At 38.3% G+C, this 144,179-nt stretch overlaps 1 protein-coding gene across 5 annotated transcripts; it reads left to right on the top strand.

Moving 5' to 3' along the window:
- The first annotated feature begins 852 nt into the window (after positions 1 to 852).
- Hnmt (histamine N-methyltransferase) lies at positions 853 to 54,232 on the top strand. 5 transcript variants are annotated; one of them, XM_005390770.2, is made up of 7 exons: positions 853 to 953; positions 14,856 to 15,002; positions 21,916 to 21,968; positions 42,676 to 42,783; positions 43,843 to 43,973; positions 46,353 to 46,446; positions 53,596 to 54,232. In XM_005390770.2, the coding sequence occupies exons 2-7, from the start codon at positions 14,866 to 14,868 to the stop codon at positions 53,949 to 53,951; spliced, it is 879 nt and encodes a 292-aa protein (XP_005390827.1). In that variant the 5' UTR covers positions 853 to 953; positions 14,856 to 14,865; the 3' UTR covers positions 53,952 to 54,232. The 5 variants fall into 5 exon arrangements, with proteins under 5 accessions (XP_005390827.1, XP_005390829.1, XP_005390828.1 ...); XM_005390772.2 differs by lacking the exon at positions 853 to 953 and adding an exon at positions 6,964 to 6,983; XM_005390771.2 differs by lacking the exon at positions 853 to 953 and adding an exon at positions 14,474 to 14,695.
- The last annotated feature ends 89,947 nt before the right edge of the window (positions 54,233 to 144,179 follow it).

The following is a 144,179-nucleotide window of genomic DNA, read 5'->3' on the forward strand; positions in this document are numbered from 1 at the left end:
ACGCACTGCCTCGGAAAAGGTGAAATGCCCACTTTTCTGAGCTCATGGCTTTCCCAGAAATGATATTTTAACTGCAATAGGTGAACACTTTTTCCAAGAGCATAGAGTTTCACTTAATTCTGAAGTGGGTTGAGGAAAAAATGCAAAATGAATCTACTGATGTTCAAATAGGACAAATGGAAGACTGAGCTTAACATGTCAATGACTGTAAGATTTCTCATCTTAGTAAAGTACATGAGATTTGCATCCTAAGAGGACACTGGTCCTGTTTGTGGAAGATCCATTTGGCTGATGATTGTTGAATTTCCATCCCCTTTGAAATGTGAGACATCAAAAATCTACTAGCCCTTTAGACAATACCCGTGCACTAGAATCAAGATGGCTTCTCTGTCCAAAAGAATCTTACAGGCTTTGAGAGAAGATGAAAGCCACTAAACAATGGTACACGTACTTAGCATAGAGTAGACAACTGGCTAGTGTCTGGATGTCTGTTTGTGGTCTAATGACTAAGGAGAAGCACGTTAAATCATCCGGTCATCCTAGGCAGATAGTGAAACTTGTGCTTAGTTCTGTCCACCCTTCAAGGCTGTGTCCTGAGACCTTGTGGTTTCTGTCCTCAGAACCTATTGCCCTTTAATTCCAAGAGGCTTCCTTCAGGCCTTAACTCTTCCCCAACCTTCTCTCAGAACCAAGTACCCAGTTGCTGCAATTCCATCTTATCTGCAAAAGGAAACTAATCTGCATGATTGTGAAACAAGTTGTATCATACGCAAGTGAGATAACGTGCATGACTTTAGGTCAGAGTACTTGGCGCTGTTTGGTCTGTCCCTTATAAGAGTATGCCCTTGGATGACTCACCAACTCAGAGCCCAGATTTTCTCATCATTGTAGAGCAGTGATCCTAGCTCCTGTGTAGGTTTCCCTGGACCAGTACTGTGGACCTACCTGAAGTGGTAAGTCTTGAGTCTCAGCATGGTTTGTCACTTAGGATGGTTTGTTTGCATAGAAATGCAATTCCTTTGTTGGTGAGTGTGAGCAAGAGCAAGCAAAATGCAAATTATAGTGATTAGTTCATTTTATTTGTGAAAGTGTCATGAAGCCTTGGGAAATATAGGTTTTATATATATATAGTAGGAAGGTAATGTTATTTTCTTTATAAGGTTATTATAAGGATTAATCACCAGCCACAGAATCTTAACATTACCAAGTGCTTCTTAAATCTATTTTGCAACTAAAACGATTAAGAAAAAAACTTTTGTTGATAGTAAAAATAAAAGGCTTAAGGTAAAGGGAAATAATTTGGGATTTGTATTTCTAATTCAAGGTGGTGGTCACTTACTCTACTCTCATGGGAGGGATCACCTTAGCTGCCACATCTTGGTACCTTGAATATTGACTTCATCCTCTACAGCATCTACTAAAGTGGTTTATTGTAGTAGAAGTTCAATATAGATGTGTCAAACGAGAAATGAATAAAATTATAATTAGAAGTGCAAAACAGGAATGGTCTGGTTTAGTAGCCCACAGTCTGGAAATGCTAAGCTCATGGGGTACAGTACTAATTAACAAAGAGCCAAGTGCTGAGTTCAGAAACAAGAAGAGACAATTATAGCTCTGCTGCTGGTGAGGGAGGATTTTCATCCACATAGGAAGCCTGAATAAAGCTTTGGAAATTTCCATTTTGATAAAACAACCTTGGAGAATCATTGGAGATGGGAGAATCTGTTATGTATCCCCAACAGTGTAGTTGTGTCCTAAAATAAGATTTTAATGGCCTGATGCAAAATCCTGGTTGCAAGTTTTGTTTACATTTGCGGGCCACCTCCCAGCGCTCAGTAGAAAGATCGGACAGAGGTTGTGGACATTAAACTCCTGCCTGGCTTCCTTTCATAATGACTCAATTGTAATTTGATTTTAGTCTTGGGTAGGAAGCAAAGGTGTCATTAGGTTAAATGAGGATAAATGAGTACCAACTCAGGTGCTTTCTTACATGACTTAAATTCTGAACTCAGAGGAGCTTGACCTCCCCTGCAGATTTTTTGCCTCTGCTACATCTTTCATAGCACTATTTTTGGTGTCCACCTGTCACTGAAGACTTTGATCTTGGCACCCTCTTTGGAATCTCTCTGCCATTTAAGGAAACATCTGACTAAAGATGCCAGTTTTCAGTGGTCTTTGTAACCCTGTACAACTCTGAAAGTAAAGACCTTTCTTTAATAATTATTTGTGAAGTGGCAAGAGCTAGATCCCAGGAGCACTGCTTTCCTGATTAATATATAGACCTAAAAAAACAACAGGGCAAGAGATGACCTGTAGAAGGGAAGGTATTTTTTGTTTGTTTAGAAACTCCATGGAGAGCTCAGTTGAGATTACTGAGATTCATCTGTATGCATTCAGGCCCCACGGGGCAGAGAAAAGATATAGTACAGAACCCTCTGTCATGTGAGAATGCCAGAGGAGCTCAGAGGAGCTAGTGTTCTTGCATTACTGTCTATCAGGGGCTCAGGGTGTGAGTGAACTAGGACATCCAGAGTCGGACACGACTCAGTGACACTCTGATCTAGGGAAGGAGATGGGATGGCAGCAAGGACTTGGGACTGGAGTGACAGCGGTGGCCAGAGATAGCTGAGCAGAGCTGAGCAGAGCAGAGATCATATTCCATGAGGACAGGGTCCTAGGGATCAGAGATTAGAGACAAAGGAAGTGGGACTGGAGCAAGTGTTGTAGAAGAACCAGGGAAGGGAATAAATGATAAAGGCAATATGGTCTTTCTTATTGCTGTGGCTGCTGGAACAAATTGCTGCAAACTTCATGCTCAAACCAGTATAAATGTGTCATGTGGTAAGTCTGAGGTCCAAAGTGCATCTCAGGAGGCTGAGATCAAAGCGATGGCGGGGCCATGCTTCTGGAGGCACCAGGGGATAATCTGCTTCCCTGCCTTTGCCAGCTTGTAGGAACTGCCCACATTCCTGGCCCGTGGACCCCTTCCATCAAGTCTTTCTCATGATGCCACCTCTCTAGTTCTACTTCTTCTGAATCTCTTTTCCACTTTTTCTTTTCTACCTCTTTGGTCTACTTAAAGAGATATCCGTAATTGTATCTTCTAGTCTTCTGATCAAATTTGTCTTGGCTTTTGAAATTTTAGTTTTCTTTTGTCATAGTACCCTGGTCCTGTGGATAAAATATCTTTTTTAACCCATTTGAAATTGTTGATGCTACTATCATTTTGCTTTTTAATCTCTTTTCTTTTCTTTGGACTACCTCTGCAGACTTCCATATACGCTGCATTCATTCTCTAACCCTCACAGAATCTGGTGTCCTCAAGGTCTGTCACATACTTATTTAATTTTTCCCTGGAACTATCCTCCTGGGGAGAGGGACTGTGTATAGCAGCCATAAACCAAGGAATATATGGAATACAGAACTGAAAGACCCAGTGTCTGACACTAAAGAAGGTCCAAAGATAGTAGTACTAATATACATTTAAACAGATATGGTGCATGTTATGATTTGCATATTTGTGTTCCCACCAGCAAACTCATATGTTGAAACCCTGTCTCCCAAGATGATAGTATTAGGAGGTTGCATTTTTTGGGGGGAGATTAGATTATACAGGCAGAGCCCTCATGAATGGAGTTAATCCCCTTAGGGAAGAGACTCCAGAGACCTCTCTTTCTTCCTCCCCTATGTTCAGAATGGTGAGAAGGCCCCATCCAGGAGTAAACAGGCCATCACCAGATACTGAACGTTATGTGTTTTGACCTTGCACTCCCCTGGCTCCAGAACTGTGAGGTAGAAATTTCTGTTGTCTGACACCCAGTACATGATATTTTGTTCTAACAGCCTAAATAGAATAAGCACACACTGGTAAGAGTCAACAAAAATACAATGCAGTGAAAACAAAATGCTATCAGTGACACAGGGGACAGACATACTGTCTCTGCTTGGCGAGAGTTTCTGGAAGGCTTGCTAGCATAGGCAATCTTTTTGAATGAGAAGAAAAAAAATCTGTTTCAGGGCCGGGGTAGAACTGCTAATCTGTGGGAGACATCAAGATAAGCATTAAGAAATCTTTAAAGTGTTTTAGGAAATGATAGGAAGTTATAGGTGGGAGAATGTTAGCCGTGAGAAGAAAGGTTCCTTCTCAGAATCAAGATCAATAGCAGTTATATATCCACGGGAGGTTGTTGCTTCACAGAAATGTAGTTATTCACTTATCCTGAAATGTTTTGGGTTGTTCATTTTTCTCATCTTTTTCACAGTAACTCTGTCTGTCCACTCGTCACTCCCTTCTCCTTAATGACTGGGATCGCCCCATCTTTCATTACTCAGTAACTCAGAGAAACAGGCTTAGCAGCACAATGCTCAAATAGAACAACAGACAAAAAGTTTGCTGAATCAGAGGGAGACAGAGAGGAGTAATTCAAACATATATAATGAGCTTTGCAATGTTAATTCTCATCTACCACCGACAAAAGTCTTACTGGATTCCGGCACTGGCTGAGAGTTTCATATGAAATCATCAAGATATAAGGGTTTGTTTTAGCGGTTATTCATGGACTAATTATGCCATGGTCTTCAGCTCTTGTGCTCCCAAAACTGATGTGTCTAGTATACTGGGCCAGTATCAGCCTACTTAGATCTACAAAGTTAAATCAACAGATCTCTTCCTTTAGTAGAAATAGTGCCAAAAACCACTAGGTGGCAGTAGAGAGAGAGAGAAAGAGAGAGAGAGAGAGAGAGAGAGAGAGAGAGAGAGAGAGAGAGAGAGGGAAAAAGGAGAAATCTTGCGCTGTGTTCAAGTTTTAAAACAGAATATAATTATATATTTCTTATATAATCAGGAAAAACTAAGTTGGCTTGATTTTAAAAAGAGTATTATATACCCAAATTTCCTCCTTTAGAAAACTTTTACATATCCCAGAATTTCAGCCGACACCTATAGCTGTGTCTTCTCTGTTTTGTTATGTACATTTGAATGTATTTGAGAAACTTTATAACAGGAAGGGGCAAAGACTTCTTAGCAACTACAGTGTAGGATCCAAGCTCTTCAGGCCAATAGTCAGAGCTCATGACAGCTTAGGCCAGTCCACCTCTCTTAAGCATAGCATCACATGTTGTATATTGAAAGTACATAACAAAGCAGAGGAGAGTGATTCAAAACCATATAAGGAGATTTGCAAGTTTAATTCTCATCTACCACTCACGGAAGTCTTGCTAGATTCCAGTATTGGCAAATTATAGATTTTACTTATTTTTGTAAAATAATGGATATAAAATAAAGGGATAAAATATATAAATATAAAAATATTTAAAATCTCAGTCATTGATTTGTATTCAACTGATATTTTTATAAAATTAGATATATACAAATTGCTATCCATGGAAATATAAGTTAATCACCCTTGGATCATTTGTATTAGCGCTTTATCTCTCTACACACAACGTATCTACAGTAAGTAAGCCATTCAAAGCTCATAAGCCCTCGAGGTTTAAAATTATTAGAATTTCAGTGACACCTCAACATCTAAACATACAGCCATGGTATAAGACGATACATCCTCCTATGACAAGAACCTGCTTCTTATTCCATGGCATAACCTAGTTTAGTTCATTTACATCCAGGAAAAAAACACCAACTAAAGATTTCATGTTGACAGCAATAAAAATTTCATTTTGCATACATAGAATTTAAAGATTCAAAAGTACTTATATCATTTGAGCCTCATATGTCATATAACGTTGACAGAAGAATATGATTTTTATTTTATTGAAATGAGAATTTAATTTCAGTAGAAATAAGCTATTTGCCCAAGATGATATGACTGGGAAATAAGAGAAATATGATCTGCATTGGGTCTCCAGGCACACGGCTACACATATAATCTGGACAAACTTTGACCTAATCTATATTTTACACCATGAAATGGAAATGCACATAGACACACCCGTTACTAGACACAGTTCCTTGCATCTATGGTAGTTCAGCCTATGAAAGAGATATCAATAAATGCTTTGAAGGAGAATGTGTTAGTGAAAGCTTAGGGGTGCATGTCTGTAACCCCAGAACTCTGAGAGACTGAGGTGGGAAGATTACAAATTTGAGCCCAGCCGGGGCAATTTAGGAATTTAGGGAGCTGCTGTCTCAAAATAAAAAATAAGGGTTTGGATGTAATTCAGTGTAAAGGTTTATTTATACTTGGAAATATAATGAAAAATCCTGAGTCCACCACAGAGAGCAAAGCACAGCAAAACCAAAATTCTTCAGGGATTTCTCAGGAAGTATTGGGCCCTCTCTCTTAAACTATGCTTGATTAGAAATACAGCTTGATGCTTTCTGGGTTAGCCTTTTTGAATCATTCACAGAACAAGGAACAGAATAAGTAGATAATATTTGTTTCTAGTTGTCTTATAAGGAAAAAAATGTGTCAGTTTGGATTTTCAATGTGATACTGATGTTCTGGAGTTGATCTTTGACCATACAGCCATCCTCTGGACTTGGGCTGCCTCTTCCAGGGACTTCCCTGGACCATGTGAAAAGAACAAATGTGAACCAATCAACATGAAGCTAGCAGCAACTCCCCCTTGCTACTTTTTTGCTGTCCAAATCTCCACCTCAGCCCTTAACCCTGCAAACCACAGATCTGTCCCTGCTAATTTTAAAAATTGGAAATGAAACTTTCCATCTGCATGGGATGTGCAGCTTCTCTGTGACCTCAGCACTGGCTGTGTTCTGCCTTGCAGTCAGACTCTACTTCTCAATAATAAAGTTCGAAGAAATGTTACCGTCCTCAGAGCAATCCCATCATTGCTTTGGCACATGTTCTCCTGTCAGGATGCCAGAGGAGTTCTGGAGAACGGGAGGATTTATTGTGCTTGTAAAAAAATGAACCAGATCTCATAGAAAGAGCACTTTCAGCACAGAATTTCAGCCTTGCTATAAAATTAGAATTGCTTCTCCATGAGAAACAGCCTTTATTAAAGTAAGTACAAATTCTTTCAGGACAATTCCAGGTTGGATATAATTTTTAATTAAGTCTCTCAAAAGCTGGAGCTCCTTTATTCTTCCTTCTGTCTATATGTAGCAGTGAGGTGCAGAGCCCTGTGTTCAGGAGACTTTGTTTTGAATTCTAATTCCAATTTGAGGTTTTTATGTCTGTTTGGCTTACTCCTTGGGCTTTTCTGAAATTATTAGCTTCAATATCATCAATATCTACTTTTCACCCTCATTTTTATTATGTAAATCTCTCCGGATATAGCTATTAAGAAGTTTGAGCTATCTTCTCTCACTACTGGATCACAGTTAGTATTTTAAGACCAAATTAAATAAAATGAACTCCCTAAACAAATTACATTCCAGTATGCATTCATTTCTTTTCCTGATTGGAGGGAGATAAAAAGGTGATAAAAAGGGAACCTTGGAAATATGATTCTAACAGCAGTACTGTAAAAAGCTTGGGAGCTTCTCAGTGTCTATCTGACTAGTGAAAGGCCACATACTGTGAAAGTTTCAACCAACTTTAAAATCCCAACCGACACTTCATTTGGCATCCAAATTTAAAAGAGACTATCAAACAGAATACACTTTGTGGGAGGTATGTTTTTTCTTTTCCAGTATTTTTTAGGGATGGAGAATTTTGGAGACAAGATAGTGTACACTTCAGTTCAGAATTGCCAAGAAGAAAATTTTCAAGTCATGAAATTAATCCCACACACTGTCTATATCCTGTGCCCAATCTGTTGTGCCCGATCTTTTGCACACTCATGTTGCTAGACCTATCCCAATAGAAATAATTAATTTGGATCAGGAGAACAGAGGAGCTTTAAATGCACCTTTATGCATACTATACCTCTTCCTTTAACTGTATGTTTATTGACTATAAATTCATCTGGTGGCATAAAATGCATCCAGTGAAGTACTACAGCAGCTGTATTTGCAGGAGGTCAGCTTCTAGGTACTTGAAGCCACTGATGTGTTCTCTTGTAATGTCTGAGGTAGAATACACTGAGAAAGGGGCTTGTACCCCTTAGCTACATTTAAAAACAACTCTTAAAGTTCTATATAGGAAATAATAAAAATAAACCTTGATACACTTGCCTTTGGCTTTTAATTAGCCATATTGATAAACAGACTTCAATTATTTTCTGCTGTCTGTGAGCATATGGGTAATTACTATGATCCCCTTATGTTTTCCAAATGGTTAATGCATCATGATGGTGTAATTTTTGCTTAAAATTGAAAAATAGATTTGAATTTGTTTTTGAAAAGGAGAAATACCGAAGAGAGTGAGTGCCAGATGCACCAAGATAGCCTCTTACTTCCAATCTAAGCCACCGAATCTCTGCTTAAAAGGCTTTCCTCAAATAACCTTAGAATATTAGACTTGGAAGTAAAATAATAGCATGCAGCCCTCTACATACAAAGAAACTGAAACCTAGCTAAACTGGGTACCTGGTCCAAGTCCCACAGGAGAGAAAAGAGAGTAGCAAGAAGTAGAAGCAGGGCTCACACTCTCCTCTAATTTCTGACCCTGACTACCTGAATGCATGGGAGTTTTCGGGTGAAGCCTCAGTTCTATGGGCCTCAAATAGACAAGAGCTGGCCATTTGTTCCAGAATGGCGATTAAGTAGACCAGCAGGGGTGAAAGTAAGGAGAAAGCTTCAATCAGCATAGCTATGCTGGGAAGTACGAAGGAAGAGGATCAAGATGTGACTTCAAGGGTTCACAGAAGAAGTTGAGGTTTGAAATAAGATGAGACAAAGGCAAATATTGAGACTTTGCTGAGTTGGGGGAGGTAGTTCACATAGCTGGCAGATAATATGGATCAAGCCTGGCCTGGTTCACTTTTATTTCAGGACTGCATTTTTGAGGCGCCTCCAGAATAATTCTATAGCTTAAGGGAGCAAACTGGCTCCCATGAGTCAGCTGCTTCTGCTTGGAGAAGGGGCTGCCTCAGTTCTGTCAAGGGGTTGCTTCTGCTTGTGTGTGTGTTTGTGTGCGTAGGGGGCCATATCACTGAACGCCAATGTTCCTGGAATGTTTAGAGCAATGATTAAAGACATTTAGATGGTACTTCAGGGGTCTAGAATAGGATGTTGTAAAAGTTGGCAATTGAATGGCCCTTCAAATCATGAGAATACCCTGGCTATCTTTATCTTGGTGTCCTAAGTGTTAAAAGGTGATGAGTTAGCTTGGGTACATTTAAGGGTAATAAATATTGCAATACTATTTTTTTTTTATCTACATGCCCCAAAGTGACTAACATACCTGCATGCAGAACTGAGCAGAGATCTGACCTAAAGTTTTAAGGTAATAAAGGAAACAGATGTGAAATGAAGGCAGAGATGCCAGGCTTTATACTGCTTTCAGTTGCCTATTGGTTATCTGCACACACAGCCTCTAACTTCCTGTTATACGAGGAAAAAGGGGTCATCAGCCCCTGCTCAAGGCCCACTCCAAAAATTACGAAGGAGGCCCAGGTGACCTCCGGTGCTCCTTTGGGTGGGTTCATCAAAACCCAGAAGGATTCCTGCAAAGTAGTTTCCATCTACATACCCTACCAATAAAACAAATCCTCTTAATGACTTCTTTGAGAGTTAACGATCCTAGTTCCTAATAGCCATGTTTTACTTTCACTATTTTACTATGATTGACATTCAGTGAAAAGTTACTCTCTAGATATTTTGCTTTATACTTTCTTTTAACCATATAGTTCAGTACAAATTAAGATAGTAGGCACTTGGCCTGGTTATGACTGATTGCTACTAGGTCTACTTCTGGCCCTCTCCCTGTTCTGTTCTGTACTTGAAGTTGGTCCTATAAATTATACCATCTAAGCTTTCTTACCAACTGGTTTCCAGTTAGTTTTAGCAACAAAAGAAAACCAGAAGAGACAAAACAATAGGAAGAGATGAGATGTCTGGTACTTCTGCCATTTCCTTCCCTTTCAGGTAGCGTTTCCCAGATGAGCTGTGTCTGTCCCTTTTCAAGCTCCTACCCAGGTAGCTCAGGCTCTGGAGCCTGAGTAAAACCCTGTTCTGCCTTTGTGCTTGCAGGTACAAGAAAAGACATCCGGTCTTGGGTTTCTTCTTTATTTTTCTTTGTACTTTCAGCTCTTCAAAGATCTTTACGATAATGAGTTTTCAGTATTAAAAATTTCTTCTGAACTAAATTATATATATTTTACCATCGGAGCCTAATTAATATCATTGCTGTCTTTGAACTAGCCTTTTTATACAAAGCTGAAGAACAGGCAAAGTTAATCTATAGAAACAGTCAGAAAGGTGATTATCTGAGGGGTTGGTGTAGTACTGATTATTGAAAGCATGAGTAAATCCTCTAGGAGGCAGGAAATATTCCATATCTTGATCTGAGTGGTGGTATTGTGGACATATTTTGGGTTTTTTATTTGCAAAGGATGCTAGTTTTAGAAGGATTTTGGGGCTCCATAAGTATGTGTAGCTTTCTCAATCTTGGATCATGCATGTGCAAGGTATCAAGGTACAATGTTATGAAAACACTGTATCCCAGCCTAGGCATGACCTCATGGGCCCCCGCCCCTGCCAAGTCCTGCAGAAGTTTGTTTACCCCATTTTCCCTTGATTTACAAAGATTCCTCTAAGTTGAACAGTTTTCCTCCATCAGAGCCCCAATTCATCCTTAAATTTACTTAAGGAAGTCCCTAAAGTTTACATAGATTCTTAGGTGAATTTTGTTTGATGAATTGTTTTATGAAATTAATTTTTTTGAGAAATGCCAAGTATCTACTAATTTGCCAGGATCTAAACATTTATCAGACTTTATCTTTGTAAGGTCTGGACCTTTCCAGATGACTTTAAAACTTTTTGGATTATTAGATAGGAAATTAGTTCTAGACTATTATTTGGTCTCGTTTTTCTTATTTCTATCCTTTTTATCCATTATCCTTATTTCTTATTCCTATCCTTAGCTGACTATGTCAGCTTTATGCGGCTAGACTATTTCTAGCACTATCTGCTCTTCTGTAGCTTTTAACACCATTTGTCAACCCACCTATGCTCTTCCTTCTCAATTAATTATCACCAAAATATTTCTCCTTTGTCATTTGATTTGGTTGATTCCTGATTGTGTGTTTTGGGTCTTTTTAAAAGTAAATTTAAGAAAAATCACCCCAAATTTTACATTAATACAAGTAATTGAAACAATCATGCCATTAAAAATAAGCTATTGGCATTAATATCAGCTGCAAGAACTAAGGGAAGCCACATTGATAAAATTTGTTGAACAATATTTGATATAAAGCCAAGGTGCTTCTTATGTGGAAACTACCTTTAAATTATCATTTATAGTCTATGGGTAGTGTTTGGATATAGTGGCTGTACTGGCTATGAATATATACAGACCTACTTTTAGTTCCACCAGGCCACAATAATTTATCATTCTTAAAGGATGAAGACATTTAGTTAGAATTTAAAAGAACCTTAAAGATCATGTAGGCTACCTTATTTTCAAATCTTTATGAATGGAAACAAACACACCACAGATGTATAGAGCAGTTTGACCATTTATATCATCATAGGAGGCTAAGCTTACAGTGCATTCAGATTTTTCTTTCTCAATTTATTTCTACACTTAGTGAAACTTAGCCAAATATCCTGTAGAAAGGTAGATTCCTGAGGTCTGTCATACTTATCTGAAACTACCAGTATAATCGAAGCTTAAAACTCTAAGTGCTGTAATTTCAAACTTCTCCTTAAGACTACAACTGGCCCTCCCTGTTTACTGAATTTAGATGAATCAGCATATAAAACCAATTAATTTACTTCAAATATTTTCCTCCTCTATTTGTGTCCAGAAAATAGGATTCTTTGAAATATTTAATTACGATGATTTAACAATTTGGCTATTATCATAATCTATCTATTTATTGATGTAATGCTTGATTGAGAGATTTTATGGTATTTAAAAGATGGGGTAGAGAAGGATAAGTACTCACATCAGTGGAAGTAGCATTTGGAAGATTAAATGCCAGCTAGCCGAAGAGTGCCAAGTATAACAAAATGGGTCCGGAATATTTTGCTATTTTTTTCTTTCTATCTCTTTTACATTTTTGGTACAGCACACAGAGCAAGGTTAAAAAAGGGAAAACTTTTGTTTCTTACCTAGAGTTGTGATCCTACTAATAGATCATATGAAGAATGCAGAGTAACTCTACTTTTCTTTGTTCTAATCTTTTCTAACATGAAAAACAGTCTATGGTGAAAATGTACAAAATGAGAAATATTACGTTATTATAAAAAGAATGATCTTCATAATCAAACATAGATTTAGATCCAGGCTCTTCTCTTAGGAGTTATGCAATCTTGCACAACTTACCTGGTGTCTCACCTGATGATATCAATAGTTCTACCGCCAGAGGTTTAGAAGTATTACATAAAATGATGTATATAAGGCATCTTGATATACTAATAGTTTCGTAAATAATAGACAACAGGGAATGAAAGCCCAAAATAGGCCAAAAAATAGAAAACTTAAAGTAGATAACCTTTTAAGTTCTACTAGAATTACTCTACATCCCAGTGTGCTGAAAAAAAAACTTAAAAAAGCAATAATGATGTCAATGCCATTGACCTTCGAGAGGTCAGGTTAAGAGATAGATGTCCTAGCATATGCTCTAATTTTCAGAAAGGAGGAGAAGGAGGATTCCTAAGATTTGGTGATTCCAACTAGCCAGCTAGATGGTTTAATTCTCAGGAAAATTCTAGATAGTTTTTGGATTATTAAAAAAAAATGTTCTGCATGAAATTGTTTAAAAAATTGTAATTGCTGAAACCAGCATTTAATCAAATGCAAGTAACACCAAATGCAACAGTTTTCTTCTTTTTATAATTTGTCTTTTGTTTTGTTTTTTTTTGTTTGTTTGTTTTGTTTTGTTTTGTTTGGTTGTTGAGATAGAGTCTCACTATGTAGTTCAGGCTGGCCTTGAACTCACTATGTACATGTAGCTCAGGCTGGCCTCAAATTCCTGGTGCTTCTCCTGCTTCAGCTTTCCAAGTGGCAGGATTACAGGTATGCACCATCATGCCTGGCCCTGTGTGTGTGTGTGTGTGTGTGTGTGCATGTGAGAGAGAGAGAGAGAAAGAAAGAGAGGGAGAGAGAGAGAGGGAGAGAGAGAGAGAGGCTATGAAACTATTCAGAGAAACTATGTAGACCTTTAGTATATATAACTACATTTCAAGATAACATGTGACAAAAGAACATGAACTTTTAATATTAACCATGTTATAAATATACAGAAGCATCAACTGAAAACAGTGCTTCTAAATTAACTGATCCTGGAAATACTTTCTGCAAAATATCTAATAAAGTCTTTAAAAGCCTGGGTTGGTTACAACATTGGGAAACAATAGCTAAGCTCAGACAATGATAGTATCCTACACTTGATAGGCAGCCTTTGGTCCATTGTGTTCCTTAAAAAAAAAAAAAAACAATTAAGCAAACCAGACAAACTACAATCATTTTCCTAATAAGGGGAGCAGAGCACTATGAAAGGACTAATTTGGAACTGTAGACACCTCAGGGAGTAAATTTGTCCTCAAAGTTAATTTCAGAATTGTTGGTGAGTGCTGCGTGGGGAAGGATGGATCCATGCAGCTTAGGTAACCTGAAGTAGAAGTCCTATTTAAAGTCACAGTGTTTCAGATTTTGGCTGGACATAAAGATTTCAGTGAGTGGGTTTGACAGCCTGGAATTATATATCATTCCTGCTGCTTCTCAGCTGGATATATTTGAACAAAGGATGCAACTTCTCAGAAACTCAGTTTTCCCCTCTGTAGGGTAAGGAAGCTCATAGAGGCACTGCAAAAGGCAAATCCTGTATTTGAGAAGAATCACACAATTCCTGGCACATAGCAAGTACTTGATAGCTAGAATTACTACAGCCATTAGTGACACTAAGAGCTACTTACTAATGAAAAGACAAAGAACATCTGACAGTAGAGGATATCTCAATAACGGAATAGCTCAAGCACACATTTAATCATATAAAAACTGAAAGCCTATTGTGGGCAACCTGACAGGGTAAATGTGATTCAGTTCCTGTCTTTATGCCCTAAAACTCAGAGAGGAGCCTGGGAGCTCAGGAAAACGTATTAAACAACTATAACCCATAACTATGAGCCTCTAGCTCATAGTTCTCAGGCTACTCTCTGACATAAGAGACTTCCTGAGTTCCAACCAGTCTACCAGCATTTAAAGAAATAGAACAGGTGAGTTTAAGGTTCAAACGTGGAGAGATGTGACTTCATAAAACTCTTCTGTGCAAAGCACAGAAGCAGGTGCCAGTCTTTTCTCAAAGGCTGCAGCAGCTATACATTTCTCAAAATGGTTCTGGGATACATGGGTTTCCGCTGCCCTGTTTACCCCAGTGTTTTGTCACTTTAAAAAGCCACTTTCCCACTTGGAACTTAACTTGCGGCAGCTGCTGACAAAACCGGAAGTGACTTGAATGCAATCTGTTTTTATATCTTTCTGAACTTCAGGAACTTCAGGAACTTTCTGAACAAGTTTTACCTTTGGATTCACCACTTTGGTTTAATATTTATTTTAAAAGATAAAACTTGCAAGGGTTAAAATATCAGTGCAAAATCCTGGACAAACACTGACTTAATAAGCTCTCCTCACCAGCTTTGAATACATATTAAATTCAAAGCAAGGTCTCTTTCTCCTCCTTTTTTTACTTCTTCTTTTCCTTCTCCTCCTCCTTCTTCATTCTTCTTCTTTAAATAGAAGCTGGTGGGGGGTGGGGAGAGAAATAGGGAACTGGGAAGGGAAGGAGAGGAAGTTAAACGTTGTTTCCCTCCCTGTCTTCCTTAGAGAACACAAAATGGCATCTTCCATGAGGAGCTTGTTGTCTGATCACCGCAGATACTTCGAAGCTTTTCGGAGTTTTCTCAGCAATTCCACGGAACACCAGTGCATGCAGGAGTTCATGGACAAGCAGCTGCCAGGCATAATAGCAAGGTAACAAAAGGGGACGTTTTCTGTCAAACGGACAAGCCCAGTGCTGTGTGCCGTGATAGATGGACCCAGCCCAGCCCTGCAAGCTGGGCTCAGGGATAAGGGCGAGTCACTCCTATCCCCCCACCCCCACCCGTCACCCCTTTCAGCCTGCTTCCTGCGGTGCCGGCTTAGATGTTTGCTTTAAACACTCAGAGGCTCTGATTTGTGCTGTTCTTTCCACTTGCACGGAGGTGAATGTTAACCATTTGAAGGCACAAAGCCTTATTCGTTTGGGAAAAGATAAGATACCAATTTTTGAACTCTGATCTTTCATCCCTCGTCCAACTTTTACATTTCAAAAAAGCCCCAAGTAGAATGTGATAGTCTTCTCATTAGAAATATAAATAATTGCCAATACTATTTGTCCCTGAGGATCCAGCGGGCGCCTGTCTCAGTTCTCATAATATCTATTTAAATTCGTCTGTCTTTACCCATTATTACCATTATCATTCCAAAAAAGAAGGCTTTTACTTTTAACTTAGTATTAGCAATGCGGTCCTCAAAAAAAGAGCATTTTCCCATTATCAGTGAAAGTCCCTACTTTTTATCCTTCTCACAGACTCCTTTTATTGGTGATTAATGTGTTCAATTTGTGCCAGAGCTGATAAGCATTAGGAGAGTAACAGATTCCACATGCTAAAGATAATCACATCACCTATCTGGGGATGAATTGCTGTAACTCCCTCTGCTCCAGGAAATAATGATGGAAAACCGGGAAGAAATGACTGACTGCAGATCCAATTTGCAAACAGCAAAGGAACCTGATATTTTATCTTTGGCTGAATTTTTCTCTCCTAGGCCTGAAATTATTTCACCACCCCAGTGCCTCTGCCTGACCGGAGCAGACATTGTTAAGTGTATATAGAATTCAATTTCACCTCCTATTTTCTGTTTTATGTGGTTCACCTTTTAGATATTGGTTTCAGAGTATTACATATTAAAAGTGAACATGTAATAAGAAAGTGATACAAAAATCAAAGCAGATATCAAATACAGATTACTTCTGATCTAGGAACTAATTTAGCTTACTTCTTTTGGGGGGGGGGGGTCATTTGAAAATGAAAGATGGTAAGTTAATTTCTACATTCTTTTCCTAAGTATGCATTCATTTCTGTAGCTTATCCAGATCCTGGGTTTTCTTTAGCGGCAGAACTCATTCTGCAAGGTACAGTGGATGGAGACAGTGTAACCAGTGATAAATGATGGCCCTTGCCCTGTGGGCCAAGTGTTCCCAGTCTAGCTGAAATGAATGCTGAATGTAAATTTTGGGGAAAACTGAGGAATTTTCAATCATAATTAATTTTTCATTAAAATGATAATGCATAATTAGGAGTATCTTAATCAAAATGTCATTTACTAAGAAAGTAATTTTTTCCTAAAAGAAGTATTTGAAATTAGACTCAGTTGAAGGGTCTTTTACTCTTTTGCCTGGCTTTCTGTAGAAGTTATGAGGTACCGGGGAAAGGGTTCCATCTGCCTTGGCACAAAAGCAGGGTTTGTGGAGTGGGGGCTTGCTAAGTAACTACACATGGACTTGGCTATTAATTGGGTGTGGACGTGGCCTACTTACTTTAACATTTTCATTAAAGCAAGGCATACTCAGGCCTTTAAGAAGTTAAATGGTTCCAGAAAGACTGTAAGAACAGCAACAAGGAATATCGGTCCCTTGTCCCGCATGCCAACTGATTCTTACTCTGCAGAAGCAGCCCTTCCCACCCTTCAAAGGCCTTTGCTTCACATGCAGTTTTCTTTCATCGTTCTAAACGCTATGCTTGTCTTCTATTTCTTAATCTTACTATATTAAAATAGCTAAATAAACATACACATTTTCCCCAAGTGTTTATGTCAATGTATTTATGTCAAAAATCTTTCGAGGAATAATAGGGCTTTTATGTCATTTTGCCTATGAATATATTATTCTCATTTGAGCAAGTTATACTATTTACACTTCCTTTCATGTATAGTTTTGTGTTTTTCTTAGATCTGACTATGATTTTCTTGATTTTAGTTTCTTTTCTTAGATTTCTATGTGTCTATCAGTACATTTATGCCCAAGCAGATGTATTACTGACCTCTCGGTATATCTAAACACATCAAGTAATCTGTTTTTCCCTGTGAAAACATCTTTTTAGGGGGCTTCTGTTTCTTATTCCAGTCTGAGAAGACTTTCTTTGGGCCAGTTATGTAGCTACTGATGAGGGAATTTATTTTACTTCCTAGAAATTCTCTTTTCTCCAGTATTTGATTCCCTAATGGCAGAGCACATAATTGTGTTAACAAATAGCAAACTTTTGGGGACTTGGTATGTTTAAAATGCCTGTTTCTGTTCATCTTTGTTAGATAGGTTGACTGGGTATAATGCTTGGTACTGAAAATGATTTTATATCATAAATGTAAAGGTATTTTTCTGTTATCTGTTAACTACTAGAGTTAAGACATCCAATGTCATTCGGTTTCCTCAGTTTTGATGTATAGTCTTTTTGAAGTTTTTGCTTGGTTTGTTTACCCTACCTTAAAACTTTTAGTATCTTTTCCTCATATTCTGAAATTATAAGATACTGAATTATGGGGTGGATTTTTTTTCATCCATCTTTGTGAGTATTCTATGAGTCATTTCAATATAAATTCAGAGCCTTCAGGTCTGGGGAACTTCAGTAGAGTTGAATCATTCCTCTTTTCTATTTTGTGTATTTGGAATATTTATTATCAAACATCAAACCTCCTACATCGCTTCCCTAGTTTTTCTATAATCTGGTTTTCTACAACTTTATGTTTTAGTTCATCTATCATTGTTTTTAACTTCCAAGAATGTTCCTTTATATAGTGCCCTTTTTATTATCCTTTTCATCATGTGTATGTAATACCTTCTCTTAACTATTACAAATTTTTCCTATACTCTCTGTATGTACTCTTTGAGCTCCCCTTTTTTTTAGTAATTTAGTCTCATGTTTGAAGAGAACTCCAGCCATCTGATGAGCCATGATTGCCTCCCTAATACAAAATGACAGGTCACTAAAAGTAGTTAGGATCTTATTTTTATATGTAAGGGGAGGGTTTGTTGAGTGAGTGGCTCCTTCTATTATGGAAGGTTGCCTCACTTGATCCCTATCAATACATCTCTGTTCCCCCAGAAAAGAATTTTCACATCCCCTATCTGGAGTTAGAAGATGTAGTAGGGTTGGAGGGTAGTTTTAGCTAAAACAGTAAATTGTATTATTGTTACACATACAGCATTTATACTATTGCCTGAAAAAAAATAAACATTTGTCTTAGTTACTTTTCTCCTTCCTGAGATAAAGTACACAACACCCAAAGTCACAGGAGGAAAGGTTTATTAGGCTCACAGTTTGTAGAGGTTTCTTTCCATAATCAGCTGGCTCTGAGGTAGGGTGGCACATGGCAGAGAGGTAACAGTTCATAGCAGTGGAAGACAGCAAAAGCAACAGGAAGGAGAGAGCAAACAAGCCTCTTTCTGTGCCTTGTATTGTATCTAGTCTACCAGGATTAGGCCAATGCCAATCAAAGCAGTGGACTGATCCCAAAATCACCCACCCTTAAATGTCAATACCCTTGATCCCAGCATCTCACTACAAGTCAATCACACACTCTGGATTCAGCAATCTCCAGAGGGAAAAAAAGCCTATTACACAACATGAGGCTTGGGGGGTGGCATCTAGATACAAACTATAATATTCCTGCCCTAGACCCCCAAAGACTCATGTGCATCCTTTTATGCAAAAGGCATTTAGTCCATCTCCAAGAGTTCCCAATGTCCTAACAGTGTCAGCATTGCTGAAAAGTTCAAGTCAAACGTTTCCTCTGAGATTTAAGGCAAATTCTTAGCTGTGGGCCTTTGTACAAATGAAAAGAAAGTTAAACACATCCATCATTCAATGGCACAAGAGAGACATTTCCATTCCAAAATTTACAAATGGGGGATACAAAGGAATGGGACCAAAGCAAGTCCAAAATCCAACAGGGAAAACATTAAATCCTTTAGTTCCACGTCCAGCATGCAGAGCAATCTTTGGCAAGATGTGAACCTCCAAAGGGCTTGAGTGTTTCCACCCGCACAGCACTTCTGCTGGTTATAGCTCTCATGGTTTCTCTTTGGGGCCTGATCTGTTCCCTCCTTTTAGGTTTCCTCAGATACTCATGTTCCTGGCTTCTCCAAACTTCTGGCAACTCCACTGTACCTTTGGTTTCACAATCATAACTTCACATACTGCCCTCAGGGGCACACTGCCTGGCCTCTCAGGCCTTCTTTTGAAATCTGAGTGCAAGCTTCCCTGACCACACAGCTCTTCCATTCTGCATGCACTTAAAACTAGCACCATGTGGATGATACCAAGGTCTGCTGCCAGCTGGAACATTAGCCAGGCTTCCTTCCCTCTTTGCTGCAGGGGTCAAGTGCCTGAATCGCTGAACTCTCTGAATCCAATTCTGAGGCACAAATTCTCTGTGCTGCTGCCATTCTGGAACATGGCCTTCTGGGGCTTTCTTCTCAAAGCAAAGTCATTCACTTTTGCAGTTTTAAGGCTGCAAAGGGTAGAATCCTGCTGTTTCTTGTGATGCCCTCAGGCTGTTTTTTCTATTTTCCTATTCCTTCTCAGCAACCAAGATATTCTTTATTCTATTCCTTTTAGGCTACAGCTCTACTGGATCTTCCTTCCTGGCCAAACTCACAACATTTTAAATCATTTTGCTGTTCCCTTTGCTCCTGATTCTCAACATAAGTCTGGCTAAAAGTCCCCAGCAGTAGCCATGCTACTGCTTCAACATTTGACTGCCTTGAAATTTCTTCTGCCAGATTAATTAGTCCATCATGCTTAATCTTAGTCCTAGGCAAAGTCTCTGGACATGAGCAAAATGCAGACAAACTTTTTGCTAAGCTATAGCATACATCATCTGTAATACACCAGCTAATTCAGTCCTTCTTCCCAGCAGAAGCCTGAGCCTAATCTTTACCAGCAAGATTTCAATCAGCCTTCTGGTCATCTGAACTCTGACCAGAATCTCCCATACAGAACTACCTAAGGCATTCAAGCTCTACTTTTTCAGCCAGTATCTCTGAACCTTTCCAAATTCTTCCCACAAACCATTCCCAAAGGCTCCTGAGCCACATGATTGGGTACAGTCACTGCAACCACCCCACTTCTCTGGTACCAAATTTTGCCTTAGTTACTTTTCTCGTTGCTGAGACAAAATACCCAAGACTCAAAGTTAATGGAGGAAAGGTTTATTTAGCTCACATTTTATAGATTTCAGTTCATAATCTGCTGGTTCCAAAGCAAGGTAGTAGGCAGACAGGCATGCAGAAGAGAAACAGTTCATGGTGGGCAGAAAGTAGCAAAACAAACAGAGGACCTTAACAGCATCTTTCTTCCCCTTTTATCTTATCCAGGTTACCTAGGATAGGTAGCATTCACACTCTCAATCCTAGTGCCCTTGATCCTAGCATTGCACCATGAATCAATTCCGGCATCACACGCTTTAGATCTAGCTACCTCTGGGAAAGCCCCATCTATGACTGCAGGAGGCTTTCAGGGTACAACTAGATACAAGCCATAACACAATTATTAACAATTCTATGCTGTTCCACAAGGAGATCTTATAACTTGCTCAAGGTAACATTTCAGGGTGCTGAGGTTCAGCCTGGATTCTCTGCTTTATCACTTCCCTATGCTACTCAGAGACAAACACATTTTAAGAGTGAATACAAAGTTTAGATAGATAGAAATGGGTATACTAAGCCTCATGATTATGAGTTGTGTTTCCCTTCTTCTAGTCACCTCTTTTTTTCTCATTCTTACATCCTGTTTCAGCAGACTGTAGGTCTCTCCCTCTTTATTGAGGTCATATTTAATCTTAATGCTATCTGACAGGTGTCCTGCTTTAAACTTGCTATTGTCAAAGACATTCACATTGCCAAGTTCATGAGGGACTTTTCTTTTAATTAATTTAGTTATGATTCACTCTGCTGCCTTTGACACGACTGATGGCTCTCTTTCATCCTCCTGGTAGCTATCTGAAATTTATCCTATACCTTCTATGACTCTTATGTTTATTCCTCATAATCTAGTGACTGGTAAGAGCTGCCACTGCATTATCACCACACTGCTTTTCTAAGTAGGCAGTGTCACTGGGTGGTAGGGTATGCTTACCTAGTTTTGACCATTGCTTTTTAATGCTAATTCTCCAGAGTACATAATTGACCCTACCCCTCTCTTCACAAGCATATGTGTGCTCCTATGCTTTCCTGACCCTTTCATATCCATCTACAAGCAGTCACACTGACTTCCTTTCCAGTTCATCTATTCCTCTCTATCTCCAGTGTTAGAACTATAATTGAGAGCTCTATGATCTCCCATTTTAACTTGAGAGAAAGGTAGTTATCTTACTCATTTTTAAGACACAATTCTAGAACAGGTACATAATAAATGAGTAATAAACATTTCTTTGTTGAAAGAAATGTAGAAAGAAGGAAAGTGAGAAGACCTTAAACTTGTGCCACTTAGAGTACAGATATCCGTGAACCTCCCTTTCCTTTCCTCCATGTATGATGAATGGTTTAGGGTATCATGAGACCCACAGGAGTACATTTTCTGTCCCTATTCTTTAATAAATTTCTGAATAAATGTTATTTCCTACTGTTTCTAAGTCTTCCCATTCAAGGTCATTGATGAAAGGACTCTATATTTTTAAAGGTACTCCAAAGATAGCAGTGTAACCACTGAATTGGTTGGGACTTTTCATGTTGACCAAGTTTCCATTTGTTGTGCATTTTTTCTGCTCTTTTCAAATAGACTTAATAATAAGATTTTTTAAAAGCATATAATACCTTTTTCTTAAACAATGTACTTTTACTTTTCAGGATTGGAGATGCAAAATCAGAAATTAAGATTCTGAGCATAGGCGGAGGTGCAGGTATGGATTTTTTTTAAAAAAAACTTGTATTCCACTGCAAACATCATGCTATTTGAAAGCCATTGCTCATTCTTTACAAAAGCTTTTTTCCTTTGTGATTTGCAAAAAATTGGCTTATTAAAGCTACCAGTACCAGTTGTAAATGGCAGCCCACACCTGTAATTCTAGTACTTTGTAGGCTGAGGTGAGCCCAGGCATTCAAGACCATACTGGGCAACACAGTAAGATCCAAACTCAAAAAAAAAAAGAAGAGAAGGAAGGAAGGAAGGGAGAAGGAAAGAAGGAGAGAAGGCAGGCAGCCTATTACTATCATTTCAACTAAGATCAAGACACTCATACAGACCTGTAGGGTTTAGGACATTATCCTTCACTGTTATCCATAGTGTAGAGAAAAACAGACAGGATAAATTTGAGGTTTGCTTTATCCAAAATGACATTCATAGGAAGGTAAAAAATTTCATGAGAATTTCCTGAAATTTGTGCCATTTACAGAATAGCCTGTATACTATTGTATGCAGAATAGCCTGTATACTATTGTATGCAGAATAGACTGTATACCAGAATAGACTGGTTACTGGTTTGCAAACTGTTACTGATCCATGAGGGGATTGTAGACATCCACCAGAATGTAAGTTGATGCTCCCTTCATTGACAGGCTCTCACTATGGGGAGAAAATGTTTAATGACGTAGTTATTTTACACTATTTTGGACCCCGTTGTTGAATTCCACTGGTCTAAAGTATTCTGTTTCTCTGAGTTCCAAAACTGCCTTGTAAGCCCTCAAAACATCCCCTAATCCCTTTTTATAAGCATTTCATGTTTTTCATCCTCATACAATTACTGCTTTTATCCTAAGGAAAAGTGTAAACCTTGGAAGGGCAGGGTGAAGGTGTTATTGTTTCCATCTGCCCCTAGTGATCTGTGTGACCTTAGCTGAAACATAAGCTAAAGTTGAGAATAATACATTCTACCTCATCAGATTGTAGAAATAATAGTTTCTGTAACATTTATAAAGCCCTTAACACATTGTTAGTGCTCCTATTTGTTAAAGGCTGTTCCCTTCTGCAAAAAAAAAAACGTGAAGTTTTATTTCAAGACTGCCTCATGTCAATCCTGAATAGTAATTTTGTTGCTAGTCACCTGGAAGTCTGAGTTAACATGTTAACATATAATCCGTATATATCTTTATTTATATATCATTTCCTTTTGTCTGAGAGCTGGCCTAGTAATGGGTACCACTTGATAACCGTGGCCACTGTATTGCCACTCCTTATTTGCTGCCACGTGACAATCCTATAAGTCTAAGTGTCCTAATGGCTCATGAGTGAGTTCTAATGGCTCATAAAGCTTTTGCTCTCTACTGAAATGGTATATCTAGTTTTTTAAGACTATGTAAAATACACTGACACTGGATAATGTAATAAGAACTAATCCTTAAAATCAGTTTACTTTATCAGCATACACCAGAAGACTAGAAACTAACAAATAATAAAGGCAAATAACAAAAGATATGGTCACAAATAATATTAGAGAAAATAAGTTAAGCACTCTTTTATTGCTTACTGATATTAAAAGCTCGAAGGATTTTAATAGTGATACACTGCCTAAAGAGTGTCCTATAAGATATCATGCCTATATCTTGTACTCTAAATAGCTACTACAAAGACAATATGCAGTGTACTAACTATTGTAACTCTCCTATTAACCTGTTTTGAAACTGTTTTATTGTTATTTTTTCTTTTCTTTTTTTAAAAAACAAGAGTATCCTATCAATTCATGTAACTAAGACAGTCATTTCCAGCATGTTTCCCATATAAGTTTAAGCAAGCAAAGGCAATGAGACTGTGATTTGATAGTATCACTTGTGCTTAGACAAGAAGAGATGCCTTACAAGGAAAGGTAATTAAAAACAATCCCTATCATGGCCCAGTTAATTGACCTTTTAATATAAAGTTAATTGAATTTCTAATGCAAATTTATCCAGTTGCTTATGAGCTATCTTGAGAAAAGAACATTTGGCCCACACAGTGATTCCTTACGTCAAGGTGCACCTCAGAACTTATATAGAGAACTTATCAAGATAATACGACCAACACTTGGACTTTTTCTGATGGAGTCTGAACAACATATTAATAGCAAGCTGTACCTTGGGGAGATTATAGTTTCCCTCTGAGCTCATTCTTCATAAGAAATTGATCGGAAACAGTAGAACCCAAGAGAAACTCCAATTATGGATACTTAGCTTGCACTGCCCAGATAAACTACATGCCCAAATAAACCCAAATAAACTACCTGCAATCAAAAGTAATACAGTTTAAATCCCTAGCTCTTGGTGTCTTTGCAATAAAGAAGCAGTATTTTGAGGGGAAAGGACACCACTTTTATTTTTTTTGTCTGAGAGCTGGCCTAGTAATGGGTACCACTTGGTAATAGCGGACACTGTTTTGCCACTAGTTTGATCAAGTTGAAGATGGTTATCTCATATCCTGTCATCGTCTAACTGCTAGCACCATACACTGAGGTGCTGCCTATCCTTGCCTTAGAGAAATGCTATCTCTACATGTTCTACAATGTATGGTGAAGAGTTTTATATCATCCTGTGGCTTGGTTGCCCCTCTAAATCAGTCACTAAACTCTAATCCCTGGCAGATGAGACTCTTATCCTTATCTTATGCTTTGTACTCAGGTCCCACAGTACAAATCATAGACTCCCGCTTCAGTCTTGGCTCTCTAGCTTATCTCTGGGTACACTGTTTGTACATATTTTCTTCTTGGTTCCCTAAACAACTGCAGATGTCTGCATGTCCTGGTGCAATTATTCTCTCTGTAGTCAGTGGTGCTACCACTTCTCCCAGCACAATTGAAAAGTCTACCCCAAACAAACAAACTAGAAGCCTTCCTAAATGAAATTTCTGCTTTTATAGCACTTCGGAATCATGTTCTTTGGGGGCTTATTTCATGTTCTTTTCAGAGACTTGAGCAAAGAGGATACATATGCAGCCTATCTATTAGCTTCTCCTTTTAGAGCCTGATGCTTGTGTGGACAGAATTTCCATAGTTTATGAAAAAACCATAAGTTTCTTTAATGTAAGGTATTTGACATTTCAGTTCAGAAGCTATGCAGTTATTAGGTATTAATGCAGTTCAAAAGAAAAAAAATTGATAGTAAACTCTTTGGTGTAATCCTCTACATATAAAAATACAACTGATATATAACACTGTTATTCATAGATTATATATTCTGGTGTTAGGAAAATGCATAAAATAAATAATATGAACTGAAGGGGGAAAAGGAAGGAGGGAGGGAGAGAGAGAGTGAGAGAGAGAGAGACAGAGACAGACAAAGACAGAGAGAGACTGAGAGAATATGCAATTGAATTGGCAGGAAAGCAAATAATGGATAGAAATATAGATCACATAGCTTTTACAAAGCCCAAACTGGGAAGCTGCATATATATAGGAGTTTTTGTGCCTTCCTGAAACACAATAAGCTCCAGAATTGCTTTTTGGGGTCTCTACTTATTTAAATTACATTAATTTCAATATTTGTTTTTAGATTTGGGGAATAATTGCATTATATTCTCAATCTCGTAGAATTTGCTTTTTGGGTGCATCTTCAACATTGTTGCTTTCTAAAGTTAAACCTCCTAAAGTTAAACTTAATAATGAAACAAAGTTTCATTATTATTCAACTTTTAGTAAATGCTGTTTTTATGCTAGCTGTTACATGTGGGGGAAGAAGAAACCCATATTCTTTTTGGTAAGGGAGAATGCTATTGATTTGCAGTGCATATATTTATGCCTGGAAAAATATTCAAGAAGGCAGTAATGCACAATGAGTTCTTGCTATGGGCTCTGCTGAAATAAGAATCATTTTATTTTTCTCACTGTTCAGTTCTTTTAATCAAAGGTTAGAAAATTTTAAAGGATAAGACAGGACTAAAATTCAAATAGTTCCATTTTCTCTAGCTTTCTATTTCTTTTTCCATTAACCTATTATATACCAACTTAATTCCCATACCATATATATTGTCATTATACATATGTTTGTTAATATTTTCTAATCCATTTGACAACTCACATATGAAATATCATTAGATGGTATGAACCTTCCCATGATATCTTTTTGGTAATAATTTTACTGATATCTGTTGAAAGTAGTTAAGTCAAGTTGTTTTCTTGTTGTTCAACATGTACTCATCAGCATTCCTACAGAGTTTAAAAAATAGAAAAGAATTTAGAGACCATCAGCACCTTCACTTTACAAACAAGAAACCTGAATGCCATTACATCAGAAGAAAGCCCAAGTCTCTTTATCCAACCCAAGACTGTAGTAAACAGATACAAAAATTAGTATTTAGATTAGCAAAGCAAAGATTAGGTACTTAGTGATGGCCAACTACTTGAAAATCTATCAGATTCTTAATCTTGTTTCCTTTTATAAATTACTTGTTAAAGTGACAGCCATAGAAAGAATATAGTTAGAGTCAAAACTAGAAAAGCTGGAAAGTCAGGTTTAGAGACCAGGAAGAAGTAAGAAACAAAGACATGTTTTCAGTGACCCGGAGGCATCGGACTGTCTAGATCAACAAATTAGGAGGATCGGTGATGTCTAGAGAAATTTGGGATTTTTAATTATCCAGAAAATTAATGAAAGCTCCAGAAAGTTATTTCTTGCTAGAGTATAACAACTTGTTCATGGTCAAATCTGTCTAGAAATGGAAGCACCTCTTGGAAAATAAAGTCATATGTCATGTTGTAGTGTCAGCATAGGCTGGAAAAATACCTTTCAGACATTTTACAGAGAGGACAGGTATCTTGGGTGTATGGGCATTACAGTTGCTTTCAGTCCTGAACAATCCATGGTTTTATGAATAACCTTCTAGGAAAGAGGCAGGCCTTTTCTATGTTTGGTTGTACTGAGGAGGAGGAACTCTAATGGGATGTCTAGACATGCAGACAGTGTTCAGGACAGGTTCTCATTGCTGACATACGGGATGACAGTAGTTATTCAATTATTAGAAGGAGTACAAAGTAGACATATATAATCTATAAAATGTAAGACTATCTACTTCAAATAATCATAGCTTGGAGCTTTGGATATAAAGTATCATTAAAACATTCATAAGTATATAATTAAAACATAAACGCTTCTTCATATATAGTTTTACCAAAAGATTTTACCTCATTGTATTGTATTTAAAACTTTCAGTGAACACGAAAGTATTGTTAAGAACAAGTACATTGCAAGATTGAGGGAATGGCACCTAATGCCTCAGCACTGGAGTCATTGTCATTAAAAGCAGAACGGACAAGATTGTTTTGGTTAATTTAATAGGGCTGGAGACAGACAAACAAGAGATAATGAGCCTAGTGGAGACAAAACCATTGTCATTTGCAGATTAAATGACTTTATACTTAGAAAAGCAAATAAACTCAATCTTAAAGCTGTCAAATGAATAAGAACCCAGCAATGGTTTAATACAGGTAATTTCAGCAATGCAGCTGACCCTCATTTTTGTTTGTTTATGAGCATTTGAATTGATAGTTTCTCATTCACAGTTTTGCTTATCCACCATCTATTTGGAAGTTCATGACGTAGGATTATTGTCATTTTAGAAGGACAAGTTTGTATCTTGCCATTTTTTGAGCCACATTGGAATATGGACTCTTAACTACTAGATGAGTTTCTGGTTCTTATTATTGAATAAACCTTTGCAACTTAATATACACACATCCACCTCAGACCTAGGATGTTTTGTTATCTTTGCTTTATGAAAGCGAACCTAATAGCTCACCATATTAGGGGCCATAAGGGTTTTGAGGATTTGAGAGAAGGCAGTCAATGTTTGGGGTCTCATCTAACTTTATTAGCAACAACTAAGACATGACAAATATTTCTTAGTTATATAGTTATATACAAAACATAAAATGCCCATTTCACAAAAAGTTTCAGTTCCACTGAGAGCCGTGCAGGGTTTAAAAATCTGATTGTTATTGGAACATGAACTCTTTCATGTACAAAAGGTAAGGATATAAGAAGTCAAATTTTCCTGAGAGTAATTTGGTGTCCAGAATAGTTCTCATTTTCATGTAATACACATCGGCCCAGCCACTCTAATTGTTTCAGTACTGAAATCCTTTGCTAACTAACCACTCCCCTGCAGTCCCTCCGTAGCCCCAGGTGTCCCATTGGTGCCTCCCCCTGGACGCCCCTCCCCCACTCCCTGCTCCTTGTCAGGGCTCCACGAGTGGGAGAGTCATGCCCAGGATGTATAGGATACCCCAGATTTCCAGCCTGACTGTTTTCTGAGAAGCTTGCACCTTTTCATTAAGCATGCTTTCTGTTATTTTTTTTTTTTTTTGTAATTTGGTGTTTTTAAATGTTAAAATTATGCCAAATAAACTATTTCTATGCCATCTGGGGTTTATAGTTAATCTTTTAGTTTGATTAGAATAAAGGGCTTGTACTGTGCACTTCTTATTAATGAATAAATAGAAAATGTTAGTTAAAAATCCACTTCTGATCTGGAGCCTCACTGTAATCATTAATTCTAGTTCTTGGAATTAACCTGAAAAAGTTAAAATTTTGCAAAAATGTTCATAGTTTATTGTTGACTTCTTCATAACAGCAAAATGTCAAAAACTAAATATAATTGTGTGTGTGTGTGTGTGTGTGTGTGTGTGATACTGAGGATTCAACCCAGGCCATTCATTGCACAAGTTATTTTCATTCTACCACCCAGTATATGCACATGTGCATGTACATGTTCATGTCTGTGTGTGAACTGCAAACAATTCAGTTTGCAAACAAAAGCTTTCAGCAAATTGTACGTCATTTTGCAAACTCACATCAGATGACAAACATGACTGAGGCCATCTTTCCCACACAAACACACACACACAGCTATTGTCCCCAAAATTGTGAAACAAATGAAGTTTATAAACTGAAGAGAGACATATATAGATCTCTCTCTCTCTCTTTCTCTCTATCCATCTATTTGTCTGTCTATATATATATATCTCCTACATTGTGTGTCATTTAACAATGGGACTGTGTTCCAAACAATACATCACTAAGCAATTTCCTTATTGTGCAAAGGGCATGGTTTGTGTACATACACAAACTACAATGACTGTGACATGACTAAGCAGTCTTATAGGGCCACCATCATATATGCAATCTACATGCAGCCCATGAATATATATATATTTATACAGAGAAAACAAATTGTATAGGAAATATATTTCTATGTGAAAGTATAAATATATATTTCTATATGTAAGTATACACATAAATGTATATATACAAATATTTTATATACATACTTTCATTTTATTTGTATTATATAACATTAATCATTAAATCAATTATACACATACCCATTTAAGGCAATATAATGTAACCATTGCAGATAACATTTTCAGATACATTTCGTTGTATTCACAGTTTAACTCTCAAATAAGAAATGGAGACTTATATAAAAGTACCACAATTTTCTTATCCAATCCTCAGTGAATGGACATTTGGGTTGCTTCCACATTTTAGCAATTACAAATTGTGCTGCTATGAACATAGGTGCACATACATCACTGTGATATGATGTTTTTAGATCTTCTGGGAAAATACCCAGCAGGGGGATAGCTGGGTTGAATGGGACCTCTAGACCTAGTTTTCGGAGGAATCTCCAAACTGATTTCCACAGTGGTTTCACCAGTCTGCATTCCCACCACAGTGGAGAACGGTTCCTATTTCTCCACAACCTCGCCAGCGTTTGTTATTGGTTGATTCTTAATGCTAGCCATTTTTACTGGGGTAAGGTGGAATCTCAGTGTTGTTTTAATTTGCATTTCTCGAATGACTAATGATGTTGAACATTTTCTCATATATTTATTTGCCATTTGTATCTCCTTGTCTGAGAAGTGTGTATTCATCTCAGCTGCCCATTTTTGGATTGGGTCTTTGAATTTGGAGGGGCTGATATTTTTTAATTCTTTGTATGTTCTAGATAGAAGCCCTCTGTCTGAGGGACAATCAGCTAAAATTTTTCCAAGTTTGTGGGTTTTCTTTTTACTTTGCTTGTGATATCTTTAGATGTGCAGAAACTTTTCAGTAGGATGAGATCCCAGTTGTTGATTCTTTCAAGTGTTTCACGTGCAATTTGGTTTTTGTTCATGAACTCTCTGCCTACCCCTATGTCTTCAAGGTTTTTACCTACCTTCTCTTCCAATAGCTTTAGTGTTTCTGGTTTAATATTGAGATCTGTGAACCATTTTGACCTGAGTTTGGTGTATGATGATAGGCTTGGGTCTATTTTCAGTCTTTGGCAGGAAAGATAAACTTGAGGCTTTTATAGGTAAATGGTCACAACTAGAGACCATACTCATAAGTGAAATAAATCAAACATACATGTGCAAGCACCACATTGTTTCTCTAGTGTAAAGCCTGAAAGAGTTAATTTAAACTAGGAGATATGATAGACATTGTGAATTGATAGGAAAGCACTCAAAGGTAAAGGGTAACTGGGATATGGGAAAAGAGAAGGGAAAGAAGGAGAAAGTTTGTATGTATGTATATGCAGAATAGTTAACATGGCTGTTCTACTGTCTTGTATTTCCTTGCTGAAAGAAACTGTCAATGAGTCCCTGGTTGATCAGCTTTGTATGTCTATATCTGTTTTTATGAGAAACCACTTTGAGGATATCAATATGTAATACAACAAGCATTGTTAATTCCCTACCACTCTGTTTGTAACTCTGTACTGTCTGTACTGATCCTTTGCTATTTTGTAAAATGTTGTCTGTCTGTTAGTATTTTCCTCCTTTTATTTAAAAAAAAAAAAGAAATGGAGACTTATTCAGAGACATCATGATCTGGGTAGGCTAAAGAGAACAAAAGAACTTAAGAAATGAACCAAAACGTTAACTTTTGCTTTCTCTCCTGACATGTTTCTTTTGTTTTCATTTTATATCTTTCTCTATTTCTCAACTTTTCTATAGAATATTAGAGCGAGAGATGGAAAGATGATAAAAACTAAAATTTAATATGTGAGTTAGTGATGGTAAAGGTAGATTCCCTAGTTTCTGTTTCATCTCCCTCTACAAAGTTGCAGAAGCCCAAAACACTGCCAAGACACACTTCCATGAAAATTTTCCTTCTGTGCACTTTGATTTATCTGTAACAATATTGTACCAGCATAGGTATTTTAAGAGCAATATCTGCTACATAGTAGGCAAGCAAGACTTTTCTTCAGTGCTCATACATTCTTCTGTGCCAGGCTTCAAGTACGTGGTAAGGACAATGTGGGTTGAAAAGATGGTACTTCTTTACGAGTTACTTAATGTTTCCTGTTGATTATTTCCTGCTTCTTACTCTGTAAGGACAGTAGGTTCTCAGGCTCTTACCTCACACTAGCAAATACATGACTGATAATTTTCTTCACAAGACTTGTGTTTTAACCCCATTAACAGCAGTGGGGTAATGGAGTTAATCTCAGGGGAGAGCTCGTGAAGGTTATTTGAGAAAAAGGAGAAAGTAGCGGGGTGGAGGTCAGGGATTTGATGAAATCCCAGCCACATGACTGCGTGGGACTGCGCTGGAGAGTGTAAGTAGATTCATTTTTAAAGTTCTCTCTTTAGGCATAAAGAAGGTAGGAAGAAGCACTTCATTAAGAGTAAAGGACTGTAACTTAAATATTATAATATTGTCAGCATAGAATTCATCCCTCTATATGTGTGCTGAAGTAGAATTCAAGAATCTATATGTTTAAAATTTATAAATTAGAAATGAAGGCACAATTTAGTCTTTTTTGCATTGTCTGGCAAGTATCTCTGCACTTCAGTGTTTAGCACCTTGGTGCATTTTCTCCAAGTTTATTTTTCACAGAACATTGACTGCATGGCTTTTTCTATAGAAGCCACCAGACACAAAGCTTCAGGCAGATGATTTCCTGGACCAAGGGCCAGAAGACACAGGAAAGCAAATGGCAATGCCTTTTTGACTCAGAATTTATAATTCTAATCCACTTCCTGAGATCTATAGCTATTTTAATATTCTCCTCTCATTCCTCCCTACTGACAGAACAGCCTCAATACCGAAACACCTGAGCTCCAGGGGGAGAAAGGAGATAGAAAGGAAAGAAAAGAGAATCCTGTCAAGAATTTCTGGTCTTTTACAGTGCAGCTCACAATCAGATTGTTCTTTTTCTAGTTACAAACCTGTAGCTTGAATTATTTTTCATCGCCAGGCATGGAGTTATCTGGGCAATCTTTCTTCCTAGAAACAGTTTTTTTGTGTGATATTTTAGTAAAGGGAACAAGGATGATAATCTTATTGCAACATGTAATAGAATAAAAATTTTCCTGTTCATAATCTAAAGAATTCACATATATTTTGATATGAAAAATGAAGCACAGACTGAAATGAAATAGCAGGACATTTCCGCAGTCTTTAATCCTCCATTTCCTTGACCTACAGATTTTCTCATTTGGGGAAGCCCCAGGGTTTTCAAGCGAGGATTTGTGTTTCATTTTATGTAAGCTCAGTCAGTAGGACAAGCCAGACATCACGAATACATGATGAATGCTCTTCTAAGTTGTCATTTTATTATGGAGCTGCCCATTTGGAAAGGCAAATCTTCATTCTTCTCATTCCAATTCTCCTTTAGGCTTCTTGTAAATATCACCTTTTCCAAGACCTTGCTTGACCACTCACTTGAAAAGCACAAAGCCCTCATACCACAGTGTCCCCTTCTTTTTCTTGGCTTAATTTTCTCCATATGAGTTATTGACATCCATAAAGGGTAGATGTTTTTGTCTGTTTTATTCATCGCTATATCTCCAGTGATTAGAGCCTGACCTTTAGCAGGTACTCAAAAGTATTTATTGAATTGATGAATGTCAATTTATTGAATGCTTACTATATATCAAAAACTGTGGCAAACTGTGTCCATATAAGTTTTCTAGCACTTATCCTGAGATGCTACAGCATAGAACATATTATCCCTAATTTATAGATATCCAATTGAAAGGACAGAATAACAAATATGCATGACGATTCTGGAGATTATTGAATTTGACATCAGGTTTGACTCGCTGTAGTCTCCTCATTTTTCCTTTTCATATTTTTGTTCCATTTTTAATTAAATGAATTTTAAACAAAAATGCAACATTCCTCTGCTGTCACATTGAATGTATTAAATTCACATTAAAGTCCTTGTAGTTCAGGAAGCAGAGAAAAGTTGTCTGAAAACAAAGCATCCTTCTTTTGCTTATTTTTGAAATTCTTGTAAGTCCCACTGATTTCAGTTAAGCATCCCTCATTAAATATAGGCATGATGCCCATAAAATATGGTTTCTACAAAAGCAACATAGTATAACTACAAAAATACCTGATTTTAAAAGTAGGTAAAACACTCAATGTAGCCCAGACAGGAGACATGAGAATTCATTCTCTATTTGTGACAGATTAGTTGCACAGGGTAATAGATAGGATAGAGATTTTCTGGGAAGGAGTTTTTAAGATTTATTTTTTGGTCAACTTTCCAAGTAAAAACTCAGCATATTCTGTTTGGTAGAAAAAAAATATGAGCATGAAAAGAATGGAAAGAAAAAGCATTCAGTATCTAGCCTATTAATAACAACTTTTGATTAAGCTAAATTTTACTAACTTTTGAACTAACATGACCAGAAAGCTTCCCAAAATTCACCAATCAATATTTTTTAATGAAAGTCTTCCTGCACTCCCCCTTTATATGCTATAATAACATAAACTGCCTATGTACAATATATTTTAGAGGAGGACGCACACAAGTGCTAAGCTCAGTTACAGCTCTCTTATTTTCCAGTCACAGTGCTAGGTGCTGCACATGTGTGATCACATTTTATCCTCCTAACAACTCTGTGAACCTTCTTTTTTTTTTTTTTTTTTTTCCCTCCTGTACCAGGAACTGAACTCACGATCTTGCGCTTGCCAGGCAGGCGTTTTGCCGCTGAGCTAAATCCCCAGCCCCTCTGTGAGCCTTCATTTAAAATCGAAGAAGTTAGTGTTCAGAAGTTTGGAGGCCAACAGGGTTAAGATACACGTGGTCAAGTAGTAGGTGGTGGAGCTGTGTCCAAGGCCAGTTCTAATTCTCCCTAAATTCCATCAGTTTACCCTTGTATCATGAAATCTCAGCCATAAATATCACGTACTACCTGCCAATTACTCACAATTATATTAGAGAAATTTCTAGAGCTTAAAGTAAATTACCCAAAACTTGGAAGTGAATTGGCAGTAGGATACACACAGAGGCCCGAGGATGATCTTCCTGCTGCCCTGGGCTGTCTGCCTTCCTCACTGCAGTAGATAAATTGGCCTTTAGATTTTCATTGTTTGCCCTTATGAGTTCCATACGGTATAACTATAACTTATTGCATGTGCTATGTAGCTCCCATTATCAATCTGTACTTTGTGAAACAATTCTTCTCTTGTATATTTTGTAGAAGATACATCATAGGGGATGAACACTACTTTTCTCCCCTCAACCTCATGATTTCTTAGCTGGGATGAAACCTAAAACAGAAGACAGATTGACAAAAGAAAAACACATTTGATACCACATGCAGTGCTCATGACATGAGGGAAACTCCATGAGAACACAAAGACATGGCTTAAAACCCTGCCTTACAAGGAAGGCACCTTCAGCAAAGGAGGAAATACCTGTGGGGCAGTGACAGGACAGAGGAAAATTCTTTCAGGCTTCCAAGGCTGGGAATAAGTGCGAAAGTGAGTATGTGGGAGGAAACTTAACAGAGTAAGGACATTTGCAGTGGCTCTGGGGCTATTCCTGGGCTGTAGGTATCTAGAACTGTCTCCAATAGAGAAGAATTTGTTTCTTAACTTCAGACAGAAAAGCAGAAAGATAGGGATAGTTTTGCATCCTTTTGTTGCTTCTTGATTGTCTTTAGCTCAAAAATAATTTTTATGTCAAAGAGGCATAGGTTGAGGTAAAATATTCTGGTTTCTTCAGTATGTTACTCATTTTCATGTCTGTGTGTGTGCATGTGTGTGTGTGTGTGTGTGTGTGTGCTACTGAGTAGTGTACTCTCAAGAATGACCTTTATTTCTCAAAGGTACACCTCTAATCTATGACTTTGGGCTGTATGGTATGTGTTTACCTAATTATTCTAACCAATTATTTTACAGTTTGTATATGGCCCATTGTATCACAAGTAACACTGTAATGAACATCATAATATCATAGCAGCTCATAGATCTGAGAATTTCTTTAGATTATATATTGCATTATATTCCAAATTCGGGGCACCTATGTTAAGGTGTGTGTGTGTATGTGTGTGTATGTGTGTGTGTGTAACTTTGTTTTTGGTGGTACGGGGTAAAGGTGTGGCGATGTACCTCAGTGTGATGACACCCTGGGTTCATTTCAATCCCCAAACAGGGGACTTAGCAGGTCTTTTGCTAGATATTTCCTTGCAGCTGTCATTATACCGTACCTTTCAAACTGTTTTTTGGTCACTGTAGAGTACCTAAGAAACCTATTTTTCTAAGTTGTGACTCCCCATTTCTGCATTCTTTTTCCTTCTTGTCATCTAAAAGCTATTTCAGCAGCAGGTGACAGTTTGTCCATACACTTATATGTTCATCTAACCAGCCATCTACACACTTACCCATTTTTAAAGAGAAGTTCCATTTTATAGTCTCCTGTACTGGTAATTTACCCAGAGCAGGAGGACTACAACTGCTCAGAGCAGTCTTCTGGGTCACTAGATAAAGACCCTGTGTCATGTAAGGGACAATTGCAGCTTCTATATGTTATCCATGGTTAGAATGCAGGCATGCCTCATAAAAATCAAATTTTTAGTTTTCATATAATATGCATTCACTATGTGAGAGAACAACTGACATACATAAAGGATAGTGTCTTAAAATATGTTTGATTAGAAACAGCATTAAATATGGTGTTAATGTTGAAAGTTAAATTTTTATGGAGAGATTACGTAATGGCATTAAGCTAAATGCCAAATTGTTATGCATCTGAGTTGTTCCAAACCCTATAGTTTTAGCACAGTCATTGGCATATAAAATAATCATCATCAATTCAGACCTGTACCTATTTTATGGCAGAGTTTTGTGTTAATTTTTTAATAAGATGCTGATAGGAAGGTACAATAGGGTTCTCTAGAGAAGCAGAACTGATAGGCTATATATGTATTTAAAGTAAGAAATTGGTTTTCATGATTATGGAGACTGAGAGACCTCCAGATCTGCAGTCTTCTGCTGTGCTTGGAGACCCAGATGAGCTAGCAGTGTAAGTTCCAGTCTGAAAGCAAGGAAACCTAAGACTCAAGTAAACCCTATAGCTTCAGTCTGAGTCTGAGGACCAGAAAGGAGGAATGCCCCAGTTCAGGACATTCAGATCTGATCTTCAGCTGATCAGCTCTTCCTCTGTACAGAGGCAGTCTGTTTCACATAAATTGAAGAGTTAATCAGATTCAAATGTTAATCTCCTCCAGAAACACCTTCACAAACGTATTCAGAATATTGTTTAATGAATTATCTTGGCACAACATGGCCCAGGAGAGTAGATAAATACAATTAACCATCCCCACGCAATTTTATTTGGTAGATAAACACTTTAAAATGATTAATTCAACTAAACTATTATAGGAACATTTTAGATTATAGATAAAAAGGAGTATCAAAAATAATCTATAATTCCACCACCATGGGTTAACCACTAACTGTAATTCAATATGTGTATTTCTAATAATTGTGTATTGAAATTAAGTGCACTGTGACTCATTGATTTATGCTGACAGGTATTCAGATTTGCCTAACTGCTTAAATTCCATATATTGATCAACTGAGAAAGTCGGATGTTATAGCATGTAACACAGTCAGATCCCAAAATCATTCATTTGCTTTGCTATTCACAGAAAAGGAAAATAGAAAAAAGATGATATGTTGCAATAGAGATATTTAATCATCATTGTTTATACAATTGTTATAGAAAATTTTGCAGATGTTTTAGGAGGAATATCTCATGTCACATTAAGGGTTCAGTAATGTATAACCGTTGGTATGTATATACCTTAAGAATTAAGATGTCAAACATAGGTAGTCTACAGTTGTTCAAAATTATAATCATTATAAAAATTATGTAAGTAACCTATAATTGAAGTTCATATATGAAAGAGATTAACTATAAACTGAAAGTGTGTTAGCTGTTGCTCTTAGAGCAGTCTTTGGTTTCTCTGCGTCTTTCATTTACCTCTGAATGTGCTGAGAACTTCAAAACTATCTCATAGGTTCAAATCTAGTTTACTTTTTCTCTCTTTTTGGCATGTTAGTCTGTCTTGTACATCCTCTAAAAGCATTTTTAAGATGCTCACTGCCTGATACAGGAACATATTTATAATATGATGCCTTCTGTTTAGAGGGGTTTAGTTGAAAGAGCACAAATAAATGTTCTCCTTCCCTTTCTGTGGATTTCTTTTACTGCTGTATCATAGTTTTATAAGGTCTGATAACCCTCATCAGGCTTTTAGTTACTCTTAGCCAAACCAGATCATTTGTTCAATCCATCAATTTGAACCTTCTTAACAAACTTATTGGAATCAAGCCTTGGCTAAGGAATCAAGCACATGAAGGAAAGGAAAATTTAGATCTGGGAAGACAAATAAGTTTTGTCTGTGTTGCCAACATCTGCAATTGATGAGGAGCTATTGTCCAGAGGATTCTGAAGCTGCTTCCAGACTCTGTGAGAAACAATATCAGAATAAGCAGTCACTTGTGGTAGGTTTCCTCTAAAATGTATAGGAGTTAGCCAGGTAAAGTAAAGTGTGGAAGAGCATTCCAAGTGGGGAAGAAAACATGCACAAAGGCAACAGGCATGGAGGGGAATGGTACCCAGAGAAAGGCAGCAAGTATACAAGTGACTCAGAGTTCCTGGGACCAGATTTTCAAAATATGAAATTGTGAGAGATAAGAACAAGGAAGCAGGCAGTGTGAGCCATGTTTTCTCAAGGAGGTTGGCATTAACCCAGTTGATCAAAGCTATTGGAAGACTTTAAGCAGTGAAGTGATGGACTTACTGAATTTAGAGTTTAAAATGGTTGTCACGGTGCTATCTTTGAGGGAGACTAGATCAGAAAGAAGTAGGCTGACCTTTCAGCAGGGTATGAATACAGTATTTTTGATGATTGATGATTTGGGCCTGTACTGATCAACTTTCTATCATTGAGAGAACAAAACTGACAGTTTCAACTTAAAGGAGGAAAGGTTTGTTTTGGCTAATGGTTTCAAAGGTTTAAGTCTATGACCTCCTGGAAAGAAGGCAGGAGCATCACAGCATAGAGGCATGGTAGATGACAGCTGCTAACCTCATGAAACCTGGGAACAGAACAGTAGGCTCTCCTACTTCACCCCAGGAGAAGGTGTCAGGGACCAGACACAGCTTTAAGGTCACACCTGTGATTTCCCCACTCATATCCAAAAGTAAAAGGGAGGACTGGCAGCATGCAGCCTCTTTCCCTCCCTTACAGTCTATGCCAACCACCCACCCCAGGGCAGGTGTAGCACTCACACCCATAATCCCAACATTGGACCATGAATCATTCATAAACTCTAGAAGCCCACCCTATGACTGCATGAGGCTTTGGGGGGACACCCAGACACAAACCATAACAGCTATTAACCTCCTCTAACAAATTTGTACATTTATAAAATTCATCAATGTACGTTGACGCATCATCACCACTCAAAGGGCATGGTTAACATTCAGGGTCCTTCTTAATATTTGCTATGGTTTAAATGTTTACATTCCTTCAAAATTGTCATTAGTCCTGATGCAAATGTGTTAAGAGATGAGACTTTTAGGATGGGATCAGATCATGAGACCCCTATCCTCATGAACAGAATTAGTGACCTTATAAGACAGCATGAAGGGTATCTCTTTCCTTTTGTTCTTTCTCTTTTTCTCTCTCTCTTTCTTTTTGTTTTTCTCTTTTTTCTCTCATTCTCTTTTCTCTCATTCTCTCCTCTTTCTTTCTTTCTTTCTTTCTTTCTTTCTTTCTTTCTTTCTTTCTTTCTTTCTTTCTTTCTTTTTCAAATTAAAGGAAAATAAGGCACCTGAAGGGACACATCATGTGTCTTAGTAAAGAAATAAATAAGAGCCCTGTGTGCTGCTGGCGGAACTGGAAAAAAAGAGCACAAGGAACTTGGCAGGCTCTTGTGCCATGTGAGCATGACTAAATGGTGCTACCTGCGAGGAGCAGGCTTCAACCAGACCCTGAGTACACAGTGGTGTTACTGACTGTCCAACCTAGGATGCTTTTGACAGTGAGAGGTGGAGCAAGTATGTAGAATAATTAAAATTATCATCATTTTAAAATATTTATGTATTATTCAATTTTCATATTTGTTTCATTGTACTGATCTATTTAAGGGATAGTTCTTTGGGGAAAAAACTTTTAAGACATAAAATTATAATAGTACTGTATTGTTAAAAATGAAATCTTTAAGAGCGAAATAAAGCCAGATGGGACATAGGACAATAGGCATTACTGAGAGTGTCCTTGGCAAACAGGAAGCCTGATCATTCTCTCTGATCTTGCTCCTGACAACACAGTCTCAGGACCTCCTTCCGTTATTCATAGATTTGCTAGAGATGCAGCATGCATGGGCTTGCATTCTAGGTGTGTCTGTCTAAACCCACGGTTTCTAAATCTCAGGTGCAGTTCTGGCATTGTGTCTTCTATCCGTGACCCAGGAGCAGGGGACTGCCTGTTTCTGAACAGGTTTGGGGCTGTGCTGACTGTGATCTGCTATTTAAGCAGATCTGAAATGTCTGAACCTATCTTAAGAGAAGGAGAATTCATCAAACCTCACACGGGGAAAAGTATGTCAGCCATTTTTTTCAGAATTCTGAATTTGAGCGCTCCACAGTTGATGAGCTTTTAATTGAAGGTGGTGGCTAAACTGATAGAAACAAGACTAGAACTTTCATTATTGAGTGTTCCTAATCCTTTGAGACAGGCTGGGATCCCTCTATTTCTTAGCCCATAGCTTTTCTTATCAGCAATTTCCCTTTTTTCTTTCAAAAATAGTTGTTGTAGAGAAGAATAAAATAGTCTTTATGTCATTTTAGTATTTGGTGTCTTCCTAATCCTTGGTACAAAGTAATCAGGCAAAATAAACACTCTAGTTTTAGACAGAAACATTCCAGATTTAGGCCTTAACTAATGGTCAGCTTGGAACACCCAGCTGAACTGAGTTAGCAGGGTGCCAGGTATGGAAGGCCCACCCACCTGTGGATTGTTGCCAACAGCATAAAAACAGAATTAGAGGAGAGTGCTATTGATTCTCCTGGAGAAGCTTGTTGTGCTGGCTTTCCTGATAAGAACTCAGTTGTTCTCATCCTTGGAGGAACTCAGATCCTCACTGTCCCTGAAGATGGCTGCAGTTCTTTTGTGGGGAGCTCTGGGCCTTACCTTGAGCATAGCTTCCTGGGCCAGTGCAGATCCCTCAGCCTGCTGGCACAAATCCTTCATCCTGCTGGCACAGACTTCCTAGTTTCTACCACTGACCTCTGGGCCTTCCCAGTGCAGATCCCCGATACAGACTTGCGTGAGGCTTTGTCATGGGCTCTAGGCCTCCAGTTGGACTCATGGAGGACATTGCCATGGGCTTCAGATCTTCAGCTGGACTCATGCAGGACATTGCCATGGGATCCAGGTCCTTAGTTGGATTCTTTGAGTCTTTAGTGTGTGGACAGATCTCCTGCACCCTTCTGCACTTGACTCTTCAGGTGAATCTTATGAAATAATCCTATAAATTATGCATCCTGTATAAATTCTTTTCCCTTGTAAATCCTGACTACAACATGCCCGATTTCAGCTTCCTTCCCTCTTGCCCTTCTTCCCATCCACACCGACTTCAGAGTTCACGTCTACTTAGCAGTAGTCGGGGCTGTTATTCTGCCACTGACTGCCCTCTTTTCCTGGCCTAGCATCTTCTCTTCCTGGCTTATCTTTTTTATCTCCTTCCTTCCAACTGTCCCAGTCTCGGGCTGGAGACATAGCTCAGTGGCACAGAGCCTGCCTGGCAAGAGCGAGGTCCTGAGTTTGATTCCTGATACAAAAAAAAAGAAAAACCACAACTCTCCTGGTCTTATGAGCCATGCTTTTGCTCTCTTCCATATCTGATCTTGGAAAGTTTCTGTTCATGTCATTTATGCCAAAATATTAAAGACTAACATAATTTTCATATGCTAATCTTGCCAAGAGATGTTTCCACTTTAATGCAAGTCAATATCATACCCTAAATGAATAAAAGCATAAAACATAATTTGGAGGCATCAATGATGGGGAGACCAGGAATATTTTTAAAGAGGGGAACTCTGTGATAACAATAAATACAATTCAGCACTAACATTTATTCAGTGGCAACTCTGTTTTGCACTGTAATTAATATACAGTACCTTATTTAACCCTCAGAACTCATGAATTAGGTATTATTATTCTTTTTAGTTTCTGGTGAGGACACTGAAGCTTAGAAAAGCAAAGCAAACTGACTAAAGTCATATACACTTAGCATATGGAAAGGGCAAAGTTTGGAACTTGAGTCCCTCTGACTTTCCACTGTCCCATATACTATCACTGACAAGTTGAATTTCTAATGGGAAAGAAATCTACTTGTCCTTCTTATCACTATTATTAGAGATTACTGCAGTTCCTGGCACATGGTAAATAGTCCACTAATAGCTGATGAATGAGTGAGTGAAAGAATACCCATTTGATCCATATTCTCTCTGTTTACCCCTGGGATTCCTCTTTCTTGGAGGTCTTGCCTTGTTGAATATTCCAATGACTCGGAACTGCTAGTAGTTCCATATATACCCTTCTTTTTCTTGACTTTGTGCTTCCGTCATCCTGTCCCTTCTACCTGCAACCCTTCAGTTTCCTGAGGTCTCTGAGCCAGCTCCACCTCACCTGGAGAGAGAGGAGAGCCCGAGAATGACTGCATTTGTACATCCCTGCCCCATACTGGCCTCTTCTGTCATCTGTCCCAGCACACCCACAGTTGTTTCTATGTCCATGCCTTCCACCAGGCAGTGGAGTTTTTGAAGGCAGATGTCTGACATATTTTCGTATCCTGTATTTGTACCTAACATGTGTTTGTGTCTTTTTTCAACTAACATGTTTGAAATCCTCCCAGCCTAGACTCGTTTATTCAGTTCTGAGATACATACATTCTTTTTCATATTTTAATGCCTGTTATTTAAGTTATGTCTGCCAATTGATAAAATCTTTAAATTATACTTGACAGTTATTTTACTTAGTGAAACAAAAGTAAGGATTGCTTCCTACAGTCGATGATATTCTTTGATTTAGCTAAATACAGTGCTGGCTATTAGAGATTAATGAATGAATGGATGGATGCATGGCATCCTACACCTCCTCAAGTCATACTGTTTCTATTTGAAACCTAACATTTGCCGGGTGTGGCGGTTCACACCTGTAATCCCAGCACGTGAAGGCAGAAGCGGGAGAGTTGCTTGAAGTTCAAGGCCAGCCTGGGTCACAAAGTGAATTCAAGGCAGGCTGAACTACACAGCAATGAAAGACAGATAATAAATGAGCACAAACTGCTCTTAATCACTTCTTCCTGGAATGATGTAACCTGTAACAAGTATTTATTTTCTAGGTGAAATGGATCTTCAAATTCTCTCCAAATTCAGGGCTCGATACCCAGGAGTTCCTATCATCAATGAAGTTATTGAACCAAGTGCCGAACAAATCACCAAGTACAAAGGTACCTGTAACCCACTGAGCTGTATACAAAATGTTATCCCCAAAAGTTTATCATCTCATATTTTTGCTTTGGATGATTAATAGTATGGGTACCCAGGTATGCTCTTTCTAAGCTTGCTGGGAGAAGAGTCTAGTTATTTGTTGCAGACATGACTGAACACCTTGGATATAAACAATGAACAATTAGATTCTTTCATTGACTATCCATTCCCCTGTCATCATCAGCTACTGTTCTTAAAGTTGATTCACTGATTTATTCATTCAGAAATATTTAAGCGTCTCTGCCCTGAAAGAGCTTATGTTATTGGACTACAGGAGGAGACAGTAAACTTTTCCTGAAAAGGACTAAATAGTAAATGTTTTAGATTCACAAGTTCACAAAACCTGTCACAACTAATCAACTCTGGCCACCATAAGCAATATGTAAACTGAGCATGATCGCATTCTATTTTTAAAGATAAAAATGTTCTGATTTCTAGTTTTTAAAGTGAGCATTACCTGTCGAAATGAAACTTTGTTTGTAAACAGAAATATTTGAATTTCGTATCAATTTGACAAATTATGAATTTATCCTTTTGATTTTTTTGAATCATTTAATAGTATAACTAACATGAGACATGAATGACAGAGACAGAGCTAGGAAGCAGAACACTGTCTGGTTTTAGCTTGTAGTCCACAGACAAATAGGTGGTGGGTCAGGTGGAGTCCCTGCTGTGGTTCATTTGCTCCTGGGTTGCACAAACATGTCACCTGTTTCACATCAGTTGTCTACTAATAAAATTCTCCAATTGATTCCCCACTTATATACTAAGATATTGTAACCTTTGTCTGACCATGTTCTCATTACTTATGATTGACTCTTTCTTCCACCTCTAATTTCATTTAATAGTGGAAGAAAAATTAAGATGAGCCCTCTAGTTTCTCAGAGCTACATAAAAAAGAAAAATGTGGTTTATGTCTGTTATGTATATAACATTGATTACATTAAAATTCTAAATGGAAATGGGCTCCACATTTGCAATTAAAATTGATGGTGTGCCACCTCTTCTTTGAATTTTAGAGCTTGTAGCCAAGACATCAAATCTTGAGAACATAAAGTTTGTTTGGCATAAGGAGACATCATCTGAATATCAAAACAGAGTGATGGAGAAAAAGGAGATTCAAAAGTGGGACTTTATTCATATGATTCAGGTAAGAAATATTTATTGTAATATATTATCAGAAAAGAGATTTTTTTCATATATATGTATGAAGAATGTACAATGTTTTAATATCTTTAAAGATAAAAATGTTCTGATTTCTAGTTTTTAAAGTGAACATTACCTGTCCAAATGAGTCTTGCTATCAGTTTTCATTAATATCTAAAAAGTTCGTTGTCTTCATTCATACGGCATCATTTTTTGTCAATATTGTCTTAATTAGTTTTGTACAATGGAAAGTTAATGTATAGATTTGATGACAAGAGTGTGACAACATATCCTAACAGGTTTTTAAGTGACTCAAATACTCTAAGGTCCAATGTCCCAGAGTTTTTCTGAATCATCTTGCTTTTGCCTTCCGTGGGTGACCTGGCTAGTATATACATGACAGATAAGGCATAGGTTCTGTGATTTCTGAGACCAATAACATTTTAATGATATGAATTCAGTAAGATTTTACTTCTGTGGTCTAACACCAACAAAATAATGTGTGATTAGTATAAGTCATGAGGCTCGATCTGCTGGTGTCACTAGTATTTCTGCATAGCATGAGAGTGTGGAAGTTGGCTATTGTTGGGAGATACACACATTTTAGATATGCCACTTGGTTAACAACAAAATACTTTTCCTTCTGTAGCCCACAACCATAGTTACTGAAAAAGAGTGGGTTTATAATAAACCAAAGGAAGAAAGGACTCCTCAAGTTTGACATTCTGACAATCATATATCTCGGCTTCCTTAGCTGACAAAATCTCTTATCCCTCGGGGAGTACTTAACCTTGCCTGGCAGGTCTACAATATTTCTTTGTTACACTTGTTTTCCCATCTCCTCAAGGAAGTTCTTACCTCCTCTGTCTCCTCACATCTCCGACAATCTTCCAACCATTCATTCCCACTCATGACTTCACTTTATATGATACAGAGAAAATAGAAATCATCAGATGAAAACTCATCTTTCATCCTCTAAACGTGCAAATGTGCATGCACTTATAACCACCAGGTCCTTCTTCCGTATTATTGCAATAACCTCTGGTTATTCCTCTAAGCCCTGAATTTCATTCTTCTGTTATGAAATATCATAGCTCGAGAGGTCACATTCTTTCTCCTATTTCTTCCAAGACTTCTGTGTTTGTGCTTTCTTATATAAACTCTGCTTCCTTCAGCATCACTATTTTACTCCTCTCTTTCCCACTTGACCTACTATGCCTCTCTGAGGTGTGTCTACTCATACCATAACACCCTCATGACATCTTCTCAACTTAGTATTCACTGCCAATGCAAGGACCTAAATGTGTGTTAGACAAAAACAGGGAATCTGCTGCAGCCCACAGCATCTTTTCCATCCAAGGTGTGTCATAGGTTGTTCGTCATCTTATGCATTAGCTATATGCAGGGACCTATCCACAGTCCCTGTGGTAGTTGACATGGAGTGCACTGATACTAAATACAGCCACTGAGGAATCATGCACCATGTTCTGACTTATGTTACTTCATTCATTTATGTGAAGAGTCATAGCTTTAGTTGTTTTCTTTTCATGCAGTAAATTCTGTTGTGGGCAAACACTTGGAATATTGACTTCTTATCCAAATGAGTGAAAATGAAATAAAAGAAGTGCCTGTAGAGATAGATTCTCTAGTGAATAAAGGATGCATATCATTAGGGACAGTTTACCACTCCCAGTGCACACCATCAAGTTCTGTGTGTTGAGGAGAAAGACCTACACTTCGCTAAGAATTGGTCCAGACTCACTAAAATTGGTTGGACTAACTCTTAACCTTCTGTGATCAGGCATATAACCTCGTGCTTGGCACAGTCCAGTATCCTAGAGAATCTGTCAACGTCAAAGCCTGTCACATTTTCTGTGATTAAAAAAAAAAAAAACACGATCTGTGAGCATATGGAGAATGGAGAAGCTAGTGCAAAGGGCTTAATTTTAAAGCAGTGTTCCATGAAGTGGGGTCTGTTTTTATGGTGCCAGTACCACCTGCTCCCAGAAAGATTACAATTCTCAAAATATGGAATAGGTATAGGATGAGTGTTCTCATGGGCAATGGATTCTGGGTGTCTCTAACTATTAATATCTGTGTTATAGAAGGCAGAAAGTAAATTTAAATTTATTTGGCTGTAGTTTGGTAAATCCTATAGTTTTTCCTTTCCCCAAATATTTTCTTACATTATTGTTTTATTCTTACATTACCATTTTATCTCTCCATTAATGTCTTTAATCTTTAAATATCATTTTTTTTTCTTTTTTGGTTTGGATAAAAATTTATTCAGCTTGAAATTCAAACTTTCTAGTGAGTATCTAGTTCAAGTAACAAAGACCCCAACATAGAGAAGTGTCTCATTTTTCTTTTGCCTCCTATCCAGATGCTGTATTATGTAAAAGATATCCCAGCTACCCTGAAATTCTTCCACAGCCTCTTAGCTACCAATGCTAAGATTCTCATTATTCTTGCATCAGGTGAGTTATTTTTATTTAGTCTGAAGTTTGAAATAGCAATTGTGCATATATGCCTAGATTCATATGTTAAGAGAAAGGTGTAAGTATGTCTGGTCTTTGTTATAAAATTCTTTATATATATATATATATTTATATTTATATATTTATAAGAAAATATATTTATATATTTTCTTTATATATATATATATATATGTTTTGTTTTTGTTTTTGTTTTTGTTTTTGTTTTTCTACAGTACCGGGAACCGAACTCACGACCTTGCGCTTGCCAGGCAGGTGCTTTGCCGCTGAGCTAAATCCTCAGCCCCTTGTTATAAAATTCTTACCTTGGTCTCTGATCATGGTCAATTAATTTTAGTTGCAATTGTTCTCACTTTCAGGAATATAGTAGAACTGAACATCTATCAGTTTCTTTTTGTTGAGGAAAAGTCGTTTTCCGTATATGAATTTTTTTATATAAGTTTCACGTGATAAAAGTTTTAAAATGAGATTTACCAAGCTCATTGTTTATATTTACATACTTTATGCTACTTAAATAGCCTTTTCCATCTGCAATACTTATTAATAAGTAAATAAAGGTTTAACTATTGAGTTACCCTCAGATTTGATTAGTTTGCATTTCTAATGCCATTGGTTGTATTGTTAATTGCACCTTTTCTCAAACACCTGTCAAAAATGGTCTAATTGCGTTGTTTTGTGATATCATTTTATTTTCTAAAGGAAGAATTTGATCACATCATGTTGCTTTCAGGGTTATTGGAGTACTTCATTCTTCTTTGTTTAGGTCATTCATTTATTATACTACTTTTTCCATTCAGCAGTTTTTATGGATTATGCTCCTGATGGTAGAAGGGTAGATACTAAATATGCAACAGTCCCTGTCTTCCTAAGCATATCAATAATCCTTACTCCAAATCATACCACGAAATCTGTTTGTTCTTAGTTATAAGGAATAGTTTTTAAAACAGCAAATATGACTGTTGCCTACAATCCTGGGCTTAAAATTATGTGAGAGTTTGGCAATAGAGAGCTCCTGTCCCCAACCTGCTCCCCAAGCGAACATCTTGATATACTATTTTTACCTCTAGTTAAAAGTATTCATTTATGTGGGAAAGGTCTGGCTTCCCATTTGGAAAGTATTATGTAAACTAAATCCTTCCTGTAACCTCTGTCTAATTTAGATACTTGGCAAAAGTACTGTGCCCTGCAATGAGGAATTGAAAAGAAACTTAGTTACAGCATTGTGAAAGCCTGTTCCTGATGATATCCATCAGTAAATCAAAAGAAGTATTATAGACAGAAACTCATCCAAAAGTTTGAGTCTAGATTATAATTCATATCTCTGGAACACCCACTGTCCTATTCAAAATATTTTCAAAAGTTAAATAGTTGCATGCCAGAGGTGACATTCTAAGAATATGTACCTACTAACAAAGAAAAGACAGCCTAAGATTTAGAAACTGTTATAAGTATTCTACACGCAGCTGAGAATTGAATAAGTGTACTTGTGGATATAGATTTATGCTGACTATGCTATGAGAAGCTAATATCCTCCGTGGTTTTAGGCATCAAGAAATGTTGAAACCAAAATAGGACCAGTGAAAGGTCTGATGATACATGGGGCAAGAATGCCAAAGCATTGTATATCTGTGTGAATTTGGTCTCTGCGTCTTAATTCAGGGGCTCCTTATGGGCAAGCACACCTATATTATATTATATCTATACATACATATGGTCTAGGAAGATGTACTTGGTGGGTGTGCAACCATGGGGAAAAATCAAAAGGCAGAGAGTAAAACTCAAAAATTAGTTAATTTTCTTTGAAAGGTATTTTGGGTCAAAAATTATTCAGTCAATATATTTTGTATGGTGGAAATATTGGATTTACTTTCTAAATACATACTTCACAATGTTTTAATACTATAGCACAGGAGACTGCTGTCATAAAAGGGAAAACATTCTCAATAGTTACTATTCCTAAACATAACAATGCAACAAATAACAATTGTTAGATAACTAAACGGTGACTCAGATGACCTCTTTCCTTTACCGTTGCTTTTACTTCTTAGAAGAGGTTTCCAGTATTACAGAACGAACACCACATCCATTTCTTTTTAAAGGAGCAAATAGAGTTAGTCATTTTATTTTGAATTTTCTACTTCTCTCCCCTAAGTCTAAGATAGTCTCAGGTAAATTTTTTTGCTTACATTTATCAGAAGTATTAAGTAAATTAACTAAATATAAGCTAATTTTTTAAAAAGTAAACCACCTTTATCAGTATAGTTTCCTTTGCAGTTAAAGAAGGTATTCTACTTGTAAAGAAAATAGAATTGCTAAGTATATTTATTGCTGCCATCAACTTACTGTGTAGCTGGAATGTTCCCTGGAATGTAAACAGGTCCTGCAGTCATACTGGTTTATACTTCAACTCTAGAATATAATGCCAATGACTGGAGCTTTCCTCTCAACTAATGTCCCGCTTCTAATCACAATCTTTCACTCATGAGAATGCCTAGGAGTCAAGCTTATGTGCTCCTGAAGGAAGCTAGCGATTGTGTGCTTCAAGTTTCTCCTTTCAGTTTAACACTGGATCCCTTCTCTCCTAATCTGGCACGTGCTGCAGCTTCCCCTGCTCATCTTGCCCCACCTTGCCCCAAGCGTGGACATAGCCCCCCCCTCCCTCATTGTCTAAAACACCATTCTTTACTTTTCAGAGATGTTGAAACCCATAGCTGGGAAGATGATCAGAGAGCAGAATTTAGCACTGAAATTGCTCAGCCAGTCTCTTTCTTCCCTTTGTCTTGCGTGATGCGAGTATACCTAGTTCGGAGCACCCCAGACCACCCTCGTATTCTCTTTGCTCAGTGCTGAGATGCCAGCTTTTTATTTTGTATCCCAGGCTTCTTTTTTGTTAGGGAGAGAACTTTAATTCCTTCTGCTCTTCTGCTAGCACCTAGATAAGCCCGTGCATCCACAAGCCTGTCTGAACAACATGCATGTGCTTGAGACAAATTCCATTACTCCCTCATTATGAAGAAGTGACATATTTTCTTTAAAAAAAAAAAAACAGCAGTAATTATTTTGTTGTATCAATACTAAATATGATTTATGGGTCTGCCTTTAGAAAAATGGATAAAACTTCATTTGTAGCAGTGGAAACAAATTTAATCCTTCCCCCAATTTTATTTTAGAATCTTTTAGATTACCATTAGTGAATATGTATAGGAACAACCTATGTGATTACTGCTCACTTTTATAATTTGCTGACAATAGTGACCCAGGTCTGGTGGCATTCCACTGTAATCTCAGCAGTCTGGGAAGCTGAGGCAGGAGGATCACAAGTTCAGTTCAGCCTGAGAAACTCAGTGACTTAGCAAGACCCTTTCTCAAAACTAAAAACAAGATGAAAAATGGTTGGTAATATAGCTCAATGCAAAGGCTCTGGGTTTACAGTTCAGAAAACTGAAAAAATTATCTTCAGATCCCTATCTGGTACACCAGTCTGTGCACAAGAAACACATCAAGAAACTTCCCTAGGTGAGGTGCCCCTCTACATCCCTCCTTTTCACTTTTTCAGAACCATCATCCTTGCCCGTCTTCAAAACCCAAACTGTGCCTTTGGAAACCCCATTCTCAACTTAGAAAGGTAACACAAGGCTTGGCCAAAACACAGCCCAGTGTGACCCATTTTGGTATAGGTGTTTCGAGTTTTAGGACATTATTCACATTTAAGTTGTGATTACTTTCTAAATGGAATTTACTTCATAATTACCTAACAACAAAGATGTTTCTGTATGTAACACCTTCTTGTATAAATGCTCTGCAATGTGGAAAACCAAGTACTTCTTATAGGCAGTTTGAGGTCACTCGAACTATTCATGGAACTAAATTTCTAAGAGCACTCATCCATCCAAGATCTCTTCCGGTTAGACTCACTGTGCATCTCCAGCCATATCTTGCTCTCAAGAATGATCTGAAGTATCCACCTAGCTCGATTCACAGCTGCCCATCTCAGTCAGATTCTAACCTACTGCCAAACAGATGGGTTCTTTCATTGAAAAGAATGCGGTACTTAATTATGTGCTCACCATCCAGACACTTACGTGTGAAATTTATTTGGCAGTAAGGTAGTAAAATGTGGAGTTGGTCTCTAGATGTAATTATACAGAGTATCTAGTCTCACTAAGGCACCCAGTGTGTTTAGACATCTTCAGAGCACCGCTGTCCTCTCAGTTCCATGTTTGCTGTACAAGATAATGATTTATGGGTGTGATACATTCAGCCAATTGAGCTGCTACTGAGAGACTCTGGTATGCTCTGAACGCTTCAGAGGGAACTTCTCCTATGTCTTTGAAAGACTTGTAATTTAAAGGAGGGCTCACATAGGAAACACTTTCAGCAGTATACTGCTTCCCATTGGAGCCATTTAGGGAGTTCAGGAGAGTCCTTGAGACTAGGTCTTTGCCTCTCAACTGTATTTCTTGATATTTGTAGTTTTGGCACATAAAAGATAACTCAAAATGTGTCTGAATGGACCTGAATGATTGTTTATTTCTACATTGTGATATCAGAACTATTATTAGCTCTAAACCTCCATCCACCGAAGAGAAAGGATATCATCTAAATTTGACTACATATAGACAAGAAATCAGGGAACACAGAAAGTCTTGTGCATTTGCAGATAGTTTGCTGTTGTTTCAGGGCTGGGAATAAAATCCCAGGTCTTGATGTGTAAGTGGGTTTAATAGATAGGAGTAAGAGGTTCAATAAAAAGATACACAGAAGCACACACACACTGCACAAAAACAATAAATGGGAAGCAAGTAAAACTATTTAGGAAAAGAAAGACAAATGGAAATCAGAACTAAGGGATGACACTTACTGGCCAAACTATTGGAATACCTCTTGCTTTGGGCAGAAGAACTTTTCCTCATGTTCCTAAGCATCCATCACAGAACCAGCTGAGCTCAGTAAATACTTCTTAATTATGAAGATGAAAGACATTGATTTGGGATAAAAAATAAATAAAAAAATATGAGCAAAAGAGTTTGATTTTTTAAAAAATAAAGTATACCCAGACTAAAATAATATCAATGACATGTGCTTATGCAAGTGCTGTAGCCAAACATTAGATAAGAGATGTGCTAAATAAAAGGCAACCTATTTAGTTTAGGGAGACGAGGCAGAAGGAGCTCAGAAACTTTCTGTCTTTCCTCTCCTTACCTGACTAAGGAAGTAGGCAAGTCACGGTGTGCTATTTTTAATTCTGTGGGAAAAAAGGATCTAGTTTGTATCATGTTGAAAACAAAAGTAACACCATATGCTGTACCTACTGAGAGCTGTGATGGTAATGCCTCAGTGGGACAGAGGATAATTGCTGTGCTCATACACAGCACTGAGTCACAGCACTGACACCAGTGAATTTTCTGCAATTAGTGTTTGGTGCCATTTTCTCTCCCAGGTTAAAAATAATAATAATGATGGTACCAGCTTCTCTTCTGGGAGACAGTCCACCATCTTTGGCATGAAAGATTTTTAAGTACATATTTATGACCCTCTTTTTGTTTTCCATTCAACTGAGATTTATTTTTTCTGTCTCACCTTTTCGTAGAGTGTGTCTATCTTCTGAATATTAGTAAACAATCAACTATCTAGATGATTATTTACATTTCCTGTCTTTGATACTCCTTTGGGTTGAGTTAAATGTGGGGACTTCTGCTGTATCCATATGATACATCTCTTAGCTTTGATGCTGGGTTGCATTTTCAGTTAGGTACAACAGATATTGCTAAATTGTCCTCTAGAGCTGGGAACGAAATTTGTAGAAATCAACCTAATTAATGGCAGTACAAGACGGCATCTTTTAAATGATGCATAGAAATAAGAGTCTATCTCTTTGGTTTGAGTAAGTCGTCATTCACTTATTGTAGTTTTTCTTTCCATTTCAGTTTACTATTCAGGCAGCCACCCCCTGAACTCCAGATTAACACAAATAACTGCCTTCTATTTATCACCACCTGAATGTCCAATAGGTATCCCAAATTTACATTTCCAAACCAGGTGCTGACTGGTACATTTGAAACTGCACCTCTCTCATTCTTTTCATCTCTAATAATGGAAATTCTTTCTATTCATGTGCTCAGGCAGATATCACTGGAGCCTTCATTAACTTTATCTTTGCTCATGCCTTATATCTAAGTTGTTCAAAACTCCACTGAGTCTAGAAGCCTTCTATCTAAAATACATCCAATCTTTTCTATGTGCTTCCTAATGCTCTGGTCTGAGTTACCATCACATATCATGTTATTATAGTAGTCACTGACTATTTCTGTACTTCTGGTCATACCTCCTTATAGTCTATTTTCATCTGTATGGTTTTGTTAAATGTAAGTTAAGTCACATAAATATTGTATAATCTAATATGGAAAGCACATTTGGATATTGATGGTGAAATAAAAACTGATTACAATGAAATGAAAACTAAAATTAAGTTCCTCAGTTAGATTGGTCACAACACACATATAGAATATTTGCATCAGTACAGAAATTTTGCCGGGTGGGACGACAAATGGTTTCCTATCTGGCCTCTTGTGATCTGGTACCTCTTGTATGCCCTCTTCCTCCCACCCAATCCCATCTCTTTCTGTCTCCTGGCTTGCTCACACAACACCAATTGCACAGGCTTTTGGGTTAGTTCTTAAACATGCCAAGCAAGCACCTACTTCAGGTCTTTTGCTGTTTCTCTTCTTTGACACCTACATAGCTTGCTGTCAGATCTCTGCTCAAATGTCACCTTATTAAAGTGACCTCTAGGGCCACCCCAACTAAAAGAGCAGTGCCTGAAGTCTTTGAACTTCCTCATCACTTACTCTGATTAGATTTTCATTTAGTAATTATTGTTGTTGAATATTAGATGTATTTATTTATTTAAAATTTCCAGGCAGTGTACAAGCTTTCTTTCCCCCTAGTAAATATATTCTGTTATTAAAAAATAAATAAATTTTTCCCTCAGCATGTTCCTCGAGTTGAGCTCACACAGGGTGAGAATACTATTTTGTTCACCACTCTATTCCATACATGTAGTGTGCTAACTGACAGAAAGGAAATGAAAGAAAGAATCAATGAAAACCTGAAATTTGTTCTGTTGTGCAGGAAACAGTGGCTGGGGCAAGCTGTGGAAAAAGTATGGACCCCGCCTACCCCGCAATGACCTCTGCCTGTATATCACATCATCTCATCTCACTCAGATATTGGACAACCTGGGGATTAAGTATGAGTGTTACGATCTTCTGTCCACCATGGACATAACTGACTGTTTTATTGAGGGTAATGAAAATGGAGAACTGCTTTGGGATTTTTTGACAGAAACCTGCAACTTCACTGCAACAGCACCACCGGGTCTCAAAGCAGAAATTATGAAAGATCTACAGGAGCCTGAACTTAGCATTAGGAAAGAGGGGAAGGTTCTTTTTAATAGCAGCATGAGCTTCATAGTGATTGAGCCATAACTATCACTCATGAGAAAGTATTCACAACTTACATTTTGAACAACTGTCAATCACTTATTTCCATATTGCTATTACAACTACATCTCATAGATAGAGCATTAACTACTACAAATGAAATCTAGGAAATTCTAAGACATTTGTGGACTTCCATGTAGAATCACCTGGAATACTTCTAGTCTTGCCTGTCTCCTAGACAGTATATGCAAGCTAAGCACCATACAAGCTGGAAACATCAGACCCTAAATTCTAATGGCTTATTGATTCACCCCCCCAAAAAAAAACAAAATCTTTACATTTTCTAATTGTACTAGAGTTTCCAAGAATACCAATAAAATATATTCTATGGATTCTTTAAATACTGCTAAAGTCAAAACTTATTGATATATACATATAGATATACATATATAAATATCTATATCAAGATAGATAAATAGATGATAGATAGATAGATGTGGGGGTTTTTTTTGGAACCAGGAATTGAATGACCCTGTGCTTGCCAGGCAGGTGCTATACCTGCTGAGCTATATCCCCAGCCCACTTACTGATATTTTGATCATTTAGAAAACAGATTTTTCTCTTCTTCTGTAGGATTGGTCTTTGTATATTATTCTACTGTTATTTCTGTCTTAATGTGATTGAATATTAAAAGCAAGTACTTTTAGAAGATTATAAAATTAGCTGTCATATGTAATCATATATTGTCAATTTCCCCATTTTCTTTTCTGTTTTAATTTCATGTATGATCTACTAATGTTTTGCATGTTTGTTTTTGATATACTGAAACTTTCTATTTCATTCAGCAAAATACACTTTTTTTTAGTTTGTGAATTTCTGACACAACTTAAAAGGTCTTCTAAGATCAAAGTTTTGAAATACTAATATATGACGTCATAATGACTTTTTTCACTGTTTAAAAAATAAAATGTTTAATATGTTTGAAATGTGTATGCTTAAGTGTGAGATTGAATACAAGTTGCTTTCCTGAGAAAAATATGCAATTCCACAAACAAAATTTCCTGGGGAACAAAAAGTGAAACTCTCCAACTTCAAATGAACATTTTACTATTTACTAAATTCCTAAAAAAGCTTGAATTTATTTTGCTATTTTATAAGTACTTTATATTGTTCTAAGACTTCCTCTAATACCAACAGTTTTCTTTGGACAGTAGTATTTCAGAGGAGTTTTGAAAAACTATTTGGTGTTCTCTATTTTATTTTTAATAGTAAGGCCTTATCATTATGGTAAAAGTAGTATATCTCTTTAGATTAGTAAATAAAAAGTAGTTTAATAATGAATTTTTTTAAAGTAAGGAAGTAATTACTACTTCCAGAAAGAGAATAAAATAAGGTCTCAGTGAGCAGTCCAAGGGTGCTCATTCTCCTAATGCAATGACTTCAGCCAGGTGAACGTCCAGTCTCTGCCCTCATGCACTACCCCTTCATGCTGCAGGATGGCCACTTGAAAGGAATGATGCTCCTCCTGAGACCCCCAATCTATCCTCAGGGAGGACACATTGATTCCATTTAAACTTGAGTAGGCATCAAGCCTATTTAAAATAACAAATTGCCAAGATTTGTTGTTCATAAAACATAAAACTGACTTACATCTATCTCTTTCCTTAGACAAGTTTGTCAATGATTTTTTTTTGAATTATAACCAACAACTAAAATGACAGTTATCCACTCAGATTCCTGGATATGAGCACTGAATCATTTATCATCCTGGTATGTACCACTGACGAAGGAAATCTGGGAGACACACATGATTGATGGATATGGGGCCATGATGACCTTGAACAACTTCACTAGGAGGAGAGAGATCAAGACTCATTATAGCAAGTTATGGCCTTTTGTACAAAGCATATATGCAAAAATATAAAGAAGAAAAAGAACCAATATACTATTTACATGTAGAAAAGAATAACAGCCCACACATTGGCATTTATAAATATGGCCTTTCCTTCTCATTCCTATAAGCCCTTTTTTATATATACAATGTAGGGATAATTCTCACCTGCTGGTTTAAAGTAATGAAAGCATGTAGCTCTTTTTAAGAGAGAACCTATCAGTTAGTGATAGAAAGCTATACATGTTCAAGAGATGGAGCTATTGACTTTCCACACTCCATGATATTACAAAGATTTGGAGCGGTCACATATTGATTTTTCAGGTTCTTGTAATTGAGAAAAGAGGATACAGCATGAGTTTGGAATGTTGCTTGATACATCATCACATTTCTCAGTGTCCCACATGGTGCCTGGCATATGGTAGATGCCAAGAAAAGGGTGAGGGTGGATTATTCTCTTTTCTGGCATCTATCTTTTACCTTGTGTGTTCATGTTATTACAAACATAGCTCAAAAAATCAAAAAGGGGCTGGGGTTGTACTTCAGGGGTAGAGTGCTTACATGGCATAACAGAGCCTTATGTTCAATCCTTAGGACTGTGACAGAGAGAGAGAAAGAGAGAAGGACATAGCAAAATAGACAGAGTCACACAGAGAGACAGGGATACAGACAGAGGGGAGAGAGAGAGAATAAAATGACACATTGCCCATATCAATTGTGTAAACATCCACTCATTTAGGACTATTTTGACATATTTTTGCATTTGTTGTTAAGGAATGTTGCCAAAATCTGAAGCAAAAGCATAATGCAGAGCATGGTATTTTAGGGTTGTGATATTTGCTTATTTCAAAAACTGGCAACCTTCTTAATTGACAACTCTGCCTCTCTGGGCCAAAAACTTAAGTAATATGTAATGTGTAGCCAAAAAAAGCAATACAAAAGTCACAGAAAAATATTAGAGCTTAAGTCTAAAACTGCACAGAGTGAAGTGCATTTAATGTGTTTAAATATTTATTGAGCAAAAATAGTTTGCACATATTATTGTTTCATTCAGAAAGGATATTTACATGTTTTACCTTATGAGGATGCTATTTATAAGAAAATATAGATTTTGTGCTAGATCCCGCAGTGGAGTGAATGGATAAAAATTACTCTTATTATCTGGAGTTCTAGAGCAACACTTCCTGAGTTCAAATCCTGTTGTATTGCTCACTCACTAAATGACCTAAGGTAACTCATTTTCTCCCTATTCTCACATTTCCTCACATGACAAATGAATACTATCCTAGCACCTACTTATAGTGTTGGTCACTGAGGATTCCAGGAGGTAAGCTATGTAAATATGCTGTTTCCAGAATCATAAAGAGTACTAAAAAATATTAAATATAAATGTTATTATTTTCTCAAGGAAATTTTATATGAAATGCAGAGAAAATTTTTTAAATGTTACTATCATAGACAATTTTCACTGAAGAGAGAGAGCTAGTACTTTAAGGAGCCAACTGAGATTCTTAGCCAGATGTATATGGCCTCTCCATGTCTGCAGAGGTTAAACTGGTATACCAGCAAGCCCAAGAACCATCAGGGCTGAACTACTCAGACCACCTAAGGGATCTACCTCCCTTAACTTTGATGCTCTTAATGCCTGTGCTCTGTGCCATGTGAAATAGCCCCCATCTCATCCCATCTGATCAGAAAGGAGTGGGCAACTGAGTCATGAACAACAATTTATAAGTCAGCTAGAAATTCACTGGAGCAGTCTCTTTTAAGATGTGAAATGGATCAGTTAATTTCTTCTCTTACAAGTTTGGAATTACAAACCTGTAGATGGACATTCATTCAATCACTTATGAAATGCATTCTCTCATATTTACTGAACAGCTATTGGATGTGAGATGAAGGGGGATACAGCAGGTGAAAGGAAGAAAGGAATAAAATGGAAAGAAGGGAAGGAAGGAAAGAAGGAAGGAGAGAGGGACAGAGAGAAAGAGAGAGAGAGAGAGAGAGGTTAGTTCTTGGTCTAAGTGACCCAATTTCTAGTTAAAGAAATAGACAAAAAAATTACATAGTTATAGACACTGTAAAGGAAATAAAAGCAAGTAGGGGAGAAGGAGGAGTAGAGTTCACATACACAATCTGGTGGAATTGCATAGAAGGCCACTTTAGGAGGGTAAAATATGAACAGCGATTTAACTGCAGTGGTAAAGGAGCAAACTAAAGAAACAGAGAAAAGGATCTGAAGAATACAGAGTCCTGATCTGGAAGAGAGCTTGACAAGTCCACAGAGCAGCAAGGACTGGTGGCTGCCTATACTATAGGAGTCAACAGGTGCTAGGATAGATTCAAGCTCAGAGAGGCCCCTGTGAGCACATGCAGGAAGACCTCTCCGGGATGCCATAGTAGAAAGGAGAGAAGTGGACAAGATGTGTAGGGATAGTGAGAGATGCCAGAATGTGATCTTTGAAAAGGTGGTGAGCTTTGACTGTTTTGAGGAATGCTTCTTGCCATTTCCAATTCCTACCTATGTCTGTCCAAAAACAGTTACCCTTTTACAATAGGGGTCTATGTTGGTGTCTACTTCTTGCCTCCCAGGTGCTATCTTTAGAACAAATAGAGCATCTCATTTGATTCCTACCTAATGAGTTAGAAAGATTGTAAGTATCTTATTTTGCAGGTGAGGAAACATGAGATCAAGTTAAACAATTTAGTGCAATTCTCAATGCAAGTGAATAACAGGAATAACAGGAAGCTAACCTCCTCCTTCTGACTCTAACTGTGCATCTGTATATTGGGCAAATTAAATGTATGATCTTTTATCTCAGATGTGAAGTGAGACTTCATAGACCTAAATCAGCTTTGCTGCAAAATGTCCACCTGTAAACTGAAGGGGATGTAATTACAGAAGGGAATAAATGGGAATCAAAACATCTGAGTAGTATGAAAAAACAATCACCTCCCCAAACACTGAAATACCACACTCCACTAAAAGTTGCTTTTAAGCTAGTCACAAACACCTATATTTTCCCATTCAGTTGCTTTGACGTTTTGCCAGTATTTCTCTTCTATTCCTACCAGGTCCCCAGCATACCAATTTCACGTTTAAATTATCTGTCACCATATTCTAGCTCCCCTATGATTCACATACTGTGAGATACACATCCATAGTATGAGATCAACTAATGCAGGATAGTTAAAGTTATGGATCACGTAATCCATTTCTCAATGTTGTATACACTGGAAAAGGCAACCATACTAAGAAGCAGGTTGATTTAGGAGGCTCTCCAGGCAACGACCGTCACAATTTCCAGATGTGCCAAAAATTCATTAGACTTGCACGTCAGATTGCTGTAATCACCATGGCAATGGATTAATAAATACAGTGAAGTGCTATTGTGGAGGCTCTAGTGACACATTGTGGATATTCTGTATGAGCAGTGTCTTCCTGTGATCGTATTCTTTTCTTGAAGAATTATCTATGTTTCCTGATTCGTCTTAATGATACTTGAAGGACTTTGCAAACAACTGCCTAGGGTAGAAAATGTTGAAATAAATCACAGGGGCCATCAACTGCAGTCCAAGCTCAGTGAGTTCTCCAAAGACATTTGGTACAGATGATGCTGGAAAATGTCAGTACTTGTATTTATGTCCTAGAGCTAACTAATTTCATGCTAATTTCATTTCTCTACTGTGATTCCCTTTTCTCCACATATTGATATATGGGTTTCAGGAGTTAATTTTCTGGTTTTCAATGCAGGGAGACTGGACATAAATTCCAGGGTTTTGTGGAAGAAGCAGTTGTTCCATGCTACTTATTATCAGGCACATTGCAGCCTTGCTTTATTTATCAGGACATTGCTGCTGTTCTGCACATTTTGAAGAAGCTTTATCTACCCCACAATGGCTTTTAATGGGTGGCAACTTATAGTTCCTGTGTTTGTTTACTGTTATTTTTATTTTATTTTATTTATTCTTCCAACAATGATTGGGAAAATATTTTGGAATATTTCTCTTTGTTTGAAAGTTTCTAGTAAATAAGACAAGGAAAATAGCCAAGGCTTACTGCTTCAGGAGAAGCCTTGCGAAATGGATTTATTCAGGCAAGCTTGGCAGTTCATGGGTCTCCCAGCTGTGTGTCCAAGAACGGAGCAGCAAATCTAGCCCCTCAGCTTGGCTTCTTCCTTTGCTTTCTTTGGCCTCTCTAATTTGTTGATTTCCAACTTGAATAAGAATAAATCATGGAGAAATTCTTTGCTAAATAAAGTGGACCACAGAGAAATTTAAGGATTTCACATTAACAATAGTTAATATTTGTTGAGAGCTTCTTAGAAGTCACACACGGCTTTAAGTATTTATATGCATCAAGCAAGCTAAACTTTGTACAAGCTTATGAATGAGTTAGTTACTGTTTTTCTTCCAATTGCACAAAGGAGACTGAGGTTTGGTTGTAAAATGTTCTCCATGTTCTTACATCGAGTGAAGTCATTGCTTCAAACCACACAAACTAATCCCAAAGAATGTTTCACAACCGCCACGTATTGTTGCCTTTAATATAGAAGCCTACAGAGTTTATGTCCCTATGTCTCTTCTGTAAGCTTCATCTAGGAATTGTTTACTAGTTTCCAAACTGTTATTCTATTTCCTAAGAACTAGTCTCAGCTGGAGGGACTCTGAGAGGAGACAAGCATCTTATTTGACTTGATCTGTTTTGGCTCAGCAAAGGCATTGCTTGCATAACTGTGGTCTGGCTTCTTGGGCTTGGAAGGACAGTCCTAGTAAACTGCCTTTTTATTTTCAGCTCTTGAAAACATCCTTAGTTATTGAGTATCCATAAGAAGAAAGCTTTTCCTGACAACTGATAAGGCCGGAGCAGCTTCAGCTGGCCAGATATGTGAGGCACCATGAGGGTTCCAATTAGCCATGCCCTTCTCCCTTCAATGGTAATAGAATGTCTAATTTTTAGCCAGAGACATGACTACTCAGTTAAAGTTGCATATTCTTATGGCTTATGTCTAGATGTCCCCCCAAAGCCTCATGGGGTTACAGGTGGGGCTTTTTTAGAGATGGCTGGATCTAGGGTGTGTGATGCTGGGATTAAGATTGTGTGACTACTGAATTATTCCACTAATTGGTTTGGCATAGTTTTGAGTGTGGATAGTGGGCAAGCCCACCCTGGGTGTGAGTGCTGCCTGCCCTAGGGGTATGTAGCCTGGATATAAGGAACTGCAGTAAGGCTGCTGTGCCCACTTCCTGCTTGCTACTTTGCTGCTTTGCTGCCTTCCTGGTTTCTGCCAGCCAGCCATGCAACATTTCTCCTGTGTTGCCCCTCTGCCCTGCTGACCTGCCTTGGAGTGAGGTCAGCAGGGCAGAGGGGCAGCTATGAACTGACACCTCTGCAAACAGTGAGGCTGAATAAACCTCTCCTCCTTTGACTCTAGGTATTGAATATTTTGTCTCAGCAATGAGAAAAGTACTAAGACAGATATCACCATATGACTAAGTTCTAGCCAATAGGATATGATAAGTAATAATTTATAAGATAGGATGACAAAGGGAGAGAGAAATTCTCCTTTTCTCCTTTTTCTTCTCCTGGGTTGGTTGAATGTGGATGTGATAGTGGGCTATCTCAGATCCATGTGGACGGGGCAGCAATACCCTAGAAATGTGGAACAACAAAGGGAAGAAGCCAGGTTCCTGGACCTGATGGGGAGAGTTGTCACATCAGGGGTGGACTGCTCAACCCCTATGACATCAAAGAGAACCAGTATTCTACTTATCACACACAAGTTAACTTTTTATAGTAATAGCAACTATATCTATGCTGTAATTACCATAGGTAGATTGATCTGACCCAAATCTTTCACATCGTTTTCAGAATAAATTTGCTAATCTATAAAAAAGACCAAACAAAAAATTTTTGAAAATTTGACAAACACTGTGGAAAATACTACACAGGTCACAATCGGGCTAAGAAAGTGAGCCTACCTGAGAAAATAGGGCCAAATATGACCAAGATATTTACATGAAGTATATACCCATTTTATCAATTACTTGGAGTCTATGTGTTTAATACGCATGATGTTACATACCCAACAGATGACTTAAACATTCATCCTGGTACTTAGTTTTGTTTCAACAAAATAGAAGTGAATATTAATAGATGCTACAAAGGATACCAGGTACAGCTTTTACAATTTCAGTGAGTTGAAAAATCACCTGGAAGAGTTTTTGGATATGAGAATTATGACTGCATCTCAAATCTAAACCATGTGAGCATCCCCAAGACTGTCTGTATGAATAGACCAGGTGACCCTCTGCCTGACTCACCAGAGCCTCAAAACCTACAAATAAAAATAAATACAACATAAAACGACTTGGGTACTTATTATGGTGTCGAGTCCAATACGAAATTCTTGGCAGGTTATTTCATTTAATTGTCATGGAAAAGAGTCAGTCTTCATTAATTATTCTCATTTTTAGAGGAAATATCGAAAGTTTGATAAGTTTAGATAGACTTGCATACACTATGAGCTAAGAAGGGAGAAAGTTGAGTCCCTTCTGGAATTATCCCTCACCAATGTCCAAATGTCCAACTCTTAGATGCTAAGGCCTCTCTGATTGTAAGGGCCATAACTGTTCAGAAAAATACATGGTTCAATGGCTACTTGAGTAAGGACAGTCAGTGATTGTGGAGGTGTTCGCTATGTCTATACTCAGCAGGTGCAAGATGTCGTATGATTGCCCCACCCAATAAAACATGAATTTAGGAACTGGAAGAAAAGGAGAATAAAAAGGGGGGCTTTTTAGTGTTTTGGGTTTTTTGTTGTTGTTGTTGTTGTTGTTGTTGTTTTGGTACTGGGAATCAAACTCAGGACCTTGCAGGCAGGAGCTTATGCCACTGAGCTATATCCCTGGCCTGGCTTTTCAATTTGAAAGACCAAACTTTGTATAAATTCTCTTAGCTATTTCTCATACACACACAGAGGTGTAAAATTGCTTTTAGGTTTCCAATACAGACTACTCTACTTTTATAATTTGTAATTCATACTAACTTATAATCTTTTTTTTTTTTTTTTTTTTTTGCTTTTTCTCCGGTACCGGGAATCGAACTCACGACCTTGCACTTGCCAGGCAGGCGCTTTTGCCGCTGAGCTAAATCCCCAGCCCCTAACTTATAATCTTATAGTGAATTATTTTTATAGTTTGAAGTAATTTTTTTTGTACTGCAGATTGAACTCTGCGAGTGCTAAGCTATTTCTCCTTTTTTTTCAGAGAGAGGGTGTCACTGTATAGTGCAGGCTGGCCTTGAACTCATTTATATAGCCCAGGCTGGCCTCAAACTCACAGTGATCCTCCTGCCTCAGCCTCCTGAGGTGCAGAGATTATAAATGCAGCACTCTCCTGAGTGCTGAGATTACAGGAATGTGTCACCATGCCTGGATTTTTTTTAAATTTTGAGACAGACTTTCACTAAGTTGGATAGGGTAGCCTTGGACCTCTCATCTTCCCATGCCAGCCTTTCAAGTGGCATATGCTGGGACTACTTGCATGTACCGCTATGCCTGGCTTGAATTTTATAGCTTAGTTTCATTGATTTTTGTTTTGTTTATATTTGGCTAAATTAGGTTAGAAATTTCCAGTTTTGTCAGATTTGTCTGTGGCATATAGGCTACAAATGTGTGTGTACATGTGCGTGTGTGTCTGTATCTGGCTGTGTGTCACACACATACAAATCGTTTATATTCTCACTTGCACGTTTACATCACAGCTGTCTGTCTCCACAATGAGAAGCAGCATGATGTGAATTACAAATTCATCTCAATTTAACAAGAATACTTGTGGATTTTCTTAATTTAAAATAATACTAGCATAACCAAGACATTAGAATATATAAAATTTTAACAGTGTCTTTAATTACCAAGGGGAGTTAAACAAAGAATTAGCATACAATATGTTATATTTAACTCAAAGAAGATGCATGTCATGCTTTTGTTTTATAGTAATTATTTTTAACCAACAATACTCCTCAGAAAGTCTCAACTTCCAATAAAGGTAAAAATGCTAGAATTAAATAGATTAATATCTAATTTTATACCTTCATCTATATAGCATGCAAAATTACCTTAAATATGTGTTATAAATGAAGTGGCTTTCTACCAAATTGGGCCTTTTGATAGCAGAAAATGTTCACATCAATTGTGGCATAAATCACTGCCTCACAGAATACCAGAAGGCACATATAAAAACTCATATCTTTACTGCACATATTTCCCATTAACCATAATCTATTAGTAATTGAAGTTCATTACAAATTCTTGTAGCCTTTATTGCTATCGTGCTGCATGACATACCGAACCTGGCTTGCATAACAAGAAGTCCTTGCTGGGAAATATCCTATTAACAATGACAGTGCATTTGTCATTGTGATAATAAACCCGAGAGCTGCCTGTAGACTATAAATTATCAAGGCGCCATTTGTGCTGCCCTGGCTTGAAGGTTTGTCAGTGCTTTCGTTTTAAATCCCTGATATTCAGTGAGTTGTAACTCAACTATCAGAATCTGCGGTGAGCTGCAACTTTGCACCCAAGGACTCAGCGCAAGAATTTTTTTTTTTTTCAAAACAACTTTTAAGTATGATTTACATTTTCCAATCAGAAAGAACAGAGGTTTGCTGGCTTAAGCACAATAGTGTTAGTGGGATCTGTAAGACGATATCATTTTCCACCAAGAAAAATATGTTTAAATCTAGCCAAGAATATCTATGGCTGTTTAAAATCAGTTTATAACAGTCTCGTTTTTGTGCCTTAAAAGGATATTATTTAAGTTTCAGAAGGGAAAGAAGATGTACATGTTAGACTTTCAAGGCAACTATATATGCCAAGTGATTTTTCTGTTCGTGCTAGAGCCACCCTTTCTGTCCCCTGCAGAGCAATAATGTGAAAAATGGGAAGATTTACATGGAGCCATGAGAAAATATTACCATGAAGAAAGAGGGGCATTTGAGAAGCAGACATAAATTTGAACCAGAAATACTCACAACTTTGTAAATAGATTTGCCTTTGGCTTGGAGACAAGCTTCAGCAGTCTGTGACATTTCTCAGCCAAGGAGCTGGAAGCCAACAGGACAGAAAGCATTTTTAAAAAATAACATGAATTACACTTTCTACAATTTTTATCTTTCTTACTTACCTCAGAATGAGGTTGTAATCGTAGTTAAGTGTAAAAAGAGCTCCCCAAATTCCAAATCAAGACATGCATTTCTATGCATATAATGCCAAACATCAAATCTCTTGTGTCTCAGGGTTCTGCGGAGGGTAGTGAATTGATGGGTGCTGACCTGGTTTGGGCCCCATTTGTGTGCAGAGCTGAACGCTGATGCAGTGGGAAAAAAAGCTAAGAGTGAAAGAGGCTGGATCTGGTGCTCGGAGAGAGTACTCAGTAAACCGTGTAAGAAAAAAAATACAATACAAGGTATAGTGAGATATAAATGCAAAATTGAGTTGTCAAAAGTATTTGAGGAAATTTAAAGCAATTAATTTATACTAGAGGAATAAAAAAATAGCTTTCATGGGTGGGACACAGTTGAGCAGAATCTTGAAGAATTTCATGTTTTTTGTTTGTGTTTTTTTTACAGATCCCTTTCTCCCACGGCACAAAGAAAAGTTTTTTCCTGGAATATGTCACAATGTGGGCAGAGTAATGGATTGGAATCCTCCTACAGAAGTGAGCTTTAGCTTGGGGTCGGGTAGAGTAAATTATATTTGTCCAACTTCTAACCATGACAAATACAAATCATAGTTAGATATGCCAATTGCATAAAGAAGGGGAGCAAGAGAATACAGCATAGAGGAATAAATTTATTGCACTTCAAAGAAACACCAAGAAAATCGAATCTGGGTTTTTCTAGCCTCCTCCCAACAGGGGAAAGGCTTTCAGTTTTACTTAACTGCTACATGAGAGAAAGCAGAGCAATTGTGCCCTCTTATTGAATTTATACCCAAATGTGTGCAAAGAGAAATCTAATTGCCCAGACAGTATTGGTTCAATCCTTTGCAGAGCGAATTTACTGGTAGGGACTAGATGCAAAACCCTGGATCTCTGCCCAGACACTGTGCTGAGTGATATAAGATGTATCTCAGCATATTCCTTCAAACCATGAAATAGATTTTAGTACGGTATTACCATTTAGTAGAAGAAACTAATATTTAGGCAAATTGTAGAAACGAAGACAGGTTAAGACTTGCCTAATATCAAACAGCTATTAAATGGCACAGTGGGAATTCAAACCCCCAACTGGCTGCACAGATTCCGCCACCTCTTCTGGTCTTTGAATTGCTCTCAGGTTATACTCTAGAGCATTTAAACAGCCAGTTTCCACCCTCCAAAACTGAATTCATGGGCTGGGGATTTAGCTCAGCGGCACAGCGCTTGCCTGGCAAGCGCAAGGTTGTGAGTTCAATTCCTGGTACCAGAAACAAACAAACAAACAAAAAAAAACAATAAAAAAAAAAATTGAGTTCATATTACCAATCATGCTTCAGCTTTCTTTGCTTTTATCTTTTTAAGCCCAAGTAATTTGATTGATGTTCCTCAGATATGTATCACTGTGCTTTCTATTCCAAATTTCACTGAATAGATGTTTAACTAAAAGGAGAAAAAGTGGGGCTGGGGATTTAGCTCAGTGGCAAAGCGCCTGCCTGGCAAGTGCAAGGTTGTGAGTTCGGTTCCCGGTACCAGAGAAAAACCAAAAAAATAAAATAAAATAAAAGGAGAAAAAGTGAAATATTATTATCTTATAGAGATTACTGATTCTATCATAATTTTATTGTATTGTAGCCTTGATTTATTTAGAATAACACTGATAATCAAAGACACAATTTTCATTTTATAACAGTTCTGATCTCTAAAAGAATCAAGAAAATAGAGTTTTGTCTATGCCAAGATAAAAAATAGTGCCTGCCTTCACTCAGATTCCACAATGTTCTTATGGTCTCTTTTCCTGTTAGCATCTTTGCCTTTTGATGATGGATATCTGTTCATTCACTTGCTTTTTCCCCTAAACTCCATTCTTGTAGTCTAATAAATCACAGATTTCTTTCCTCTCAAGTTTTATGTTTTTTTAGAGTGGTGAACATGACTTGCAGAGCACAGAGAGTACTGAGATATTCTCAACAAATAATGTGGGGTCATTTCAATTCCAAATATTTGTCCAGGCAATGTTTGCCATTTGGAACCAACCTGAAAGCCAACAAAAGCATAACGGGCCATCTATTCATTCTTTTTAATTCTTAAAAATAAAAACAATTATTTCCATTCATATAATACTTATTTCCCAAAGAGTTTATCAGTTTTTATGCTTATTATTAATTTGTCAGGCTTTTCACCAAATAACAACAAGTAATTCAGGGGAAAGTAAGTAGTTATCGTGTGTTTTGGCCAATGATATCATCAAGGTTTTCCTTTATGTGAACTAAATGGCATAAAATGCTTTATCCCAGGGATAAAGCATACGTGACTTTGGTAAGCAAAGTTTTATTCCCTCTGTATAGTCCCAATTTCCCATAAGCTAAAAAAGATGGTTGAATTCCAAATGGTAAGGAGTTCAGTAATAGAAAATCAATAATGTTAGACAGAACAGAGAAATTTTGCTTGCTGTTGGAAGTAAGAGAACAGACATACATGCCCAACTGTAAGGCAAATACGTGAAGTAACACAAAAATGTCATTTTAAGTTTGAAGATCTGATAGCCCAGTCCATGTGGGCTTTCCGTCTTGGGTAAAGCACTGTAGGGGACGATGAATTTAAATTGACAGTATGTCCTAGGTTCCTCTTACCCAGCCTGCTTGTGGGTTGGCTTTGGAATGCAGAAATCCCTTTCCTCACTTTGGTCGGTGAGATTAGCACCCAGGATGGCTCTTGGCTTGTTCACTTTATGATGTTAAACTCACCTATTCTACCACTGCTTCTATGCTGTTCCAAGAAAGGACTCTACCCTCTCCCTTGCACTGGCTAATACATAGTGACTAGCTCAGAGGTCTTTGTCTCTGCCCACCCTGAGGCACGGATCTCCCAGCTCCCCATTATGCACTACAGAATTTGTCTGTTTCTTACTTCATCCTTTTGCCATACCCCTCATACAGGCAGTTGGGGATCTTGGCCAGGTCTCTGATAAAGCACAGGGAAATAGCACACTTGATGCAGAATTTTTCTGCTATCGTGAGTAGTGGCCATGTAGATGAACTCTACCTTCTATCATTGCATGGTCAGGCCTGTTATATAGAGCTGCAGAAAACATCAGCCCCAGAAGTGTTTATCTATAGGCTGGAGAGTGGCTGGAAAGGCGTTTCACAGGTCTCTATCCATTGTACCAACCGCTAAATGAGTGCCCTGCAATAGTAGTGGTGCTACTGCTCCACAGATCTTCCCTGTGCCATATGGAGTCACAGCCTTAGAGAACTGCCTCCTAGAAGGAGCAGAAGAGAGGACCAGGGGCGTCAGTCACCTTGTGCTTCTAGCAGGGATTTCCCAGCACCATTTCTGTGCAAATCAAACCAGAGCACAACCTCTCCTTCAGCAAGGAACCTGAATCTCCCACCACTTGAAGTTGTGGACCTCAGAGAGGATGGAGAGAGGGAACATTTCTGAGTTTGGGGTTTTACTCAGAATGACTGATCGATCTTGTATTTGTCTGAATTCACCAGAAAGGGACAAGGAATCTGATTTGGAAAAAATAAAAAAATAAAAATTTGCTTTTTCTGTCCCTCATGTGAGGACTCAGAATCTACATGTCAGTTTCTCCCACCCCTCATATTAACTTGTACGACCAGGGTGTCACATCCTATCTGTGTGCATTGGCTGAGGAAGAACAGTTTGTATAGCTACAAGGCAGGCTCTGTCTCAGGCCTGGTATTTTACATTGTAATAGCTCTTTCCCACTTTCATGCAGATTTCTCTAAGTATGAGAGAAGCTCCCCATCCAAGCCTTCCACCCAATTTTCATTCATTATCGTGAGCTTCATGCATCATAGCGCGGGGAAGCCTGACTTGCAACACAGCCCAGCACGCTGTTATCCCTTTTCACTTTGCCCCTTACAGAGAAATGAGTCCTTCCATGATTAGACTGAGCTAAAGTCAGCAACTAAAGAAAGTCCTCCATCTCATTTGCATTCTCCCTTGATCATACTGTAGATATTACCCATGCTGTTCCCTCATACAGTCACTGTCAGCATAACCAGTGGCCCCAGGCCCCATGGTAAACCCTCATTACTGACTTATTCTATCGGGCAGCATTGTTTGCCACATTCTGGCATGAAACATTCTCCACTAGACTTCCAGGATGCCTGTTGCATCTTCTCCTGTTCCATGTCATCTGCACGGTACTCTAAGGATTCTTTTGAAGTTTTTCCTCGTCTCCCTGATGTCTTAGTATGGGAGTACCAAAGACTCATTCTTTGACCTTTTATTTTTCTACCTATGATGAATTTTATTCCTTTGATGCTACAAATACTACTTAAATATTCTTGATTTACTAGCTACTCCAAGACCTACTGAGAGATTCATGTTTCTTTCCCCTCTCCTCCCCTCAGCTCTCTCTCTCCCTCTCCTCTGCTCTGCTCTGCTCTTCTCTCCTCTCTTCTCCTCTCCTCTCCTCTCCTCTCCTCTCCTCTCCTCTCATTGCCTTTCCCTCCCCTCTTCTCCTCTCCTCTCCTCTCCTCTCCTCTCCTCTCTCTGTCTCTCTTTCTCACTGTCTCTGCCTCTGTCTCTGTCTCTCTCTTCCAGATGTCTCAGTGGCCTCTCCCTTGAAATGTTTTGGAGGCTTATGTGTAATATGTCTAAGTATTAGTCTTCTAGTCTTTCCAACCTCAACTCCACCTCACATTTGCCCTATTCTAATTCATCATAATGCCGTCCTCCCAGAAGCACTGGCCAGAACTTTGAATTCCTGTAGGAGTGTTCTGTATCCTTCATACCCAACACAATAAGGTGTCCCCTGCATTGCTCTGTCTCAGTGCTTTTACCCAGAAGACCCAAGGCTCCTCTGTGCTCATCACTCACGGCCTACTTTCTCTTCTGTGTACCATACCCATGAACTTATGCTCCTCTCCACCCATCTTTCCCCCATTTTCTCTAAAATCAGCTTCTATTTGTCACAGTCCAAAGAAAAAAACCAAAAGCATCTGAGCATATAAACTAGACCCAGGGAATTGATTTTGCAGGTATGTAGGCCAAAAGTAGGATGCTGCTTAATCCGCTAGTACCTAGGGAGGTTCTTTGTTTTTTTTTTTTTTTTTTTTTTTTCTCCGGTACCGGGAACCGAACTCACGACCTTGCGCTTGCCAGGCAGGCGCTTTTTGCCACTGAGCTAAATCCCCAGCCCCCCTAGGGAGGTTCTTTAGATATAAGCAATAATAGGGAGATCCTAGCACCTAATATTAGATAAACAAGAGAGGAGTGCTGTCACTAGTGTCCTGCAGTTGCTAGCCACCAGTTAAAAACTGGAGCCAGTGTAGGTCAGAGAGAAGCAGTTGCTGCTGAACATCCCATGCTCAGTGGGGAAGTGGAAAATTCTTCCTTCTTCCTCCTGAGCTCCAGTCTCCCATGAGTGCCTTCCTTGGCCAAACCCAACCATAAACGTGTGCCTGCAGATGCAGCATGAGACCCAGGAAAATACAGCCTATAGGGCCAGCCGACTTCCCCTCCTTACTGCCTCCCCATTTATGATACAGAGCAGAAAGAGGGAAACAGGAAAGTACATCGGATGACAAACAGTGCCACAGGCAGGCACAGTCATTTCAGCCATTTCTAGCAATGCCGGGCTGACTACCACAGAGTCTATGGCAATGCCAACAGGACGCTTCTGCCAGTGAGACACAAGCAAGCTTACTCTTAATAGCAGCTTGTGGGGAAGTAAGAGGACTTCACTGGAAGAGGTGCTGACAAGAACTTAGGATAATGAGAAGGACTGACAGGAGAGCCTCCTCTGCTCGGAGACTGGTCCCACTCCCGAGAGCTCATCTGCACCCCAGGGGAGCCAACAGGAGTGAGGTCTGATCGGGAGCTTGGACACCGGTGTTGGCTTTCCATCCCCTCCCACTGCTCTCAGCTGTTTATAAACTTCTTTCCTATTACCTGGGCTCTGATGTCCCCAAACGTATATATTCTCAAACTGACTCTTGAGAATAGTGCTGAAAGATCATATTATTAAGGGTTTTAATCATTTATAAATTCCAAATAGGGAAAAATATATGGTATTTCACAAAAAGGTATCTGCAAAAAATGTGAAGTTAGCTACATGGTTTGCTGTTCACATTTATCATTTACCTCCAAAATCAGCATGTATTTCTATAACTTGCTTCCTAATATCAGATTATTTCATAGCATTTTTCCCTTTACTTAGAAGTCAGCATTGATGAAGCAAAGGCTTGGTTTTGACTATAGTCCAGATCACTGACACAAGAGTTGGCATGGCACAGAGCAAAGCAGATGAACTTTTTTCAGGTGAGAGAGAACCCCCATCCATATCCAGCTGGAGATCCTTAATCAAAGTCCATTTCTTCATCAGTAACTATGATTATAACTTGTCTTTACTGAATGCTTCCTATTTGGCAAGTTCCTACCCAAGTACCTTTATGTAAATTCTCAGAATCCTACTGCTAGTTTCATTTTACAGATGCAGAGAAAGAATAAGTGATTATACTACTCTACAAAACTTAAAGGAAATTGGAAGGCAGAGGTAAGGTGATTTTGCATACTGTACAGTGCCAAAAGAACCCCACTGATCATTCCTACTATGGTCACGGGAGACTTATACGCTCACAGTACAATTTTATGCAGAATTGTTGCTCATCATTCTGAAAAACTAGAACACTAGAGTAGGACGACCCTTATCTGATATAAGGAAGTAAAACATTTTTGAGAGGAGTATATCTTTTCAAATCCTCACACATTTGCAGTTTGGACATTCAGGTGTGGGGTCATAAAGCCACAGAAAGACACTCTCTCCCGCCATGTTAGAAATACATGAGATTCAGAGCTTATTATAAAACAAAATAATGTATCAGATACAAAGTACAGACGTTTGTTGGAACACATTCTGGGTTTTGCATTTATTTAATTTGGCTGATGGTCACACAAAGGCACATCAGTGTTACTTAATTAAGTAATTGATATAGCTACAAGAAGAAAAAGGTGAAAAGTTCTATAAAACAAGGAGGCGTGTTCTCATGAATTCAAGTTCAGCCCTGACTACAGGCCCTAAAGATAGAGTATCAACACCACGTATTTTCCAGGGAAGGCCCTCGGCCATAGTTAAATCTAGAACTGCAAGGGCTCCTTAACTCCCAGATGCCTTACCAGGACTCACAGGGTGTTGTTCTGACAACTTGAACAGTCCCTTTACTTATGGGATAAAAGCAATTTCCTGCCCTTGCTTTAGATCTCATCAATTTCAGAAGAGGCCTGGTACTCTTTAACCTTGGTAATAAGCTTGATGGTCTTTACAAGTGTCCTTTAAAATAGTACTCACTCATCCCTCTCCCCTCCTCCATTACTTCTGGAAAATTTTAAAACTCGGCTTTACCTTCATCCTATTCAAAACTTGCTGTTTGTTTAGGGTATTTTGATTTGCTTTTTTGTTTTCTTTTTCTTTTCAACCTGTTAGAATTTCCACATACTGATTCCTCTTGACCTTTCCCGAATCATCTAATGACAGCATTTCCACCCTTGCTGACCTTGGCAAAATCTTTCCCTGAGATATAAAAAGACCCTGAGAACAGCTCAGGTGGCCCAGCTTCCAGGGTGGCATTCCCAATTCTTCCAAACAGACACTAAACTGTCATTTTCCTTTTCTTTTCTCAAAACTATTATTCATTCAAATTAAGAAGATGTGCCCTAGCTTGCTTATATAGCTAGAGTAACAAAATCTGTTAGCAAAGAAAAGTGATAAACTAAAATGGCCTAATGTATTTGCTGCATAAAAGACTGTGCCACAGGTATCGTCAACATATAGTTATCATGAGAATGATAATTATGATTATAACCATGAGGTATCAGTCACTAAATAGGAGAAAAAATTTTCCAGGTTACTTACCCTACTTGTTCCTGATGTTTAATGTGAAGACAGGTAGGAGAAGTATGACTGCAGCTGCCTGACCTCTTGGTAGGAGGCAGGGGTAGCTAAGCAAGATGATACTGGTGAGGCAGACATCTGTCTGATCTGAGAAAGGGCTTCTTCCCGTGTCTCACAGAACCATGCAGTCCACATCATGTCAAACAACACTTCTGAGATGAGGAAGTATGGAGATGAAAGACTTGAGAAAAATTTGACATGAACTGGAATAGGAAAAAAAGTACCAAACATTTAACTCCTTTTGTTTTAAACCCCAGGGGAAACATTGGTTTGGGCATTGGTGGTAAATCTCTGATATGGACCAGATTCAGAGATACTCTAAAAAGAGTATAATTTAAACATCAGTGCCCCATTCTTTTCTCTCCATACTGCATATTTTTTTCTTTTGCCTTTTTCATCCTGAGTCAGGTTTTAAGCAAATTGTATAAACACATGAAGGAAGTTAAAAAACTATATGAAGAGATAAATAGATAGATAGATGACAGATAGATGGGAGAGAAAGAGCAAGAGAGCAAGAGAGTGAGAGAATATACTATATGCCAAGGTCTGGGTTTATTATCAGTTTATTTATCAGAAAACCAGCTGGACAAGATTTTCGCTTTCGTAGTATGTACTCTAGTGAGGATCACAGACCAAATGGGGGAAAATAACAAAGTGTTACATGGTGCTCCCCCTATCTCCGTGTCTTGGAATTTTCACTGAGGTTCTACAGCTGAGATCAGTAGGTATAAAATCCTCACATTCTGAATCAAAATGTTGTATCATCTATACCTCTAGTACTAGAAAACTGGATAGGATTTCAGCTCTCTCGTCTACTACTAATACTCACTTTCTGGCTATAAGGGCAGCAAATCAAGACAGAGCTGGGAATAGTGATGGACAGGCTATCGTTAGTGAGCAGCCTAGGGTACCAGGGAGCAGGATGCTTCATCCTCAGAAATTTGGCCTCAGGAAGCAAAAGTCTATGAAACATGAGGTCTGACGTATTACTCATGGCTGACAGCCTCTGGCTGACTTTGCATCACCATTAGCAGCAGTTTCCATGGGAAGGTCTTGCAGATCCTGAGTTGCAGTGCAAAGCTGAAGGATTTTCCTTATTTTGGATGAAGTCTCTGGAAAAGGAACCTGAATTCAGCTGAGGTAACCACAGAAAGGTTGTGTGAGGGAGAAGATCATGAAGTCCTAGGAGTTCAAGAGCATACAGTTGGCCAGCACTGAGGGTATTAACTGTATCAGAAAACTGCACATGGGGTAGCATTAGCTTGAGAAAGGATCAACAGTTCTTGCCACACAAAGAAATCCATGATGTAGCAACCTAGCACTGCCCTTGTTCCAAACCTGAAGAAACAGGGGGAACCTGTATAGGTGGTTGGACCAGGCAGGAGAATCAAACAAAAGGTATTGGGAGTGAAGTTGTCTGTGCCTTGGGTATCTAGGACAAGGCCTCTGCTTCTCATGAGTTTGGCAGGGCCCCATGAGAAGTGTTTGCAACTTAGGGAGCTGACACACAAAGTGACTTGGCCTTCCCCTGAGATAATATAGAAAAGTCCTCCCTTGTTCCCTGTGTAACAAGCAAGACACGATGTTTTGCTGAAGATTGGATGTTTTTCCTGTTCTGGATCTTGCCCTTCCCTTGGATTCTCTGTAAACATCCTGATATGCTGATTTGTGAGTGGTCTTTTCTCCCATCAGGAGAGGGGCTCCACCTGACCTCAGTTTTCTGACTCTTGTCTTCATCCTCCTCCTCCTCCTTCTGGAATTTCAAGAGTTGTTGTGCTGGAGGTGGCAAGAAGGAATCATAGAGAGGATGACTACATCCTCCTTGTCCAGCTCTTCCTAGTCCTTCCAGCTGGAGAAAGGCCCATGCTAGAGAAGCTAAAAACTTTAAACAATATGAGTTACAAAAATAGAAAGCATAAGATATTTTACTAGGTTGGAATTCTAATACCTGAGAAGAACTGAAGAAGCTACAGCAATATTTGATATGGATGGTAATGTGTTAAGACTTCACAGTTAATAGCAACATTTGCTTGTTTATTTTTGCATTCATATACCAAATTGGGTTCATTCAATAGTCAGGAGTCCAGAGGAGAAACACTCCCCGACACACACGCACACATCCATCACCATCACCACCATCAACAGTTGTGCTTAGTCAGCTTAGATAAGCTAAGTAGGTCAGGAGATCAGGAGAGGTTTCCTTAGGCAAATGTCCTCAAACCTGAGACCTGAGGGATAAGAAATAGAAAACTAAACATAGATTTGGCAAGAGCAGTGTCACCAGAGGGAGTAACAGGAAAGAAGGCAAAACTTTTAATATTCTAGAACTAGACCAAAGATCAGTATGAAAAGTACTGCATGCCAGAAGGACAGAGGCCTCTGATAGGGTTGTCATTGGGAGCAGAGGGATGATTCTGCAATGTCCTTTAGGTATCGACCTTGAGTTTAAAATCAAGTATAAAGGCAAAAAGAATACATTAAAGAATTTGAACATCACCATATTAGTATGTTTAAAAATTCTACTTTAGTGAAGACAATGTATTGCTGGTGAGTAGGGTGATGTGTTAGTCAGCTTTTCATTACTGTGACCAAACACAGGAGTTAGGGGACAACTTTAAAGAGGAAAGGTTGGCTTTAGGTCATTCTTTCAGAGGTTTCAGCCCATGGCCATCTCATCCCATTGCTGTAAAGCTGAAGTGAGGCAAACATCATGGCGGAAGGAGAAGGTGGAGTAAAACTGCTCATCTCATGTAGCCAAGAAGCAGAAGGCAAGGGAGAGCCATAGAGGAAGGGGCAGCATGTAATATCATTTGCACAGTCAAGGTCTCATGACCTCCTCCTCTAACTAGGTTCCACCTCCTAAGTCTCTATTACCTCCCGATAACACCATCCAATTATGATCTCATTAACTGATTAATCCACTGATGGAATTAGAGCCCTCATGATCCAAAACCTTCTGAAAACCCTACTTCTGAGTACATGAGACTTGTGGGGGATATTTTAAGTCTAAACCATAATAGGTGCGCATGGGGCATCTGTTGGAAGCATTTTATTAGTTTAAAAAAGACATGAGGATATAGTTACCTAAACTATGGAGAGAGATGGAGGGATGCCAGTGGATAGTTGGACAGATATAATTAGTCAGCACTTTATGGTTAATTTAGAATCTATATTGGGTATCTAGTACTCTGAGTAACTATTTTGAAGATAACAACACACAGTGCATTAACTGTTACTATTGTCTTAATATTTTGTTATCAAATTTTGTCTTATTATTTCATAAAATAATACACAAATAACCTCTTCAGATGTTACTGGATGTTATTGGTTCCCTCTCTCTGCCCTCTCTACGGACCTCTCTGCAGCTTCCTCAAATGTCAGTGCTACTTGTTCTCTTCAGTCATCTACAGAGAATTTCCCCCAGTAAGGCAATAGCTGCAGTTCTCTGAAAGTTATGTCCTCTAACCTTTCACTCTTACGAAAACCAGAAACCCAACCTGTGATAAGAAAAGGTCAGCCTCCTCGCCCCAAGGTAAGGCCAACTTGGTGCACAGTTTACTCTCTCAAATTCCTGTGTAGCCATGTCACAGTGAGTCTCACGTAGCTCTTTTCCCCGGACCTCTCCTGCTTTCCTCACTCCATTTCTTCTGAGAAAATTCACCAACTAAATCACTTAAATGTCACTAAATCCATATCAGTATGATAAATCACTTGAGAACCCTGCTCTGAAGCTACTTCTAGGGAGCCCATCCTAACAGAGAATTCAATTTTGAACATGTTGCTTCTGATACGGTGAGGAGGCATCCATGTGGCGGTGTTAAGAAGGCACGTTGATATTTGACTCAACCTCAGACGGCATATTTGGGCATCAGTAGAGCAGGAATGGTATTCATAGCCAGAGGAATGGTTGGGATCTCTAAAGAGAGTTGTAATCTGACAAGAGGGTTTAGGAGAGCACCCCAAGATCCTGGACATGTAGAAGCTGTTCGGGTTTCTATCTAATTATTCTGTTAGGGCCTCATGGGCTCATATAGAGGCTTTGGAGGTGACTGAATCATGGGGGCATGATTAGTCCCCTGATGAGTTTAGAGTTGAGTGTTATTTGGGAGGTGGAGCCTCAATGGAGCAGGTAGGTCACAGAGAGTGTGGCCTGGAAGCACCTAACTCCTTCCTACCTCCTTTGATGGTGCTCTGCTTCCTGCTGCCATGCCATGAGCTCGTTCTCTTCAGTAATGACCAGGCACATGCCACCCTTCACTGGAGCCAGCCTCCTATGGATTGGAACCTCTAGAACCTGTGAGCTAAAATAATCTGTTCCTTCTTACAGTCATGAGTTTTGGGTGTTGAGGGAGTAACTATGACAGAGGTGGAAGGTAAGAATTCAGCAAAACACTATGAGTACAAAACACTATGAGTACAGTAAAGAGAGTATTGGAATCTGTAGTAATGCTGTCTTTACATCTAGGGTTTGAGGTTATCATAGGGTTCTACTAAATTCAACTTAAGAAAGTGTTAGATTTCCTGGTTACCATTGATTGTCTCAATATACAACATGGAGAAAGTTCAAGAAAAGTGATTTTCTGTTACAGAATCTTTTAATCATTGATACCTGCAAATGGATGCATTTAGAGTCTTTGTAATTCTAGGTAAGGTTATTTCATGTTAAATGCACAATTAACTCGTGTCATCAATGAAGCTTTTTTTCATTTGAATTAAGTCCCTAGTCCCTATAAAATGAGAATTTTCCTCATTTGTAGAAGTCTTGCAATTACTTTCTAAGTTGAATTAGTAGTGCACTAAACTTTTATTTCCAGAAAAAATGGGTTCAAGTAGAGGCCATCCGTGCAAATGAATTGAGTGATCTCAAACTAGTATTTAAGAATGTCAGAAAGTCCTATCATACTGCTTTCTTTATTTTTCAAGGCAAATTGATGATAAAAAATATGGACATTATGTATTTAAGCAGAGATGTCTGAAAATGATAGTACTTTTGTTTAAATCTACAGCACTGAGCAAGTAACTCATCAGAGAGCAAAGTTCATGGAAGACCAGATAATCTCATGGCAAAGAAGCAATAAGCCAAAGGTGCAAGATTAATACCACAGACCCTCCAAGTTAGAGCTACTGCAGGCATTCAATCTGTAAATTTTTGGAGTTCATTTCAAGTAAAAAGGAAATGATTTCTAATGAGGCTCAGAGCTCTCAATTCTCATTTAACCTTCCCTGCAATTCGTTGAGTGAGCTGGCATTTTCTTTCAACTTAATAACAGTGCACATTATCAAAGAAGCCCTTTGCTTGAAAAGACAAGGCCAATAAATAGTAGGTTAGTATCCTAATTTATTTCATTCTGATTCTGAAAAGCTCATGCTTTCCCTGCACCAAGATAGATTATGAAGACCCAGTTTACTGTCCTTACATGTTTCAAGGCTCTTTAGTGCTGCAAAAGAAATCTTTCAATGGAGAAATTATGGCTGCAAACATGGGCAAATGCTTACCTTCCCGATGGGGCCTCACCCACATACCTGCAGTTGTCTTTTCTTCTATAATGTACAAATGGCATTGTGTTTCATTTTTTTAAGCTCAATTTGCTTAGATTTGTACTTTTCCAAGGGATTCACAAAAAGGAGTTGTTAGTAACTGGAAATATATAAGGTGTAGTTCCAAAAACCTAAAATAACAGGCTAGTTTGGTTATGTCACATCCAGCGTTTGATTGCTACTGGTAGGTGTGTATAAGAGCTTAACTTTTCTGTGTTTGTTTGTGTCCACATTTTCTATAAGGGTTGTAGCATAATGAAGCAATGGGGAATGGAATTGTGATTACCAGAGATGAACACCCACCAATGTAATGGATTGTCTGAGAGGAAGAGGAATTGTATTTGAAGATCAGATTGCAGAAAAGAAATTGTGTTCTCATCAAGAATGAGGATGCTGAACATCTGAATGAGGTTCAGCACTAAGGTTAAAATTGTTGGAGGCTGTTAATGAGTCTGGGAAAGAGGGCCAGCTGATTCTGGAACCTCATCACTAATATCTGTCCTGTGAAGTATCCAATGAGTTCAGCTCTGGGGTGTTTGGTTTATTTTTGCTGTGGACTCAAGCTATGAAAAAACAGATGCTGCATCATTCTTCTGCCTTATTTTTAAGAGTAAGTTTATCATTTTACTATAAAAGGTAAAAAATTAGGTCTCTTGGACTAAGGTGGCAGAAGAAAAACAGACAGTGTTCCCTGATATTGGAACATTCACAAATATTAAGAGCAATAGTGATTTTCCCAAGGAAATAATCATGGAAGCCAGCACTTATGAAATCCAGGTGCTAATTCTTTGGGAGTAACTCAATTCACATAAGTTTCAAGTCTTCTTCTCCCCTTAATTAGCAGTTCTTTTTTTTTTTTTTTTTTTTTTTTTGGTTTTTCTCCAGTACCGAGAACGGAACTCACGACCTTGCGCTTGCCAGGCAGGTGCTTTGCCGCTGAGCTAAATCCCCAGCCCCAATTAGCAGTTCTTAAAAGTGTTCAAGACTGAATTACTGAGCTAGCCAGCCCATTGCCATTCCCTCCGTCCTGCTTGAGGATTTAAAGAAATATTTAGACCAGAGGTATTCTGGGAAAACTGGACTTCCTACAGATTAGCAGAGAAGTATTTCAGTTCAAGCCAGACTTGGATGTTAATGGTAAAGAAGACACAACTATAAATAGAAAATGGAATGTTTTATACAACTCTTACTATAGAAGTCCACTAAAATCCCCTTCACACAATCTTATCAGAAAGCTGTCCAAGCTGACCTAGATTCAGTCACCAGTAATTTCCTATCACTACTATCAGGCAACATCTGTCACCTATGATGAATCCATCCAGGTCCTAGTTTGACCTAAAGGCTTTGTTCCACCCTCCTATGCAACTGAGAGAACTTACCCTGTAAAAGTGAATTCACTGTATTTGCAATTTATGCTAACTGTAGTGGGCTGACCATTGGTCCCCAAATCTATGTCCGTATCTTACCATTCAGAAGATGTGAATATGACTTTATTTAGAAGAAAAGTATTTGAAGACATAATTATCTTCAAGCTTTCAAATTAATATCATACCGGGGCTGGGGATTTAGCTCAGCGGCAAAGCACCTGCCTGGCAAGTGCAAGGTCGTGAGTTTGGTTCCCAGTACCGGAGAAAAACCAAAAAAAAAAAAAACAAATTAATATCATACCAAGTCTTCTGAGTACATCTTAAATCTAGTGACAATCATCTTTGTCACTGGCAAAATAGAAGACAAGGAAAGAGAGCCCTGTGAAAACCAGAGACAAAGATCAGAGTTCTGCAGTTTTAAATCAAGGAATGTATGTAATCACCAGAAACTGTAAGAATGAAAAAGATTCTCTGCTGAAACCTCAAGAAAGAGAGAGAGAGAGAGAGAAAACAACTCTGCCAACATCTTGATTTCAATATTTGGCCTCCAGAAGTGTGAAAGAATGAAGTTTTATTTGTGTGAGCCACTAAATTTTGGGTAATTTGCCACAGCACTCATAGCAAAAAATCTAAGTTATGGTATTTAAACTATGTAGTAACTATTATAGAAGTAGCAGCTCAAAATAGAGCATACACTCTGAGAGAGGTTTTTGAATGAGTAACATCTTTTCAGCATGGGCCCACAACTAGAGTTCAGCCTTAGGGAACCAGACAAGATAGGCAAGACTATCGCAACTTTATAGCCACTGAAACTGTGTTCAAAACATAAAGGCTGTTCCTGAAGATCACTGCACTTAAGCAAGAATGTGGGGATTTGTGTCCAAGTCTGCCTAACCTCAAGACCTTTACTCTTTCTAATATACCATTCAGCTTCTTCTACAGGGCATTCACTTATTTTAGACTACTTCAAAATTTTTGTAAAGTGGTGGTATACCTGGAAATAGCCTAACACCAAGCCTGGTTGCCAGAAATGTTTGTTAAAAATCACTGCAATCTTCATCATTCTGTTTTAAAATATTCTTTCCTAGAAAAAGAATCAGGATACGGCAAAGTCTCACCTAAAATTTTGTTATGTTGGGTGGAGGCATCTAAAAGTTTCCATGGTCTAAAAGTTTATCGTGGTCAAAAGAAAGTCATTCATGGCATGTAGAATTATGCCCCCTGAAAACTTCTTTAAACGATAACTTTAGGAAAATAAAATCATGTTGTAACCATTCTCAAAAAAATCTTTTCTAAATTGCTAATGCACTCCTGTTTCTTTCTTCAGACAATGTGAACAAACTGCTGAGATTGTGAGCATTTGTTACTGTCATAGGGAAGGTAAACTATTTTCATAAATATGCAAATATCTCTGGAAGGGCTTCTACAATACTTCCAGCAACTCTGCTGCGAATTTATGTCTATTTCAAATCTGATGCTGTTAAGAAAGAGGAGAAAGCACAGAGCATGCAGCTTGGAATTATCTCTGCCCAGGAAAGCTAGCAATTAGAGCAGGGATAGGCAAGCAGGCCTGGGATAGTGGACAGTACCAAGATACCTGCTTAATGTGATCTTCTTCCAGGCCTGAGGATGTTGTAAAGTCACAGGGTTTTATCACTGAAAAGACGCTGTGAGCACCTATGATGGGACAGAACCTCCATCTGCTCCTTAGTCACACAGATATGATTTCGACTCTCACCATCTAGTGCAGAGATATATTCCATGGTGAGCAAAAATGAATGCAAAAATGTATGAACTATTATTATAAAATGTTATTGTTACTAAATATTAAAATACTCTGGTAATTTTTATAACCAAGCCATGTACAAGAAAGTCAGGAAAGACAAAGAGACAGAAATTTTATATAATTTTATAAGGGAAGGGATACTTGAACTTATTATTAAAAACAAATGAGGACTTCCAGAAATGGAGTGAGTAGAAGGTTCTAGGACATTTCAAAAACAATGACTAAAAAATCAGTTACAAAAATCATTACAAAAATCAGTTATCAATGTTCCTAGGAAAGCTATAAACTCTCTTTGCCTCCAAGTCTTTCCCCATCAGATGGTGTTCCTTCTATTAAACACCAGCCTGTGTCTGAAAACCTTCCTTGAGCTAGAACTCCAAGCTTCTGAGGCTGTACATGCTTGGATGTAATAATCACAATTCTCCAGTTCTGTACAAAAGTCCAAGTCCGCCAGGGGAGGGCAGGTAAGCATGCTGCCAGGGAAGTGCCAGATGTCATAAAATATTCCCAATTTTAAAATATTTATGAAGTAACCCTACTGCAATCTAAAGGTTTGGAAACATCGGTTTTGAGAGAAGTATCAGTAGCTTCCTAGCCCATTTCCCGGCACCAAATGTTTGTCTTGAGCTGCCTAAAGAGCTTCTGCCTCATCACTTCCTACACCTGTATTCAGATTTGGAGGCATTCTGGGACAGGACCTGAGATTTCCCAAGGGAGATCTGTGTTACTGTGCCTTGTCCAATCTCATTTTCCACTTCTAAAGTCTAGAAGTATTTAAAAGGTCTTTTTCATGTAGAAATTCCTGAGTAACTGCTCACACTAAAACAGTGCATCATGGGTTGTAGAAAAGTAGAATATATATATGGAAAACATCTAAGTGTGGTCAGGATTGAAACGGATATCTAATGCTGCAACATCTCTGAAATCTCCTTCAAAGTGGTGCCCCGTGGGATTTTAGAGGATTTTTGTAATGTTTCTCAGGTGCTGCCATGGGTCTTCAGAAACAAGCAGATCTCTAGGTTTCTTCCTTCCTTTGCTAAAATTTTTTTCGTATTTATGTGGCATTTATGTTGACCTTGGATGTAATATTTCATTTCAAGAAAATGTTTCCACCACTTCGGATAATTGAAAATCATTCACTTAGGGTGTAGACTTTAATAGATCAACAAGCATCAGACTCACCCAAAAGACCTAAAGTAGAGGTTACTCGCCCTACCCCAAGATTCAATAGGTGTGGATAGGGCTCAACAATTTACATTTCAAACAAGTTCTAAATGATACTGATGCTACTGGTTTACTGGTCACACTTTGAGAATCACAGCTCTAGACGGCTATAGTAAAGAGGAAATAATACTGGCACTGGAAGAATGGCCTTCAATTCTAGAGTTATGAGTGTCACTAGTAGTGTTGTAACATTTGTGAGAGTTAAGAGGAACACTCATCCAGATGTTTGTGATAGACAACTGATTCTGATTGGCTTTAACATAAAATGATCATGAACATTTGTGAATTAGGAAAATCCACGGGTAGGAATTAACTTCATGTGTGGCTAGTCCTGGTAGGGAAACAATGCCATCAAGATTCCATGCTTTTCTCTTCGCATTTGGTTGTTGTTTTTGTTTGTTTTGAGTTTTTTTTTTTGTTCCTTTTCCAGTACCAGGAATTGAACTCACAACCTTGCCCTTGCCAGGCAGGCACTGTGCCTCTGAGATAAGTCCCCAGCCCCCTCATTTGGTTTTCCTTCTCAGGCAGGCTCATTCCTTATGATTCCAGGATCAGGAATGCCAGATACATGCTCTATCGGTGTAGTAACCTTAAAGGATAGCTCTTCCTTAATACTTCTGGCATAAAGAACCAAGGTTGGTGTGCATTTCTTGGAGGAGGTTTTATGAACTCTATTGGCCAGACCAGGAGCATATCAACTGCATATAACTAAAGGTTAGAGGAAACAAAGCTCGGGCCACCAGATCTTAAAGTTGGGGACAGGTGATTCCACAAGGTCACACCAACAAGTTGTTATTCAAAGAAACGGAAATGGAGAAGACTAACTCAAAATAAGTCAGATTAGTGTTTCTGGACATCAGTTTAACCCAGGCTCCAGCAGCCAAGATTTTGCAAAACTTTGTTTAAAGGAATTTGTTCTTGGAACACCATTGGAAGTTTAGTTTTTTTCTCTTTTGCAATATAAAATTATGCTGGCTGTTTTGTACATTTTTATTCCCAGGGAACATGACTCCCTGGATGAGATCAGGGCAAGCACTGCTGACTGAACAGGGGTTTGGAGTCTATCAGACCTGAGTTTGAATCCTAGCAAAACCATTGAATACTTATGTGACACAGAACACACAAGGACCCTCTCTTGCCCTTTCAGTTTCTGCAGGCTAGGGAAATTCACACTTCTGTTCAGTGACAGTGATGAGGGTCATTAAATTAGGTGGTGTCTGTAAAGCACCTGGCCCAATATACTGACTCAATAGATAGGAATTTTTTTATTGTTATTATTACCACAGTCAGTGAAATCTATTTGTCAAAATTAATCAACACCAACAAGAAGCTGGGGGGTAATTTCAGCCTATGGACAACCAGACCAAGTAGCCAATTTAAATAAAGTCTTGAATTCCACAGATTCACGTTTGTTTCTTTCCCCCACCAAGTTACATTGAGCCCTAACACCTTTTAGAGAAGAATCTGGTGCATTTCTTGGAGTTTATCGAATAAGGTAGGAAGTACCCTGAGTGAGATGAACATAAAAAACAGGGGGAAAACAAAGAGAACCTGGAAGCAGTAGGAAACTTCATTTTCTTTAATTAGCATATTTAAGTGAAGCTTAGAAGCTGCTCCTACCCTGAAACATTGCATTTTATTAAAAGCTGTTTAGAGCTCATAACCATTCCGCTGATTTTCTCAAAACACGTTCTCCTTATAGGCCAGTGCTAAACTGTGCATATGAAATGAGCTCAGCTTAATGTTGTGTTAAAAGAATTTGGTCTCCAGAGCTGTCTCTCTTCTTAATAATATGTAATCATACTCCATCTATTTAGTTTCTTTTAACTTGCCCCATGCAGGCAATGAATCCAGTTTAATTAAATGTGCCTTTAAATAGTTGAACAGCACTCATTTGCACCTAGCAAACCTCCCTTTCATCCTATTAAGACCCCCTCAAGATATAAAAACCCAATAAAGAAGCCATATAAGATGTGTGTCTGATAATACAAAGGAAGTCTGACATTTGCTCTGTAATTTAGTAAACCTGCATTAGCTTTTGGGCATATTGTCACAGCTGGATGGAGCCAATGTAGGGGCTCTGGGATTCTTGATCAATCCCCATAAATGTTGTGTTTGGAGAAAAACCTCCGGCTTTGCACATGCAATCCCAGAAGTGAGGTCCACTGAGATATTGGACAGCTGCCCACGAGAGCTCTCAAAAGGCCTCTGAAGAAGGCATGGCTTGTGCTGCTGGTCACATGGCCTGGGGACCTGGGGGAATGGAGCCCAAGTTCTCCCAATTATAATATTTGGTAAGAGGGCAGAGAAACCCATCCTGAAAGCTAAAAGCAGAGAGCTAGGCGACAGTGCTAGATTTGTTGTAGGGATCGTCTTAAGCATTGACATTTTTAGTTAAGGAATGAACTCTGCTCTATTTAGTCCCTCATGTGATTAGCCCACTACTCGCACTTCTTCAGTGATGGCCAAGTGCTCGCCCTTGTTACAGCAGACATTGAAACACAGGCCCTGATCTTGAAGCTCATATCTTGGTTGGGGGAAATAGGGAATATACAATAACAAGCAGACCAAATAAACATATGATGTCATCTGGTGAAAGAAAATAAGTCCAGTTAAAGGAGAAAGGGGGTAAAGGGTTTTGGAGTTGTGGGGGTAGGGCAGACACAATGTCTTACTATTTTATAGGGTCAGATTTGATATACTCTTTTGGTTATGTTCTCTGAACTACACTTAGTGCTGGTGGCTTCCATATTCATAGTCATGCATGAGAAATTGGATTTAATTTTTTACTTTATTAGTGAACTTAGTTGATTGGGTGGATTGGGAGAAGCCATTTCTTTATTCATGTCTTTCCTCAACAGGATGCAAAAGAGGAATTTTCCCAATTATTCTCCCAGGGATGTGTAAGTGGCGTATGATACCATTCTCTATGAGGTCTAGAGTATGTGAGCTTTGCCCGTTTAGTTCATGACACTGGTGAGGTAGCATTTTAGTATTTTCTTCTAAGAAGGAATTCTTATATACAGAATAATCAAGCTTTTAAAATGCAATATAATTTTTTAAATTTATATTTTAGTACTTTTTCAAAAGCCTTGTTATATATATCATCCAAATAACCCTATGTAGTGGAGAAGATCTATAAAGTTTAGCTTTGTTGTCTTGGGCACATTTATCCATTTAATAAATATGATTTTAGTTCTAGGGTTGGTCTCCTTAGAAATAAATTTGCCCATTTAAAATATAAGGATATTAATATTCATTTTGTAAGGCGGATGTGAAACTAATATGATAAAATAGTCTAAATAGCTACTACATGCACATAAGAGGTGCTCAAAACATAAGACCTCTTCATGGGCACAAATATGGTAGGAAAATGAGTAAAAGGGAGAAATATCAGATTCCATGCAACAGAAATGGCAAGAGGTCAGATCATGATGGACTTTAAAACCTAATTGTGATGGAGGTCACCTAAAATATTTAAGCAAATAAATAAGGTAGTTACGTGACCACACTAAAGACTGTAAGAAATCCAATAAAGGAGACAAAAGTACATGCAGGAAGACTATCCAGGCAGCTGTTGCAATGGTCCAGGGAGGGAATGGTGGTGGGTCAGGTGTGAGGGTGGAGAAGAGAAGCCATAGACACCAGGTATGCTTTCACAATAGAATGGACAGATTTTGGGATGACTTGGATGTAGTAATTAAAGGAAAGAGAAGAGGCTCTCAGTTTTTCAAGTAAAGCAATGAGTCAATTTTCTGAGGGAAGCATCTCTCAAAGACAAGCATATCTACAGCATTCAATTTGCACATATCATAATGAGAATCTCAATGGAAACACGAGCCAAAGCTCAGGAGAAAAGGACACGATAAGTATGGTGTGTTTAGCAACAGATAGTATTTAAAGCAATGCAAGAAAAACAGAAAGAAAAGAAAGTGAGGTATGAAAAAGCAAGAGTGCTTGGGTAAGGCTTCAGAAATGTACCAAGGTGGGGAGAATGAAGATGGAATAGTGACACAGACAGAGTTCACAGATACTAGGAGAGACTGTTCAAGAAGGTAATGACCATATCTATTTTGTCAAAAACCATCTGAGAGGTACTTATCTGACCCAGCTATTTCCCTTTTAGGTATCTTCCTGAAGGAACTAAAGGCGTCATATTACAGTGATACAAGCACACCGTGTTGGTAGCACTGCAATTCACAATAGCTAAATCTTAGAAAGAGCCTACGTGCCCATCAACAGCTGAATGAATAGAGCGTGGTATATATTCACAATGTAGTACTACTCCACCATAAAAAAGGTAAATCTGAATCACTTGTAAGGAAATAGATGCACCTTGAGACACAATATTAATGAAACAAATCGGACGCAAGAGCATAAATTTAGCCTGATTTCTCTTATATGAGAAACATAAAATATAAGTAAAGAGCAAACTAAAAGATAGATACTAGGTAATAAGGAGATGGGTGTTTTGCAAAAGGGAATGGGAATGAGAGATGCAGGAGGAGAGTGGATGGGAAGAGGATGTAAAAGGAATCAAGATACGTTATGTGCGTGTACTAACTCTCCACGTGGAGTGTAATCATTAGTTACCAGAAACATGTACTAATAAAAAATAAAAATTCAGAGCAAGACAGCTCATTGGAGACACTGATGAGAATAAATCTAGAAAGCTAGAGGCAAACAAGTTTGCAATGAATATGAAAAGAAGAAGAAAGTAATCATGGGAAGATATATTTTCTTGGAGATAGTACTTTAGACCTGTTGCACACCAAGTACTATTCCAGAAGCTGGAGCTGGGTGGCAAATGTAAGACAATGCCTTCAATTATTTCTGTGTAAAGGAGAGACAGACAGTATAAATAAATAAGCAATATGCTAGGTAGAGAAAGTAAGGCAGCATTAAGGGAGATGGGGATTACCAAAGTGGTGGTTGTTTTATAAGAAAGTTAGGGGAGTTGGCCGGGGAAATCCTCTCTCATAAGGTCATTTTGGAGAGCATACCTATAGGAGGAGAGAGAGGAAAAGAGAGAGGAGAAAGGAGAGAGAGAAAAAGAAAAGAAGGCAGATGACGTCAGTCCTTGAAAAGCTTTTTCTCTAAGATGTAGAACATTGAGAGTTCCCAACAAAGCTGCCGCAGAGCGCGAGGGCAGACTGAGGGAACAGTCATGGGGTTACTGTAGTAGTTTTCCAGGTAGGGATGATGGCAGTCTGTGTCAGGTGGTAATATATGACATGGTGAGAAAAGGTTAAATTCTGCAAATTTCTAAAGCTAAAGCTGATGTAATTTACTACTAAATGTGCCAAGTATGAGCATATGATTCAGAGAGCTGACTGTGAGAGAGAAGTGAACACTCTGGAGTGGGATAGGGTGGGTGATTCCAGAATGTGTGTGACTGCAAATTAGAAGAAGTCTATAGGGTTATTGTAACAAAACACAAAAACAAACTCTGTGGCTTAAATAACAGAATGTTTCCCCCTCACTGTTTTGGAGTCTTCAGGTCCAGTATCAAAGTGCCTAAGGGTGGTTCTCATGAGAGATCCTGATCAGTAGGTGGCTGTCCCTTTGCTACTTCTTTACCACATCATCCTACCTTGCATGCATAGCCCTGGTCTCTGCAGTCAATCTTCTGTCCTTATTAGGACACCAGTCAGGCTGCAATTATCTTTGTAAATGCTGTCTCCAAATAGTCACATTTTGAGATGCTAGGGGTTGGGGCTTTAAGGAATTCAGAGGGAAGCTATAGGGTACATATTATTATTATCTCAACAGCAGTGGGAAAAGATGACTGACAGGAAAAGTAAGGTACTATCCCTCTATTTAGGGTGAAGCATTTTCTAAGATCCCCTTGTGGCAGTCAAGGGACAGGTTGCCTTGCTCCAGGCCTTAAGATTGCTCTTCAGATAGTTAAAGGAAATAATGGACTGAAGAGAGGAATTTTTAGAAATATAAGTAGGATTGGTATGGAAACCATTTTTTTTTTTTTTTGTAAATAGGTACTAGAAATTGAGTTCTATAGATTTTGACCTTTTTCTCTTTAATAACATAATTTTATAAACACAGGGGAAGTGAGAATGAAGAGAGATTGGGAAATAGAAAAAATTAAAAGTCAATGAAAAGTACAGTTTTGGTCTAAGGATATTAGAATAATGGATTATTTCAAATATGTTTTCTTTTATATAAAGAAAATAAAATGCAACAGTGTAAACAGTCATTCCTTTTAGTGTTATCGTTACCTTACTACTATCGCTGCATTCTTAAGGATTTTTGGTAGACAGTAAATTTAACACATTATACTGCTATATTTCAGATACTTCTTTTAAAAGTCTAAATAAATCAATCAAAGATTAAGCATCAATGAAATCACAGAGTGGATGAACCAGAATACAATATTCATACCATGTTTTAGATTGACACTTTGCAGATATTTTACACCTCTGCTGTGACTGTAGCAGATTGGGATAAGTTACCTGACCTAAATTTCAATTTCCTCAACCTTTAAAATGGTAACAGTAAGAACACTGATAACAGAGGCTGACATGGTGATTTTACAAATAATGTGGGTTAAGTGCTGGGCACAAAGTTTGGAACAAAGTGAGAACTTAATACTTGAAAATAATTGTTGGCAAAAGAGAGGGACAAAGATGAATCTTCACCACTGAGCCGCGGTGTAAGGATTGCAACCCAGCACAGAAGGTTAGGGCCGTATGTAAACGTAAAAGGCCAAAGGGAAGTGGGTATTTGTGGCACGTGATTTCCTCTCACTCAGGGAAACAAGAAAATCTGAGACCCTTTTTCTAAAAGCAGGAAAATAGTGTCATTTAGGTGCAAAACTTTAACTTTTCTTTCCCTTATGTTCTTTGCTCAAGTAAGTGTTCCAGCTTCTCATCAGACCTCACTTACAGAGCACACACGCAAAGATGAATTTTCAACATTTTCAAAACAGCCACAGCAAAGCACCATGCCATGTATGAGACCAGGCTTAGAGCCTACTCTCACTGCTCCGTAATTATCAATAAAAGTTGGAAATAGAGATCATTGAAGAAAATTAATTAGCACTTTTCAGATCTAATGGGGATAAGTAAACAATCCAAGGAGTTTCTCTGCTCCAGAGACCATCCATTGTGACTTTCCTACTTAGCTCAACAGAGCCTATGCTCACGAGTTTCACCTGTGTTTGTCGCGTTTAGAACTGCCCAGACAAAACTTTATTCTGGGTAAATTTCTTCCAAGTGCAGCTGCCAAAGACAACTGCAAAACTGAATACAACTAATCAACAAGCAGCACAGGTGTAAGATGTGCTACCAAAATTAGATTAATAGGAACTCTCACGGTTTTCTTACCCAAGCCATCTAAATCCCCGCTTGTTAATTTGGGAACTGGATTAAATAATAGATTAGGCTTTAAAGGGAATGTATCAGGGGTGAATAGCCCTAGCTTGGTCAAATACGAGAATTGATATTGGGCAAGATTATCTACTAAGTGTGAGCAAGCTAGTTTCAGCACTGTCTGATTCCTAATCAGCAGGGCAGAGGAACCAAGACTGCATAGTCTTGGAACCATAACTTCCAAGGGGCAGATGAACAACAAGCTAATAATACAATCATTGGGAATAAAACCATGGTGGGACTTGCAAATGACCAGTATTAAAGCGATGCAAAGGAATGTGTTGCTAGACACATAAAAAAGGAACTGTTCAGAGCAGATCAGAATGAGATGGGGGGAAGGCAAGGAGGAATGCAGTAGCCCTGGAGCTGGAGTTAGTTACACAGTAAAATACTGGCAAAGATCTCCCCTTCCTACATAGTTATGAACACTGAAATTGTACTGTTTTCCAAAATTGTGCTAAAAGTTGCAAAGTAATAATTTTGGAGAGGAAACTACTTAAAGGAAATTATGTCTGATGCTTAGGGAGGAAGCAAACATTGAAAGGTTGTGACCTCCAGTAGTTACTTTATGTAGCTTGTTTTTGTTTTGTTTTGTTTTAGTTTTTTGGACACTAGTGATTGAACTTAGTGCATTTGCACCGCACTGCATGCAAAGAACTGGCTATTTTATTTTCTATTTTGACAGAGGTTTTCACTAAGTTGCTAAATTGCCCAAGACGGACTGGAACTTGTAATCTTTCCCTTAATTGCCAAGTCGAAAGAAGAATAGACTGGCTTTAGTTAGTTTATTGTACGTTCTGTGGCCAATGGGTTTGTACTATCAAAAGAGTCACTAAAGAGTGTTCCCAGGAATGTCCAGTACTACAGAGTTTCGCTAGACCAGAGCCGATTAATCACCTCTCAAGGGAAGAAGAAACTGAAAGTGATTGTTTTTTGGTGCTGCGTTCACCTCCAGGGACCCGTACTTGGCTCTTCATGTCAGTAATAGGTTCTGTGTCATCCTTCTGTGAACTATTGAGAGTTTCAATTTTTCCAGTGAAGCACAGTTCTTCCACTGCTCTTCTGGGCCACAGGGAATTCCTGGACTGCTTTTTCAAGGGCAGTTATTTCCATTATTTTGAGAGGAACTCCTACTCCTAAGAAGCTTGCAACAGGGCTCCAACAACTCTTTGTACAAATGAAGTTACATAATGGGAATAAAAGAATAACTTGTTATTCTATTAAAATCCTGCAGCTTCCTATGTCTAAATAACAAAAGGCAGGGGTATGAGAAAAAATGAAGATTAACATTTAATTTAAACTAGCAATATTTGCTAAAATTTTGCTTCGTAGAAGCAACTTACCTATGTGTGGGGAACCCAAAGGTGAGGTGAATTCTGACTTCTAGAAAGAAGTGATGGATGTGGGAACAGCAAATACGTGACCCTAACACAAACCAGCCCCTGGGCTGCAATGTGCTGTTTACCAGGACAACAGAACACTGGGGCATTTGAGGGCAGATTTGTGTGGAGGTGTAGAGTGGCTTTTGGGGAGCATCCAGATTTCATGTTGACTTGGGGGATGAGGCAGAACATTCGCAGTGAGAGAAGTAAAAACAGATCAACAAGAAAGACTAACATTTTGTAAATATTTACTTTCTAGTATTGCTGCTTTTTATTTTAAGGAGGAAGACTTGACAGGAGTATCTGTGTGTCCCACTTCAGAGCTAAGACTTGAAGGCGTTTGTATCAAAGCCTGGATTCTAATGCTTGCAAAAGTATGGTAGGTGTGGACAAGGCCTGTTATATCCAGCGCAGCTGATGCACCTAGTGAGGGAAAGAATACAATAGAAAATGGAAGATGTTTTAGTTCAGATTACAGAAGGTGTTGACTCTCAGCAAGTGTTTGACACTATCCTTATTTAAGCAAAAGTCCTAATAATTTAAAAGATATGAGCAAAGATCTTTACTATGACACATTTTTTAAATGCCAAAACAAGCACCCCCAGAGGCTAATAGTTCAAAGAATATTCAGTTAATTTACTTTCAGTATATTTTAAACATTTAATGGAGAAAGAAGCCACTGTGTGAGGAATGGCAAATAAATCCATAGTTGAAGTCTTTCACTTGTTTTTGAATTCTAGCATGTAAAGGAGTAAAACCCTATTTTAATCCATTTGGGTTGCTATAAAAAATACTATTAACTGGGTATATTTCAAATAAAAAATTATATCTCATAGTTTTGGCAACTTAGGAGTCTAAACCAAGGCTCTGCTGGATTCATTGTTGGTTGAGGACCACTTTGTGGTTCACACATGGCGCGTTCTCCCTGTACCCTCACACAAAGGAGGGCCAGGAGCTCACTGGAGACCCTTTTGAAAGGCACCATACCCATCACTTTCTAAAGCTTTCATCTCCTCATACCATCACACTGGTGATTAGATGTCAGCATATCATTTGGGGGAGGGGGTACTCAACATTCAAACTGTAACAAAACCCCTCCACTATTTTGAAAAAGCCAGAAAAAACCTGCTAAGGCATTTAGTGGCATTGGCTATTTTTCAAGTCTTTCAACTGCCTCCCTGCTTCTCCGAAGCTGTTAGTTCACTAGACATTTGTAATGCTTTCTAGCTGCCTGTGTTTTCCAACACTGCTTTGAGGAAGTGACAGCTCCACTGCAGTTGGAATTAGGGGATGAGAATGCACTTTCGCAAAATGGGATAGAAAATAAGCAGTGTGAGAAAGGAAGAACTGACATACTGTTATTGTAAGATTAAAGCAGAAAACTCCAGTATTTGGGGCCTATGGAGGATCCACAAGTGGCAAAGCTGTGCACTGCTGTCAGAGAGGTATGGGTGCAGTCAACAACACTGGTTGCATAAGGAGTGAGTTCTCCATATACGATGGTGGTGGTGTGAACTATGTCTTTTAGGGTGCACTTTTCAGTGCAGTTTGCACTGTAGTTCAGGGGCATTTCTCCAAATACTCAACTTCCAACTTGTTTCCTGTTTGTCTGTGGTCTGTTAAAAATCTTTTTAATAAACTCTTCTTGTTTAATTGCTCTGAGCTTGCTTCTGTTGCTTGGAACTGTAAGTCTCATCTGGTACTCGAAGCCCTCTTCACTTCTGATAAACTCATTTTTCTCTCTCTTGCTTTATATCCAGAGATACTCTCAATTCTCAGCTGATGCTTTGGTAGCTCACATGGATGGATGTCCCAGGTAGCTGTTGTGTCAACCTGCTATTGGGTCTGGAAAGGAATATCAGAGCGAGGACCTCTAAGAGGGCAGCCAGGGACAGTGGAGAAAGGGCATGGATCGTGATGTGGCAGAAAACAGTGGTGAGCACTGACATGAAGGGTTAGCTCTGGGCCTGGAAAATTTTAGGCTCTGGTCTACCAGTTGTCTTGGACTGGGCTTGCGTGTAGCTGCAGTAAAACTTGCTTTGTATGTTGCTTCCATCTCCATGCTCCAAGGTGGCATGGTACATATCTTTATTATAACATTCATATGTTTTACTGCGATTACCAATTCACTTATCTGTCTCATCGCTAGTGTGAAGCCAGAATCATGAAAGTTTTGTGTGCACACACCTAGTATAGGTTTTTCGGTCTCCTGGGAGGTCTAATAAAAAGCCTCTCTCATCACCACTCTTTAGATTCTATGAGTAAGATACAGCAGTAATAACAGACACTGACAGAATGTTTTTAAGCCTTTTCCACAAACTCATTTAATCAGGGGGCACTGGTATTACCCATTTATAAGTGTGCAAACTGAGAAATAGAAGACAAAGTAGTGTGCTAAAAAACCATAGAGGTTATAAGTGGAAGTATTTCCAGTGTCTATAACAAGTTTAGAGAGGTCATGGTCTCTACTTTCTCAACTACAGAACTGAGAGAGTTTATGTTTTAAGTAAAAAGCAACAGTTGTGTACACAAAACTGTGCCCCAATCTCTAGTTACACTAGAAAATTGTAGTCCTCTTAACGACAGCTCAGGCACCAAGTTTAGGCAAAGATAAGACAAGAGCACATATGTGTTCCCTGAAGAAAGAAACAGCCCAAAGGAGAGAAAAGATGGGTCCAAGCCTCTCCAGTCCATCTTGTTAATCTGCTCACCCTTCTCTCTGTCTCACACAGGAGTAAGTGAAGTGCAACGGGTAAAACTATTATTTCTGAGGATTGATAACTTTTCTGGGAACTCATGGAAGGGATTTCCAGGGACTCATCTCTTTATTTTTCTTGCTAAGACAGGACAGTCTACTCCAACATTTGAAAAAACAAACAAACAAAGAAGACTCAGCTCAAATTAAACATCAATGTGGGTAACATCTAAGAGTTTTAGTGATATTGTGAGTAAAAAATAAAATGACTTACCTGAAGAGCTTTTTGACTAAAGCTTTTCTTGAATTTTATTAATTCTTCTCGTAGTCCACAGTCTGCCCTGGACTCCATGCTACTGTTTCACTTAAGGTGTCTGGCATATACAGGCTTCACTCCTGTGAGGACAAGGATCTAATAACATTGAACACATTAACAAAGCAATAACCTAATGCAGCCTTCCTTATCATGAGACTTTGCTTCATCAGAACACTTAAGGAGAACAGGAGATATACTTAATTAAAAAGGCACAAATCCCTAGAAGAGGATTGCAGAGAGAAGACCACTGGGGAAAATAACTTCTTACTTACACTGTGCATCAAATCTGCTTTATTATGGGTCTGCTTGATGGTCATTTGGGCTCTACTTTCAAAGAAGCATTCAAAGAATTAATAGAACATACAGGATGGAACAGAGGTTGTGAAGCATATATTATGTAGCCTTCTTATCAGCAGATTTCCCCTTTTCTGTTTCTTTTAAAATTGAAGCTCCAGAATCATTTACAACACAGGAGAACTAAACAGTCTCGAGTGGAAGCATGAAGACTTGAATATTGAAGGGAATAATAAACCACACTGATGTACTGCAACAGGAAGATGCAAGGAAGTGCAATGGTTTGTAAATCTCTCTATCTATCTATCTATTTATCTATCTATAATCTATCATCTATCTCTTTCTCTCTTCTGTGAAGTTCAAGATAAATTCTTCTGAATAATCTCACTTTTTTTTTTTATTATTATTTTTCCCTTACAACCCCTCCCCATCCCCAAAGGAATAAAGCTACTTTGGGCTGAGGACGTACAGGATCCTGACCCTAGTGGTCTTGATCAGCTAGAGGACCTGGCAACTTTAGTCTTCAGAAGAGCAAAGGATTTTTGTCTCTATTTCTTGCCACATATAGAGAAGGTGGATGACTGGGATAGAACAGAGTCTAGGAAACTTTCGTATTTAATTTTAATTGTGTTCCGAGGGAATGATGATTAATCTCTTAAAAGTGGAACTCTCACTCTATTCCATCCTCTTTGTAACTATATTGGTAGATGTCTTTAGTACCTTTCCCTGGACTACAGCTACTTCATCAGTGTGTGTCACTCTATCACCTTTTCCTTCCTGTCCACACTATCACCTAAGAGACACTCATAAACATATATCTGATTATGACACTCGTCTGTATAACCTCTCATAATCTTGTCATCACTATAAACTTAAACCTAAATTCCTTAGGAAGGAATGTATGCCTACCTCATCCCTCGCAAATACCCAACGTTAATCTTTGATCAGTGTACTTAACCACCGGTATGTATGTGCTGCTATTTTAAACAGGCATGTGTTGTTTTTTAACATTTCAATTTTGAAATAATTTTAGACTTTTAGAAAAGTTGAAAAAACCCATAAAGAGATTTTCCATGTATCCCTCCCTCCTCTTTCCTCACGTCTTACATCACATTTATCCAATAAAAGCAATTCAAAATGAAAAAATATTAACTAAAGTAAAGATCTTATTCAAACCTCATGTGTTTTCCACTTTGTTGTTGTTGTTCTACAGCAAATCCAGGATCCCCACTTGATTTAGTTATTTCTTCTTAGGAGCCTACAGACTCTGAAAGAGTTCCCCGGTCTTCCCTTCTCCTTCGTAACACTGACACTTTTCGACAGTATCAGTCAGTTGTTTTGTTAAGGTTCCCTCAGTTTTGGTTTTCTCATAATTGGGCTGAAGTTATTTGCATTTTTGACAGGAATAGCACATGAGTGATGAGTCCTCAGTGCATCAGAGCTGGCATTCCTAATGTGGATGTGTATTGCTACTGGTGATATCGACCCTGTCCATTAGAAGATGGTTTCTATGGGGTTTTTATTCTGTCGGATTGCTATCTTACCTTCATAATTACTACATATATTGGGGGAGATACTCTCAAGACTGTGTAAGCTTTGTCTGTCCTAAAGCTTTTAGTCACCATTTTAGCATCCATCAGTGACTGTCACCTGTAGTAATGATTGCTGACGCGTGATCTGCTTTTCATTTTTTGCCTTTCCTTAAAGGCTGACTGCACTTTTTTCTCATAGTCATTCTTATTTCTCCTGCATATCCCTCCTCAAGATCATTTCTCCTCTGGGAACTCTTTCCAGACTTCACCAGGGAGGCAAGAATTCCATTCTCCACACCTCCTGAGCAGCCCACACAGAGGCTCACAGTGTTTATCAGCTTATGGCTGTTTTCTCTCTCTCTCTCCCTCTCTCCCTCCCTCCTTTCTTCCCTCCCTCCCTGCCTCCCTCCTTGTGAATCACCCTGCATGATGGAAAACTCCTTAGAGGAGATTATACTGTCTCACTATTTTTTTTTCCTACCAATACCTAGCACAGGATCTGATCTACAAAAGACATTCAATACCTATATAAGAGAATAAGCAAGTGAGAATAAGCAAGTGAATGAATGAATGAATAGATCTATTATGTTCTTTCTAGAATTCACTTCTAGGCTGAACAATTTAGAGTTTCTTTGTGACAGTTAAAAGAATGATATTCATTTCTAGACACATGATTTTGCTTTTCTGCCAAATTTTTCCCTTTGGGAAATTTACTTCATGATGTTTCTGGCATCAGCCTTATTCAATGCTCCAAAACCAAGTTCAAATCCCCCTGGCCGCTTACCCCCACCCCAAGTCTTCTTAATGTACAGTGGCCTACCCTTCCCCCAGTGCTTGTGATTCAGTTTGTAAGTACATTTTCAGTGGCAGAGGTGAAGAAACTGTTCTTTCATTCCTGTTGCTAAGCTTCTGGGTGTCTCCTACCCTGATCCCAATACATAAGCTTTCTTAATCCTTGGTGATATATTTCCTCCTGTGTATTTGCTTTAGTCTCTAAATCCAAGGGTGGTTTTATAAAACTACCCTTAATCCCTTGAAGAAGCAAAGCAAACAGCAGAAATTGACTCTTGTGCTAACAGTTATCATCAGTATTATTACAGAATCAGTGGTTTGAATCGTTAATATAGGAGATCAGGTTTGCATCTGAATGAATGGTATGCCTGGCTGTGAGCCTGGAGGCCCCTCAACACTTGCTAGTACAACTGTTTGTTTTCCTGACCTTGTTTCCCTCCATCTCTACCACCAGCAACACAATTATCATCATGGCCTGCACCACCACCACCACCAACAGCAACGTCATCATCATCTCCATCATCACAGTCACCGAAACTGCCTTCATCACACTGTGTATGGTGTGCAAAGAACATCACCAACTTCACCATCCCCTTAGCTTCACTTTGTTGAATCTTTACAGCGTTTTGAGCCCATGTAATACTTCATCTTGGTAGTTATTATTTACTGTGTTTTAGGCAATGGGTATTTGAGCACCTCATTTTTGACCTACTGTTGTTTCCCTACGTACAAGAGGCCTGGCTTTCTATAAAGGCTTTCTATAAATTGATCTTTACACCTTCTTTACCATTACTGCCTATTGCTATGCTAAAAACACAGTGGTGTGGTAGTTTAGGTGGTATGAGTAGGCAATGAGAGAGGTGAATGATAGGGTCCGTAGAGCCTAGGATCCCTGAAGAGAAAAGAAATGTTCTACCCACGCTAAGAGCTACATAATTCAAACAGATAAATCAAGCTTAGAGATGCAAAGGTAAACCTAAGAACAAATGTTAGCAGTTTGGAATGAAAAGAGAGAGAGATAAAGATTCTTCCGTCCTTAACTCCAGACCAGGACTCCAAGCAGACTCAAAGAAAACATTAGAAATGCAAGATAACCACGTTCTTTCTTAACTCTTTTTGCATTCAAGCCTTGCCCCCATATACACATTTCTGTCTGGCTGCATGACACTTAGGCCAAAAAAAAAAAAAAATGTGGACCATCTTTCCCCTCTTGGTGGGTGTCCATCAAGAGTTTTCTTCCTTTATTTCTTATAAAGAGTCTCCTAAATTCCTCCTTTGGCCTCAAATTTATTCTTTTGGGAGACAAAGTACTCAGATTTATATAAAATTAACTGTATAGGAAGGGCTCACTTGTTTTTAGAATTAAATTACTCGTCTTCAGTCTAAGACAGGCAACAAACAAACTGGTAAGTTGAGGAAAAGTATGTAAGAAAATAATGATTACAGAACCATAACTTGGTTTTTGATTGAGATAATGTTATTGATGAAAATATTTTGAGTAGATATGTTTTCTAGAAGTTCTAACACTTAGAGAAATAAATCAGTAATTGATATTTTAAAAAGTAGCATGTATTCTGGAATGAAGCTGCACACAACAAATATTCTTTCGAAGCTGATTCAAACAGGACTTTCCTAATAGTGGATGATACTCAACAAAAGAGTTTGAGCATCATTCCTTTTGCCTCCACAGCAGTGGTAATCTTACGAATTTACCTCCCCTTGATTCCTTTACAATGCCTTAGTTTTGATTCTCTTTGTTTCACCTGGATAATTGCAACAACTTCAAATGATTTCCTAGCGTCTTCCTCCTACAAGTCATGAGAGGTGGCTCTGCACAGATCATAAGAAAACTTCTAATTTCTTTTCATGACATTTTCAATTTCAGCCACAAGCCTATTTTATTGGATTTTCCTCTTACTGTTACAGGGAAGTAACTCCCAACCTGTTAGATGTGCCAAGTCTGTGTCTCACAAACCTAAGAACGGACTCGAGAACAAAGCAGGTGATGAGTAGGAGTTTTGTTAAGACAAAGCTCTTGAGGGGCCTGAGGGGCTCCATAAATGAGTTGCTGCTAAGGATCTTTGTCTAAGGGATTTTGCAATCAACCCATACAATTATAAGTATAGTCACTGAGCTAATATTGCCCCAACAATAAAACAAGGTACATAGGAAGGTACATAGCAGGAGAACAAAGGCAATTCTTGAAGGGTTAGGGGTGAGGGTCAGAGGGTGCCCCTCACCCCAGTATGTGTTTGTTACATTGTTTCTACACGTGTGCTATACTGTTCAGGCTTGTTGGACTGCACTGTGCTAGTTACAGCACAGCTGTGAAGTGCTGCTTACCTCTGGGGGGGCTTGCAGAGAGACCCCATCTCTGTTCTAGATGCCGTCATTATTCTCTTGCTTGGTAGCTACTCTGTAAGGTGGTGGAGGCAAGGATAAGCTGATTAGGGCTGGCATTTTTGAGCTTTAGTTTTCAAGGCTGATTATTTGCTGGCTTCTACAACCTGAAATACCCATTGCCTTCATCAGATACTTTAGGAGCCACACAAAAATATTATCTTCTTAGCAAGCTATTCCGTAAGTTTACACAGTAGCTTTGCTCTGCCATTATCATTTGCCATAGAACTTGGTTTGTACCTTTATTATAACATTTGTGATATTGTGCTAGAATATTTTGTTCACCAAACTGAAATTCTCTGAGGATAACGGATGTTCATTTCTGCATCACTGACACCGAGAGATTATAGTAGGTTAGACTGCAGTAGCAAACTCTGCAGTCTCTGTGGCCTATCAGAATAAAAGCTTCATGTGAGGTGGAGACAGGTGGGGGTGAAATTTTCTGTTCCACATAGTAATTCAAGGAATAATTCAATCCAATATCTTTATAGTTTATGACCTTCCCATCTTCAACACATGGACTCCCGATGTCCCACAGAACCAGTAAGTGGAAGGGGCATGACCAAACCAAACCACATCCCACCGCCTTGGCTTGGTCACAGAGGCAAGCGGACTGCCAATGCCCTGGGAGATGGCGGTTAGCCTGATGCCCAGGGAACAGAAGAGAAATGCGGCTGGGGAACACCATCGCCTGGCCTGCCTTCACAGACCATAAAAGGAAAGAATGAATAGAGTGGAAGAACTTTTTCTAATGTAAACCGTTGTGATGGGTTTGGTGAAGCAAGTATAGTTTTTGAGTCCCAAAATTCTGTTTGGAAACTATGGCAACATAAGCCACTTCCTGGCACTGTGGCCATACTCAGTATCTAGCGCTTTCTGAGACTCAGGTCCCTCCTCTGTAAATGGTGTGAACATGCGGGCTAGCTGAGGTAAGCACACAAAGCACCTGACACACAGGGGAAGGTCCTCAATAATTACTCTTAGTAAATATCAACATACACATGTCCTGTGATGTAACAGTGCCATTCTTATTCATATGCCCACACATGTGACTATTTATGTTCATAATAATGTACAAGAATATTTATTTATACTTTGGGTTTCTCATATAAGTAAAACCATGTTACATTTACAATTGTATATCTGATTTATTTCACTTAACATTATGGTCTAAATCCATTTACCTACAAATGCCTCAATTTTATCTTTTTATGGCAGAGTAGCACTCCACTGTGTATAAGTACCAAACAACAAAATAAAAGATAGGTTATAGGAAGTAAGGAGATCTTTTTCAAATAGTAAGGGGAAACAAGAGAGGGGAAGGAGGGCAGGAAAAAGGGAACAAAAGAGACAGAACTGAAGAAAAAAATGGAAATAAAGCTTTTTCAAATGGAAAGAAGCTCAAGATATGAAAGGAGTTGAGAAGTATGAGAAGAGAACAAAAATGAATTAAGATGTGTTGTGTAAACGTTCAAACTCCTCACAAAAAATATAGTCATTATGTGCTGCAAACACGTAGCAATGAAATACATAATAAAAAAGAATCTTCACAGTGTGTTCTGTATTCACAGAAGCCCGGAAGAGGGAAGAAACCAAACAGTCTGGGAAGAAGACCTGGCAAATTTTGTGGGATGGTGCAAGTATTTTCTGCCTTAACCCAGACCCTGGCCACATAGGTCAATGCATTTGCCAAACTAGCAGAATTTCACGTTTGAGATGTATCTATTTCAATGTATGTAAATTGTGCTTTAGTAAATACAATGATACTGAACAATTCAAGTACTTCCAACTCAGCAGTTACAAAGTCCTTCTACCATACTCTAGTTTTAGGTGTCTTTGAGCATAACATCTATGTCTTCAAATATGCTGCAACACCTCCTTAATCTCAGGAAAGTTTATTTGTGACACATCTTACAGAGATAACTCTTTTCCCATTATGGAAATTATTGCCATGAAAAGCTCCCTTTGGTTTTCGCTTATAGACACTAGTTCTAATGAGCTACAGACCATCTTGCTCCATTAGCAATGTAGATATTACAACTTCTGTCTGGTTTTTGGCATCAGGTTATTTTGCAATTTCAGTTTCTTTATTGTGAGTTTTCATCTTTTCCTGTTTCTATATTCTCATTTGCATATAATTTATATCCACATTTAATGTGCGTTGGAAATGCTGTGGTGAAGACTGCTAGTATCTTGACCTTTTAAAATCAGAAATCGAATTTTTTGGAGAGGGAATGTTAATGGATTAGATCTACTATCAAAGAGAATTAAGATTTCTGAAAACCCGAGGTTATTAAGGCAGAGATGCAATCTGAGGGAAAAATAAAGTAAAATTTTCTAATGGAAAAGGAAAACATGGAGAAAACATGGCCTATAGTCATTACATAACAACAGATTGTGGCCACCTTACAGAGCTCAGTATGGGGAAGGTGGTGAATTTGGCCTGTCCTTTTAGTTTTATTGGAATTATTGTCTTTCATTTGGTGACACCTGCTTCAGACCATTAGGGACTAAGAATGTAGTGCATAATCCTGCAGAAAAAAAAAATGAACTGTACACCTTGGTGTGCGCTAAAGATCAACTTACACAAATACTCAAGAATTCCAAACTAAAGAAAAAAAGCATTATCCTGTGGAAAAGTAAAGTGAGCTTTATCCTAATAACACACTTTTATTTGGTAGGGAGATAATTTCCTTACCTCCAGGAGAGAGGGATGAATATAATTTACTTGACTTCTGTGGCTCTAAGTGATAGATCTTCATGGAGAGACTCATGTTTGTTACTGCCAAGTGTACAACTTTTATGAATTATAAGTGGTTCTTTCCTAAAGAAGAGCACTAAGTTAATCAAAATGGCTTTCTAACCCTCTTATTATTCTGAAGGGCTTCCACAAGTTTGACCTTGCAAAATCTGACACAGTTCACAGAGCACAGGAAAAAGACTTAGGATAAACATATCGTAGTACTAGACTTAGGAGAACGAGAGTCCCTGGCAATATAACATTTAATACACATGTAGCCTCACCCCGGTTACATTTCTCTCTCTGCTGGCTCTATACCTGCTTCCTAGTAATTGCTAGAGACAAAACATGCAGCTGTATTAATTTACATCATTTCATGTTGAGGGTTGTATATCTGAAGTTGTCCCACGGTCGGCCTGTCCTCATAATAACAGCTGACAGTGCCAGGTGCTCTTCTGAACTTCCCAAATCATATGCTCTAAGTACTCTTGTTCTCAAAATGTGATATATCAGGAGACTAAGGCAGTTAGCTGCTGAGTAAATCACTCCAGACAGTGCAGCTCCAGGGTCTGTGCAGTGTCACAGGTGCACTATGCTGCCTCTGGCATCTTCCCTCATTATATTTATTTTCCACTGTTAAAATCCATTATTTGTACAGTTTCTTTTCAAACCAGGGGTTATCATTTCCTCTTTTTCATTCTTTTTTTATTAGTAAATGTTTGTAGTGCATAATGTTTGCATTCACCACAGGGAGGTGGTACATGTGTGTAATGCATATTAATTCTTTTTAATTGATGTTCTTGATTTTTATTTGCCTCCCAAAATAAAGAATTCAAAAAAGAATGTTCTCATCATTCCATTATCAAATCTCCCAATCCCACCCTGCGTCAATATCCGTTTATTCAACTTTGCTTTCTTGATACAGTGGATAAAACATCCCTACTCAGAGAGGGCTGGTAAAGCTACCTTCTCCAGAAGCATATTGACTTCCATCCCTTCTGGCTTGCTTAAGAATCTGACTCTTGCATGAAATTCACTCTTCCTATGGGATAATTCCTCCTGGATTATATAACAGGCAGTGATGTTTACTAAAGATTTCCTTTGCTGTCCTATGCTTTTCATGCCCATTGTACTTTGGAAGGCATACGTTCTGACCGATCAGAAATACATCAGTTCCAGGTTGAGAGTGATAATTCCCTCCATTCTTTTCTGGTCATTCTCTCTGCTGAAATTGAGAATTGAGAAACTGATGAAGCTGGATATTTAAGGTGGTGTAGACATAATTCAGAGGCTCAAATGATGCAACACAGATATTATGGGGAAAACAGCCTCCAACTGACTCGCCTTGAACATACAGCATGAGTGAGAAATAAATGCTTTTGTGACCTACCAGGTTTTGGAGGTAGTTGTTACTGCAGCACGCTCTAGCTTACCCTGGCTAAGAAACTATGTAAGCATGGTGCAAAAACAAAACCAAAAAAGAAACAAATAAACAAATACTCCTGGCTTCATGTCTGCTTCTGGATAAGTTCAAATTTTCTGCTGTCCTTAGGAAAGAAAATCACTGAATGTGTTATCTACATTTAGTATCCATTTCCTCACCTTCCATTTTCCTTTTTACCCTATAATGGGGCTTTTTCTCCTTCATCACTCTTCGTCAGTGTTGCTAACACTGTATCTCACTGGATCCATCAGTCGGTTTGATGTCCTTAGATTACTCAATAAAACGGCAAGCTTTGAACTCTTACATTCATGTTGTTCTCTGTGAAGTTTACTTATGTCACAGATGGTTCTTGTTCAGTTTTATTTTCTAGTTTCTTTTTCTTTGTTTCTTTCTGAATATTGTCCCACCCCCATTCTTGGGTTTGAGCTCTACGTTTGATCTGCTTCACTTACCAATCCACAATTCTGTGACATCTACATGGAGAGGATATATGTAGTAATAGTTCACAGGCATTTAAAGCATATTCAAATCCAAACTTTTTTTTTTTTACTAATCCCCATCTTCAGATCTCTGTGCAACTATTACTTCCTCAGAAAAGCCTCCCACAAAGTCCATTAAAGGCTAAAATAGTCATTCCATTTTTCTCTCTGACATAGCCCCTTCAATTTCTCAGTAATACAACAGTGCGAAGGTACATCCTTATAAATTTTTGTTTACATAACTATTTGTCCAGTCACTCTTATAGTAACTTAAGTGTAGACTATTTATTTGCAAGGAGGGTGCTGACTATTGGAGCCAGGGCCTTGCACTTGCTAAGCAAATGCCCTACCACTGAGCTATACATCCATTCCCCTAGTGTAGGAACCCATCCTGTCACTACATTTCTAGTGCTCTAACTAGGGCCTTGAATCTTGTAAGTGCATCACACATTACGACTGTGTTAATGAATGAATTGTTCACATGCATCTAACTTTGTATATAATTCCCTTGCAAATTTGTCATTTTTCTCCACATTTTAACTCCCAAAGAGAGAGAGAAGAAGATTCACCAAAGCAGAGCATCTCTCTGACATAGAGAAGTTCAGAAATGATCCTCAGCCGAACAAAAGCCAAGTATACAAATATCTGATAAATTGGCTGGATTTTGATCAGTACATATTTTAAAATCACCTGCTGAATGTGTAGGGTTTTGCACTCACTGGATCAGCCATGCAGTCACTCCAAATCAGTCTTAAAAGGGAATAGAATGAGTTTTCTAAATCTACAGATTTTACTTCCCCAATGTGGGCAGTCTGTACTTTGGATAGTTTCCAACTCGGAAACTATAACTTTATAAACACCTCCGAGGGAATTAACCTTGTTGGGTCTACTTTCCTGTCGTATCATTTCCTTCCCGCATTCAAGCACTTAGAAAGCACACTTGCCCTTGTTACTAGAAAAATTAATGTTGAGAAATTGATTAGAATCGATACTAATCTTCATGCTTCCTGAATTCACATGAACAGATGGGAGAGACCAACAGCCCATCTGTGGTCATTTTGAATGAAGCCTCACCCTCATCTTCGCTATAAGTACCCAATTGAAGAGCAAAATTCATCACAGAGCAGGAAAGGAGGGACAAATTTTAGCAGTTAAGCTTCAAGCTGACTTGATCTGAGCTAAATGCTTTGTAATCTTTCTTTAAACAAAAGCTTCAGCTCCAGTAATCCTCTTCTTTGCCTAGCCCTATGAAGCCTCCCGAGGCTGGAGCTGCTGTTCATGTCAGTTTTTATAAACAGCCTAAATCTCTGCCCACAAATTGCTTCCCAAAGATGGTGGCTGTGGTTTCGACTTATTGCAAGTGTCATGAGTCATGTCTCCCTGCCCCTGGAGACACCTGCCGAAGTAGAGCCTGAGCACCGTTCCCTCAGCATCCATTCAGCCAAGAGCCCTGGTGCATTAAAGCAGGACTGAATGACTATTGTGTCTGTCTGCACCTTCTGTTCTTGAAATTCCAAGAAAAGGCTTCCCCTGGCTGTGTAAACAGGGACCGTGCCACACTGCACCCTCAGTTCTTTAGGGAGGGTCCTTCAGTGCTTACAAATTCAGACTTCTTTTCCTAAGAGACAACAGCAAGGGGACCTGGGAGCCAGGACAGCAGCCTGAAACGCCTCACTGAAGCACAGGCACTGCAGACTTTCCATCAGGCATCGTTAATCCTTGCTGCCAGAAGACTTCATACGGACAGAATGAAGAGCTGCACTTCAAATACATGTCAGAAGATAAATGTCATAGAGCTGCTTTCAGAAACAGAACAGGGCACCCCACTTGCATCTCCCTTCTGTGCTCAGGTGTAAGTGTTCACACACATAAACTCACGCACACACACTCATAGGCCACAGGCCCCTCCACAGGACCGTGGCTGCCCTGTCCTTTTACAAGCCCAAGTTTTAGTAATTTCTAGAAGAGAAGCAATCTCTAGAAGATGTCGTAAGCTTGACTTTACTTTGACCTAGAACTGCTAAGTCCACACTCATTCTTAAGAAGGAAGCTATGGCCAGAACCAGTGGTTCAAACCTGTAATGCCAGATCCTTGAGAGGCTGAGGCAGGAGGATCACAAGTTCAAGGCCAGCCTGAGCAGCCCTGTCTCAAAAACAGTCAGTCAATCAATCAAGGGCTGGGGCGGTAACTCAGTGAAAGAGCCTGAGTTTAATTCCCTATCCCACACAAAAAAGGAGCTTTGCCTGAGAGTAAAGAGAGGAACTCCCTAGAAATTGTCTAGTTCCTGGGCTTTGGAAGTGAACATACATGTCTCTCCTGTCATTTATTAGCTGTGCAGCTATAAGCAAGTATCTTAAACTCCATGAGCCTCATGTTCCCTTATTCATAAGTTTATTGGAGGCATTAAACATGATAAAAATGAAGTGGCTCATACTGAGAAAGACCTCAGGAAATGATAGGTACGAGCTTTGATGTGCTGGCTCCTGCTCTTATTGGGTAAGACATGCGAATTCTGGGGAAAGAATCCAATTTCTTCTTCACAGAGTCAGTTATAGCATTCCAAGATTAAAAATCTTAGTGCTTATTCTTAGGGAATACTGACTGATTAGTTTACTTAGGGAAACCTGAAAACTTGACTGTATAGTCCAGAATTTCTTGACAAGTTGATGAGTCTTTATCTCTTTGGTATCCCTGGATACTTAATAGATGAGTAAGGAATATGTCCCCACATGTGTAAAGGTGATAATAAAATGAGCTGTGTGGAAGTTGTATCCTTGAGGAGAAAGGTACACAATCTCCACTTTTGTCTTGGCCTTATTCGTTCTTTTTTCTCTCCCTTTCTTTAAATTTCAAGTGGAGAATGTAATACCTCAACCTTACATTTCCTGCAGCCATTAAGAGGAGTCTTCCTTTAAACTACACAACATAAGCTGCCAGCTCTGTAATCATTATTGCAAATATATGTAATAATTATTGCAAATATATCTCCAGTCAGCTTCGGTTATAAATTATGTTCAATTTTGGACTGTCACAGAAATTAGTAACTGAACAAAAGTTAATGCTCCTAAAGTACTTCATAGAGAATACTGGATGAAGAAATCATGCCTTTTTGCACTTGGGATTTTCCTAAAATTCCCTTTCAACTCATATTTAACTTGTATTAGGCAACTTCATCTCTCATCAGAGAAAAGCAGAGTTTAGACATTCTGCTCCAATGTTACAAATAGAAGATATGTTTTAGTAACTGAGAGTAACTTTAGAAGAGCATTTTGTCTGCCAGTAGAACAAAACTTACCTCCTACAAAGGAAACTAATATAGGTGGACTGAAGATGCCATCACTGTTTAAACAGTGCATATGTACACACTCTCTTAATGCTCTGTTTGAAAGAAGGTAACAGAACTGAGATGAAATTAATTAGTATGAATATGAATACTGCTTTAACTTCACTAATTGGCATTTTTTCACTTATCTTTTTTCCCAGATGACCAGTCTATCCTTAAAATGCCTTCAATAACATGTACCAGTCCGGCTCAACTATTAGAATTTTGAATTACTCTCATATTGATTACAGCAACTATAATAACAAGCTAATATTGAGTAAAAACTAATCTTTCTCATGCTGATGAAAAAGTCAACAAATTCATTGACTCTTTCTCTTTAATGAACTATGTTTAATCTCTAAAAGTATCCCTAAACTGCATGATTCCCACTGTTTACCAGGGTGAAGGAGCTCTTGTGAGTCAGTTACAGCTATACAGGCCAACCTCCCTCTGCAAATGATTTACTAAAATCCAGAAGCCTCAACCAAAGAATAAACACTATCTATAAGATAATACCATCACTTATACTTTGTGTCTGCTTAAGTCATCTTTACCATCATTTTGCTTTGTACCTCTGTATGGTGTAGTATTTCTATTTCTGTGTAACAGATTATGACAAATTTAGTAGATTAAAACAAGAAGCATCCATTAGCTTATATTTAAGTGGGAAAGAGTTTGGGCACCCTTTACCTGGGTTCTTTGTTTAATATTTAACAAAGCTGAAATCAAAGTGTCACCTAGGCTGAATTTTATCTGAAAACTTAACTAAAAACTGACACCTTTTCAAACTCACTCCAACCATTGGCAGAATTCATTTCTTGTCCTTTTAGGTCTGAGCACCTGGAGATTACCATCAGCTTTTAGAAGCTCATCACCATATGCACTTTCCTAGCAGGGTTGTTAATTTCCAGTTGGCAAGGTGTGGCTCTAACTGTCAGTAATTAATACTCTCAAGTAAATACCATGGAGTGGCTTTTGTTACTTTCACCATATTCTACCAAATGTTTAGTAGCAAGTAATAGGTCCTACTCATGTTCTAAAAGAGAGAACAGTGCACGTGCTCCTGTAGAATTCTCTTGGTCACTCAGAGGCAGGAGACACGAGTGTAGGGACCACTTTAGAATCTGTACACCACAAAAGGCAAAATACAGAAGGGATGGGTGGCTGAAGGAATATTCACCGACAATTTATTCTCTTCAGGAAAGGTTTGACATTCAGATAAAGATAATAATAATGTGGCTGTCCTGGGGTGGTAATATTTGGCACTTTTCTAAATTTGTATTTTAAATAAATTTGTTCCAGGTTTATTTAGAGATGTGAGAGGAAGAAAGATCAAAAGGAAATCTGAAGATGGCAGTTTAGTTTGAACCCTTAGGTATTTAGCTCTGTCTTCTAAAGAAGGTAAATCTAGTGACCGTCACAATCAGTTATCACTCAGTCATATTTTGCTTGGCTTCACCATCCCAAACCACCCCAAAGTAGCTGATAATCTTATTCCTTTTAGGTACAAATAATACTCACTAAGAGAAAATTTGGCATATTCAATTTCTCTAACTCTCTCCATTTGCAATCATACTATATCAAAGTCTAACATATCTACTTCCAGTTTTAAAACTGTCTTTAGCTGAGCTATGCTTTCATAGTTATATGCTATTCTTTAAAATCTGCAATGGGAAAGAATTAGGGTGGATAAGTATGGTCTTGGACACACTCAGGCCTTTTCAAGTCCTACTTAGAATGGCTTCTTATGCTCCAGGTATTTCTAATTGCTTGATTTAGCTATCTAGAAACTCCATTTTGGTTAGAATTTAGCACTGGGAAATATACCATCCTATAGGAAAATTAGGAAGAGACATCGACATTATAAATGAAACTGTTGAAATCATTGTGAATATTTTTCTGTTTTTTTTAAATATGGAACCACACAATATATTACTTAAATTAGTCAGGGAGGGAGGATAAACAATTCTTACATAACATTACTTCCTCACAAAATACCTTTGAAAATCACCCCTTTGGCCAGAAAAACTCCTCATATGAGGGTTGTCTTAGTAGCTTTCACTTACCCAACACCCACAAGTTAAAGGAAGAAAGGTTTATTTTAGCTCACAGTTTATAAAGGTTTCAGGCCCTATTCAGCTGATTCTAAGGCAGAGAGGCATGGCAGAGAGGCATGGAAGAGGTGAACTGGTCCATGGCAGGGCAGGCAGCAGAAAGTGAAGCAGTAAGCCTCCCTTTCCCTTTATTCCATAGAGGCTACAACCCTATTGGTTGGTGTCACCCACACCCATCATGGGCCTTCCCATTATTCACACCTAAAACTGTATTAAAAGAATCAGTGGATGAATTTATTTGTCATGCACCCTTAATCATATTCACACACTCTAGATCCAATCACCAACTAAAAGCCCCACCTGTGAGCACCGGAGGCTTTGGGGGTACATCTAAATACAAGCCATAACAAGGGCTGCAAATGAGGGAAGTGTTACAGTATCTCCTATCTGCTATAATTTTATTTTCATTTGTACCACTTCCAAAACTCTTAGAGGCACTAATTGTGACCCTCAAGTTTTGTACCTATTTCAAATTTCCCTGTGCTCTCTCTCTCTGTCTTTTAGGAATGACCCTCAAAAAAGTTATTGCCAAAACATTGTACAAAATAAAGAATAAAAGTACTCTTTTGGTTTAAAACCTTTGAACCAAAACACTATCTCCCCCTTCTCTTAAAAAAAAAAAAAAAAAAAAAAAAAAAAAAAAACCCTATTAAACAGTTTTATTAACTAAAAGAAAATTTCATTAACTCAATGAGCACTTCAAGTAAGGGTATTTGTGGTGGAAGCATCCCAATACTCTCAACACACATCTGTCTTCTCTCTCCTCAGTAATAGGCAGGGAATGGGTCCGGCCTTCACTTCACAACCTCTCTGGGGCTCTCTTCCAGTTGGACCATTTGTCCTCACACTGGTCTCTTTCCAGGCTGCCATTTTAAAATTGTCTATTGGTACACTTTAGATATACATAATGATCATAGTGAATTTGTATCTGTACATCATATATTTTGATTCCTCTTTTTTCCCCCAATACCCTCTCCTCTCTTCAACCCCTCTTTCTCTCCCTATTTATAAAGGTTTATTTCCATTTTATTCTTTTTATCACTTTTTCCTTTTTCCTTTCTTCCTTCCTCACTTCTCCCACCCTAGTTTCTTTTTCCTTTTCAATAATTCCTTCCCATTTCACAATATCTATTGTACACTTTGGTCCTTATTTACTTTTTCATTTTCTCACACTGGGGAGACAATGTGATGTTTACACATGTGAGACTGATTTATTTCACTTATGACGATGGTCTTAAAGTTGCATCCATTTACCTATAAAAGTCTCAGTTTATCTTTCCTAATGGCTGAAAAGTACTCCACTGTATAAAAGACATCTTTTTTTAACTTAAGCGTATGGTCTACAATTGCATCCATTTAACTAGAAATGTCTCCAGTTTATCCTTCTTTATGGCTGAGTAGTACCCCATTGTATTAAAAAAACCTTTTTTATCCATCCCTCAGTTGGTGGACATTTAAGTTGTTTCCAAGATTGAGCTACTGCAGACTGCACTGCTATAAATATGGGTGCACATATATTGCTGTGGTATGATGTTTTTTATTCTTCCAGTAAAATAACTTGAAGGGGAATAGCTGGGTCAAATGGAACCTCTAATCCTGGTTTTCTGTGGAATCTCCACCCTGATTTCCACAGTAGTAGTTGCACCAGTCTCCACCCACACCAACAGTGAAGAAGAGTTCCTTTTCCCCCACAGCCCCTCCAGCATTTGTTATTGGTTGATTTCCTAATCATAGCTAGTCTTTCTAGAGTGAGATGGAATCACAGTGTATTTTAATTTGCATCTCTTGAATAACCAGTGATGTTGAATATTTTTTCATATATTTATTTGCCACTTGTATTTCTTCATCTGAGAAGTGTGTATTCATTTTAGGTGCCCATTTTTTGGACTGAGTCTTTAAATTCGGGGGGACACTGATTTTTTTCAGTTCTTTATATGTTCTAGATAGAAATCCTTTGTCTGAAGGACAACTGCTAAAATTTTTCCCACCTTGTGGGTTGTCTTTTTACACTGTTGGTGACTTCTTTTGCTGTGAAAAAGCTTTTTAATAGGAGGAGATCCTAGTTGTTGATTCTTTATATTATCTCTCATGTGATCAGCATTCTGCTCATGAAATCTTTGTCTACACTAATGTTTTCAAGAGTGCACCTATTCTCTCTTCCAGCAGATTCAGTGTTTCTGTTTTAGTATTTAGACTTTGGATCTATTTTGATTTTAGTTTAGTGCCTGGTGATAGTCATGGGTCTAGTGTTAGTCTTTGGCATATGTAGAATAGAATTCATCCTGGAGATGCATGTATGGTTCAACATATGCAAATCAATAAATGTTATACACCATATTAATAGAGGCAAAGACAAAAATCACATGATCATGTCAATATACACAGAAAAAGCATTTGACAAAGTCGAGCACCAATTCATAATAAAAACACTAGAGAAAATTGGAATAGGTTGTTTTCACCTCAATCTGATAAAAGCCATCTAAGACAAACCAGCAGCCAACATTACACTAAATCATTAAAAACTGAATGCTTTCACTCTAAAGTCAGGAACAAAGCAAAGATGTCCATTATTACTACTCCTATTCAATATAGTTCTGGAAAAATTAGCCAGAGCAATTACATAAGAGAAAGAAGTAAAATGAAAAGGTTAGGAAAGGAAGAAGTTAAATTATCATTATCTTCAGGTAACATGCTACTTATTCTACATAGAAGAGCCCAAAAGCTTCCCCAAAGGACTTGTAGATTTAATAACCAAATTCAGTAGTGTAGCTGGTGTCAACACTCAAAAACCAATAGCATTCTTGTACACAAACAACAAACTCACTGAGAGAGAAATTAGGGAAACCACACCCTTCACAATAGCATCCAAAAATGAAATACTTAGGAAACAGTCTAACAAAGTAAAAGACCTATACATTGGAAATTACAGTGCCCTGAAAAAGGAGATAGAGGAGGATATCAGAAAATGGAAAGATATCCATTGCTCATGGATGGGAAGAATCAACATGGTGAAAATGGCCACACTTCCAAAACTGTTATACAGAATTAATGCAATCCCCTTCAAAATACCATTACCATACCTCATAGAACTACAGGCATCCATTTTTACTGTGCCCTTCTATCAAAATCCTTCCAAGCCTTCAAGGTTCATTTCCAGGCCCTGGGACTGTCCTGTGCTTCAGTAGGTGTCAGCCCTAGCTATACAATAAAATCTCCTGCAAAGTAAAAATAGAAAAAAATCTCCAATATTTAGATCCCAAGTACATTTGTTTAGTTGATGCAGACAGATACAGCACAGACACACATTTTGCAAGAGGCCCCCTGGTGGCTTTAATGTGCAGCAAGGTTTGAGGATGTTGTTATCTCACCTCCACTCAGTGTGAATCATCACATTCCACCCTGTAATTTAAATACATTTTACACATTTCCATGCCTAAATGTCTCAGCTCAGAATGAAAAAGCCTTTCATCCCTATAACTTTGGATCGTCCTTTGCTCACACAAAAAACAATGTTGTGTCTTTAAAATATAAGGAAATCTCAGGTTGCAATGAGCTTATATAAGAAAGGAAGGCAAAGTTGCATTTAGATGTGGTTGAGAACACCCCTTACTGTTTAGCAGTCACTATGTGCAAAGAACGCCAAAGTCTTACTTCTGGGCAATAGAGGAATTAGCTATGTGCTAGAATTTGAGAGGTTCTTGAGAAACCTTTTATTTAAATATCTTTCTTACCCTCGGTGCACATTAACTCGACTTCTGTCATCAGAGGTTGATTTATTTAGGTTAAGCTTTACCCCGTTTAAGAGCTTTTCATTAGTCATAAATAATCCTGGAAGGATTCATCAAGACCTTTCTGTGAGATAGCTCATGAGGTCATGACTGCATGTGACAATAAGAGTCAAATCCAATTACCATTTGTAACAGCCTCTCTTCTGGCTTTTTTTTGTTCTGATTGTGCTCTCTATAAAGGCAGTTATGTTTGTTTTATCCATAATACTGTCAGCCCTTAACTCAGTGTCTGGTGCAAAAAACAAATTGCAGTAAATATTTTTGGAGAGAATGAATGAGCATTTGGAGCAAGTGATGATCATATTCATGCATCCTCCTAGAAAAGGAAAAGAAAGAGAAAAGATGAAATTCTTGAAGGAATGCTATTCCTATTTTTGCACATTTCGTAGAGAAAACACACTGAAGACAACTCACTGATAGGTAGTTTTTAAGCTGTTTATTTTGCTTGAATATGCCCCCATTTTTATTCTTTATCAACAGTAATGATAAGGACAATCACAGCTATCATTTATTGCGTTTTAACTGAGAATTGAACATTGAGTTAAGTTTTCACCGATCCCCCCCCCAAAACCACATGAAGTAAGCATTTTCCTTACCAATGAACAGAAAAGACATCTGAGACCTACATTACAACAATCAGGTAGGAAATGTGTGATTTGAATCACAGTCTGGTGCTGTGTGGTTTTGTTGCTTCCTGATTCCCCTTCTTTCTGTTCTCCCCCTCCTAACACGTAGTCCTGTTTTATGTGGTCCAACATACAAATGGGACACAGGGACTCAGGTTGACCTGTCTAAGTACACAGAGGCCTGAATAATCAGAAAGTCATTACTTAGTCACATCAGATTTGGACTGGAAGTTAGTTTCAGTATTGTAATTTCCAATCCAGATTTAAACAAATGATATAGCTTTAAATAATAGTGGATTAATTTAATCATGGAGTTTGCTATATGTCTTACCCAGTTCATGTGAACATTGCCTTTTTTTACGGTTTCTTGCCAAAGGTAAGTTTCATTTACATTTGCTGTTCCCTTCATTTTGGACATCATGATTTAAATAGAAAAATAAGATATGAGAAGAAGAACAGCTTACAGTATTTTCTCCTAAATTTAGTGGAAAACAGGCTCCATGCCATCCATAATTTTTTCCATTAAAAGCTAATAGGATATTTAGAAAACTACAAATCAAAAAGCAAACAAGCAGCAATAAACTATACTGTGGTTTACAGGAAAGTCTAAAGTTCATAGTACTTCTTACATTGTCACACCCACTCCTATTTTGTCTTACTTCGTTTAAGAAATTATTATTATTTTCCTTCTATGCCTTAGGTAAAATAAGCCATCCTGTGTGATTCACCTAAGGAAAGTATGCTTTAGAAATTCCCTAAGCTGCCTCCTATTTTACCTTCCTCCTGGGAAACCAGGTCAGAGTGCACAGATGCTGGCGGACGGGCCACCTTTGGCCCATTCATAGGTGTACCGACTGGTATGATGGCTTCAGCCAGCTCATTGAAATGCTTTTCCTCAGGATCGGTACTGTTGCATCACTTCAAACCTCGTCACTCTCTATTTCCCAATAATGAGCAAACTCATGCATTTTTGTCCTTGTCCATCTCCTTTACTCATTCAAGGATGTGCCTTTAGACACTACTTTCTTCTCCTGCACAAAGCTGAATTCAAACTGCTAACTCAACAGATTTCCAAGGTTACTGCCTCTGGATTGAGAAGCCACAATTGCGGGACTCATCTCTGTGTCTTGGGCAACTCTTTCAACCTCTCCGACATGGAATGAAAGTTTCAAGAGATCTTGTGATTGTCCTGGGGTATAACTGCAAGAGGGAGGGTTTCCGGCTTCCTCTGGCTCTGACTGCACATTAAAATTAACATCATTTTCAAGTTGTACTAAGAAGAAATGAAAACTCCAACTGTTAAGTATTTGTACTTTATCTTTCCAACAATAATTTGCAGTAGTTTATGAAAATGTTAATTATAATGTAATTTGAAAATCAGAGTTTCACTAGGAGAGATCTGAGTTAGGATAAAAATAAATATTCCAAAAATAAAGAGGAACACAGCTTCTGAGATTGAACACAAAACTGAGAGTTTCTCAGTACACAATTTACAAAAGGGAATGTCTTAAAATATTTTAATTTATTTTGTTCCTGAAAAAAAACAAAGCTTTTCCTCATATTGAATTTGGAGATAGATTTCCCACATTGGAAAAAAAGTAAGTATATGATTTAAAACAAAATATTTTCAGCCCTGATTTCACATTAAACACAAAAAACAAATCATATGATATTTCATACAAGTCATATAAGTCAAAAATGTGAGTCATATGAGTGTAAAGTATGTTAGCAAAGCATAATTCATGAGTTTTAATTACTGTGGTATGATGTACATTGGTCCTATTGTAGTGCTTTTCTGAGGAAAGGAAAATGCACAGAGTGGCCTCTGTGAGCCAAGTAACTTGATGCTCCAATGGGAAAGTGCAGGATGAGGGTACAAACACTTAGAAGTATATTAGTCTATGGTTCAACTTGTTACATAACAGTAGGAAAATAAGGTGACTGTGACAGTCACTAGTAAAGTTTGCCTGATTATTTGGATTTTCAATTTTTCTAGAACAACATTTTAACTGCCTGTGTTTGAGACAGATCACGGGACCAGTGGTTATTGGAACAGTGATATTGCTTCCAGGCTGCCGTATTTCCTTAGTTGTGTCAGACACAGCACAGTTCCCACCATTATTCCAGAGGAATCTTGGAATTTTGGTAAAATGAAGCCTCTATTAGTTAGAGTCTCTGGTTAGTACAATAAGCAGAGATCTATTATGTTGTGCTTTGGATAGTAAATATCCCAGAAAAATCCTTAAGCTAAAGGTTTGACTTCCAGCCTGCTGTACTACTGGGAAGTGGTAGAATCTTTAGGGGACCTAGTGTAAGGAAATTAGGTCATTGGGTACGGACTTGAAGAGGATATTGGTCCCTTCTTTTTCATCTTTTATCACTTCCTGCCTGCCAGGAAGTGAACAGACCTTTACATGCTCCTATCATGATGTGCTGTGTCACCACAGGCATAAAGAGATGGGGACAAGAAATCACATACTGAAACCTTGAGCCAAAATAAATCTTTCTTCTTTTTAAGTTGTTTAGGTATTTGTTCCAGTGAAGGCAAGCTGACTAATACATACTGCTGAATTTGGTCTCACTACATGTCTCATTAAAGACATCTAGTCAGAACAAGAACTGAACACAGGATCTGATAAATTCTTGAAATTTTTGTGATAGCTCTTACTTTAGTGTGGTCTAATCTATTGTTTCTAATACAGAAATTTAAAATAGCAAGAAATGTGAGTGGAAAATGAGGGACAGATTTTTAAAGACAGAATGTAAGATTCCCTGAATGGGAGTGGGTCACAATAAGCAGAAAACTGAATAAAGTGGTACAGCCAGCCACGTGAAAATCTGGAGATGATCTGTTCTAGGCAAAAGAAACAGGAAATGCAAAAGGAAGAAATGGGCTGACGAGTAGGCGAAACAAATGTTGGAATGTGTCTAGTGGGTAAGAAATAAGAAGTAGGTGGGAATTAATTCACAAAGGTTTATAGGCCACAGGAAAGAATTTAGATTTTATTCACAGTATGTTGTAAATCCATCAGTATGGATACATTTAAGTCAGTACAGAACATAAATCAAGATAGGCAAGGTTTTTTTTTTTGCATACTGGCTTTCTTAATATATTTACTTTTTTATTTTAAAAATAAAAGGAGGAAAACATTAACAAACAGACAACCTTTTGCAAAATAGCAAAAGAACAATACAGACAATGCAGAGTTACAAACAAAGTGGTAGGAAATTAACCATGCTTGTTGTATTACATATTGATATCTTCAAAGTTGTTTCTCATGAAAACAGAGACATGCAATATTGATCAATCAAAGACTCATTAACAGTTTCTTTCAACAAAGAAATAGAAGACAGTAGAACAACTGTTAACTATCCTGTATATACATACATACAAAATTTCTCCTTCTTTCCTTTCTCTTTTCCCACATCCCAGTTGCCCTTTACCATTGAGCGTTTTCCTATCATTTCACAATGTCTATCATACCTCCGAGTTTAAATTAAGAAATCAACCAATAACAAATGCTTGTGAGGCTGTGGAGAAATAGGAACCCCTCTCCACTGCTGGTGGGAATGCAGACTGGTGAAACCACTGTGGAAATCAGTTTGGAGATTCCTCAGAAAACTAGGACTTGAGGTCCCATTCAACCCAGCTATTCCCTTTCTGGGTGTTTTCCCAGAAGATCTAAAAACATCATATCACAGCAATATATGTGCACCTATATTCATAGCACACAATTTGTAATTGCTAAATTGTGGAAGCAACCCAAATGTCCATCCACCGAGGATTGGATAAGAAAATTGTGGTACTTTTATATTGTGGAATATTACTCAGCTAGAAAGAAAGATAAACTCGAGGCTTTTATAGGTAAATGGTCACAACTAGAGACCATACTCATAAGTGAAATAAATCAGACCTGCATGTGCAAGCACCGCACTGTCTCACTAGTGTAAAACCTGAAAGAGTTAAAATAAGCAAGTTATGCTCCTGTAACAGAAAATCTCAGTGGCTTAAAATAACATGGATTTTTCTCTTGATTTTATTGAGTGTCTATCATGGGTTGCTGAGGATTCTGTTTTCTGTGTTCACCATGGTTATCCAAAGTCAAAAACCCATATTTATGGAACTATCATCATAAGGAAGATACAAGTTATATAGAAGTAGAAAATGTACATTCTGGGGGGTCTTGAATCAGCAATTAAATGGTGCCACCCGGTAATATCTGTGTCTTTCCTCTTACAACACATTTTCCATTCCAGTCACATGATCTCACCCACTTATAAGAAGGTGAGTGAATCGTGCAATGTATCCAGAGGGACAAGGCATTTTGCTTAGTTGGAAGTTCTTGACATGATTTATATTGATAAAATACCTTGGCTATTCTTCCGGTTCTATAATATGAAGGCTAGGGTAGAAACAGGGATATGGATTAAAAGGTTATTTTAGACAACCATGAGACATCACACTGGTGCAGACTGAAATGGGTATCTCATTTTAAATTATAGCAAATACAGTTTGGTGATGGGTTGAGAAAAAGGAAGGTATTTTGAGGATAACTTTTATGTTTTGACAAAATATTAGTGATAACAGTTGTGATACAAAGGACAATGAAAATTGAGAGGCTTATTTTTTTGATCTATTAATTTCACTGTCATCACTTTAGAGCTGATATACAAATCCATGAAATCATCACACCACCATCGAAGAAATGAGTTATCTAGAGAAGGTAAGAGGGCAACAGACTGAGCAATGGAGCCCTCCAAACTTTAGAGCTCAGGATTTAGAGAAATAGTAGAAATGAGAATGACAGGAAACACTCATGGGAGAGGAAAACCAAGAGAACAAGCTGGTTTCAGAAGATAAATTAAGAAGCATTTTGTAAGAAAATAAATGATCAACTATAAAATGCTGCAAAGAGATGAAGTAGAAAATGCACCCATTGGGCTTGGCAAGATGGATATCAACAGCAACTTACACCAGCTTATGTGGAGAGGGTTCAGAGAATATGAAGACACTGGTATGGTGATAGTGATACCAGGTATGAGCTTTGCAGAATTTATCTATATAAAAAAAATATAGGGCCAGGGATTTAATTCAGTGGCACAGTGCCTGCCTGGCAAGTCCAAGGTCCTGAGTTCAATTCCTGATACACACACACCAAAAAAAAACCCCAGATAAATGAGGTATAGACAAGGTAAAGTTGGTAAAGATATGTTTCTTATCATTTGTTAGTATTGGAGATTAACAATGCATTTGTATCATGATATGACTCTGGTGCTACAGAGAAGAGGTACAGTAACAGCAAGAGAAAATCATTTGAGGGTTAGAAAATTAGGACACAGATATAGACTCACTTTGAAAAGATAACTTGCTAATTCAGTCAGTAGGAATGAACAATACCCTTTAGGGAAAAGAAAACCTCAGCTCTGACTTTAAATTGATAAACTCCTAGAAAAAGATAAAAGGGTAGGTAAATATTGTGAGATACAACTTCACACAAGCCTGAATTGTCTAAAGGTTGAGTCTGGCATCATACACTATATGTTTTTTTTATTATTTTAAGAAATAAAAGAAGGAAAACATATTAACAAACAGACATCCATTTACAAAATAGCATAACAGCAATACAAACATACACTATAACTTAGATTGAGGGGTCCAGGCTGCTTTAGTGACCCTGTCGTCACACCAAAAGGGTACCAGCCTCATAATAAGATTTCTATAAGATTTTTCTGCCTATTTAGAATTAAATACTCAAAAAAAAAAAAAAGAATTAAATACTCCCAAGAATTTCCTTCAGTTATAAAACAAATAAATATGCCCTAATTAGTATGCATAATTATGCATATTATAACATGAGGATGATCAGCTTGCCTCTTGGAAATTTATGATCACCATATTTCAGTAGCACTCTCCCGGGCTTTCCACGCAGCCTCTGGGTTCTGGCTCATTTCTTTGCTCCCACATAGCTCCCATTCTTGAGAAACATGTGCATGCTTTCCCCTCATTTGACTTCCTACCCTTCCACTATGTGGTATCACATTTCACTACTAAGAAGTGTGATTCCAACCACCGCATTCCAGTAATAATTGTATTAGTCTGCCAAGACTGTCACAACCAATATCGCAGACTAGGTTGCTTCAAACAGAAGAAATGTCTCTGTCATTGTCCTGGAGGCAGGAAGTTCATGATGAAATAGTTTCTCCTGAGACGATGTACAGATAATTGTGTGTTCACTGTGTCTACAGGGTTTGCTTTTTGTGCAGACACCCAATGTTTCTCTTATTGTAAGGGACAGTCCTGTTGGGCCCCACCTGTGTGACCTATTTAATCTTAATTACAGTTTTAAAGATGCCTTTTCCAAATACAGTTATACTGGGGATTTGGGTTCCCAATTCCCCCAATTTAGCATATAAATTGAGGAGAAGGAGATGTAGTTGAGTCCATACAACCATCTTACTAATAAATTTCATAGCAATGACTCAGGCTTTATTTGAATGATGTGGTTTATTTTATACTTTGACAGTATCCTCCTTAGAAAAATTCATTTAAATACTTCTGTCAATTTCCTTTCCTGGCTCTGCTTGTGTCATTGGCACACTCCTACTCAATTTCACTCACGGTTCTCTTCTCATACCTTCCTTAATTGCTGTTTTTTTTTCTAGAATGAGCCTTGAGCCATGTTTTCATCTTATTCTGATTTCCATAAGGGGTATGAATCAAGCCATACCTTCCGACATGATCTGCTTGGTACTGATACAGTTTCATAACTCTAGTCAACACCTTCTAGCATCTTAGAATCACGTGACTCCCTTTCTACTGGGCATTCTGGACACAGTAAATATGCAATATGTATTTGTCTTGGTTACTTTCGTCTTGTTGCTGAGACAAAATACCCGATGCCCAGAATTAAGGAAGGAAAGGTTTATTAGTGCATAGCTTGTGGAGTTTTCAGTCTATAGTCAGCTGGCTCCAAGGAGAGTGACAGGGCACAAGGGCAACACTTAGAGGCAGCACATGACAGCAAAAGCAGCAAGAGTAAAAAAAAAACAAGCCTCTTTTCCTCCCTTACATTGCATGCTGGCTATCTGCCCCCTCCCACACCTTCTCAGTGTCCTCCTCTTGCACAGGCTCAGGATGAATAGCAAAAAACATCCTAGGAAGGGCATATCCTTTTCACCCCAGGACTTAGAACACCGCAGTCACTAAGTCAAGCCCCTATCCTCCTCAAATCAGCTGTAAGGCAGAAATCTGTTAGTTACCCTTGCTTTCTCCTATGCATTATCCCACGTCTTTACTCTGTATTCTCCCCCTAGATCACCAAGTTCTTCTCTTATTACCCCGGACTCTCTTTTCTTTATTTGTTCTGTTGGACTCTTAACTCAGGTTCTCTGGATCACTGACTGCATTGCATTTGCCTATTAGAGTTTCAGTTTAAAATGCCCTCCTCTGGAAGCCTCATATTTGGAGACTGGGCCTGGTCAGAGGGAGCATGACTCCCTCTGGGAATGACCTGGAAGGGTATATCTTGTCCCCAGCTCCTTTCTCTCTTTCTCTAATTTCTGGCTATCTAGTGTATCAGTCAGGGTTTTACTAGAGAAACAGATATAACAGAAGATATAACAGAAGATATGGAAGCTATCCTCAGTGTCCCAAGTGGGCCTCCCACTCCCAGCACCAGGCTTACTCGGTTCAGCTGGGTGTTATAAGTTGACCACCAGTTGTCAATCCACCATACATAGGGTGTGCAGGTATCCTTCTCCATGCCTTCCACCATTCTCTTTCTGCCTTGGAGCCAGCGAAACCCACGGGAAACCGTGAGCCAAATAAACCCCGCCTCCTCTAAGCTGTGGGTATCAAGTATTTTGTCCCAGCAAGGGGAAAGCTGTCTACTACATGGCTAAATGTTCATGTGCTGGTAATTTAATTTTCAGTTTTATATATTAACAGTATTTGGAGGTGTAGCCCTTGGGACATAAGCAGGACAAGTTGAAGTGATAAAGGTGTGACCTCAAGATGGCATTAGTGGGTCAGAAGAGGAGCCCGTGAGGTGCCCTCTGCCATCCTGTGATGCAGCAAGGTCCTCGCTACATGCCGGCTCTGTGCTCTTGGACTTCCCAACCCCTAGAACCACAAACTAAGTAAATACAGTTTGTTCATAAGCTATGTGGCTTTTTATGAACAGGCTAAGATGCTAACAATATCAGTGAACAGACTAAAATGATAAGATAGACAAATGGCTCTGAAATATTCACACTGTGTCCCAGTTTGTTCCTTCTCAGTTCCCTATTCTATGTCTCAGACAGAGTTTTCATAAACACTCAGATCCAATCCTGTCTGTCTCATTTAAAACCTTCAGAAGAGAGAAGGTAGGGAAGCCTTTGAATAGAGAGCACATTCAGTGGCTGAAAAATGCTGCCCATGCTGGTCCCAGGCAACACCTTTGCCACCTGTCACCTAGGCCAACGCTGCAGAAGCCAATTCTGCTGTGGCCTCTGCTTCGATAGAGCTATGCTGAACACCTTCCCTGAAAAGCAAGAACACAGGAGGAAGTAGCCAGTTTATCTTCAAAATCCATGGTTTCTGCAATTTCAAGTCTAAAACTCCATGCCTCAAAGATTAAATGCCCATTATGGTCCATAAGATGTGGGAAATTAAAAATATATCAGATCTCTCTATATTTCCTATTTCAGCCCAAATGAATCCAATTAGATTTCACTGCAAACTATAACATACTCCAGGCCTATTTCCTCTTTAAACTGATTATAAATGTTGATGCTCTTAAGTATAAGTGCAAATTAATCTAGGGAATTCCATGAAATTTTATTCCTTAATTAAGCAATTTAAACTAAATTAGTTAACTGAAATGACTACTTGGGCTCCTAAGATTGTTCAAGGTCAGACAAATGTAATCAAATGTAACATAGCGATTTTTCACTTGCCATAAACCTTTTCATCAAACTCATTTCACTGCCTTGAACTTGCTAGAGAGGAGAGGTTTCACTCTTGGGCTGCGTACATCTCTAGAGGCCAAGATCAAGATTATAAGAAGCAAGACAAGGTGACAATCTTCACACCACTTGGAAGAGATTTTGGAAAATAGAAACGTGGCCTCCATTAAGCTGAAAAAGAAGCCCAGGGTTTAGACTGCCCCAAATTAAACTTTCTTCTTGTATACAACTGGCATTGCTCCAGTGAACACAATCCATTTGGCCAGCCAGATGGGCGAGCTCTGGCAGCTTTTCAGTCTCCTGCACAAAGCTCTCAGCCTGGGGAAGAGAAAAATCCCCAAACAAAAATATAAATAGAGAAGATTCAGTATTGTGGCTCAACAATGGGGAAGACTCACAGTCTTACAAATGAGGTTCCCACAACATTGTCTGTGCGCAGCAGACATTCCAACTGTTTCTTTCTTCTTGATTTTTAATAGCTTATTTATCATGGATGAAGGATGAGATTACTTATCTGCGGCTCCATGCTTTCAGCAGAAACCCTTTGTAATGCTCAGTTCCTCTCTGCTAGAGGAAAGAAGGCAATTTCTAATTTTTTTTTTCTGAGAAAAGATAGTAAGTAACACCAACAAAGTACATTGATAAGAATCTAAACTGCAAGAGATCATTTGAAAATGCAAACTTTTACATTGTCAACTATCAGAAAAGCTTTAAAAGGAGGTACTCATCAAAGCAATTTTTTCTCATTTAGAAAGATTTACTCTTTTCTCACTTTTTAACACCATGTATCCAATTCAAATTTTCCATTAGCTCGATTGATAGTTATCTTCTGTCAATCAATTGTTGCACCCACTGCCTTAGTTACTTGTTGCTGAGACAAAATACCAGACCCCCAAAGTTAAAGGAGGAAAGGTTGATTTAGCAAACAATTGTGGAGGTTTCAGTCCCTAACCAGCTGGCTCCAAGGGGCAACAAGGGGCAGGATGCACAGGGGCAACAGTTCATGGATGCAGAAGATAGCAAAAGCTGCAAGAGCAAAAGTGGGGGAGCAAGCAAGCCTCTTTTCCTCCCTTATAGTCTAAGCAGGCTACCCCATGCACACCATTTTTGTTCCTTCCTCTTGTACAGGTTCAGGATGTTTTCATAGTGAGGAACCTGGCCACTTGCTGAGTCACTTAGTTGTTTCTAAGTTGATACAATGAACAACATCCTTGAGAGGTAAAGGCATGTCCTTTTTACTCCAGAATGTAGAACTGCTGCGCTACTTAAGCTTTTAGACTCCTCAAGTTGACACCATGTATCAGCCATGACACCCTCTCAGTAATCACAGCATGTTTCTAGTTCTGAAATCAAAGGCTTAGATGGGGGGCACGACGTTGAAGCATCTTATGTCTTTCCTGTCCAGAGTTTGCTAAGGGAGGAGGGGAGAGCTACAAATCCATCCTAACTAGACAGTCTCAATTTATACTTTCCACAGTTATGGGATTTTGAAAGTAGTCTAAACACAGTATATGTTTTAACTGACTAATCAATACGTTATTTTGAGAGGATGTTTAGAGAATCTGAACTAAGTAAGTATTTTACTTATTGAACTTTTCAAATACTTCTTTATCTTTGCTACATAAAGTCAACTAAATGCATAAATATGCTCCCTTCTTCCCTCTCTTCCTTTTAGCAAGGATTTATTTAACTCTCACTCTGTTCTAACTACTGTACTGAAAGACTTGTGTGAATTATCAATAAGACAAATATTTTGGTCATCCCATGTATTAAACACAGATTGCCTATGTATTGTATCACAGCTAATCTTCAAGTTTCCTTCATTATTTATATCTTCACGAGAGGTCAAGTTTTAGACCAAATATCACAAATAAAATTTAGCAAGTAGAGAAGTTGCCAATATTAGATTTCTTTTTTATAGCTGTGGTTGGGCCACATTTGGTCCAACTGGTTTGGCAGACTAGAAAGTGCACAAAGGGATACCTGGAATGCCAGTGTTCTGCTGTTATTGTGTCTGAGTGCAGGCTACATGGGTGTGATGTTTATGAGAATTCATTTCACAGTACATTAATGATGTACATGGTGAGTTTCAACTAAAACTAATACAAAAATAGTCTTCAATTCATAAATAAGGGCAGTGCCTTTGAATAAGAAATGTTTTTATTTCTTTGTTTTTCTTTCTATTTATTTCTTTTTAATGTTTTTTACTTGATAATTCCACTATCTCTCTCCCCCCAGTTTAAGAGTGGGATCCAACACATGAAAACCCACTTTCAAAATTTTATTTCCATCAACACTTGTATCAGTGGCATCTGAAACAAATAGGAAATCATTCTACCTAGATTTAGAAAAAATTTAGCTCTAATTTATAATGACATTACAGCCTCAGGGTCTCCTAGACGAAAATACAGTACTCTGCAAACATATGCATTGTGTCTTCTGCAACACTCTTTGGTAATTCATGACTCAATTAAAAAGTCAATTTATTTAATGTATAATTTTGTTGATGTATAATTTAAATATAATTAAATGCATATACACATTTTATGTGTACCACTCAGTCCCCTATCACCACCATCAAGGTATGGAATGTTTTCATTACTCTCCAAAGGCCCTCTGTGATTCTAAATATCTATGCCCTCTTCTACTTCACTCCCTGATCCCAGGTAACTATAGTCTGCTTGTTGCCTCTGTACACTAGTTGAGCTACAAAACTATTTCTAGAATGTCGTGTAGTTCACATTACACACTGTGTCTCTTTGTTTGTGGTTCCTTTCAGTTACTATCTGTGCTTTCAAAACTCATCCATGTTCTTGGATTTATTTTCAGTGATACTTGTTCCATTTGATGGATGTGCTACCTTTTTGAATACATTCACTTGTTCCTGAACATTTTTAAATTTTACTTTGCTTTGCTACTGTGAATGAAGTGGCTATGAACTGCTCACATCTCTATGTGAACTCATTAGTTTTATTTTTTCAGAAAAAGAAACATGAAAGTAACATCCAATGGTCATAAATTCAAATGCCAAAGGGAAGAGGCCAGAAGTATAAATGAATGAAAGAAGGTACCTGTCATATAAGCGATGGCAATAATTATAGCAATTTGCCACAAATCTAGCTTTTAACTCATAGCTTACAGAAATAATGTTTAAAAAGCTGAAATGGTAATGCACCAAAACATTAAAAGATAAAGTACTACAGTCAAGCTAAGTCTTTGGATCAGGTGAAAAATAGAATTTTCAGAGTCTCCATCTCCATCCCAAAAACCTGACATCATTAAAAAGCATTAAGACAAGCCCAAAGTATAAATAAAGGGCAAAATAGAAGATAACAGGAAATGGGGAGATAGATCTTCTACAAATGGAAAGGAGACCATGAGCAAGAGACAGCCGGGGGAGGGAAGCGGACAGAGGGAAGAAAATAAAGTTAAGAAGTGTTTTGCACCTGTGCCAGCTCCACATATGGAGTATCAGCAGTGTGTACTGCAAACGTGTACTAATCAAAAAATAAAAACTGAAAACAGAAATATATTTTTAAAAAAGTACAAATTGGAAACCATAAACCCTCCCCACCAAAAAAGACAAATTAAAAAAATTAATTTGATTTTGGACAGGCTTAAGTTTGAATTAAAGATTTAGACCTACTGTGTGACTTTAAACATATTTCTCCACATTCTTCAATCTTCGGTCTGTTTGGGTTTATAAAAAAGTGGAAACAATAATGCTATTCATTTTATAGCAAGAAGGTGACCTATAAAAGAAATGATAGTATATCTGGAAAAAGCCTAGACATTCTAACATTGAAACATGAACTACAACTCCATCGTCTTCCACATGCCAAGCTCTGTGCAAGGCCTCTTATCTCATCATTTTATTCTGTGAAATCCCTGCCTCATTTGCTAAACATGAAACTGTGACTGAGGGAAGTTGATGAAGGCAGAACACAAGAAGCACTAGCTCTAACTAGCATGCATTGCGCTCTCTGAGAGAATGGGGCAACAATGGGATAAAATTTTCATTGACTTCACAAGGACTTTTACATTTGCAAGAGTCTGGAGCAAATAGGCAGGAAAGCCGACTTTTTAATGTTATTAGTTCTAAGATGCACTAAGTTTGAAACATCACCACTGTTGAAAGGGGTGACATCAGCACTTATCTTCAGTCTGAGCTTTTTGGGGGTTTGTTGTTTTTTAATAACAGCTTGTTCCAGCTCCAAAGGAGCTGCCCGCTCATACCTCCTTGCGTTCTGCACAGAAGGAGCTTCCTAAAAGGCCCTTAAATTCTACTCTTCTTGTGCCTATGATCAAGCACAATGTCTCTACAGGCCTCATTCAAAATTTATGAAGTTTATCTTGCTTGCTAAGAAACGCATGACTTCATTCCAAACTGGAGTCTCAATTTATAAGCAAAAGCATCGCATGGCTTCTGTCTGGTCGGGGAGGAGAGGAGAGCTGTTTGCTGTGTATGAGGCTGGGGACTGAGTTGGAGACAGTCAAAAAAACCTTCTTTTTCAACTTCATAGTCATTAAGGAGCTTTACCTGAGAATTTGGATATAATTTCTAAATTAGTTTATGTGTGAACTCTCAGAGCTACACTGACAAAATTGAAAGATGATCACTTTATTTACATCTCATGACTGGGGCATAAAACCTATGGAATATTGTAAATTATATTTTAAAGAAATGCTCTGTTTACCTCAGAGACAGCATAAAGTTATTTAACTTGTTTGTATATTAAATTCTAGGTCATATTTTTGCAATTATTCTTGATAATAGACTAAAAGTCTCAATGTTATTCAGTTTCCTTGGCTTCTACCCATTCTAAATTAGTTCTAGGAAGATACCAGTAACTTCCTTCTTAAACCTGAACTCTAAGAAACATTCAGAATGCTTTCTTACCTCTGTGTGTTATCTAATTCCCATTAAAAGTCAACAACCGTCTATCAGAGTCTTACTATATGCTAGACACTGTGTTAGTGCTGAGAAAACAAGGATGAAAATGACAGACTGAGTCCAGAAAGTGCTCACAGCCTACTGGGGGAAAAACTTTCAAAACGGTACTCTTTGTTGTAGTAAGTGTTATAAGAGGAATGTTTACATGATAAATTCACTGTAACTGGAGGATGAGAAAGTATGCTGGGGAAGACATCCCCCAGTAATGGCTCTGAATTTGTGAGACTACTTTGCAGCTTGGGAACAACGCTGGTGGAGGCTGACACAGGGATTTTAAGGAGCTATAGTAGTAGGAAGCTGGGTTTTTCTGCAGGGTACAGAGAGCAAGTGGAAGTGAGGGCAAATGAACCCCACCCCACAGGTTCTTAACCCTCTAAACAGCTCACCCACTCTAACATTTGATCTATGTTTGTTTAGAGCTTTACAGCTAGGGGGTGCCCCAAAGCTGACATTTGGGTGCTTGAGTGCCCAGCTGAAGCTGCCACCAGGCTGTGTTCTCCTCTCTGGAAGGCATAGAACACCGAAAATATTTTTTTTAAAGTTCTGTGCTAGTACAAAGAGATCCTGATATCAGCAGAGAGTTATCAAGGTTAATGAGAAAAATTATCTCATCAGAACAACCCCCAATGGAGGCGTGCGTGCAGGAGCTGAAGCCCCTGTAATCTGGGAGCACTGGGTCTCTCCTGCAAAGTGATCCATCAAAGTCAACTCCTGGCTGTCTAGAATTCCTGGAGAGGAGAGTCCCGCACCCACCCAGTTCTGAGTAAGAAGCAAAGTAGTTGGGAGAAAATGCCCTTAGCTCAGTAGTAAGGCACAGGAGGGATGCCAGGTCCTCCAGAAAGCCGACCTAGGAAGCAGGGTTCTGCACTCCAAACCTCTTATTGCTTCTGAGGGCATCAAGAACTGCGGATGGCCATGCGGGTGCCAGGAAAGGGAGGAAAAAGCGTGCTATCCACATATACAAACAAGTATAGGCGCATTGCAAACATGTGCATGCATACACACAATATACTGCGCCTGCAAGCATAAACGCACACTATAGCATACTACACATACCCACAACATGAGCATGTACCATACATACCCATACACATGTGGCTACACCCACACCCACATACCATAAATATCCACATAGTATGCACACGTGCACACTCACAGGTATGCATGCTTGCATGTAGAAGCACGTTCTGTGTCCTGCTGTCATTTGTTCCTAATCTCTTGTCCTTTATGAGAAATGTTCAGCCAGACGTTTTCATAAGTGTTTCTCTTTATTGGTTCTTTTGGCAGAAGCCTGGGACCTCTACCCTCTGCCAATCCACTGGGCAGAGAATGTTTTGTCTTGTTCTATTATAATTATACTGGTGCTGTTTAGCTTTACTTTGTTCTGGAGCAGTCAGTTGACAGAAATGCAGCAAGGAAGCCACAGATTCTGCACGTGGGCTATTCAACATGCAGTACAGTTTGCTAGACAAGGGCCCGTTCACAGGCCCCAGGATGCACTCGCTGCCCACCTCCAGGGCAAAGTGCTTATCCTTGTCTTACTTCCTTATGTTAATGCCAGACTACCACCAGGGGATGTGCTGCAGTTGATCCAGTCCCCTCTTAGCCTTCCCTCCCCTACTAAACTTCTCTTTACCCTGGACTCACACCCTGTAGGAAGCTTTCAGCCTGCACTAATCCTCCTCTTTCTTGAGCCTTCTGTAGCTAAGTTAAAGTAACTTTAGTACTCTTCTGTAAGACACTTCAGCCTGTAATTTATATTGGCTTGTATTCTCCCTAGAATTCAAGGTTGTCAGTCTTGACTTCTTCAGCCAGTTTGTAAGCCACTGCAGGGCATGACCAGTGTTTCAGTGGTTTCTAGCCTGCTTCCTTAGCTCCTGGAAAAATGCAAGGCACTGGGGTGGGATTCTTATCTTAAGGCAGAGACAATAGATTCTATACTCTTAAATACTTTCTTTGGCAGAGGCTTCATTTGAGAAACTACCTATTTTTCCTAATGCTCTGATTGCATGCATTGCTAGGAATTCTGAAGATGGTACAGACTTACACATTGTCCTCAGCATACGATTATTATTAATATTCTTCAGTGATGAAGAACTTGGGAGCTTAAGGCAAAGGAAAAGTATAAAAAGCTATGACTCCTGGGGTGTAGAACATTTCTGGTGACAAACATTCTCTCCACATAGTTCGTAGGCAACACGATGATGTTAAACGGCTCATTGGACAAATCCTAGACAAATCAGTTGATCAACATAATGAAAACATGGTGTAATTTAACCATTTATAAGATTTTTAATTATTGTTTGCCTGTTACTGTGTTCTGAACTCTGGACAAATATGCTGTTTGCACCCTAGAATCTCAAATGGTGATCACCACCTTGAAGGTCGTAGAGATTGAGATAACGATGGAGTGTATGGCTGGGAGTGTGAGGCAGTTGTGTTGAGAACCAATTTATGTAGAATAACCCGAGAAATAAGAACATTTAAAATAAGTAAGACCTAAAGCACAGAAGCAGGCTGACCGCAGAGTAGGGAGAAAGGTAGTTTGTCAAGTGAAACTTTTATTCAGTTTCTAATCTCTGGTTGGTCAGGGATACTGTCCAAACAATGAAAATCTTGGGTTATAATTATAATCACTAGCTACCATTTGTGTTTGATCTACAAAACACCATTTTTTATAGTGTCACTTTAGGTAAGAACTTGCAAATGAGAAAATGGAAACTCAGGTCTCTTTTGTTCCCATTACCAGTACTGAGCCCAGAAATCATACTATATATAAATCCATTCACTCCTCTACTCCCCTGAGTACTACTTCATCCCTTCTTTGGTTTTTCAAATTGCCACTTGCTCCCCAATCTCAACCGTAGTTGTTGATTTTGCTTCCCACCTTCCAGAGAAAATGGAGACAATCAGAAGAGAAGTTTCACAAACTCTAAACAACACATCTACCTACCTCCAGTGTCTCTAAAGCAACCCTACTGAGCACCAGAAATAAATTCACTGTGCTCCTGCCAGAAGCCAGACCTTCCACCTGGGCATTAGATACCATTTCCTTTCACTTGCTCAAAACCCTGGTCCTTACATTCTCCTGAGACAGTTTTTTAGCATCTGAGCAAGCCATTGTACTTTCATCTTAAAAAACTTTCCTTGACCCTATTTCTCCACCAGCTACTGTCTTGCTAGTAAATATATTCTGTTCTGTAGTCAGTATGTGAAGATTTGTCTCACTGTCTCAGTCTGCTTCTTCTCCTAAAGCTACATCCATCCAGCTTTAAGACCCACCACTCCTCAAAAATTGCTGTTTTTTTTTTTTTATTTTAATTCAACGGTAAGTTCTGTAGTGGTACAGTAACACAAATCCTCTTCTTAAATATATTTTTCTTAATTTTCTACCAAGGCACATATTTTCTTGGTTTTCTCTCCATCTCACTGGCCCTTCCTTTCTATTACTTTTTTGGTGATTATTTTCTACTACCAACTCCATGTTAGTATGCCCTGGGGTACTACTTTAATCTTCGTCCCTCTTCTTGGTACAACGATGTCACCTGCACGCTAATACTTCCTCAAATTCTACAACTGCTTTCTTGATGTCCCAACCAAGGCATCTCATAGGTAGCTCAAATTGTCTGAAATTGAACTCCTCACCTTACTCCATAAAACCTACTTCATGAGCAGTCTTCTCTGTCTCTGCAGCAGCAATTCCATTCTTCTAGTTGCTCAAGTCTAGGATGTGCTGCCGAAAGTCTCATGAGTTAAAACTTAGTCTTCAGCTGTGGCACCTTTGGAAAACAATAGAACTGTTAGGAAGTGAGGCTTACGGAAGGAAGGGCATTGGGAGCATGCCTATTGCACCCCACCCTCTGTTCTTTGTCCTTTGTGCCTCATCTGCTGTAGGGTAAGCAGCTTCCTCTGCCTTGCACTACCCACAGCGATCTTCCACCTCACCACAGGCCCCACCACAACAGATCAGTTGACCACAGACCCAAGCCTCCCAAACTGTGAGCCAAAATAGACCCTTTTTTCTTATTAGTTCATTTATCTCAAATATTTGTTACAGCAGTGGAAAGTTAATACATCTCCCTTGGCTCACTTCTGCTTTCTGCCTCCCACATCAACCCACATGCAAGTCCTACTCGCTGTTGTAAGATGGCCATAACCCTGCTGCTGCCCCTTGAACAGAGCCGGCATCACCTCCTCACAGCTCCTGGTGCTCACTTCTTTTATGAGACAGGGAGAGTCTGCAGAGTCAGTCTGGCCTTGCGCTTACTGTTGAGCTGGGGCTGGCCTTGAACTCATGGAGATCTTCCTGCCTCAACCCCGACACAGCTGGGATTACAGGCATGTGCCACCAAGGCTGTTTTCCTCTTACCTCCCAGCAGCATGAAACACCACTGAACAATCTGTATTCAGCACTAGAACCATCCCTTTGAAATGTATGACTCCTTACTTTAAAAACAAACAAATGCCATGTTTTTGTAAAGGCTTACCTGAACATAATATTCTCCATCCAAGCCTTTACTGCTACCTGCACTCTTGATCCCTCCTACTGTTTAATTCATTTACCACATGTTAATTTATCACATAATATTATATTTATTTATTATATTTCACTTGCTCTCATTCTCTGTTACTATAATGTAGAAATTCGTACAGTGGGGATCTCTGTACACTTGGTCTCCCTAAGTGCCGCATTTGCCTTGAATGCAGTCTTCCGTATAACATATTTCTATGAAATATTTGCTGAATAAATTAATGGTGGTATTAAGAAGGAACTAAAGGAGTTTACCAAAAATATAACAATGTCAATGGAGGGAAGGACATGCTAATAGTACATTTCTACCCCCTTACAGCAGATTCAGGGATAAGACAAAGGGGTAAAGGGTCATTCTAGGTGAGTGTGCTTGCTTACGCTGAACCAGACAGGCAGGAGACAGGGACGAGGTGGGGACACAGCTTGGATGAGACCAGGAGCCTCTTCCCCACTGGGCTTGGGGTGTGGAAAGGGTGGGAGGCTTTGCTAATAATTCAACAAGTGTTTAAAACAAGGAGTGAATGGAGAAATATATGAGGAAAGTGTCTATTTGCTGTAAGAAAGGAAGAAATGCACTAAAAAGCTTTTAGAGTATGAGATGAAATGCAGGGAAGGGGTCTTGAGGGAAGATGAGGGAAGTGAAGGATGAGGGAAGACGAGAGGTTGAAGAGGAGGGACATTCAGATGTATTTACACCAATCAAGTGTCCTGAATCAGTGGTGGTTCCTGGGGGTGCTTTCTAATAGCAAGCTGGAAAAGCACAAATAGATGAACCGGTCCAGCACTGGATTTTTGCAAGGGGAAATAGTTCACAAGGTTGAGAGGAAAACATGGTGGAAAGGGCAGAATGGTCAGCCATGATGTGGGCGTTGTGTAGGAAAGAACAGATCCTAAACTTTCTAACTTTTCTTTCTTCTGCAGTCAAACTTTAGTACAGAAATAAGCAGTGAAAAGAAAGCTAGATATTGCAAAAGTCCAACAGAGAGCTCAGCTTGTTTTTCTGTAAGTATTCAACCTTACCTATCTCAAAATAAATAACAAGCATTTTCAGATGTTTTCTTAACACTCATCTATGAATAGTTATAAAATGTCATAAATAATCATTTATGTTGCAATCTGATCACAGGGAAGAGATGAGTTTAGTTGCAATAAAATTAAATCAACCAAACACTGAAAGCTAAAGGGATTTTTTGTTCATTTATGCTACATTGCTAAAGATTCAGACTTGTATCTGCTTTCTCATAATAAATATTTTATTTTTCTTAAATTATGTGCAATATACTTCCATCCATCATTAACCTCATATGACTAAGATTGGACAGACGGCACTGCCTATTTGACTTTTATTGTTAAATATTCCATCATTAACTTTAATAACTTGTACAAAATGTGAAACATTTTTGTTTCTTTTGATTTACATGAACTGTCATTTTTCTGAAACGGTTTCTGGGTTCCTCTACCATTAAATATGAGAAAGTATGAAAAGAAAAACCTGAGCTTTGCCTCGATTTTGCCTAATCTCCCCTAAATGTTATGTAACATAAAAGCATTATTGACAAATTTAGTCCCCTCCACCTGCTGTTAATGAACAAAATAACTAAAGAAAGACAAGTGCTTTCATGTCAGACAGTCATCATGTAATTGTGCTCTGTGTCACAACCTTCTTGCCCTCATTAATGCTGTCCTCTTTCCTATCCTTGGGTTCGTGTAAGTTCTATTTGTTTGAGCTACTGATCATTTAAAATTCTACTCCCTCTCAGTGCCTGTCAGTAGGATGACTCTGTCCCTGTAGTAGGACTGATTCTGTCCCTGTGCAGTTCTGAATAGTCTGACTCGGCATTCTCAACTTCATCTTTCATCATTTTCCTTTTTAATCACTGTGCTTCAGCCTCCAGAGTTTTGCATTAATCGCTTCCTTCAGGCTCCTCCTCCACGTTGTCTCCTTTGCTGGGGAATCATCTTTCCCCAGAGTTTCCTTCTTTACATCAGCCAAGTCTTTGCTTAAGTATCACCTCATCCTGGAAGTCCTCCCCTTCCACTGGAATAAAGTCCCCATTCCCATTGCTCCACACTCCTGAAGCCCCACCAAGACATTCTTGTTTTTTCTTCATACTTACCATGGTCTAGAATTATGCTGTCTGAGTACGTTTTTCATCTGTCTCTTCCCTTCCTTAGTGTTAGATTCCAAACAAAGCAAATCATCTCATTCTTGCTCAGCAGGGCATCCCTGTGCTCAGAGAAACTCATGGCACATCTTACATGAGAAATACGATATCTTACATTTAATGCTCTGAGGAACTCAGGAACACATCCTGAAAACTGACAAAATCAAAATTTAAGGGGCTCTTTCTTCATAGCACTAACTTGGGGGGAGTATGAAGACTGGGATAAAACTTCAATGAAAATTTATTTCTTTATCAACTCAAGAAGCCAGGTAATGCCTCCCCTTCCTGTCAAATAAGTATCACATGAGTATTGTATATATAAATTGGCTAAATATAACCATGTAGTTAGAAGTCTTTTTATATTTTACTGGCCTACTTTGTAGCATGCTGAATTTCTGCCTTAGTTGCTTTTCTCACTGTTGAGACAAAATGCCTGATATCCACAGTTAAAGGAGGAAAAGTTTATTTGACTCACAGTTTGTAGAGTCTTCCATCCATAGTCAGCTGGCTGTAAGGCAGGTGGGTATTGCAGAGGAGAAACACTTCATGTTAAAGCAATAAAGTAACAAGAGCAGCAACTGAGAACAATTCTCTCTTTCCCTTATCTTCTCACTAGCCTGACCTGCCCTTAGGGTGGGTAGTGCTCATAGCCACTGTGGGGCACCCTTAATCCTAGCATCACGTGATTAATCCCAGCATCACACACTTAACTCCAGTATCACACACCCTATATCCACCCACCTCCAACAGGCTCCATTTATGACCATATGAGGCTTTGGGGGGATAGCTAGGTGCAAGCCATACCAATTTTATTTCTTTTTTTTTTCCATCCTTTGCTTTCCTTTGACAGTAGTAGAGACTGAATCCAGAGCCTTTGCAATGAGCTGCTGCAGCCCATATTTTTAAAATTGGATGCAGGGTCTTGCTAAGTTGCTAAGTTGTCCAAACTGGGTTCAAATTCATGATTCTTATGCCTCACCCTCTCAGAGTGCTTGGATTATCGATGTATAGATGTATTATAGATGTATAGACTATATATTTTACTTTCATTTTATCATTTATAAGCACTTTTACATACTATTACTATTTACAACATGTTCCAGTGTCTATAGATGATGCTGTAATTGTATGAATGTATAATGTTAAATCTTCCCCCACTGCTAGACATTTAGTCATTTTATTTATATTAAAATTACCTATGATATACTGCAGTAAATTGAGCATATATCTGACTTTTTTCATAGTGAATCTCTATACATAGACTTAATGTATCAAAAAATGAGTTTTTATGATATTCTCATTATAATATAAAACTAAGACAGTTTCCCATTGCTTTTATGTTTTATTCTTTCAAGTATTGAATGAGAATTATTTTTTTCTTTAGCACTTTTAAAGATATAAATAATTTTCCATTATTATTTAATTCACAGTTTTGGGCTAGTAATATAGCTGAGCATTTTTATATTTTTCTTGGACATTTGTGCTTATTTTTCTAAGAATTCCTTGTGGTGTTATTTTGATCAGTTTTTCATGGATTTAAAGATTTTAAAAATTTAACCAATTTGTCTGATTATATTACAGATTGATAGTTCCTGTTATTATTCATGAATCTTTCAAATGTTTTTCCAATGTGTCATTTATCTATAAATGCCATATATGACACAGAAGTTTCCCTTTTATGCAGTCAAACTTATTGATACTTTTCTAGCTATGATTCCTTTCATTGATTTTATGATTAGGAAGTTCTTCCTTAGTTTTAGATCTAATAATTATAGTAATTCTTTTTTTCCCTGATTCTGAAAAGATTTCCTTAGTTTTTTTTAACTTTTAATCCACACAGGTATATGAGTAGATGAAGCAGAAAGTGTGCTTGCTCCCCACCCTATGTCTGACTAAGCACTGCAGATTCATTCCTGCTCTTGGCCCCATATACATAATGTTACAAAGGCAAATGTCTGTATATGGTGTCATTTTGCTCTATTCTGATCTATTGGTTAAATTTTGTGCCAACGTCCTCATTTAAAGTCAGTAGGAAATTACTACATAACTTATTATTAAAGTGATTTTCTCACTTTTTAAAAGCAATGCTTGATATCTTTACATGTTCACTCATTCAGATGAAATTTAGACTAACTTATAAAAAGTTAGCCTATAATTTTGTTAAAATTAATCAGATCTACAAAACAGGTAACAGGTTTTTGTTTGTTTGGTTGGTTTTGGTTTTTTGAGGCAGAGTATTGCTGGATAGTTCAGCCTGGCCTGAACTCACTATGTATTTGTGGCAATCCTCCTACCTCAGCCTCCTGTGAACTGAGATTACAGGCATGTGCCAACACACCTGGCCTTGATACCATTTTATTCACTTAAAATTTCATTTTGTGTTACAGAATTTAAAATCTATGTTTTTCTCTATTTATTTCAAGGCTTGTTTTAGGATCTGCAGTAAAGATGTCTAGTTTTCTTTTCAGTTCTTTAAAAGTTTTCACTGAGATTATCACTTGCATATTTGATTTCTGTTTTTATTGGAAAACTCTTGTATTATCATAGCATTTCTAAGAGTGTGCCTATTGCTTATTTATGTTCTCAATTTATATCACTTTTGAGAGTGAACTGAGAGGGAAGAATCTAGGAAGTGATAGGAGAAGGTATGTAAGGGAGAGGACACAGGATTTAGATGAGGAATCCTTCCCACACTGAGACAGTGTCTGTGAACTTTCACATATAGTTACACTTGGTTCTTCTTATGCCTAATTTCTCACTTTTACATAGTCATTCCTCTGATTTTAGATATGTTATACTGAAAAGTCCATTATAAATCCACATGCTGTTCCTATCATCTCATATCAGATCACTAAACATTTCAGTAGGCAAAAGAGCAAAGCACTGATAACAGGAGAGCCAGATAACAGCAGCGATAACATAGGTGAGTCAGAGGGAAGGGCTTAGCGCAGTCCTGGTAATATCACCCCTGTGCTAACCATGGATCAGAGCAGTGTTGGCTCTAAACCAACATACCAAGCAAAATGCTTGTCAGTAGTAGCGGCTTCAGTCAAAATCAGAACTACAGTAATTCATCTATATTGAACCATTCAAGTCAGTGCATGGGGACAAGAGGGGTGGTGTCCAAAGCGATAGTGAGATGTCTTTGCCGGAGGCAGAATCTGCCTTCAAAGGCATGTGGTCTGACGGCTTTTTCTCTGCACAAGCATTGGGTCCCCATCTCCACCCCTCTCTAGCTATTCTCCATTTTAAAGCAATTTAGCACCAGGGAACTCAGATATTTACATAGATTCTTTCAGAAATGTATATCTTATTTCCCATACTGGAGTTCTAAATCTTTTCAAAACATAATGAAATCACAGTTCTAGTGAAATAAGAATTGAAATAATATTTTATGGAAAATGTCCTAGTCCATTTGGATTGCTATAACAAAATACCATAAACCAGGTAGCTTATAAACTATAGAAATTTATTTCCCAGAGTCCTGCAAGCTGAGAAGTCCATAATCAATGCACCAGCAGATTTAGTTTGGTGTGTGTTCCTTTCATAATTTATGGAAATGACACCATTCAAGTACCTGTCCTTCCTAACGTGGTGGAAAGAGAGAGGCTGCTCTCTTTGGTATCTTTTTATAGGAGTTCTAATCCTATCCATGAGGACTCTGCTGTCAAGGCCTAATCACCTGCCCAATGGTCCCTCCTGCTAACACTATCACCTTGGAAGTTAGAATTTCAGTGTGTGATGGGGAGAAACATAGGAGAATAGTCCTCAGGGACAAAGATATTAAGAACTATAAGCCCGCTGGCATGTTTAACACCATCTCTATGCAGTTGTTACAATTTTCAGACAGACTTCCAAATCAGTTTTGGTTCCTTTGCAATGATTTCCTTGACTACTAATTTTTCTCAGTGTGAAGAGAGCCTGGACCAATTGATCACCCTCATGCTTGTACAGAGCATTTTTCAGCTGAATTGTTCAAACATGGTGCCATTTATGCATTGCAACTACCTCTGCTTAGCACAAGAATGAGTTGTGCCTTAAATATTTTCAAGTATATTTTTCCCTTTCTATTTTGATGTGTGGTAAGTGAAAGGCTGAATGTTTTATTTATCAAATTATGGTACCAAAGGGTAAATCTGGGGACTTCTTTTCTTTCTTTAATTCTATTTTCCTAATAGGAATAGTTTTACATTATTTTTTCTGCTGAGTGCAATCCTGGTCACCGACAGACAAGGATCTGAGTGTCCCTTCTGTTCAGAGAATTGGTCCTTGTACTGGTTTTGCATAGGACAGATCGCCCTTTGCTCAGTTTCTTTCTTTCTTTTTCTTATCCTGCTTTATCCAAGTGCAGTCTCTTTTATCTGTTCAAGAAAGTGAACTCGTAAGTGCTGGTTTGTGATCAAGAAGCAACAAAGCTGTCGTCTCCCTAAATATATTTTTATATTTTGGTTGGGGTTGTCACTCTAAATAAGAAAAACTATTGCTGATGGTGTTTTTCACATGTGTGCTCTCTGTCTCTCTCCCACCTCACTCACTTCATCTCTCCCAGGCCCCCAGAGCTTTGTTACCACCCCAAAACAAATGGTGGAAGCAACAATCATATTAACATGGACTATAAATAGAGAGGACAAGAAATTTTCAGCATGTACTTCTGGAAAAACTGGGCAAGGGAAGAAAACAAATAAGGAAATAATTTGGCTGTCATTTTAGTTGAACTATTATAAGGATCTCAGTGGCCTACAGGGAGAAAGTCCCTACCAGATCCTTGCCACCAGTTCTCTCCATGTCTCTGTCTCTGTCTCTCTGTCTCTTGTCTCTGTCTCTGACTGTCTCTGTCTCTCTCTCTCTCACTCATAGTTTCATTTTCATCTCTTCCACTTATTTGGGAGAACACAGAGACTAGTGGAAGGCATCTTTGGCAGAGGCTTAGGAAAATTATTCTAGGAATAGTATCGATGGAAAGGGTTGTGAGAACATGAACATGGACACTTGACAGACAGGAAAAGCTAGAACTAGCCCTAACAGGAACTGCTGCAGACAGCCCAATGTCTTCCAGCGGAAGCTAGCTCACAGGGAGGAGGTAGTCATACACATGCAGGCTGCCTGCAAGCATGAGGAGCAGAGGTGATTATTACATCATAACCATGTGGCAATCCCCTTCTCATGTCTATGGCAGATAGTGTTGATGCGTTATAAACTTCCCTCCACATTTATCCTCAAAATGTATTGCAATACAATATTCTAGACACATTATCAAATGTATAAGCATGCCACAAGAAATCTATTTGCTTCCTGTGGCCTGGGATTCTAAACTACTGGTATAAATTCAAATCAGACAAAATGTACTTTAGGCTTGACTTAAGCAAGCCAATGCATGCAACCTGAACATAAGTTTTGTGCTCCGACTGTAGGTACACTTACACCACTTATAATGACTGTGCCAAAGTGTGTTTTTTCCTTTGTCTCACCATAACAACCTACTTAGCTTTGCTGTCAACTCTATCCTACTAGCTGCTGGCTCCATGACATCAAGAGAAAATCTGGGAGATTGCTTTGGTGAGGGAAGGAGTGGAATTGAAGACAATGAAGAGAATAATGGTACAGGTTTTCTTATTTCTGTCTATCTAGTATGCCTTTAATGCTCAATTCTGGTGTTTGAGATATGAAAAAAAATTCCAAACCATGCAGTTGGGATTATACACAGGTAGTATGAGTCTTTTCTCATTTTTAGACTACCTGTAGAAATAATAGAGCTAGTAATGATCATACCAATGATATCTACAAGCAATTTGTCCACAAATAATGTATTGTTAAGACATAACACAAATAATAATTGAACAAATAGAAATTAGTAGTACAATTATCTTAGTTATTTTGGGTATATAAATATATTTTTCCCTTTCTTCTTTCTTTTTTTCTCCTTTCCCTCATCTCAGTTGTTCTTTAATTTTGAGCAGTTTCTTTCCCTTTCACAATATCTATTGTACCTTTCAGATTTTATTTACTTTTTCAGGTTCTTACACTAGGGAGGTAATATGATGTTTACACATGCGGGTCTGATTTATCTCACTTATGAGGATGGTTTATTGAAAGGGACAGTTAATGCTTAACTTTTTTATTGAGCAATTTTACGTTTATATCTGTTATTTGAACAACTACTTTGTTTTTTTTTTTTTTTTTTCGTTTTTCTCCGGTACCGGGAACGGAACTCACGACCTTGCGCTTGCCAGGCAGGCGCTTTTGCCACTGAGCTAAATCCCCAGCCCCTGAACAACTACTTTGAAGACAATAATTTGCAATATAACAACCATTGTTGAATTCCTATCATTTTTTTTGAAATTCTGTATCATTTCTAATTTTTTTCTTGTTTTTTATTCTCTTTAAAATAAAAAAACAAGTGAACTCCACCATTGTTAGGGAAACTTCCCTTGATATCAGCTGTAACAATAACACAGACATACGTTTACAGATAAATATATGTATCTTTTGGTATAACTTACCTGCCTTGATTCTAACAATTTCCCTGAAGTTTGGTCACCACTGCTAAAAGCTGACTTCCGAAGCCTGGGTTCAATCCAATCATAGTTATCCACACTAACAGAGATAAATTTCAACATTGATAACTAAAATAGGTTTGAATAACTATTTTAAAAACTCTCTCTAAGTCATATTTCATAATGAATGCTGTATTTATTGAGTTATTAAGATAAGTATATTATCCAAAAACACACACAGGCATTTGAGGACCAAAGGGGTTCAGTGGCTCAGAAGGACTTGAGGTGGTGTCATCTGATATGACTTCCAAAGGCCTCTGTCCATCTAATTTATTTCTTCAGAAGAAAGAAATAAAATCAAAAGTGGAGAAATGAGAGAAAATGGATCAGCCTCTAGATCCTGCAGAGGCTCAGGGTAAGTGAGGTTGGCAGTTATTTTCAGCTGTTAGAGTTCTGAAATTCTCTACTTCATACCAGCCTCCTAAATTTCCCACTGATTTAAGACAACTCTTTTCTGGGTGGAGTCACTGGTTAAAGTCACTGCTTATTCTCTTTTGATGAAAAGCAGGGTCAAAAGGAATGAGTTATCTTGTTGGTGAGTCCTGAAAATGAGAAGCATTAAGCTTGTGGACTATTTCCTTTGTTCCAACTGGAGTGGATTTATGGACATTTTGGGAACATTTTCAAATGATGAGAACCATATTTTTGGACAGTTTTTATGTTTCCAAAATGTTTTCATAAACTAGTTTTCTAATACAGCTGTGCCCCTTGTGGCAGCTCAGCACCTTACCTCATTGCCCTGCCCTAGAGCCCTGAGCTACGCCCTCTACCTGGTCTCCACCAGTTGCCAGCTCTGCTCAGAAGCTAACTTCTTGCCATCTCTTTCCCTCATGTCCTGGTTAGGCAGCAGGTACCTTCTTATTTCATACTTCATAATCACTACTGAGATGCTCACTACATTCCCATTTCCTACAAAAAGACTTCCACTGGAGCTTTTTCTGAGTAGTAACAACTGAAGCAACTTGATGACAGTGACATGAAGTCTGTCTGGTTTTCAGTAGCCTAAGGGAAAGCATTAGCATTAGCTATGCTCTGAGCTACTGGAGCATGACAGAGACTCCCAGCAGACCTAACTGATCCACAAATATAAATGAGAAACACTTTGATAGTTTCAGAAACACTTATGGGTAGAAGAAATGAGGGCCCCTTTTGAAATAGGCGTTTGGGATGAGGTTGCTAAAGAGCTAGATAAGGCCTTAATGTTCATTTAATCTCACCAATATTAGGCTGCCACGGCTTTGAAATATTTGGTTTATTGCAATACATGACTTCTTTGGGTATGGAAGCAATTGTACTTCTTGGAAAATACAGTACGTTTTATGAGCTTGTAAAATTAATTTCCATAATTGTCCACAAGAAGGTAATTTTCAAAAACCTTCCAGATTTGTCTTAATAAGTCAATCAATTTAATAAATAGTCTCTGAGGACCTCTACAGATCTAAATCTCATTACTGTTTGGCTTAATAAAACATAGCTGAATTCCCACATCTATTTCTGTATTCAGTCTATTAATGTGCATTGCTTTGTAGAAATATCTAAAGAAAATATGTAGGTAGAAAAGCAAGGATGAGTCTAATACCTTTTTCAGATAATAGTAAAGATAAATTTTTGAGAAAATGCCAAAAAATCAACAAAGTTTTAATTTCTTAAAGGTTAATTATGAGTGAATTATGGGGGCTGGGGATTTAGCTCAGCGGCAAAAGCGCCTGCCTGGCAAGCACAAGGTCGTGAGTTCGGTTCCCGGTACCGGAGAAAAACAAAAACAAAAAAAAAACAAAAAAAAAACAAAAAAAAAAAAAAATGAGTGAATTATGAAACAGTATCAGTGAATATTTATATTCTATTACAAATGATTGCATTTAATGGATCCTGTTACCATGCACTGTAATATCATGCATTGCTGACTTAGCAAATGTTGGTTCACAGAATTGTGCAAATCTTTCAAATGTTGACACATTTCACTTTACAATATCAAGATATAATATTTATTAGTAATAATACCAATTTTAATGAACAAAGTCTTTAAATATTGAAAGGCTACCTAAGTTAATGGTGATGAATGCAAAGTTTTAGTCATTTTTCTAGACATGAAATACTCTTGTTTATTTTCATGATGTCTTCCCAATATCTAACCCTAAATAGTTTGTCTGGTCTTCATAGCTTATCTGTTTTGTCTTTTCAGATATAAATGCCATTTCATGAAAGAAATTACTAATTCATCTTGCAACTCAAGAACTTATACCAGTATTTTTCCTCCAGGCATCTGTCATACTTTGGTATGAAGCAGAAAAGCAGAAGTTCTTTACGCATATTTTCTATTTTGTCACTTAGAAAATTTGTAATGGTTAATTTTATGCGTCAAGTTGGAGGGTGTCTTGAGATTACAGTACGCTCCTTCATGTATCCTAAAAACTAAAGGGAACATGTAATTTCTATAAACCTAGAACTAAATGAATGATATTCAAATAAATTCCTAAAGCAAGCCCTCCTTTCCAACCTCAGAGCTACCTAAAGTGTACAAACACCACGCCAGGTCCAGTCCTTTGGCAGCACAGTAGATGATTTATCTGAGTGAAAGTTCAGCACCAGCTCGTAACCAGCTCAATTTGCTTGAACTCAGTGATGCCTTGTTAAAGAAGCGGAAGTATGTCCACAATTCCAAACCTCATTTCATGCACAATTGGCAGTGCATAAGAAACTTTATATGAATCCAAATTTTTCTGAATGATGAAGTTGAAGTCCTTTATGGTTATTGTGGATCCACATCAGGTTAACAGAACCCTTTAAAGAGGGGAATATGATATTTTCATTTGCATAAAGACAATAAAACTCTTCCAGCAACAATTTCCCCATATATAAAAAGTGAGAACATAGCA

The sequence above is a fragment of the Chinchilla lanigera genome, unplaced genomic scaffold (assembly GCF_000276665.1).
Source record: "Chinchilla lanigera isolate Chin_1 unplaced genomic scaffold, ChiLan1.0 scaffold00039, whole genome shotgun sequence".
In the NCBI taxonomy this organism is placed as follows: Eukaryota; Metazoa; Chordata; class Mammalia; order Rodentia; family Chinchillidae; genus Chinchilla; species Chinchilla lanigera.

Bases quoted from the DNA above. Each gene is read 5' to 3' on its own strand.
- Hnmt (XM_005390770.2), top strand. From the start codon at position 14,866: ATGGCATCTTCCATGAGGAGCTTGTTGTCTGATCACCGCAGATACTTC. The intron at 43,974-46,352 runs GTAAGAAATATT...CCTCCTATCCAG, and splicing joins ACTTTATTCATATGATTCAG to ATGCTGTATTATGTAAAAGA. The intron at 46,447-53,595 runs GTGAGTTATTTT...TCTGTTGTGCAG, and splicing joins TCTCATTATTCTTGCATCAG to GAAACAGTGGCTGGGGCAAG.